The sequence below is a fragment of the Oreochromis niloticus genome, linkage group LG22, assembly GCF_001858045.2.
Source record: "Oreochromis niloticus isolate F11D_XX linkage group LG22, O_niloticus_UMD_NMBU, whole genome shotgun sequence".
In the NCBI taxonomy this organism is placed as follows: Eukaryota; Metazoa; Chordata; class Actinopteri; order Cichliformes; family Cichlidae; genus Oreochromis; species Oreochromis niloticus.
In genome coordinates this window covers 6,298,008-6,442,186 of record NC_031985.2, presented here as the reverse complement: position 1 = coordinate 6,442,186, position 144,179 = coordinate 6,298,008, and the positions used below count along the sequence as shown (strand labels likewise).

The 144,179-nt window shown below is 40.6% G+C and overlaps 3 protein-coding genes across 7 annotated transcripts; all 3 read left to right on the top strand.

Annotated features, from left to right (window-relative positions):
• Positions 1 to 918: 918 nt before the first annotated feature.
• cnot3b (CCR4-NOT transcription complex, subunit 3b) lies at positions 919 to 45,376 on the top strand. 3 transcript variants are annotated; one of them, XM_005457561.4, is made up of 19 exons: positions 920 to 1,079; positions 8,653 to 8,715; positions 14,287 to 14,354; positions 16,357 to 16,431; positions 19,096 to 19,185; positions 21,846 to 21,974; positions 23,599 to 23,694; positions 28,079 to 28,207; positions 28,532 to 28,622; positions 29,325 to 29,458; positions 31,741 to 31,797; positions 32,842 to 33,790; positions 33,935 to 34,040; positions 34,456 to 34,606; positions 37,370 to 37,466; positions 37,698 to 37,899; positions 40,383 to 40,515; positions 40,841 to 40,966; positions 41,102 to 45,376. In XM_005457561.4, the coding sequence occupies exons 2-19, from the start codon at positions 8,691 to 8,693 to the stop codon at positions 41,198 to 41,200; spliced, it is 2,757 nt and encodes a 918-aa protein (XP_005457618.1). In that variant the 5' UTR covers positions 920 to 1,079; positions 8,653 to 8,690; the 3' UTR covers positions 41,201 to 45,376. The 3 variants fall into 3 exon arrangements, with proteins under 3 accessions (XP_019206468.1, XP_005457618.1, XP_005457619.1); XM_019350923.2 differs by lacking the exon at positions 31,741 to 31,797 and having other exon boundaries at positions 919 to 1,079; XM_005457562.4 differs by lacking the exons at positions 920 to 1,079; positions 8,653 to 8,715; positions 14,287 to 14,354; positions 16,357 to 16,431 and adding an exon at positions 18,701 to 18,840.
• Positions 45,377 to 70,049: 24,673 nt separating this feature from the next.
• shisa7b (shisa family member 7) lies at positions 70,050 to 122,173 on the top strand. 2 transcript variants are annotated; one of them, XM_019351070.2, is made up of 10 exons: positions 70,050 to 70,473; positions 70,854 to 70,932; positions 90,790 to 93,870; positions 97,129 to 97,368; positions 97,870 to 97,986; positions 99,004 to 99,146; positions 102,670 to 102,738; positions 106,232 to 106,462; positions 115,395 to 115,776; positions 116,550 to 122,173. In XM_019351070.2, exons 3-10 carry the CDS (start codon positions 93,458 to 93,460, stop codon positions 116,983 to 116,985), a joined length of 2,031 nt encoding a protein of 676 aa, XP_019206615.1. In that variant the 5' UTR covers positions 70,050 to 70,473; positions 70,854 to 70,932; positions 90,790 to 93,457; the 3' UTR covers positions 116,986 to 122,173. The 2 variants fall into 2 exon arrangements, with proteins under 2 accessions (XP_019206615.1, XP_005457617.1); XM_005457560.4 differs by lacking the exon at positions 102,670 to 102,738 and having other exon boundaries at positions 70,057 to 70,473.
• Positions 122,174 to 124,484: 2,311 nt separating this feature from the next.
• Positions 124,485 to 139,569, top strand: LOC100709729 (uncharacterized). Of its 2 annotated transcripts, XM_005457559.4 has the most exons (3): positions 124,485 to 125,168; positions 125,549 to 125,654; positions 133,267 to 139,569. In XM_005457559.4, exon 3 carries the CDS (start codon positions 133,665 to 133,667, stop codon positions 137,829 to 137,831), a length of 4,167 nt encoding a protein of 1,388 aa, XP_005457616.1. In that variant the 5' UTR covers positions 124,485 to 125,168; positions 125,549 to 125,654; positions 133,267 to 133,664; the 3' UTR covers positions 137,832 to 139,569. The 2 variants fall into 2 exon arrangements, with proteins under 2 accessions (XP_005457616.1, XP_025758076.1); XM_025902291.1 differs by lacking the exon at positions 124,485 to 125,168 and having other exon boundaries at positions 125,175 to 125,654.
• Positions 139,570 to 144,179: the final 4,610 nt, after the last annotated feature.

Below are 144,179 nucleotides of genomic sequence, written 5' to 3'. Positions count from 1 at the left end.
AAAGTAGTGCTGAATCCAATTTTGAAGGTTAGGCTACAGTTTATTATCAGTATTTGCAGGAGTACATGGGAGGTCACAGGAGAGTTACAACAGTGAGTGGCTATGGGCATCTGTACAACATGGTGGAAGCTCTGTAATGGTTTGGAGCTTCATTTCAGCTGATTTGTTGGAGATCCTTTTAAAACTGATGATATTATAAAAACTGTGAAAGCAGCTGGGAACAGCTTCATTTTCAGCATGACAGTTATCCCAAACACACTGCCACTGCAGTAAAAGCATACCTGGAGCGTAAAGGGTGGCTCAAGACTTTTGGACGGTACTGTATATAATAATGCCATTCATTAAATTGTTATTTGCAAATAAATTCACAATATAAAACACAAATACTGTTTATTCCAACTTCATGATGCTTTAGAATATGTAAAGAGGTCTCAGTTTTTTGACTAATCATTGACTATGCATTGAATTATGCAAAATATTCAAACTTGTACCCAATAAAATAAACAGCTTGTATACGTTTATTTTTATGCATTTATCTATTTTTGTCACATTTATATTATAAGCTACTTTTTTAGTTTTTAGCAGAAAAACAACAGTATGATAAACGTTTACTGTCATGGCGTTCAAAATAGAAAAATATAAAAAAAATAACAACTGCACAAACTTCCTTTCCCACAAGACATTGCGACACACGGGGGGGGCGTTTAGTGACTGAGGGGGCAGGGAGAGGTCGTAAAATAAAACTCAGTTTACCCTTTAACCTTTCCAAGCGGGCCAATCAGAGCGGGAGCTACGCTGGAAGTAGTAAAACCAGCCTGTTTGGACTGACAACCGGTTTCACCGAATAGAAGCGCGGGAGCTGCCTTCGGTGCCCAATCACAGTCGAGCTAGGCGGAACTACTGTCCAACAGGGCATCGGAGGAGGAGGTGTTCCTGGTAGCCATCTTGGATGTGCGGAGTGATTGTTTAGCGAGAAGAATTGACATTTTTTTAAAGGAAATAACCCTTCGTGGTGAATCGCTGAAGATTTAGCGGAGTGTGGCGACTGAGGAAAGCACTCGCACCTCGGAAAAATCCAGGTAAAGTGACGGCCGAGCCAGAAGTGATGAATTTGTGTGCCTTCCCCCTATTTTCTCTCTCCCCCTCTCCAAATTGTGTCTCCCACATCAAATAGCGCAGCCAGTGGGAAGCTGCATCTCTCGGTACTGACAACAACTTCAAGTGTGCGCGTTTGCATTAGAGTCGGAACTTCCTCTGCCGAGCCGCGGTGTGTAACGCGAAGTTGACTTTGTTTTGAAGTGTATGTGCTGGGCTGGAGCTGCTCTCAGAGTAATGATGCCCGCATTGTTTGTAAACATCCCGGGCTAACAAATACTACTCCCTCGGTGCACAAACGCCACCTGGGTGTTTGCTTAAAGCCTCTCAAAGAGCAGCCCGGCTGTCAGACACGGTTATAAAAGGCTAGGCGTCCTCAGTTGGTCCAAACTTAGTTCAGTGTGGACAGGAAGGGGCTGTCTCCAGATGTGTGCAGATGTGTGTAAAAGTATTGCTGGAGCTTTTTTGACAGTGTTTCTTTATTGTAGTTCTGTTATTCAGACTAGGACTCAGTTACGAAACAGGTGAGGCTCTTTTAAGTCGGAGTCCAGGTTTCCCGCAAAAGTTTTGATCTCAGAAACCGAGTTGAGGACAAAGAGTTGGCAAATAAGCACACACAGCTGGGAGTTTAGTTAGCTAAGGTGGTTTAATGTGAGATTACCTTTAGCAAGCATACAAAGTTCAACAGCACCACAAAGGCTTCAATCACCTATTAATCCCAAACTCTGAAAGTTGGAATCCCTACATAACATATAACCACAGAAATACAATACAATTTTATTTATGTAGCACCTTTTAAAAAACACAGTTTACAAAATGCTTTGGCATGCATGCAAAAGTGGAATGATCAAACTGTAGATTAAACTAAAAATAGGCAGCATACATGATAAACAAAACAAGGGAAAGCTGATAACCAGATGGTAAAAAGCTGTCCAGGTAATCTTGTCTTATAAAAAGTGTTTTAGGAAGATAGCCTCCAAGTTTATCTGTTCTTTTTATCAGCATGGGCATATTTTGTTTTTTGTTTTTTTTTCTTAAACCACTGATATTGTACTCTGGGAACTGAAGCTTTTTCAGGGATTTTCAAGGCTCATCATGAAACAGATATAGCAGCATTGCTCTGGATTTTAAAGCATGGAAGCCTGTGTTACTTTGATTAACACAGATCACAAAGTCACTAGTCACACAAGTGTTTTTTCACTTGTTTTTTGGCCATTTCATAGGCAATAATGTACTTTATGCAAGGAAGGGCTCTTTTTGGGGGGTGGCAAAATTTGTTTTATGCAGGAAAACCCTGGCTTTGAATGCCAGAGTCACCTGGAGTCCTTTTTTTAAATTTTTGTTTATACACTGACAGGCGTTTGGCGGTTTCCCAAAGAGGTTTTATCCACCTCCAATGGAAATTCCCTCCTTCCAGTGCTGCAACAAAATGATTTTATTTTTTAACCGCTTTGGTTCATTTGTTTTGCAGGTAGTAAAGCATATCACACATTTTTTGTTTTTAAATCAGTGGTTCAAATAAGGTACTGTGTGTACCAGTCATTCTTAAAGCTAAAGGCCTTCTTCACAAAAAATGGCCTTTGGGTCCACACATGGATAATAAAACCTCTGGAGGAGTACATTTTTCCACTCAGGAAGTTTATCGGGATGTAAAAGGTGATGACAGTGCTGTTTTTTTCTTGGCTTTTACCTCCATATGCCTTCTGTCACTCAGCGTCTAAACTTAAAGTAAAACTAAAGGTGTGCAAATCTCTTTGACGTTCTCAGTTTAGCCACAGGACAGGAACATAAAATACAATTGTATAGGACATGTGCTCCATGCCTTGAATGAGTGAACAATGATGAAACAGTGTATGGACTTTGTGAATCCATAGATTTCTCCCTTGTAACTGGGGATTAATACATCTGTAGTAAACCTATGCTGCAGAGACCTCTATAACCTATATGTGCACCTACTTAGAAACATAATTACATATCATGTTGACACAGCCCACAGCTATTGTGATTGGCCTGTTCAGTACCTTGGATTTCTCCTTTGCATTTCAGCTACTTTTGTGCTGCAGTTTTTAAATAAATCGGTGAGATTATAATAATCATAGCTTCAGTGTAAGGACTCTCAGATGTCAGCAGTTCCTGGAGGGAGCGATGTGAGGGAATGTACAAAGAAGTTGAAAAAGTTGAGGGTCAAATATGTTTGCCTGTGGAAAAAAAAAACATCACAAAAGTCCCAGCGTTTTTTTTCTATCATGGCTGGCAACACATCTAAAATACCAGGACACAACCACAAAGTAATTAACGTGTAATGCACCACATACAAGCATGAATGCTGGCAGCCGTGTCAGCTGCTTGCCTAGGTTACGTTGCATGCTGTTACTGCAGTCTTCTGTCATCTTCTTTGGTAACAATAGTCAGCCATCTTTCTTTTTTTCTTTTTTTTTACATTTTCCAAATATCCAAATATTGACTGTGAAGTTTTTATGTTTTGTACTGCAAATGTAATAATGTACCAAATACTGGTGGTCAGTTGGTTGTTACTTATCTGTATCGTCCCTGAAAAAGTCATGTCAGTTGATAACTAATGTGTCCTTTGAGACAATAAATAGTGATATCAGCTGCGTCTCCAGTGAGTTCCTCATCCTGTGGATGGACCTCTGGGAGCTCAGAGTAGGAGCACCAGTAGTTCGCTTGCTTCGGGTTCTGATTAGAGTAATGCTTCAGCTTGCGGTGGATCTCCAGAGCAGAAGAACGATACTGTCACCAGCTGGGGGGGTTGGAGTTAGGGATGGCCGACTGGATATCGATCTGATCCTGACTATAACAGCTGGATCTGATACCAGTGATGGCATGCTATGGGCTGATGCATTCACTGCAGTTCTGTGTGGTTCTGTATTTACTTCAGTGCATGACAGTAGCTGCTAGTGACAGAGCTTACATAGCATGGAGGAGGTTAACAAAGCAGCAGCAGCAGTTTGGGGGTGTTTCATGGTTGGTACACCGCAGCTTTTCTTTGAATGTTTGCAAAACCTTTTTATTTAACTGCAGACTGTGGTTAAAATGAGCTGATGTAACTGAAAAGTTCAGATGAGTCGATGCTTTGGCTTCACTCTTTCACTCTTTTGTTTGGTCATTATATGATGTAGAAACTAGAATGATGTTGGTTTGGCTTCACACTAGTTAGAAAGCTTTTATTACACTTAGGGTAACATAAAGCATCTCAACTCGATTAGGATTCTTTCACTTCAGCTGTTGTCTTGCACATAAAGAATGACGTCCAGTCTCTTCCTCGGAGACGGAGCTTATTAATATAACTCTGCTACTGGATCAGTACCCTGCATCAGCAGATAGCCACAGGCAAGGTGTTTGAAGCCTATTGAAAATGGAAAAGGTTAGATTGCATGCATTTTTACCATGCAGTGCTACTGCCAGGGAACGTTTGCTAATCATCATTAAACAAAAAGTTAGAAGAACGCACTACTACCTACCTGACAGAACAGTAAAATGTGTCAGATGGTACTCCACAAACAGAGAAACATGCAAAGAGAAAAAAAATCTTGTGTGGTGCACCTTTAAAAAGTAAATTAAAACAAGATCCAATGCAAAGGAGCCATTTTTGTTTTTGATTTTGATGAAATCTTCATCTCCTCCTAATCTGCATTTTAAGAACAGTGGGGTCAAACCTGCTGCAACAAGAGCCTTCGCTTCTTGTCTCGGACACACTTCCTGCAACACAAATAAAAATTTAAATATTTTTTCTGTAGCTCTTCGTTTCACTCAGCTTATGTGTCAAAACAGCATCACAAACAGTAGCTCTGCGCAGTGCCGGCGTCGTCACATATGCCTTTGTTTAATGGCCCGTGTCTGAACCTGACAAGTGGTGTGCTGCTAGTTTGCGCCTTAAAGCTGACACAGCATCTTCTCAGCCTCACCTCAGACTGCTCATTAATAACACGTCTGCACCGCCTGTCCTTACTTGACTTTGTTAAGTGTACTTTTGGTCGCTTTCTGAGGCAAGAGGATCATCTTCTCAATTTGATGGGTGTCCAATCAACGAAGCAGCTCTTATGTCTTTGAAGTTAGAATTTAAATCTTTCAGGATCTTAATTCATCTGTGTGTGGCTCTTTTCGATTATGCTGCTTATCATAAGGTTTTGACTTCTTAACCTACTAGAAAATAGAAAACTAAAAATTTTCTTTTCTGTTTCACTCCAAGGCTAAACATTTATTATCATAATAATAACATTTTTGGCTCTTGGAGTTTGTCTCAGTGTGTTACCTTAGTACTTAAATCATTCCAATATCTCAGATTTATAATTATCTATCGATTGACTTCAAATACTTAATAAATAAATAAATCAAGACAATTTACAATCAGCATTGAATACATTATTGTTCTCGCTGGCCGCATAGAAAATCAAGGGATAACCTGATGAGCCCAGTGTTACATAAAGTCAGTAAAACTTCAGTGATGTCAGTCCATCCAATTAGGAAGCATAAACCACCGGGAATCCATTTCAGCTGCTTTAATACAAATCTAAGTGACAACAGGTGCACTGGAGCATCAACAACAAGACGACCCCCAAAAAGGGAATGGTTTAGCAGGTGGTGATGGCAGAATATTGCTCTCTGTTTAGCCCTCCCAACTTTTTAGGGTCTTTGTCACTGCTGGTAGCATGATGCAGCACCTGCAGCCCATTCAGGTGTGTGCAGGTTGTCCAGCTCCTCCAGCGAGACAGAGCATCACAGGAAGGTTTTCTGTGTCTGATGTCCCCGTGTTGGTGCTGTTCCTGACTATATAACCTGGACTATATTTGTCCAGGTTTAACATTGCAAATGATCAATCACATTGCTATAATGTCATAGTTTTGGGACGTGGAAAAAAAATCTGCTAATGTCCACAAAATTCAGAAAAAAGAGGCGATTAACATTGGGGTTGGGCTTTAAAATGTGTTCTTGGTTATGTTTAGGGTAATGGGGCTATAGTCACAGTTATGGAGTTAGGGTTTGGTATGTGGTGTGATGGTGTCTCCATGTTGCAAAACTATGACATCACAATAATGCAATTGGTCACTTGCAGTGTTGAACCTGGGACATTAGTTTTGACGATCTGGGAACGGCACCAGCACGGGGATATCCGACCGTGTGGGGATGCCAGGAGGACTGTTACAGGAGGAGAGTTGGACAGAACCGTTGGTTGTTTTGCAGGGACAAAAATAAATCTGCATAATGATAAATAATTGAACACTGAGCCATCTAATGAAATTGTTGTGAAACAACAGGTAAACACCGGTGCTGGTGAATCCCTAACAAAAAAAACAGCATTGTTTCGGTAGTGACCGTGAGACCGACCTGTTGTGCGATCAGTAATGATGAATAATAGCACATAAAGCTCGTCCTTCATCGACAGATTGGGTATCAAATCTGAACTTCTGCAGCTGATTAAGTGCTCCTCTGGCTTGTGCCAATTTGCAGTCAAATTAGTTCTCGCTGATTGCATTTTTCCCCTGCCGATATTAACGAACAATGATGGTGATGATTGCTTTAATTAGCTTAAAGCAACCCGCTCACTGTTCACTCACTTGTGAATGTATATAAACTGCTTTAATTACTGAAAGTTGACTTAATGACTTTGTCATATATAAACGCTTAAAGCAAACTTAATAGTTAGTGTTTGTAACCAGAGAGAGGCACTGAGATGAGGTTCTTAATCAGGCCTCTGTTCCTGCATTACACTTTGAGTTGCTTTTAGTGTTTTAGTGCAGCTGTAGTCAAAACAGGTTATCACACAATATTATGTTATCAAGGGGCAGAAGCAGAGTTAAATTATGATCCCACAGCATGAATAAAACCTCAGTACTGAGCAGATTAAGATCATATTTATCTGACAGAAATAAAAAGAAATTCATAAAAACAAATGTACAGTAATTAAATTGTATTGGCATTTGAAGTAAGTGCTATCCACCTGGAGGCATTCGGATCATTTATCTGCAGTAAGTTGTACCTCGAGGCACCTGGAACCTTAAATGACCTTCCATAGTACTATGACAGTATGAAATTGCAAAATACCGTAATGCCAGGTTTATATTTACAGTAAACTGTCTCGAAGGCCTGCAGCTGGTATTATATTTATTCTTGTGCTGACCGATGAGCTCCACTTTCCAAACATTTTTATCTACACAGGCCACCTGCAACTGTAACTGCATGCAGAAGGACTTTAGGGCTGCTCGGTTATGGCAAAAATCCACATTTTATGGATTAGTTTTTCCAGTAATTGTAATCTGTATTATTTATTTATTTTATTTTATTTATTAGAGAGGCAGAGGCGGTGGGGACTGGATGATCCTCTGTTTACAGCATTGCTGTAAAGGCAATGGGTGCCTTTGATTCATAACATAAGATAAAACAAGAGCTTTGTAGCAACCATTCATTAAAAAAGTAATTGTTTTATCAAACTGTGATTGAAATTAAGCTCTTATTATTAGAGATATTAGAGGTTTTTTTTACTCGCTGTATGTTTTAATAAAGTTGTCATCAGTTGAGTTTAAGAAGAAGAAATGTGAGGAATGACTTCGATGCCTCTCTGCTATGAAAACCTTGGAGGCCACGTGCTCAAAGCAAGCGTGCCAAGTTTTTGATGAAACCACTTATGTTCATAAACAGCTCTTCTGCTATACCTGTCGTACCTGCTCACCTCTATCTGATCTGCTCAGCACAGCAGTGTTAGGTATCACTGCTGAGTCAGATTGAATCAAAAGGTCTGCCCTGGAATGGCAGCTGTCAACTTTGTTGTTGCTTTTTTCTATTTTTAGCTGCAGAAAAGTGGCGGGAATTCAGTGTGCTGACAGCAATAACACTTTTTTTCAGCGCGGCAACATAAGAAGAAAGAGAACCACAATTTGCAGTAAAGTCACAAACTATTACAAATATACAAAGAGAAGCTGTTGGCATCACAGGTGTGAAATACCTCGAGACTGCCGACCCTTTGCTTGCAGCTTCCTCCGTGCTCCTTTTGCTCTCGTGCTAACAACTGGTGCACTGCTGCTGACACACAGTGAGGTAAATGCAGAACGACATAGAACTGAATGGAATAGATTGGCACATTTTTACTGACTCAGTCCAGCTTTTTGAGTCAGGATTGGAGTGATGCTTCCCAGCAGGAGACCTGTACAGTAGTGATAATTAGAACAGCATAGAGCCAGAGCCAGATGTCAGTCAACACCTCAGTCACTGGGTGAGACGCCCTCAAAAATCAGAAACAAAGGCACCGGGAATTTTTAATGATCCTTCCAGAGGTTCACCCACAGAAACATTTCGACTTTTGCTTCCTTTAAAGAGGCTTCCTCACCAAAGGTTCTCACTGGAGAACCAAACTGAGTTGTAGCAGCTAATGAGGACAGTTGTGTCCACATTTCTCCCTCTGTCCTCAATCCATCCATCTTTCCCCAAGTCATCATCGCTCTGCATCCTGTTTCCTTTCATTTTTATATTCTTAGTCTTTCTGTGTGACACCTATCCTGGGATTTATTAATGCAGACTGCTATTTTTTTTATTTCCCTGCAGTGAAAGAAGGCATGAAGACATCATCCTAGTCATCAGTCATGGCCGATAAAAGGAAACTTCAAGGTGAGATTTCTGCCTGAGTGTGTGCTTGCATGCATGTGCGTGTGTAAAAGGGCATTAGTGGGATGATCAGGTGCCAGGTGGATTTGGTTAACCACAAATTACAATGAAGATCTCTGAGTTTGTGTTATGTGTGTTTTATGTGTATTTATGTTGCTGTTGGAAAGTCCCCTGATGTTTTGTCTGTGATAAACTCCGCCCATGTGTCACTCTGACCGGAAAAAGATAAATAGTGCACTAGCACACCTATACCTGCTTCGTTGGCAAGCAGTTTGTTTTCGACCAAAAGTGGAAAATTTTCTTTGGTTTATTTCCTTAATTACTTCACAGTGCTTGGTTAAAAGGGAGCCCGGGCTTGTAAACAAAAGTCACATGTGCTCACAAGCAGCTTGTTTGTGGAGTTACGTAAGCGTTCATCCTGCCAGGTTAGAAATGTTTGGCTTCACATGCAAGCTAAAATAAATCTGTTTTTTGTTTTCTAGCTTTAACTAAAGCATGGGGGATTTACCTGCTTTACCACATTTTTATGTTTTCTGTGTCAAATAAAAGCACAGAAGAAAACATGTACGGCAGCATCAGATGATTGGTTTAATGTGCAGTTTGTCATTTTAGCTTCTTTCTGTGTCTTTAGTCTGGAGTTAGATTGGATTCTTTCCTGCCCTCCAGTAAAATTACCTACATAGCTCGTTCTCCTCTCAGGTGCTTTTTATGTGTTTGTCTGCTTAAATCAGATGGCCTGAAAGTTTCAGATTGCCCTCTACTCTACATCAGAACTACCCACTTTACAAAGTAGGGTCTCTTAGAAGTGTGTATGCACATGTTCTGTTGAGTTTGTGTAATCCGAACATGGATTCCAAACATAACTTGATGATAAGGACAGAAAACCTTCAAGCGCATTGATATCGATCTTTTTAAATAGGGCTTCATTCTGCTTTACTTTATTTTCTCCTGTATATGTACGATTACATTGGTAGATACTAAATAGGTAATATTTTGATTTGTGAGTTATCCAGAACTACTCAAGAGGAGTTCATGGGTAAGAAACAGAGTCACTGGGTAAAAATCTAAATGATTTTTGATGCGAGTTACCAACACTTCTTTTTAAATAAAATCAAACTAGATAGTGCTTTTTGGTGTTCAGTGTGCCAAAACCTGTTTTGAGCAGTTTCATGTTCTCGACCTGCTGTCTCCGTCTAATAGGTATAATAGAATGAGCTGGATAGGATAGAAAGATCCATAGTGGATCATTTTATAAAGCTGCCGATGTTTCTCACAGTTAATTCGGCCTGTACATTTTGTCTTGGGCAGAGGTGAAACTTAAAAGGACAGTTCAAAATTACATTTACGCACGTTATTACTTTGCAGGAGGAAGTGTGTATCCATCAGTGATGAGATTTTGCCAAGGTGTAAACACTGATAGCGTGAACTGCCATGTAAGCTTGTTGTCAGGCAGCTTTTTATTTTGGTGCGTGTAGACTGCAGGTAGAAGAAGGTTCCTACATGAAACTTGTGGAGTTTTCTGAATAACCAGGTCATGATCATTTTTTTTCACCTCGAAGGTTTTGTTTTGTTTTTTAAAAGCTAAGTGCCATCTATTTTGATTATATTCAAAGGAAGGCAGGCATTTCTACAGCTGATATCTTCAAAGCTTGGTAACTCGCATCAAAGTAATTTGAATGGATAAATTGCACTACAAGCCAGAGGGAAGATATGTAAATTTGATTTTGGGGTGAACGGGGTTGTTTTAAAAGTTTCACATCCTTCCTGACTGCATATTTTATCTATTTTTACCTCCACCAGGAAGGTTGTGTGGAAGGTTGTATGATTGGTTTGTTATTTGAATAAGTAAAAGCAAAACGTTTTGTGAATTTTTATGTATTTAAGATTAGGATCTGGAGTCAGAAATCCATTTCGCATCAAATCTTCATAAATAACCATAGAAACTGAAATAAGACATTATTGAAGACGCTGTTTTGATGTTTTAGAAAAAAAATCACAAACAAATCTGTATGTAAATATTTTTTCTGAATCCAGGAACTGACTTTGGTGTGCAAGGGAATTTTCAGGCTTGATGGAGACATGCAGGGTCAAAGTGCTGTCATTAAATTGTTGAGTGAACTGTGTATACACATAGTATAATCATTTTTATTTCCCTCATATATTTTTCTGTCTCTTTGCATTTCCTGTTTTGGTTTAGTGAAAATGTTTCTGCCTGTTTTTGTGCATCCGTGCACGCCGGCAGACATCTGTGCAAAAGTCTGCTCACTGCTCTGACACACTTTCACAGAAACCAGAGCAGGGAGCATGTTTCAAGCTCTTTGTTCTATACTTTTATTTTGAAAATTTAAACAAGTACTACCACACTCACAGCTCTTGGATGATAATGCTGGGATAAAATTCTGACACTCACCACAACAAGTCTTGTAACCTGAACCCAGACCTTTGTGTGAATGCCAAAAAACCTCGAGGCTTTTTTTCTCCTCCCCGTCGATGTCTTTAACTTTGATGGTTTTTTCCAGCCGACGCTTGTCGCCGCAAGCTAAAAAACACTTTTTTGACAGGATTCAGCATCACTCATCCTATCACATGAGATTCCTGTGAGTTCTCCAGCTGAACAGCTGTCACATTAAAAACAAAAACACACATACGTATCCCCCTAAAATGTTGTCATGAGGAAGAAAAGATCAAGCACCGGCACGGCCCTGGCTCTGTCAAATTGTAATGTATTATTACAGAGGAGGTAGACTTTCATCTAAAAATAACACAGCCACGGCAGTATCTTAACATCAAGGCTGTTTAAGGCCAGACTCAAGCTGGAGTTTGTTCACACAACTTGGTTACAGCAGCAGGGTTCTGTCGACCTCACTGGTTGCTGCTTATTTCCTCATCACTCCTGTTACCTTCATTAGCAAACACACAGTGGATCAAATAAAAGTATGATCTTTTTAAGAGATTAGAAATACGAGGGTATGAAATCAAAATGTTGCCTTCGTACTATGAAAATATGTCTAAATTATGGAATTTTTAAATATTTAAACATCACTCTGTTATACAGTCATTTTGACTCATTTCTCAGGCAGTTACAGCTACAACATGAGCCTATGAAAATGTAGGAGAAAGAAGACCTTTCACAGTTTTCTCTCATGACTTATCAGAAAACAGATCAGACATCCAGGGTACCAGTGCTTATTTCTGTTACTCTGCATCATTGACATTAAATTAGTGCAGTTGTTGTTTATTTAGTTCAGGGTGGTGGGTGTGCCTGAGCCTTTCCCAGCTGTCGTAGGGCGAGAGGCGGGGTGGACCCAGCACAGAGCTCCATTCATATCCTGGGTTAAGCATGCAGCCGTGCTATTGGAAATCTGAAATGTCCCATAATATTGATATGTCCCAAGCTGGTTATAGTAAAAGATCCTACTAAACAAAAATATGATTGTAGCATTTGGAGTTAGTGTAAACATATTTTTAGCTTGCAAAATTTCACGCTGATATCTCCTGTACTTATGAGCTTATGAAGGATCAAAAACATGCGGAAGAATAGGAGGAAGGTACTTTCGGTGGCTCCCTGGATGTTTGATTTGGCAATGCTGGGTCCCTTTTCTCACGTGACCACTCGCGTGTATCTGGGCTTGGGACTGGACAAATTTCACCCCCATTCTTATGTATTTTGCGTCTACAACTCTGAAAATACTATGAAGGTAAAAAGCTAAAGTTGCAAGCTGAATCCTAGAGACTCCAAGTCGTCACCCATTGGCTTGTGAAGTCTCATTTTCTTTCTTAAAGCTGAACATTTTCCATCTCTGCCTTGGGTTTTAGAAATCAGATGTCTCAGATGACAGGCAGAAAAAGTGAGGATGTTACACACTCATGCAGTAGTAACTTACCAAGGTTACATGCCCAATGCATAACCTGCTTTATCATCTGTCTTATGTGGGATTTACAGTCCCCCTGTTTTGCAGATCTTTGGCTATGCAAAGAATTTAACCAACACAGAGAGTACCGAGATCAAACACTGTCCATAAAACATGGTTGTAGTCACTGTCATGTCACCCGCTGGTTTCTGCACTCTGCATTTTGAAACCTCAATGACTGTGTAGAAACTACCACTTTACCAAATGAGCATCATGGTGTGTTCATGGTGCTGCTGGAAATACATGTGAAACATGACAAGCTGGGAATGGCTGTTTAGGAGTTGTGGCGTTTTTTGGCAGACCTTTTTCCCTCACTTCACATGTGCATGCATTTTAATACAGTCTGTGAAATAGTCACACACTTGATCTGCTGATTTTTGTTTCTGGAAGCAAATTTTCCCATCCTTACTTTTGTTTTCCTGAACACGTTCGTTTGTCTGGCTGGTGTCATGTGTACACTAAATGAATATTTTCCACTTTTAAAAGGGGAAAAAAGTGCATAATGGGGCTGGAGGCTGAAGGGGTTGGAGGTGATGTGAAGATTGTCACCACTCACATCAGCAACCACAGTTTGAGTCTCTCACGGGACCAGTTTCTACACTTGGCCTGTGATATTTGGTGTTGTTCATTATCATTCAAAACTTTAAAAACATAAATGGTTAGGTTCTGGAAATATTTAATAGTATTTAAAATTGTACTATGAGGGTGGACTGTACATTTATGATGATTTAGATTTTCCCTGACCAGGTAAACCATGTGATTTTTATGACATAAAGCTGTAATTGGATGAGATACGGGTGAGCATATCATGATTTTCCACTCAAGGACTTACATTGACATTCCTCCGCGGTATGTAAAAAGCAGAATGACTAGGCTGATGTGGTCCAGGTCAGAAATGTTAAAATTAGACTGCAAGCATTTTCCTGTTTACATTTGATAGCCACGAGCTAATCCGTGCGACCACAGAAGGGAGACGTAAATCTGTTGAGCCTAAATCTAGACGTGTTTGTCTCTTTCTGTCACTCCCTAATCGCTTTTGACTCTTTAAACATCCACCAGACGCCATTCATGGAGCTGCATTTCTAAGATATTGGGAATTAACTGCTGTATATGTGCCACCACTTGCTCAGGAGCATAATGTGCCTTTTACAATATGCATATTTCATGAGATGGCAGCCACAGTTTTAAGTGCCCTGTTGTTATATGGTGCATTTATCGCTTCTCTTTGTGCCCGACACAAAAACAGCGCTCCAGTGGCCTGTTTTTAAGCAGGAGCCACTTTGCTGAGCAAAACGCCTCAAACCTGGAAGCAGGAATATATTGATGGTAGAAAAAACTCTGGTTTTAATCAATTAACCAGTACAGTTAGAGCCAGGATCGGCAGCGTCAGTGCTCATATACTAAATAATTTCCCAAACATGACACATTTCTTGTGTCAAGAAATGTGTCATGTCACAAGATCAGTGATGCTCTGACGTGATGAATCCATTATTATTTATACTTGTGCTTTTGAGCTGTTCTTCCCACCTCTTATGAAATGACTTTGATGAAGAAATCATGTTTTTTGGCTTTGACCTGCTTATACAGCTTCTTTGAATTAGACCTGAGATACATGTCTGACATGCTTTATATTAACTTTTTGCTCTTTTTTTGTCTCCTCCAGGTGAAATAGATCGATGTCTGAAAAAAGTAGCGGAGGGAGTGGAGCAGTTTGAGGATATTTGGCAAAAGGTAAGAAATGATCATCTTGTTATTGGGACTGCAACTTTCTGTTTTTTAATTTAGACTCAAAGATATCCTGCAATGGAGTCATGATGAGGATGAGAGGGATAATTGCATTTTAATGCTGCAATCAATTGGTGTTGTGGCACAGTGATTGTCTGGCGGCTCCCACAGCACAGCAGAGTGTATGTGGAGGTTTGCATGAGGAGACGAGGAGTTCATGCCTTACTTTCAAATGAAGAGGAGCTAAAGTGAAAATCTAACGACTGGAAAGCACCAAATGATATTTAATTTAGTTTACTTACAGCGATGAAATGGTTAACATTAACATTATGCCAGTAAGACACATTAAAAAACTTAACTGTTATAACTTTGTCTGTAAATTGAGTTGCCACTTAAAAAAGAAGGCTGATATTATTGCAAGTCATAGACTGTATCTAATATAAATATATATTACCCACAACTGTGACATCACCTACTAGTTTGGTACTCTGCATTTGGAAGCTTTCGCTATAGCATGTTGGATGCTGCCATGCTGGTTCTTGAAGCATGTGTGACCATATTTGAATGAGAGGTGGTGTGCTAAGGTATCAGCAGGTTAGCAACGTGCATTTCTAAGTTACACAGCTTCAGATGTTACCACTAGAATCTGAGAACCTGGATTTTTGTCTCAAACACAGTTTCATAGGCAGTTAAGAGAGACGCCAACAGATCTGCCGATATTTGTATATGTGCATACATACCAAGAATGTATTGTTATATTGAAAATACAGTAAAAAGAAAATAATATGTTCATCCTTTTTTAAAGAACTATATTTTACAAACCCTTTAGCTTAACCCACATGACCAACATATGCTACAGTTAAAGCTGATATGGTTGGACAGACTGTGTGAGGACACTTTCGAAGTTACCCCAAAAGGTTCTAAATTATATTCTGTTACCTATCAGTGCCTATTTAAAAACATGCATGCATCATATTAATTTATATCTGGGGTAAGACGATTTCAAGTTCTAATACATATTTACTGAATTTGTTTATTTTGCGTAGTCTACAAAGGTATAAAAAACAAGAAATGTCTAATATTAGAAAGTCTTCAACCAGTGGTGTTTAAAATACAGGAGAAAAAATGAAAATTCTCCACTTGAAGTCCGCAATCAGTAAATCCTGACAATATTCTGTTGGCAGTTTTAAAGAAGAATTCAAGAAGCATGTTTATAAAAAGGTCTTAAAATTATATTAATCGTTAAATTATTGTTCACAGATTCTCTGCCAACCAAGTGATCAATTATTATTGACTGTTTGTTCCATCTGTTATCATTCGGGCAACTGATAGACTTTCTCCCTCTCAGGCTATTTGTTGCTAATGTTTCTGTGCTGCATTAGTTTCATCAGACTCCTGCATTTATTAACCTTAGTAGTTAATAAATGCTGCCATTACCACAACAGGATGTCCAATACTCATGATACTTATAATAAACAAAGTGAATACAGCTGTTATTAAAACGATGCTTTGCCCAGAGCGCACAGCAGCTCACAGGCCCACAGTGAACATCGGCTTTGCTAATAAAGAGGCACAAAGTCATTAGCGCATAAGTTAACAAAGATCCCAGTTGCCCTTTTTCCCTTCATTACATCCACTTTTTATTGTGCTGCTGGCAGTTGCTGCGTTTCCTTATGACCTTCCAGAAGCTTGTGTTCTTCATAAATACTCATGTTTATTTGGATGACCTTTGTTAGTTTTATGTCTCACTTTATTACCCATTTAGTTCTTAGGTTTATGTTTTTTTCCCACTTAATCATGTTGTTTTTGCTATTGAAACAAATGTAATCAGTTAGTAGCACTAATCTAATTACCAACATCATAATTCTGATTTTAAGAGTATGATCACATGCTTTATTTGCAGGCTGTAAAGCTTTCCACAGACTGGATGATTTTTAGTATCATACATTTTGAAACCCGTGTACTGCTGCGCTTCAGCTTTGACCCTCTTTCTCTTTTTCCTTTGCAGCTTCACAATGCAGCCAACACAAACCAGAAGGAGAAATATGAAGCAGACCTCAAGAAAGAGATTAAAAAGCTACAGGTAAGGAAAAAAGGAAACCAGAAAATAAAAGTTTTTCCACTGACGGGTTGGTTGAGGTGTTCTGGGCTCCCACAAAGCTGATTAAATCAGTATAACTTAAGGGTAGATGTGTGTCTGATTTTAAATGATTCCAAAGTTTAAAAAGTCAGAGAAGTCAAAAAGCAAACTCCTTTAAAAGACAGACATATTATTGTTGTGTTGAAACAAACAATAAAACCCCTCCAGCATACAAGGCGTCACCAGAAGGTTAAACAGATTTCCTGGAAACAACCATCTTTTTTTTTCTAGAGGTTTTTCACCTACAGTTTGACCAAAAGCTGTAAAATCTGTGGAGTCTTCTGGCAGTGGGTCTGAAATGTTAATTTGATGATCTGAAAGCAAGTTATCACTTTTGCTTAGAGTCATGGTGCTACAACATGCTGGAAGATCCACAGATTGTCACCAAACTGCTGCTGGATTATAGGAAGTTGGTATTTAAGGAGGTTTTTCATCTGGTCAATCCTCCCAGACCTCCTGAGATTTGTTAAATGGTGGTTCTGGAAAGATCTGGCCCATTAATCTTCACCGTAGTCTATATTATGACACAAATCAATATATCTTTTGAATCAACAGGACAGTGTCTCTTAAGTCTGCAAATTTAAATCAGGAAAACAGCCATTCGGTTATTAAAAATGCACTGAAACACTGGATTTTCTCTCAGGTTAAATGAGCAAAAGTGACATAGTGACGTAGATGTTTGCCTTCCTGGGTCAGCAAACCTTTAACTTGAGTTGAATTCACAGGTTCAGTGACATTACTGAATGAAGAAGCTGGGAATACACCCAAAACTGTAACAACTCAAAACACATCAGGCGCCGGCAGAAAACACTTGAGCCTGATTAGAGTTGTTTTTTTCATAGCTTTTATTATCATGCATCCTGTAATCAGCACCACGTTTGCAGGAGCAAGAGACTCCTCCACTGAAACTCCTCCACCTCTGCAACCAACTCTGCTTTCTGAACCGCCCACAGATCATCACAAGTTTTGACATCACGGAATCAAAATGGTGCAAAAGGGTTGGACCACTGATACGATTACCCACGCGGACCCTCCCTTTATTGATAACTGATTAACGAGGTGTATTTTAAGCAGACCGGGGTAATGTTAAAGTTCTGTAATGCTGCTAAAATGTGCAACAAAAAAATGGAATCACAGAAACTTCAAATAACTTCTGGAGGCGTGGAGAAAGCTGTGTAAGCATTTTATGCACACTGAGAAAATCAAATCTGAAAGTAACAATTCTCTCCTCTTCAAATCCTCAGTTCACACTTAGCGACACACCACAACCTGTTTTGTTCCAATGGAATTTCTCATATTTAGTGTAAACTGTTAGCAGAGTTTATTGGGCCTTGACATGAAAAAGATGTTGTTCACTTTCTATTCTCGGCGCTGAAAGTAGGAAAATGCAACTCTGTGAAATGTGCTTCATTTCCAGCATGAAGACAAGAACACAGGTTAAAGCACCAAGAGCATCTCAGTCACATTTAGCAATGACTGTTTTACCATAACAATAAGTGACCATAAACAGACATCCAATAACTAATTGGCTGGAACCTTTTTGCTCTTTTGGCCTCTTCAGTCTGGTTTCGTATGTGCAGAGTAGTTCTCTTGTTTCTTCTCCTCGCTTCGTCATGCTTTCAAGTTTGTCAGTTGCACACAGACAGCTTAAAAATCAAAAGAGCACACTGGATTATCCTCCTGTTTTCACTTGTTCTGGATTATAATTAATTAATCAATCAGTGTAGTTCATCCTCTTGTTGTCACTCTGTGGGCCATACTTCCTTTGCTCTCTCCACTTTCTTTGTATAGATTTCTTGAAAGGAGGAGATCATTATTAGATGGCACCAATGTTCAGGTGGCTATTTTCAATGCAGGACAGCTCATTTCTCTTTTTATTTTCAGTCAGACTCACGTTTTCAAGGGATTTTTGTAAAAAAATGATTCAGCTTGGACTTGTTACCCTGATATCCTTGTTTCTAACTTTGCATGACTGATAGGGCTGCAACTGCCACAATAATGGGGAAAAAAAACAGCAGATAGAAGTAAAGTAGAATTATCTTTTAAAATTAGATAACAGCATTGTGACCTTTCCACATGTTTTCTAGAGAGACAGGCCTCTGGAAATGATTGAGTTGATTTTCTTTTCTTTTTTTGTGATTTCTGTGAAGTCACACTCAGTTTAAGGCGGGGCTATCGTTACTCAGATCCTGACTCCTTTTAGCACCAGGTGTGAGTGGGCTCTAATTTGTGGCCAATCAGCAGTGAGCAGGTGAGACAGAAGCTGCTGATCTTAACCTGACGTCTCTGAAAATGGACTGTGAAGGCTGAGATGTTTGCTGACTTGAATCATTTAACCTGCCACACATAAAGGTGTGTGTGTTTGTGCGTAGTATTAAATATCATCTCGCTCAGCCTGAAATGTTCAGTGTTGTCATGAGGACCAAACTTCACGCCAAGCCTGTTTGCTGCATGCAGACATCATGTTCAACACCCATGACTGCTGGAGAGGAGGCTGCGCTCCTATCGCAGAGTTCACTGATGTGTCTGTGTCTCTCTCTCTGTCTCTTTCTCCCTCCTCTCCTGCTATGTCCCCCCCTCTTTTTCCTTCTTCTTCTGGTCCCTCAGCGTCTTCGAGACCAGATCAAGACGTGGGTGGCATCAAACGAGATCAAAGACAAAAGGCAGCTAGTAGAAAACCGCAAACTCATAGAAACGGTAAGTAGGAACTGAGGATGAAGGTCATTATGACACGTCCTCCAGGGCCTGTTTACACTCTGGAGGACTATTTGTTTTGAAATCTGGAAAAAAAAGTCAGATAAACCAGTTTTAAAAGATTTCAAATAATTAAAAGTTGTGTAAGGTTAGTGGTTTTTATGGAGCCATTTACCTGCAATTATCCACTAATATTTGGTCCCAGTAATATTTACAAGTAGGAGCTAATGAAAAAAACAGTGCATGTTTTTAATTAATGTTGATCTTGATATTTTTACCCATTTACATTTTTGGGGGTGGATTAAAGAAAACAGTTAATTGTTGTCAGTTATTTTTACTTTTTTATATTTTTCCAGCTCTGTCAGTAAATTTGTATCCTTCTATAAGATGGATGGAGAAGAAATGACCACTTCCTATAACCTAATCACAGATATCAGTCTTTAGTGAGAAACATGCTGAATAATGCTGCTTGAAGTTCTCATTGAGGACAAATCAGCGCATGCCACAATCTGCACCAGCTCTTTAGAAATGGATCCTTTGGGTCCAGTAAGTCACAAGATGGTCTCTGTAGATCAGGCTTGTGGTGTATCCCTGTCAGATTGGGATCAGCGAGTTTGTAATTGACTTTGATCAGTTTTTGCGTCTTCCTGCTGGAGGAAGCTGCTGCTGTCACGGGGTGCTTAAAACTTGTGTCTTTAAAAAAAAAAAAAGGGACAATGTCCAGAAACAGAATTCCCCGAGGCTGAGTCCTGACAGAGTATCCGTTTATTGTTTGCAGTACAGTGGCTGTAACTGAAGAAGATAAGGAAAGTTTTGCCGGATAGCAGATCGCCTGTTAGTTTGTGGAAATGGAAAGTTGCAAATGGTTTGAGTTTAGTGATTTTTGTTTTTTTCATAAGTCATTGCCTTCAAGTGTTTACAATGCCAGCTGACCTTGAGGTTTCTTTTTCCTTTCTTTTTTCTGTCTTATATTTCTGTTTAAAATAGTTTTGAAAAGGTCTTAAATGTACCTTTTTTTTTTTTTTATAGCTGTATACCTTTAAATGCACACAGACAGTGCCGCCTTTAGAAGCTCAACAACAAACAGAAACGGTGTGAATGTGTTGCCAAAATAATTCCCTAGATTACTGGCTCAGATTAAAGAGCTGCGCCCATTTTCATCTGCTCGGCTATCTAACACCTGTCCTCCAGGCCTCGGAGCCACGTGAGCCTTTGATGAGGGCTTTGAGATGGACTGAATGTGAGCCACCTGCCTGCACAATGAGGGACCTCTGCAACTCGGCAGAGATCCCTTTGAGGCGTTCTTCGAGTTTTCCTGCGGTTTTGTTGGTTGACCTGAAATTACAGTCCTGCAGGAAGCGGAGGGAGCTTGTTAGAAACATGTTGCCTCAACAGCAAAAGATCATTCACAACTTACCGGGTGTTTACACAGAAATGTGACCAAGATGAACTTGCAGTTTAGAGCCTTGAATGCAGGGTTGGTGTTGAAACCGCTGCAGGCAGAGAAGAGACTTTAACAACATTCAGTCACAGACAATATGTCCTATTTATGAGCCTCTGAGAGGCGTTCAAGAGCTCTTTGAGTTCAAGAACTACATTTATTAAAGCGACGCTTTTGATGGTGTTCAGGTTATTTAAGAAATCAGTGGAATAAATGAAATTTTCTGCAGTTCTACACACTCAGTGGTCACTTTATTAGGCACAACTGTAATGCCATTTTTTTTTGTTTTGTTTTGTTTTAGATGGTGTTCACTGTTGTGGTGGTCTGGTGAACTGGGCTGCTTTATAATGACAGGTGTTTCAAATATTATGAACCCTGCATTTTTATAGAGGATTACTCTAAACCCTGAAAAAGGGTTCAACAAATTATAAGAACAAACCTTTGGTTTATATTAGGGGTGTCGATATATGAGTAGCAACAATAATTCACATTTACAAATGAAATATTCATGTCTAGTTCAAATGATCATGTATTTAAACTGGTTTAAAGTTCCGGAGCTCCATTTATTTCCATTTGTTCAGGCACAGTGTCCATATGAAGTTGTGAAATGAAACAAAAGAGAACCACATTACTCCACGTGCATAAATCTATCCACAGGTTGTCTCATCTCTGTAGTGTGGCACAGTCAAAGTGTTTTCCTCTAATAGTCAGCACCTGTCACTGCTCTGCTTCACATGTTTTATCTGCACTCACTTTGCCCTGCATCTGGACTTGCAGGCGTTTCTTTAGCTCATGGCTGGTCTGACTGAGTCACTGCAGTTTTGTGCTCTATGTTAGCTGCATGACATTTTGTATACAGACTGAGTGCTGAATGCATCAGTGCCATTTCATATCTGTTTAGTCACCTCATTTTCGTAAATGATTTGCCTGAGTTAACCTTAACTTAAAACACAAAAGATAAACAAAATTAGGGCCGAAGGTTAACTCGACTCCACATTTATGTGATAATATGATGGCTTGGCAGATTTTTGTATTGTTCTAAATGTCTTAAATCTGAATTCTTAGGATTTTGTTTTCTGCATTTAAACCATTTTTACGATAATCAAGTAAAATCTAACTGAAGTTGGAGGAATGTTTAACTAAAGGGGAACAATTAGATCATTATGTCCCCAAAAACTGAAGTTTATCAGCTTCTTATTTCTGTTTCTTTGTTTGCTTGCAGCAAATGGAGCGATTCAAGATAGTGGAAAGAGAAACCAAGACGAAAGCATACTCTAAAGAAGGGCTCGGTCTGGCACAGAAGGTGGACCCAGCCCAGAGGGAGAAGGAGGAGGTCGGCACGTGGCTAACGGTGAGCTTCATAATCACATGTTGTCGTACGAAAGACGGGAAATGGTTCGTTTGTGACAGGAAGAGTAGTATTTCTTCCAGATTAGTGTCATCTAAATGCTGTCAAGCGTCACATTAATTTGTGTAGAGAAGTACTTTCTAATCCTGTAAGTCTAATCACCCATTTAATTTAACCACTGCTGTGAAGCAGAACAGGCGAGTCGAATCACGCTGTGGTGAAATCTGTTTTTATTCTCAAAAGCAGAAACTAATTTGAGTCAGAAGCTCAGTTCATGTGTCACAGGTCGGCTCTCTCATGAGGAAGTTTTCTGCTTGAATTGTTTTTAATTTTCTTTTGCAATGAAACCTGGAACTGAAAGTGAGATTAGGTGGAACTAAAACCAAAATTAAAACAAAACGCCGTCTCGGCTTTCGACGAAAACAGACTCCCATTTACCGACAGTCATTTCTAAACATGACCGTACTTGTTTGGCGCTCTATAAAATGTGTCGTCATTCTGATCATCAGAGTAAAAATGCTGATTTTGAGCAGAGCTGTGAAAACAGTGAATCACATAGTTGATTGATAATTTATCGTATTTGTCAGGATGAAAATGTAAAAATTTGATGGGTGTGTTTTTGTTTTTTTAAATCAACTCTTTGGCATTTATTGGCTCAACAAATGATGAACTTGTTTATTTATTTATTCATTCATCTTAAACTTAATGGTGGTTTCCCCAAGTCTCAGAATGGTGGGACTAAACATGTATGTATGTATGTATGTATATTAGCCCATCTATAATAAAGGCAGTGAATCAATGTTGCCTTTATTTTATTTTTTTTTTATTTTTATTTTTTTACCCCTCAGCTGTCAAACACAGTTGGGGGTATTGTTGTCACCCTGCCGGGTGGGCGGGCAGTGTGGACCCAAGTTTGTAAATGCGGTAACTCAAGAACGAGATGCAGGAGTTTGAAATTGAGACCGTAGGTAGATCTACTAGGAGGCTGAGGAAAAAGACGGTGTCCACCAGTGTGTGTTGGTTTTTTGTCTTTGTTTTGTGTTCACAGAAATCTTTTTAAATTGTTTCTGTGCATTTTATGAACAAAAATATCTATTTTGATTGAATAAATGAAATATAATTGAATAAACATGGTTAATTTAATTTTAGTACATGCTTGGGAAATCCTTCAGCTCTGGCTGTGGCTCATTTTCAGGTGTGGCTGCCAAAAAATTCCTCCATTATGGAAAAACTTGTGCTGCACGACACATTTTGTAGACTAAACACTGAATGACTTCCTGCTTTTGTTTTGCCTTTTGTAATCTTAACAGCAGAATGAGGCTTTTTAGTTTAATACTTGGTGTTTTTTACATGTTAAGCCTGAGTGCATTTTTTTTTTTAAACTTATCCAAACCTACTTAATAAGCGAGCGAAAGTCAGTCACATTTTTCCACTATTAAAAAGCCGATAATTCCAAACGCCAAAGAGTTGATTTTTAATGTCATGCAAGGTTTACAATGGCAGCAAATATTTAAAGATTTTAGTGATAAATTACTTAAAGAGCCTATCTAGTTAAAGGTCTAATAACCAGCTGAGTTTCGTCACATCTCTGCCATGTTGTTAACTTTTAATGTCTTTTCTTGCTCAGAATACGATAGACACTCTGAACATGCAGGTGGACCAGTTTGAGAGCGAAGTGGAGTCTCTCTCAGTCCAGACGAGAAAAAAGAAAGGAGACAAGGAGGTCAGTGTGTGCTCTCATCTCTGATTCATTCATTATTTTCTTCTCTACTCGCCTCTGTCGAGGTTCTTTTTCTCTCAGCCCTCTCCCTCGTCTGTTTACAGCTGACACAGATCGCTCGGTCAGCCGGCCTTAGCCTTGCAGCCTTTATCTCCCTCTCTGCTACAGAGGTCAGATAGTGTGTCCTCCATTCATCTTCTGTCTCTGTCCAGACAAGGGCAACTCTCCTGACTTCTTTCTTTTGGCTTTCGTTTAAAGTCCTCTTCAGGGATCTCATTTATAGAGAAACCTCTGGATGACACAGTGCAGATATTGAAAAAAGCATGAAAACTTTGAGATTCCACGTTTGAGTTTATCGCTCATGCTGAAGAAAATACTTTTGTTATGTCACAGAAAGTGTTTGCAGCCGACTTTGTTAGCCTCACATTTAGTTGTGAGCATGAATTTTTCGCTGTGGACGTTTCATAAATGAGACCCAGAGGAGTTTATTTTTATCTGTATCTTGTGCGGTTAGTTTAGCTGGCCAAAAGCGTAGGACCGTCTCTCTCTGCAGAGATCTTCAGAGTTAGTGTTGCACTGTATTGCTGCTGTAAGATTCTGGTTTTCAGATCAAAAAGTTTAAGCCTTAAAGTTTCTTTTGGTATAAAAATCTTCACACAGGGTCTCTTACTGTTGTGCTTTGTACTTTGATTTTTAAATGTTCAAGATGCAAGAAGGATGAATAACAAAAAAACAAAATTACAAAGTGTGTGCAGCGATAAAGAGGGGTTCGTTAAATCTTACGTTTATAGGCCACAAAGTTGACCCCTATTAGGACATGTTGCGCTGGCCACTTTAATAGGGCCTTGCTAATACTGAACTGGACCTTCTTTTGCCTTCAGAACTGCCCTAATTCTTCGTGGCATAGATTCAAATATTCACTGCGTCACACAGTTGCTGCAGGTTTGTTGGCTGCAGATCCTCGATATAAATCTGCCGTTCCACCACATCCCAGAAGGGAGCTCCATTGGATTGAGATCTGGTGATTGGAGGCCATCTGAGGACAGTGACATGTTCAGAAAATCAGTTTGAGATGATTTGAACTTTGTGAAATGGCGTGTTATCCTGCTGGAAGAGGCCATCAGGAGACTGGCACGCTGTAGTCGTAAAGGAATCGACACAGTCAGCAGCAATACACTGACTTTAGTGTTTAAACCATTTAACACTACAAAGTGTGCCAAGAAAACAGCCCCCCGCCATTACACCACCATCATGAACTGTTGACACAACGCAGGATGGATCTGTGCTTTCATGTCGTTTACGCCAAACTCTGACCCTTACTGTCCAAATATTCCAGCAGAAATTGAGACGCGTCAGATGGAGGAACACCTATTTTGGTGAGGCTGTGTGCACTGTAGTGTTTCCTGTTCTTAACTCACAGGAGAGGCACCTGGTGAGTTCCTCTGCTGCTGAAGCCCATCTGCTTTAAAGTTGGAGGAATTGTGGATTCAGAGATCCTCTACTGCATACCTTGGTTGTAACGAGTGGTTATTTGAGTTTCCGTTAACTTCCTGTCACCTTGAAGCAGTGTCCTCTGACCTCTGGTGTCAATGAGGCATTTTCAAACCATTATCTGTAAATAGTCATGTGGGTAAATCCCTGCAGAGCAGCGTCTTCTGAAATATTCAGACCAGCCGTTTGCCACCAACATCCATGCTATATCAAAAGTCACTTAAATCACCTCTCTTCCCCATTCTGATGCTTGCTTTGCACTTCAGCAGGTCATCTGGACCTTGTTTACATGTCTAAAGGCATTGAGTTGTTGCCATGTGATTGGCTGATTAGATATGAACCCGTGTACCGACAAATTGGCCAGTGAATGTTTATTTATCTATATATGTATATTTAATTCTCAGGTAAAGATAAATTCCCAATAAAAAGATTTAGTGGCTGAGAAGAATCAACCAGTGAGAACATCTGTGGACAAACGTGTCAACCTATACGTCTGTGGATGGCCACTTAACAGCAGCGTATAACACAGAATACAGAAAACCGTGGCCATGTCCAGCTAGTAATAAGGCACAATAGTAGGCAGCTTCTTGTGGTATAAAGAGCAGATTCAAATTTCATTTTGGACAAAGTGTTTTCTTTGTAATATTTTATTTATTATAAGTCAAAATCTGGAGAAGGACAACTTATGTTTAAACCAGATAGTCTTTAATTTTGTTCTTGACACATTTCTTAAAGGCAGTGGCCTGAATATCCCCGTTTAGTCATTACAGAAGATTTAAATTTCCACCCTAGACTCATCCTGCTAGTGTGACGACAGTATGCACATAAAGCCCAATTCAAAAACTGACTCTGCAGTTTTTCATAACCTTAATTGGTTTCCATGCCAGGTTAAAACTGCAAATTTGATTTCTAGGCCTCGAGTTTCCCACATGATCTATAATAATACCTAAATACTATTGGCAATAAAGACAGTTTTAGTTTGAACTGCCTGAGCATTTCATCTTACCAAGTTATCACATAAGATTTCTAAGTTGAGTTAAACTGGTCTGAACATCAGAGGCACAGTGCAGGAATCAGACTGCAGGATTTGGACCCCTGAAAGGGAAGAGCAATAGAAGCCAGAGATCTGCATCTGCATTTTTTTTTTCTTTTTTTTTTTTAAATCATCCTCGTTTCTTCGTCATTCTGGGTTTAAGTGTTTTGGCAGTATGTGCTCAAGCAGCAGGCTCAGAAACATTTCAGGCTACTCTGCACAAAGAGGAAGTACCGGCAGTATAAATATTTCTTATTGTTCTTTTTGGATGAAAGAAGCTCGTGACTAAAATTTTAACATGTTTTTTATTTTATAATTTACAGGATACCTCTGGTGATGTTTTTTTCCTCTCTCACTGTGAGGGTGTTGTGTTCTTCCAGCTCTTTTGTTGTCCAGAAACTATTAACAACACGAGTGCTCCGATACACACTGCTGCATTAACATCAGACACACACACACACACACACACACACACACACACACACTCTTTATTTTGTTCTGCTGCCCCAAATACTTACTAGAGCACCAAATGTGTTTCAATCTGCAATTGAAAATAGTCTGGAACAAATGCACTTTTTCCCCTGTTTGAGTAACATTTGCTGCAGACTGCTGTAGCTGGACAGAAGGATTCATACAAAACTCACAACTTATTTTTGTTTTTTTTATTTTTTAGATCACCATTACAATACGTTATATTTTGACTCTTTATTGGGATCCGCAGCAACAAAAAAAATTAGAAGAGAATTTTTTTTTTAATTAATGTTAGAGCCAAATAAACTTGTATGGGGGGGACCAGGCTTGGACCATTTCTTAATTATACTTGTGGTCTGCATGCTCATCATGGACATGAATGTCATGGAGTAGTTTTGGATTTTCCCCTTCTGAGTATTGCTCAATGCAGTAAGTGCTGTCAAACAAATCCTTCATATTTTTGAGCCTGTGTGGATTAGAGAAACATGAACTTGTGCAGCCGATTGTTTTTTAAACTCATTGCTGCACCATGATTCCACCCTGGAACAGTGCAAAGATCATTAAATTCATACTTCTAAGTACATGTAAACTTCTGACCACAACTGTAGCTGTGGCACAGGAGGCCAAAGAGTTCAGGTGTATGTTGGAGGCTTGTTCATGCTCCTGACATGTTCTGGTGCAGCATTTATATGCACTAAGGTGAAACATTAACATGCCACACTTGGCTGCCTGCACCAGCAGCCACACCAAACATTTCCATAAGAGTCCTAACCGCCTGTTTTAACAGCTGCTGTGTTGTTATAATCACATCAGCCCAGCTTGCTCGTGCACTCTTTTATTCCTCAGAGGTATCTGGGTGTGTTAGTTTTATCTGAACTTACCTCTGGACAAAAACACAATACATGGCTGAGAGCTCCAGAATATGTATGAGGCTTTAGAAATATTAAATATTGAAGTAAGAGGTGCAGTTATGCGTGAGCTAGCCTATATGATGCATTAAGCCATAAAGTGCACATGTAGCAGCACGTTACGCTCGCACAGCCTTATAGCTGTCAAATGCTCCGACTCCTGTATGCTTTTTTTGTTTTAATTTTTAAATATGCAACATGATTTTTTTTTTTTTTTTTCCCTGACATTTTTTTTTTTTTTTCAAAAATGGTACATATACATTTGGACTTTCTTTTCTTTTAGTCCAACATTAAATAAATTATGTAGAATTTGCATGCTCTAACATGTTAAGAGATTTTCATAACAAAGAGAGATGATGATTGTTTGGACTTCAGTAAATTAAAAAGCAGTTTGATTGTGGGTCTGTGTTGCCTCCCTTACATTACTTACATTGCTGTTTTGTTTTTTTTCTTCTTCTCCCCTCGCCTATTTCTGGTTGTACAGAAGCAGGACCGGATCGAGGAGCTGAAGAAATTCATTGAGAGGCATCGGTACCACATCCGGATGCTGGAGACGATATTGAGGATGCTGGACAACGACTCTGTGCAGGTGGAAGCCATCAGGAAGATCAAGGTCAGAGGCTTGAGTGATTGGTGTTTTCTGTCCTTTTCTCAGTTTTAAACATAAAATCAGCAACTTAATGTTTGTACAAAGGCACAATTTATCTCTACAAGATCTTCTTCGGGTGTTACTTGCAGAAATAACTTATTCTAAGTCAGTGTGCCGAACTTTTCCTAAAAATTAGTTTTACAGCCTTTTTCTTTTATTTTCCATCAACTAAATGAAATGATATTTATACAAAAGTGTAAACCTTCAACAGATGAATTTATTATTTACTGCCAAATGAAAGATTAGTTTAAGAATACTTTCTTTCCCTTCTATCTGCACTTTCCTCAGGATGACGTAGAGTACTATATAGACTCGTCACAGGATCCCGACTTTGAGGAGAACGAATTCCTTTACGACGATCTGGATTTGGAGGACATTCGTAAGTAGAGAACGAACCGGGGTTCGGTTTCTGAATTCACACTTGTTATTTGCTCTTTACACGTAATGCTTGTGTAATTGCACATAATATCCTAAACATAATATCCTCACTGTATCCCCAGCATCCTCCTCTGTCACACCAACCATGTTTCCATCTCTACATCCATGAATCTTCGGTGGTCTTTCTCTTTTCCTTCTGCCTATCTGCTCCATATTTGGCATTCTTTTCTTCTTCCAGTAAATCCACCGTCTCTATTCTGCACATGTCCAAACTCATCATCTTTCTTTCTTTTATATTCTCATTTCTAGTCCTGGTCACTTCCAATGGAAAATCTTAACGTTTTTGACTCTATCATATATACATCATATATTGATAAAAGGAAATTGTGACGTCTTCACTGAAATTATTGGAGGCTGAATTATTACTATTACTAATTATAATTATTATCATGATTATTATTATTGTTGTTAAAATCTAAGAACATACAGAGTATACAAAGAAATGTTTTTTTTTCTTGTTTTTTATAAATTACCATTTGGAGTGTTTTTGTCAGATTTGTAACTAAAATAGTCAAAACCACAGTTCTTTTTTTTGCTTTTTTGGGTTTTTTTTGTGTACTCAGCTTTAAACATTCAAACCTACCAAAGTATTAAAGGCCTTTTGACTTTCACTGACCTCCCTCTCTGCCTCTGCTCTCTCCAGCTCAGTCGCTGGTCGCCACTTCACCGCCGGGGCACTCGCACTTGGAGGACGAGATCTTCCAGCAGTCCAGCAGCACACCCACCTCCACCACCTCATCTTCACCCATCCCCCCGTCGCCTGCTACTTGCACTACAGTAAGACAACTTTCCCCAAAGTTACTAAAGCTTCTGTTATGTGTGCGCTTTTGTCTGTGCAAGCTGTGCACAAATAAATAAAACACTGAGGGCTTTTTAAAGTCATTTAAAAAGGATTAAGAGTAATTTGGACCCACTTGTTGCTTACAATCATTCAAGCTTTTCTGCATATTATTTGCATCCTTGATGTTCCCGTCCCCAGCGATATGACAATTAAAATTACTTTAAAAATCCAAATTAATAAATTAACCTGCTGCTTTTCCACCAAAAATAATCATCCAGTTTTGTTAACTCATCACTGACTGCTGAACCTGTCACTAATGGTTCCATTGAAGTAATACTGGTAATCGAGGGAAATTAAGTCGATTGTTACACTCAAGTTGAGTCAATATCTAAAATATAAATGAAAGATAATTGCCTTTGTAGCTATTGTAGTGCCCTGCCATCTGCTCTCATTGTTCTGTTGCATTGCCTTTATATCATCTGTTCTTCCTATCCGCCCACACACAGTATGTAGTGAGAGCAGTTATTATAGGGCTCGTTTGTCTGAATAGAAGGCGTGGTATTGTTCCGCGCTGCTGATGAGAAGTTGCACCGTGGCATTAAAGGGAATGTAAAGGACGAGGAAGGTCTTCAGTAGGCTGCTCTGACTCGGCTGTGAACTTTAAAACGTCCAGAGAAGGTTTCTGGAAGTTGTTGAGTTTTAGTTCGACACAGACACACATGATAATAATGAGACGCAGTATTAGTTTTGGTGTTTGCTTTACTTTTGAGTTTGCAGAAAAAGTAAAAATCTAACAAAACTTGTAACAAAATGGCAACATTGTTGAACAATCCTCACTGGGAGTCCCAAACTACAGGCAGCTGTTCTACGAAGCAGAATCTGGGAGTTTTAATGTTCCAGAGGTAGTTAATTTTATTAGCAGTCACTTAAGCTACAGAGCTAATCTGTTCCAGAGCAGATCATGTGCAAGATAAAAGATTAACACATGTATAACCACCCCCTACTCACAATCAGTGCTCTGGAAAATTGCATCAGCATTCATTTTAGAACTTGTTGAACTTGATGCACAGAGGGTATAAAGTTTTTACAAACTAAAAGGTTTTTGGGCTTTTTCGTTTTTGATATTTCCCTGAGTTGATACTGATCTCCAGTTAAAAAAATAAAAAAAATGTAGATTCAAAGATGAAACTTTACACCTATTTTTCCCCTCAGTGGCTGCAAATTTTAAACAATTTTATTGATCTGTAAGCCTTATTATATAATCCTAAAATAGGGCACCTGTTGTACTTGGTGACTTTTTGCACATAGTCTGAGCCTCAGTTTGATTTTTTTCTTTCTCTCAAATATTAAATCTTTACTTGCCCTGTTAAACACTATCAGGGCTGCAGCTTATAAAATACAGCTTACATTGTCTTTATCATTGCTTAGACGTGTTTACAGTAGAGCTGTGATACTGATAAGTCTATTCACTTACATAGTCTGCCTCTTTTATGTTGTGCCTTTGAATTATTTTCCAGTATTATTGATCAAAGCACATAAAATATATACATTCATACAGTGATTTTTCTTCTTCCCATACATACACTTGCTCTGCTGCTTTGGCTGTAGCTGCTGTGTTGCTTTCAGCCTGTAGTATGTGTTCAGCTTGTTTTATTCTTGCATTGCGGTTTGTCTTTATAGGGTTACTCGCTCTGCTGCCAATTTTTAGAAAAACTGTGCCGCGTTTTCCATGACACACCTTTGTGTTAACATGCACACAGGAATGGGAATGTGGCAGGATGCAGATTGCAGATAGTTGATAAAAACATGTCGGTCTGGGTTGATTCCGATGTACTAACATGTACACAGAGTGATGTTAATGTAAGTGCACGCTTCTTAAATTGAGGTTTACTTTGCATGTTTCTGCACACAGTGCAAAAAGCTGAAATGAAAGATGATCTTCGTTTTCCCAGACACACAAGCAGCATAAGAATTAAACAAGACTGAGAAGAAAACAATGTGCTAGTATAAAGTTGTTAATGGTAAATGAATATAAATGCAATTTAAATATAAAGTGCATTAATTACTTAACTGCCATGGACAACTATGGAGACTTTAACCAGAAGAATTAAAACATGAGACCCAAAAAGCTCTGCAAAGCTTAAATCTGCTACTGCCTGCTTCCCCCCCCCTTCTTCTTCATTCACTTCACACCCACATTTGCATTGGTGCGCATGAGGATGACAACCATGTGTTTGTCTCTGTGGCCTTAATGCCATGTGTGTTTTGTTTTTTTCAGGAGAACTCAGAAGATGATAAGAAGAGGGGACGTTCGACAGACAGTGAAGTTAGTCAGGTTAGTGTGAAGAAACCTCTCCCAGTAAACAAGCAGGAGTGCTGAAAACTCCAGGAACATCAGTACCTTCTGAAATTATCATAAAGTGCTGCAGTTATCAGTTAATTTTTGTTAAGTAAACGGAGAGTCAGACGAGTGTGAAACACAGAGTAGAGAGGTTTGCTACAACATAGCTGAAACTGTCAACATCTATGGTCATGTACCGGGGCAACAGCATTAATTATAGTATGTACTAATATGTTGCCTGTTTTTACTACTTGATGACTCTTTGGAGCTAGAGGTGGAACAACCACCTTCTTTGCTACTGCAAAGATTTCTATTCAGGATTCTTTGAGTCTCCTCCTTACATGAAGTGTCTGGAGAGATTGCAGGTTTAAGCAATGTCCTGTAGGGGGAGAGCCCTCTGGTTGCAAAAAGACGTCTAGTTGCACATGGTAAATGGCGATGGCAAAAACACTTGAGACTTGACAACAGGATTCGTCATAATGGCTACACCTTTTAAATACAGCCAGTGGTGACAGATATATATATATATATATATATATATATATATATATATATATATATATATATATATATATATATATATATATATATATATATATATATATATATATATAAATGTTGCACAGTCTCTGTCTTTGTTATCTCCTTCATCGATGACTAGCAGGTAAAACAAAGCACTATTCTTTTCCTGTTTAAAGTCCACAAATGAGCCTGAAATTTTCATGGAGATTTTTCCCTGAAATCCCCAAACAACATATCACAAACAACATACTTATCTCATCTGCTTTAAAATATGTTGTTGTGTGGGTCAGTCCCTCATGTTGAATTGAATCTTTGACTTTGGTTTATGCTTTGTCATCAGTGATAAATGAGCAGTGTTCATTGTACTGTAATTAAACAATGATGTGTTATGGGGCAAAAAACAATTGTTGTCCATCAGAGAATGGAGCAACAAGAGCAGTGCTTTGAAAAGTCATCGATTAAGACATCAGGTTAATTTTTAATTAATTCATGTATTTTCTTTTTTCTTTTTTTCAGTCGCCTGTGAAGAATGGAAATCCCTCCTCTTCGTTATCCTCTTCTTCTTCCTCCTCCTCTGCTTCTTCTTCCGTCTCGGGACTGACCTCATCTTCAATGGTCTCTATGGTGACCATCGCTGGGGGAGGAAGCAGTAGCTCTGGGGGCAACAGTCATCACAGCAACTCAGCAGGTCACCTCTCCAACACTTCCGCTGGCAGCTACAGCAACGCCACCCAGCAGCCGCCGCACCCGTCAGCGCAGCAGCAACAGGCCAAAAACTCCGTTAGCTCCTCTTCCTCAGCTCCCATCTCCAACTCCAACACCTCCACCAACAGCCACCCTGCCTCACTGGCCGCCTCTCCACCCAATGCCAGCACACAGGAGCTCCGTGCTTCAAATTCACAGCCGCAGGCTCCATCAGGGTCCACGCCAACCTCCAATAGCCTGGGTCTTAGCCTGGGCCTCTCTTTGGGGAAAGCCATGCCGGGCGCCGTCACCACCAGCCCCATGTCCGGAGGCCTCGGTCTGTCGGGGATGCCGGCATCCCTGACGGGCACCATGGCGGGCCTTCTGTCCAGTAACACCCCTGCACCCTACGCTCAGGCGGTCGGCTCCAGCTTACCGGGCTCTTTGGGCGGAGTCAGCACAGCAACGACCAACAGCGCTGTAGGCTCCATCGGCAGTGGGAACATGACAGTCGGCGGGCCGACATCCTCGTCAGGAGGTCTGCTGGGTGCAGCGCCGGGTGCGGTTGGCTCTGGGATTCTGGGTTTGGGCTCTAGTCAGTCAGGGGTGCAGGGCTCATCCTTGGTGTCACCGAGCTCAGTGGGAGGTTTAGCTCCAGGTAGCGGAGTAGGAGTCATCGGGAGCAACGGAGGCAGCTCGGGATCAGCAGGGAGTGGAGTAGTAGGAGGAAACTCGCTCCCTGCCCGACCACCGAGCCGACAGAAGCAGAACGGTAGCACTAGTGAGTATCCGATGTCTGCGCTTTGACAGATCGACTGTTTTTCCAGCATCTTAAGAAATATAAAGTTTCAGAGAGAAATTACACCTGAGGATGATTTCTAAGTGCATTTATGTTTTTTTTTTGTTTTTTTTTTTTTTATTACAGGTTACAGTGCTGTGGTAGCAGACAGCACAACAGACTCCGCCCTCAACAGTGCCAGCCAATCGCAAAGCAGCCAACCCTCATCTTTGACCTCCATAGCCAATCAGCCGTAAGTAGCCAAAGCAGCTGGTTAGAGGACATGATTGTTTTTATAGTAGCATTTTAATTAAATTGACTGTCACCGCTATACTCTCCTTTTATTAATTTCCCCTAGGGATCAATAAAGTATTCTGATTCTGATTTTTGGTTAGAGACTTTATTTCTTGTCTGATTGAAAATACGTGTACAAAGCATCGTTGATACGCTCAGATTCCAGCGCTAAAATGACTGCATTAAAGTCTTCCTATATGCACTTCAAATTAAAAGCCTTTTAACCTTCAGCCTGCACAGGAGTATTTGTCAAAGGGTATTTTATTGTGAAACTTTTGCTGCTTGTGGAAAACAAGACTTTCTGTAACTTTTTTAGATTTGTGCTCTTTTTGACTGTGACCCAGCCTAAACTAATCCATGTTTCCTATTTCCAGTAAGGACACTGGGCCCAGTCTACTAGGCTCTATGAGTTTGTCGTCCAGCTCTCCATCCCCGGCCCCTTACAGCGAGGCCAAAACAGCGAGCGGCAGCAACCTGTTGAATGGGCCAATGTCCTACTCACAGCAGTCCTCCGACAGCATCAAGGTGAGACACATTTGAACATACGAAGGCGAACAGCTATGTTTTTAATCGTTTTTTGGGAGGATATGGGAGTTGGGGGATTTGAATGTTGTTTGCTAAGAGAACAACTTAATCTCCTAAATCTCTACAGACTATTAATTTGCATGCAGACACAATAAGAATGGCCTCTGCTTTAAATAATTAATTCTGCCAACAGTTAAATCCAAAGGGGAGATGATTATAGTCTCATTACTGCTGTTTGTTGATTAACAAAGCTGTTTGAGACAAATTCCAGCAAACACTGAGAGAACAGTGCCAAAAATTAAGTAATAAATGTCGACAGGGAGGAACCAAATACCTGCCAAGTTAGGTTGGTAGACTAATGTTTTAAAGATGTATGAATATACACAGATCACGCATAGCATAATGACCCCTGACAGGTGAAGTGAATGACTCTGATTATATCTCTTCATCATGGCACCTGTTAGTGAGTGGGGCTATCAGGGACCAAGGGAACACAATGTGCTCAGAGTTGATGTATTAAAAGCAGGAAAATTGGGTAAAAGTAAAGATTTGAGCATCAGAACTGGACCACAGAGCAACAGAAGGAGGTGGCCTGGTATGATGAAATAGCTTTCTTTTACATCATGTTATTGCTGAGTGTTTGTGCCGTGCTTACCTGGGGACCATCTGGCATCAGGATCTACTATTTGAAAGAAGGCAAGCCAGCAGAGGCAGTATGATGCTCTGAGAAATGTTCTGCTAAGAAACTTTGGGTCCTGCCATCCATGTGGATGTTACTTTGACATTCACCACCTAACTAAGCATTTCTGCAGGCCATGCAAACCCTTTCATGGAAACTGTTTTCCCTGATGGCTGTGGCATCTTCAGCAGGGTAATGCACCCGGCCACAAAGCAAAAATGGTTCAGGAATGATTTGAAGAGCAGAACAATAAGTTTGAGGTCTTGACTTGGCCTCCAAATTCCTCAGATCTCAATCCAGTTGCGCAATTACGAGATGCGCTGGATAAACAAGTCTGATGCATGGAGCCCCCACCTCGCAACTCACAGGACTTAAAGGAACCGCTGCTAACATTTTGGTGCAGATACCACAGCACACTATCAGGGGTGGGGTTGAGTCCGTGCTTTGACGGATCAGTGCAGCAGAAGGGGGGCAAACTGAATATTAGAGGTAGTCATAATGTTGTGCCAGATCACTGTAAGTTCAAAAGTGATCTCTAATTGTACAGTGTTTCCATGGGGAGATATTAAAAAAGTAAGATCATTTGATTCTTGATGAATGAAATGTTAAAGCTTCAAAATCTGAATTATTGAAAACTTGCAAAAACAACAGTTTTCGCTGGAGATTCTGCAGCCCTGTGAATTTCATACAAACTTCCCGTTGTATAAAATTTCAAGCCGGTGCAAATCTGCTGTACTGAGCTTACTGTTGCACAGCTCAGTACTTTTGGATAGTTACCAGTAAATTTACAGTAAATTACTCCAGTCTCTAAAAACTGTTCACAAACCACAAATTATGAGCCAATGATAAACTATATTTTTGTTCGGTCTGCGGTGATAAGACCATATCAGTGGTGCGTTTAGACCATGTGCAGAGTAACATTTCGTTTCTTGTGCAAATACAGTTTTTGAAGTATTTTAATAAATCTGCAAATGTTCGCTCATAATACAGCCAACTGGAGTGCAACTGATATATGGAATCGATTTAGAGAAACACATTTTAGAAGTCCTGCGGTTTCACTTCTCTCCAATTCCCCGTCTTTCCATAAAAGTGAAGTTAAACCATGGCGACAATATTTAATATGTATTAGTATCAGGAGAAAAATCTGGGATCATTTCAGCTGGTTGGTATTCGAGACTCAGTGTGAAGTGAATGTTTTACCAAAATGGAAATGTTTAATTTGCCCAATGTGAATTTGTTCCATTTCGCATCTTTGCATACGCACAGTTGGGCTCGAGTTGGCCTGTGACTAAACTTTCTAATTTCTTTGGCTTTAAGTTCAACTTTATTTTTATGGAATACGTTAGACTAACCCAGTGGTTTTCCAACTGAGTACAGATGATCTGAGAAAATATGGAGAGAAAAGTAGGACTTTTGTGGGGACGTACAGAAACAAGAGGTTTTTTGATACTAGAGTGCTGACCTCCTTCACTAAAACTCATCTTTGATCTTTTTATATTCTTCATGATTTGGCACTCCAGAAACCGTCTGAATGGCTGAACTAATCTGTGACTGCACTACAGACCAACCTAAAGTATCTTTGAAGCCTCCGGATGTGCCTGCAGACACAAGTACACACAACATTAGGCCCACCACATAAAACCTGACCGCAGTCAACACACCAAACGAGAACAATCATTTCTTTATGGACGTGGTTTTAGTCGATTTTGTTTTCTCATGGTAACAAAAATCTCTGATCTAAGAGTTGAAGTAAATCACATTATTGCAATATGATGTTGAAGGACACTCTCCAAGCTATCCACATACTCGTGAACATATAGTGCATTATTTTTGTTGTTGTTTCGTCCCATCATCTTGAAATTACTCCTCAAGCTGCCTGACGCTACGTCACATGCATCTTAGGAAGGGAGGGCACAGGAGCAAAGAAACCAAACAGCCCGAAAACTGAAGTCAAAGTGATTTCCATGACAACATTATCAGTGGTGCGGGAACTCGAGTTCCTGTGTTCGAGCAGGTATGATAACTCTGTGCACACGTCCTGGAGAATCTGTTTTCCCAAGAGTCTCCTTGTCTGTCCTCATCAGCCCCAAGAGCCTCTGAGCAGCCTCAAGTCCATGGCCGAGCGAGCAGCAATGAGCTCAGGGATCGAGGGAGATGTGACCTCCCTGCACCTCACCTCAGGTAAGACACACACACACCTTTGATAAAAGGAGATGGAGGGTTACCATAGAGCAGAAATAGAAAAGCTGTATTTTAATGGAACAAAATGTCATCTCACCTCCCACTCTCAGCCGCCTCTGAACAAAAACTGCTGATGATATTATCATCCCTGACTCAACCACTTTTCTTTCTCTCAATCTCCAAAACCCGAATCCCTCTCATCGTCACTTCCCCTCACTCTTTGCTATTCAGAAATATTCCCCAGCAGCACTACGGCCCCTTCAGGCCCCCCATCAGCACCTCAGCCCTCGCTGTCAGAGGTCAGCATCCCCCCATCGTTGGGGGTGTGTCCGCTGGGGCCGGTTCCCCTGTCCAAAGACCAGGTCTACCAGCAGGCCATGCAGGAGCAGGCGTGGACGCATATGCCACACCCATCCGACTCCGAGAGAATCAGGTGCAGTGATGTTTTTTTGTTTTTTTTCCCCCTCCCGCCTTTTCTTCAGTCAGAAGAAGCAGAGTGCCTCGTTATTCTCTGCAGTGTTAGAAGTTTTCAGATTCTTTAAGTCGAGATAGAAGTGCATCATTCTGGGTAAAACTAAACCACATCAGAACTGAGCTCAAGTTTTAATTCAACCCATTTTGTTATATTTAGCCTTCAGTGAAGCAGAAAAGTAAAAATTAAAGTGGCATCAAGTAATGGCTCTTCAGTGTTTCTTCAGCTATTTCAAAGTTTTGTTTTTCTTGTTTTGTTTTTTTTCATAGGAATGTTTTGGGCGGTTTTCTTTTGGGTGGGGGGGGGGGGGTTGTCTATACACACAACAGACAACAAACAGTTTTTTGTTTTTTAGATGTTTCTCAAAATTGATGAAGTCATTGTATCCACTATGCAATATAACCTGGAAGGTTACTCACTGAGGATGTCCTAATTCTGCAGCATGTCAATGATCCCAAACACAGTCCCAGTGCAGTATGTTTGACCTTCCCAGAGCCTGCTTCAACATTTGTAGGGTCATGTTCACAATTACAAGAAAACCTGCCTGAGAGAGTTCTCAACCTTTACTCAACTGTGTTGAGTAAAGGTGGTCATACCAAATATTGACTTTCAAGCTCATTAGTACTGCGATTTTTTTTCTCTCATATACTGTTTTCCATTCATAGCATAGACTGGAATGGCCCTTTATTGTTGTTGTACATGCACAACGAAACTGTAGAAATTGATGTTTGTGCACTTTCCAATCAAAAATCACTGTATCTATCCCGTATTTACCCATTTATGGGGGGACTTGACTTTTGACCAGGACTATATGCTACAGTTGTTAAAAGATCTCTTCACAGTGAATCTATCAAGACATCTACAGATCAGATTGGACAAAAGAGCCTCAGCTCTTTGTGTAAACAATAGTAAAAATATTTTAAAAGAGCAAAATTCAGTCAACTGAAGTCAGTGGGAGAAACTGCAGCACAGGGAATAAAAATCCCACCGCTTTATTCAATTTGTTTTTAGTACCGTCTGATACTGGAGTGTTCAGTAACGTAGCCCACCTGTACACACAGTCATAATTACAGAAGTGATTATACTGGTACAGTATCTACAATGCAGTCAGCCCACACAGCTACAATTGACATTTAAATCAAACACTCAAACCCTCTTGTCCCACAGTACCTGTTGTGCTTTACAGATGAGAGCGCACGCACACACGTGCACACACATGCAGAGCGTGGATTTGTCTTGTCGTGATTAAAACATGACTCTGTAATAAAAGCGTGACAGACGTGTTTGTTCCACCTGTTTCTTAAAGTATAATTTACCTTCAGCTTACACGCACACACTTGTTTCTCCTACACGCACAGAGCTAATTTCCTCCACGTTTGATTTGAAGTGCTCACATTAGTCAGACACGCACACACTTTCTGTTCTGCCCCGTTTGTGGGACTCTGTTATTTTAGGCGCACCCTCGGTGCACACAGCTTCATGGAAACAGACAAACTGGGTTTGTCACCATTCTAAAAATACTCGGAAAAGTGCATTTAGGTAGAGAGAGTGACCCACCGCTGAATTTTCCTACTTTCTGTGAATCCATCAGGGGAGGAAAATCTTTATATAGATCCATTGTGTACGTACGACCCACATGTTCCTCAACATGTGACATCTCGGTCTTCAGATCACATGTTGGTAAAATGCGAGTCTGCCATGAGAATAACTGTGATTCTTACAATTAAACACATTATATATGTTAGGCTTTGATTTTTCTTACATTTCGACCAGTTTGTAGTGTCTGATGTCAGTGTCAGTGGTTCTGATTGGCCATCTTGACTTGGTGGTTACAAATGGGAATCTCAACCTGTTGGTTTACTTTATTTTTGCACTTAGTGTTTGCATTTCTTTATTTATTAAGAAAAAAGCCTTAAAGAGCTTCTTCACTTGTAACTGTGCAGAGACGATGGGTGAAGTCTCTGTTGATGAGGGTTGTTTAGGTTATGGAAGAAATCCTAATCAGTTATTTCGTTCTGCTTATTTTCAGCCCCATATTTTTATTCTCAAGCTCTACTAGAGTAGCTTAACATGATTCACAGTTCCACAAAAGTCCATCTGAGCTTTCGTACAGCCCATCAGTTCATCTGCTTTTTAAGGCCACCCTGTCTTCTGATTGGCTGCCCCTGACAAATGGAAGGTTTTAAAGGGAGGTGTTTCAGTACTTACAGCCGTATGGCCTTTTTCTGACAGCACATAAGTTTTAACTATGGATTTTCTTAAACCTCTAATATATTTAAGATGAAAAACAGGTTTTTAGTTAAAGATCTTTTTCTCCCCCTTCTATACTGAAGATAACACTTTATAGACTTAACACGCTGCAGTCCTAAAGTTCTGCTTTATTCTTGTAATTTTCCTCATTTATAAGCCATTAACTCCCCTCCCTCTGTCTCTCTGTATTACAGGCAGTACCTGATGAGGAACCCCTGCCCCACCCTGCCTTTCCACCACCAGGTGCCACCGCCCCACTCAGACACTGTAGAGTTTTACCAGAGGCTTTCCACAGAGACCCTCTTCTTCATCTTTTACTACCTGGAGGTAAGCTGTGTTTGTCTGTTTCTGCTTAAATGTTGTTTACAGCAAACTTTCTGTGAGACGGTTGTAGGTTATAATTGGATCGGAATTTGAAGGATGAAGATGATTAGTTTAAATTAAAGGAGGGCCTGTGAGGGAGCCCAGGGTCAACGCTAAAATGATTTGAGTAAAGTCTGATTTAATTTCGGCTCATGAGGCATTTACGAATCATTATATTTCAAGTAAAATTGAGGATTTCTTTCGTTGAGGTTTTCCTCGGAGCCAAAACGTGCTCCTGATTTAGTCTCATTTCTCAGCACTCATCGTCTCCTCTCCCCCCTCTCTGCAGGGCACTAAGGCCCAGTATCTGGCAGCCAAAGCCCTGAAGAAGCAGTCGTGGAGGTTCCACACCAAGTACATGATGTGGTTTCAGAGGCACGAAGAACCGAAGACCATCACTGATGAGTTTGAGCAGGTGAGCATCACATCTGTGTTCAGCCGCAGAGTTTAAAAACTTTAACGATCTGGACGCTTCTGCAAATGTTAAGTCGTCCTCTGACCGCCTTCCTCTTTGTCTTCAAACTTCAAGTGTTTTCTTTGCTTGTTTTAGGGAACATACATTTACTTTGACTATGAGAAATGGGGCCAGCGGAAGAAGGAGGGCTTCACGTTTGAGTACCGGTACCTCGAAGACCGAGACCTCCAGTGACGTGCAGAGAGACGCGACAGGACGGACGGACAACTGAGAAAGTGAGAGATGGACAGAACAAACGAACGCATGAAGAAGGTTGATCCACCTGCTGACATTCCTGGATTTGACCTCAGCTCGCTGGGGAAAGGAGACGTGCGGACCGGAGGGGGGCGGGCGGGTTTCGTCCCTCCTCCTGACCCTCCAAATCCCGCCTTACCATCCTCAACCCGGCAGTGATAACCCCTCCCACTCCCATCATCTCCTCCTTTCTTCTTTCTATCTCTTCATCAGCAGGCCTTTTTTTAAAAAAAATATTTCCTGGCTTAGACAAATCACACGAACACACACACAGAAAATAATCACGCGTATAATATTCCGACTATCCCCTGCCCTCCACTCTGAGTTATCCTGTTAATTTGGCTTTAAAACTGTTGCTTCTGTTAGCCCCACCCTTTAAAGGCCAAAGATTATTGGTCAGTTATATTCTCAGTGCAGGCTCTGTCGTCTTTAAACAGACCAATGAAAACCTGGAGATGTGAACTCCATCAGTGCTGTAACACTTCTCAGACTTGCATCAGGGCACAAATCAGCTGAGAGAAATGAATTTTAAAATCAAGTGAGAAGCAAACGAGGACGCGTCAAAGAGGATGAGCAGCCAGCTCCTTTCTGCTTCATGAACTTGACACCTGCTAATGTGATGCTTCACATAACCTGAGACATAATGATGCTGAGCTTCTGCCTTGTTTTCCACTGGTTTATAATCCAGATTAATTTGGATTTTGAGTAGTGGATAGAAATGACAGCAGGGCTTCATATCCCTGGACACGCATCATGATTTTTGTGTCGGTTAATTCGTCAGTTTTTCTGCTTCAGTAAAAATTAGGTGGAAAACTTAAAGACTGCACTTGAACAGCGGCATCGAATCTACAGTGAATACAGTTGGTGGCCAGATTATTAGGTACAGCTGTGCACTCAAATCGCTCTTCCGTTAAATCGACCTTCATGATCAGTGTGGTTGTCTCCGTTATTGAGGTGTTAACAGTGAAGTATTGGTTAGAGGTGGTGCAATCCAGGCTCACCTGCACCCTTGTATATGTAAAAGTAAAGCTCAGCTCCACAACAGCAAGAGCTGATTGGGGTCCTGTCGGGGCAACGGGAAGTCATTCACAATGAATGAATCAGTTTAAAAAATGAACTAGAAAATTTAGTTTAAAGTGAAAAAGTAGGCAGAACTAATGAAGACCTAATCATGAGATTTAAAATTATTTGCTGTTCTGCATTTTCTGACCTATTTTTCTAACTCGTTATATCATCAGATGCAGGAAGGAGCTGAAATAGAGCAGCAGATATCAGATGCTGTAGGTGAGGCTATTAATGAATGAATTCATCCGCCTCAACAAGCGAGTAGAAGCTGATATTTAGGCCTAGCATCTCTTCCCCCAGAGTGGCAGTTATCATTGGAATCACAGGTGTCAAGTTCCTGAGGTGCAAAAGTGTTGGATTTCTGTGTAAAACAGCTGATTAATGAGGTCACCTGCCCTGCTGCTGTGACGATGAGGCGTCCTTTTACAGCTCTGTGAAGGTGAAGCCGGAGCTCAGCGGAGCTTCTCTCTTCTAGTCTGTTTGGGAAAACAAGCAACCAGCAGCCGAGCAGGTAAACGCTGGTCATAGGTGGCACCGCAGGCCTCGCTCGCACTCCAGAGGTCCCGTTTGTTGTTATTGTTGTTGTCGGTGTTTGTTGACTTGTGAGGTGGTTTGAGCTTTCTGTGGATCCGCCGGTCTAAAAATATCCCGCCCTGCCTACTCCTGTCTATCCGCGGCGGAGGAGTGTGACAACGCAGCCGGCGAGGTGTTGGTAGTAACTGTCTTTTACCTGGTGGGCAGCGTTGTGTCATAGTTTCACAAAAATGGCTTCAAACTGGGAGAAGCTTGAAGAATTCGAGTTGGAATTACACCTTCTGCTTTCCCAGTTTTCTCTGGTAGCTTCTCGTCATGCACAGTTTTAATTTTTCTGCGTTCACTCAAACGCAGCGGAGGTGCACGGGGATCCTCTCACGACTGCAATAATGGCACTTATGAATACCTGCTGAAAGCTCAGTCAGTCCACAGATGTTTCTCTATAGAGTTTTTGTTTGTTTTAATACTTTGTGCACAGACCAAATTGTGTCCACCTTCGCTGCGCTGGGGTGTCGGCAGAAGTTTTTCCCATCCAGCTGCCAGATAAATAGACGATCAGCTGCTCATGGCAGAGTCTGCATGCAGCAGAAATACGCTAACCAGGTGCTTCTGATAGCTTTCAACAAGCTAAGCTACAACTTCTTTTAGGTTTGAAGCTTTATGCCTGAAAATACGCCAAAATGTTTTCATCTCAAGACGTCAGATACTGATGTTTTGTCTTCAGTAGTACAGACGGGTCGTTTTTGCATCTCTGACCAGAGCAACAGCGGACACAACGATCAGAGAGGCCATAGAGCTCCGTTTGGGAGCTTTGTGTCCTGCACTGTCTTGTTTATGACAGATTAGTAGCGAGGTCCAGCTTACTGTTGCTGCACCCAAGCGGGGGGGGGTCAAGCACACTTTTAGTAACATGTGAGAAGGCTAGAGTCCTCCGCATTTGGATCAGACCTTGGCCGGTCTTTAATCTGCCAGCCCCTTAGTGCAAAGTCTGTGTTGTGCATTGGTGGTCTATCAGCGCAGCTCCCTCACATAAACCAAGCCAAATATTTTCAGGACTGCGTGTGGGCCACTTCCTGTTTTGTGCCACATGTGAGAACAGACAAGTGTTAGAAAACAAAAAGGTCCTGACCTGCTTCGTTTGTGAAATCAGCCTCTGTGACACCAGCAGCTTTGACAAAATGTCTCTTTGACGGCGTCGGTATGAGACCGGGCTCATGCTACAGCCGGACACTCTCAGAGCGTCTCACACCCTGGACGTCTAAAACTGAGCAGCAGGTTAAAACCAGGGGACGTGATCCTCTAACACAGAGCAGCTCCAGCAGTTATCATGGTGGGTGTTGGGTGCTGCCGGCAGCTGGATGGACAGTTTGTTCGTCTCCCACCAGCCTCTTCTTTCCTTCCTTTTTTCCTTCCTCCCTCCCTCGTCCTCCTCCTCCTCTCTGTGCTCGAGCACAAACAGAGCAACACCAGCACTGCTGCCCACATCTCCTCTGTCCTCCAGCTCTCTGCTCCATGTTTACACACTGAAGGGTTCGACTGAGCCGACTGGGCCCACACCAAACACACACACACAAACACACTCGTTCTCACACTGCCCGAGCTTCTTCCACAGCTGCCAACAAAACTCAACAGCAGCTCATTTTCTCTTGTTTTTTTGTTTTTCCTGTTTTTGACACAAAACACTTCAGTTTCTGTCTCTTCCTCTCTCTCAGCCGCCTCCTCCTCCTCCTCCTCTCCTCTTCATGCCAGGTAGATATTTCCTTTATTTCTCAGGAAGTATTTGATAGACCATTTTATGAGGAAATGTATCCGCCAGCAGCTCCCATTGCCACAGCACAACTACAGTATATCTTCCCCCCCATGACAGACTTTCACCGCAGGTTTAATTTCCATCCTTTCTTCTCTTTACACCACAGCGGCCCTTTTCATTTCACTTTTCTTTTTTCTTTTTTTTCTTTTTTTAAATAAAAATATCCTCCAATGTTTGGAGCAGCACCTGGAAGAGAGACCATCTTTATATTTTGTATCAAGTTATTTGTGATAGGTTGTGTTTGTTTTGTTTTTTTGTTGTTGTTTTTGTTTGTTTTTTTCGTTCCAGAAATGGGGGAGATCATTTTAAAAGCCAGAGGAGAACGGGGACTGTTCTTTTTAAAGATCAGCGACTTCTCAAAAAGGAGTGTTTTTATAACCAGACACAACTCAACACTTATTCACTTGACTGACAGTCGTGCTTTTAACTTTTTGGGGGGGGTTTACTTTTTTTTTTTGACAAGCGGGAGGGATGAGAGGTCAATCCGAGAGCTGAAATGTGAATCTCTCTCTGCCCCTTGGCAAAAAAGTGTTGTATAGACTTCTCATCCTTCAAACTTCCTCTTATTTTTTTTTTCCTTCAGTTGTTGTCATCAGACAGCATGGAATAATGACACTTGCAAAGTGGCGCTGAAAAAGTAAATAATGACATAACCATGAATAAAGGATTGTAAAATATTAATAAAAGAATTACTTTTCAGAAATCTGCACTTGTGTTTTGGTTTTTCTGGGAACATCTTCAAACATGATTGATGACGGGGGTGATTAGACTATCAGAGCTGATGGGAATAGACAGTCAGCTCCACAAGTATTTGGACAGTAACGTGTGTGTGTGTGTATTTTAAATCTAACAAAAGTTTGATTTCAGTTCCATGTATAAAAATGGCTGTTAATGCAAAAACATTTTAAACTCTATAATTAAAGCTTAGATGCTAAAACTTAAGTGGATAATCTAACAGTTATTTTAATTATCTGGATTTTTCTAATACTTGGATGAGGTGTGACTGCGTTAACTGAGGAGCAAAGTCGCAGAGGATTTTGAAATTGATACCATCTGTGTATCTGCGAGGCTCAGGGTAGCAGCCAGTATTTTGCAGTTATTCAAAGCTTTCATTGGGTTGAGATGAGGAAACTGACCTGATAACTGTCTCGGGTTACTTTGGTAGGATGATTTTCACTGCATTGGACTGCAGTGAAAATGGACAATGAGTCTGTTCATATCTGACTCTGTATAATCCATCCTGCTGCTTCTGTCAGCCGTCATCATCAGTAAACACTAGTGGCTCTGTTCCACTGACAGCCGCTCATCCCTGTGTCATTACGTTACCTGTCAAACATGGTGGAGGTAATGTGCATGCTTTGGATCATGAACAGTTTCTCTTCTCCTCCACACTGTTCTCTTCATTCAGTTTGGTTTCATCTGTCCAAAGATTTTAGGTTTTTTTTTCCAGGCAGGCTCTTTAAGCAAATCTAATCTGGTCGTCTTCCTGACTGTAACCAGTGGTTTGCATTTGGATGAAAATCCCGTTTCAAATCATAAAGCCAACTCTTGATTGTAGACCCAGATGTCCTCAAACCTGTTCTCGTCTTGGTTTGATGCTGTGAACTTGTTTCTCTGAACCATGCAAGTAATTCTGTTCTCACGTTAGCCATCTTTTGTTTCCATTTTGGTTTTATTTTTGGATTTTGGCCTCCTCTGCTTCCATCAGCATCTGTTTGAACCTCATATTGACAGATCCAGTGAGCAGCTACCAAATCTGAACAACAGGAATCAACTCCAGATCATTTTTGGTTTCATGAGCAGACTCTTTAATAGCGCCTCATAACCCACTGCTCCTCTGTCATGGTGGAGCTCAGACCTTCGAATCGAAAAGACAGAGCTGTGATCTTGTTACTTCTGGGACCCGACAGGTGATAAACTGCAGTGCGTCACATCATCTACCAGGACCTTTCGTGGCAGGCTTATGTGAGAAGAGCATCACGCTTTCCCATCTCTGAGTGTGACTGTATAATGTGGTGCTGTATGGAATAAAAAAGCTGCACGTGCTGCTTGTTCTCTGCATTTGTTTCAAGGATAATGTTAAAATCCTTTATTCATATGTTCTTTGTTGCTCGTTGTTCTGTTTCTGCACCCACAGGTCTTCTGTCTGCACGGGGAGAAAGCTCTTTACTTTTTCATTTACGTTCACGTACAGTTAGGGGAAGGTTTTTCCATTTTGTGCAACACTTTTACTCATAAATGGCATTTTTCTACATGTATGGATGGTTTTTGTGTGGATTGTTCTGTTCTTTTACTTTGTTCCCACAGCCATAAAAAATGTATCTACTATATACTGTATAAAGTATTTATAATAATTCCACTCAGACCTGCTGCAGCATTAAAATCTCCGGATGCTGTATGTTAAAGACTGTTTTACACTCAGATTTCTTTTTAGCATTAAATCAGTTCATTTTTCTTGAAGTACTGAGTGTAGAATATCACACCGGCCCACACGAACATCACATGACTCCACTGCTTTCAGCTTCACCTGGAAGCCAGGTGAAAACTAACTCTTTATTGTCATTCTTTGTACAAAAGTACTCTCCCACATCAGTCCTAAAACAAAGGCAGTAATCACAGATAACGTAAAGAATAAAATAATGTGAATAATATGTACAGAGATTTAAAAAGAGAGCAGTCAGGTATTGGCACTGATTAGGCATTTTGCCTGTTGTAAGAGCCGTCCTTGATTTGCCCCTGACTTCAGTGCCCCGAGTCCCCTGACAGACGGCGGCAGCTTAAACAGCCGGTGTCCCGGGTGTGTGCAGCCCCTCGAGATGCTGCGTGCCCTTTTGAGACAGCGGGTGATGTAGAGGTCCTTCAGAGAGGGAAGGGGGGCGGCCAATCATTTTCGGGGCAATGTTAATGACCCTTTGTGGTGCCTTCTTGTGTGCCATGATGAGCTCGAGGCCCACACAAAGATGCACTACATGCACACACAGTCAGCAGCTGCTTCTATATTTCTATTTAAAGTCTGTTTATCTGTGCTCTTCTCTTCTATGTTATTGAGCTCCATTGTTTTGTTTTTCATCTTTTAGCGGCAATTTGTCAACTTCCCAACCGGTGACAGATTAAAGGAAAAAAAACACTGTAATATATGCTGATAATGCACTGAACCGCCACGTGCTGCCAGGTCTTTAATCTATCAAATCTGTGGACATCAACATTCATCCAAATAATGTTCTTTCTTTCAGTGTTTTGATGAAGATGACTGAGAGCTGACTGTCATTGGTTAAACTCGACCGCAGGGTTCAGATCTGGTGGATCTGAAGGTGATTACAATGATTCACATCATGTTTATGCACAAGCCTTTTAGTGAACTTAGTGAACTGATTTTTTAAAATATTGTTCAGAATATTCATCAGAAATAAATACAGTGTGTCTATCATCTCATGTGAACTCTGTGAGTTCATGGAGTTTAAAAAGTAGTTTGTAAAGTGATGAAACAAGTATTTAGACTCCTTAAGCAAATAATATAACCATACTACATAGTACTAACGCATACTTAGTTAGTAATGATACGAAGGCTTCAGCATTAAAAAATACTCAAAGTACCTGAACTACTTAGTATGTAGAACCATATATGTCACTTTAATGTTGCAGCTGTAGCTGATTTTATGTACTTCTACTTCTGCCAGACTCAATGACTGGCCTGAAATCACATGGGATGACAAAGGCCACAAGTAGCAGGCAATAAAACCATAAAGGTTTTTGCTTATACTGTGTGTTGTTGAGTTTTCAGCTCTTGAAGTTGTGTTAGGAAGGCTGACTGTGTTTCTACAACTCTGTTTACTGACATTTTCCCCACAGATCCAAATGCAGATGTCACTGAAGTCTCTGTTCCTCTCCAGACTTGAGCCAGCTGAGCAGTCTGACTGAGCACAGACCATCTGTGTTCAGACATTAAGCCCTCCTTTCAAAGTCGTTAAGATCTTTGCCTCTTTTCATCCTTGTACAAAATCAGAAACAACTCAGCGTTTTTTCCTACAAGCATGATCAGATTATTACCGTTGAATCGTATCGTGCTGCTCAGCTGTCCACAAGCAACTGTGTTTATTGTTTTCCCGCTCTTCTGTTCGGGTTGTTTTTAGTGTCTTTTCTCTGGATATTCAACAGAATAACAGGTATAAAAATCTGGTTTTGAAATATACAAAAGAAATCCAAAAGCCTACCACACACGCTCACACGGAACAGGGTTCATGCAAAGAGTGCTGAACATAAAACCTGGAGTACATCCAGCCATCATCCTTCAACAGAATCATCTGCGCTTAAAGCAGCCTCATCATTATCATCACCCACCACTTTAATAAGAAACTGACTCATCCCGAGCGTTTGTGATGAAGACTTTTTACATCGTGCACCACCTGCAGCCATGACCGCTACTTCATGCTAGCAACAGCTCATTTCTACAAAATATAAAACCGAACTTCATGAACTAGACACTCAGAGTTTAACAGAAGCTCAGCTATAAGTCCTCACATCTTTATTTTACTGATGCTTCAACAGTTTCTTATTATAATGTGTGAAACGCTGTGGATTTGTCAGATGTCATCTGCACCTCACCAGTATGCACAAAGCACCCTTTGGTGACACTCTGTGACACGGTGACGCCAGCAAATAATGGCCCTGCAGATCAGAGTCATAGAGGTTGGAGGGATGGAGGCAACATGAGTCACAGGATTATCAACCAGGAGACTATCCCTGATGTCCCATTTGGACCTTTGGGTTTTTCACTTCCTGAGTTGATTCATTCACTTTCTTCTTTAACTTGGTTAGCTTTAGGTAAAAAATTGTGTTTTGGATTTAATGGCACCGTTTCCCAACAATAACCCTGGGCATTGTAATGGGTAATGTAACCCTGACACAACTGTAATGGGCTTATATGTGATGAATAGCTCACTATTCCCATAACCCCATGCTCCAAAAGACGCCTTAGGCTTAACTGCCATATACCAGCGGCAGTGACACATCGTTTGATATCCTGGGAATAGGAATGATCTGGATTCAGATAACAGTCAAACTCTGGCTGTGGCTGAACTATTTTCAATACTGAGCTGAACTGTTGATCATATTCATATTTTTCCATGAGCATCGGACTCAAACGTACTTCTTATTCTCCAAAACCTCACAGTATGTAAGTATGAAAAAAAAATATCAGAAATCAAAAAACTCCGACAGCCCACTGCTGTGGACACTTTTCATAGTTTTTAACAGCCAGTTTCACTTTGTTCTTCTTCACAGCTGGTTAATGGACACACAGCAGTAGCCCATACACTGGTTGCTTGCGGCACTGCCCCCTTGTGACAATATGTAAACAATGCTCTCCAAAGCTGTCCATAAGCCAGGACCGCTTCAGTCATGTTACTGCCTTCAGTCACATAGAGACCATCTAGATTGGCCACACCCTGGCAAAGTCTGGACATGCAGGAAAAATGTATATTTCCTGACTGGTTCCTGAGTCTCCTTGTGATGGATTGATGATTAGCAGATTGAAACAGTCACCAACATTTGCACAGAAGAGGCAGATTTGTATCATATCCCTGCTATTTCCCCTGGCAACTGGCATCAACCTCACAACCACTTGCCAGCTGATCAAGGAATACACAATTTTCACATGCAATTGGCTGTAACTGGGAGCTCACTGAGCAGTCTCTAGGGTTGCATGAGTGGAAGTTAGCAATCAATTTCCAAGCAACTGTCCGTAGGCTTCAACAACTGCTTCTAACCAATCAGGGAATATGCATTTTTCTCTAGAATCCACTGGTTATCTGTTCATCACCAACCATTCTCTGCCTGGGTGACTGGGTGATCACTAGTCATTGGGTGGTGGAAACCAGTGGGTCCCCAAACTCTACTTTGAGAACCAACTCTGTAGCATTTAAACTGTTATTATGAATATGCCTAATTCTCTACTTAATGAGCACAAGCAGCTCTGTGTCCTCTGACTGGTGGACTCATGTTGGCATCCATGATGTTTAAAAAAAAAAAAAAGTACACATTTAAACAGTTTGAGTACCAAACATTATGAAGTGTGACTAGTTTGTATTCATTCCCATGTGCCTAAAGTAACGGTCGATTTCTGTGGTCCTGATCTATTATCAGTGGAAATACATGGAACTGGTTTTAGACTGGGCAAAGTAATGAAGCATTTGATCCCACAATGAGAATAATGTTCAAAGGGAAAACCCAAATGCAGACAAAAACCAGGTTGGACTTCAAAGGGCACTTTAATCACTAAAGTGCATTAGGCGCTGCACATTGATGACAGGAAAAATGCATCTAAAAAGGGCAAACAGGACAAATACAAGCAGGGAGCCAACAAAAGAGGAACAGGAACTGGAGGGAGAAATGATGACCAGCACAGACACTGATTAAATACACGTCAGGGAGGGAAGGATAATAAGGAACAAGCGAACTCAGTCAGGAGGAGAGGAAAGGGGAAAGAGGGGAGTAAGTACAAACATAAACAACAATTATAAACCGTCCGTCAAAATAAAACAGGAAGTGACTGACAATGATATTATAAAATACTGAAAACGTAAACTCATAAAGACAGTGAGATAAAGTCATTTAAGAGCCAGATAGAAAGCAAGAAAACAACAGAAAAGATTAAATTTAAAATCATTAAATTTTACCCCACAAAATTATCCTGTTACGTCATTAAACTGCTGGGTGATTAAAATATCTAATTTTTTTCTTCAACATTTAACTGTTAAAGGTTTAAACACATTGTAACACACCCTGATGGCTTAAGGACCTTTACTGCACATTCAAATCTGTCATCTGCTCAAACAATATGGAGACATATAACTGAAAAGGCCCAACGACGTGACATCCTGGTGTTTCAGAAGTCGAGACGATGACACCAAACATTCTCATTTCCAAATGTGACTCAGGATCTTTGTTGCGTGTTCCTCCCCATCTACAGCTTCTCTCCCTTTTTAAATATGTGTCCAAAAATGCATAAAGCTGTCATTTTTCATCAAATTCATTAATTAATTCAATTCAATTTTATTTGTACAGCGCTAAATCACAACAACAGTTGCCTCAAGGCGCTTTACATGGTAAGGCAGACCCTACACAACACAGGTAGTGCACCTCAGCAGTACGTTGGTTCCACCCACACATACACCCACCCACCCACACCCATTGCCCCCATCCTGTCCGTCACCTCTGGGCAACCGCTGCCCCACTTATTTACACTCTCTGTGCTTTCATGTGCCTTAGCGATGTTTGTTTACTCCTCACACGGTGCAAACCGCAGCACGACATATGGAGATGTGCCTCCATATGTCCGTGTTTTGCAGTTTGCCAACGTGACGGCTGCAGAGACTCGCTATCTCCTTCTTCTTCCTTGGCCGCATGTGCGCTACATTTTAACACGACTTAACCGAGGTCAAAGCCTGCAGATGTGTTCCCTGTTTTTTTGAACGTTTCTCTTTACAAGTTGTGATGTCTCAAGTCCTTTTTTTTCTGAAGCTTGTGTGTGAAAGGATTTGAGTGTGTGCAAGCAGTCGTGTGTGTGTGAGGAACATAATATGAGTGGTGAGCTGTGTGCATGCAACCATATGTCACTATAGCTGGTACATCTAATGCAGCACATTTTTTAATTTGTATTTTTATTATGTAATTGAACGTTGTAGTCTCATAAAATGTGAATTTACATTAAAAAAACAGTAAAGAAAAATCCTCTGAGATTTACTCCCTGAAACCCTGTTCAAATTTATCCAGCAGGTCTTCTTAGGCCTCAGTCATGCAGGCCTAGAGAGTGGTTGGTGACTCAGTGGTAACCACTTCCATTATTCCCCAACCAGTTGGCAAGTGGTTGCTGGCTGTTTCTAGGTCACAGGGTCCTGCATCAAAAACCTCTGTGTGATTGCTTTGGTCATCACAGACGCCCATAGTTTTCATGAAAGACGCCAACTTATCTGCAAATATTTGTGAACAACTTGCCGAGCAGAAACTTACGCAATACACAATCTGGTGTTTGCTAGCAAGTCAACACCTTCCAGGTCACCAACCTGCTAGCTGTTAGTTGCAAAAAGGTTTTTCTGTGCATGAATTATAAAATCATAATGATAACGATGAGGTCTGCAATTCTTTAGATGTTGGTTTGGGTTCTTCTATTTTTGATGAGCTCTGGAGAAATTTTAATATGCCAGCCACCCTGGGCGGTTTTCTAAATTAGTAGATAACAATTATTTTTTTCCACTGAGGGCCAGGTGGGTTGGGATAGCTTTTTTTTTTCTCTTTATAAATTAAATCATCATTTAAAAAACTGCATTTTGTATTTTCTCAGGTTATAATATGCACAAAAAGAATAAGAAGAAAGAAAGAAATCAGGAAGGAGGAAGATATTACACAGGAAAGAGAAAGAAAAAGCTGCAAATAACACAAAAGAATATAAAAAGTGAAGAAAATGAGACCAAACTCAGAGAGATGCTGATTCACACTGGACTAACATCATCAGTAAACTCTCTGTTTGGTAGATTATGGTAGGTTAGTCGAAGTGGAATTTTTATTCCTCAAATTACTGAAATGGCTGATTCACCCGAGATTAATATTACAGGCAATTTTGGAAATTATTGCAAATTAGTAGAAGTCTCCAGGTAACACCAGTAATATGAAAATTGGGCTTTAGTGAGAATTCCCACCGATGTGAGTTTATTAAACACCTCCAGCTTCACAGCATTAGCTGGATGACCTATATTTGGGCCTCCTGGGCACACATTTAGGCACTTGGCTCAAATTTGTGCAACTAATCATTATGCCCAACCTAACAGCACTTTAAAGTCTGTACTTTTTCCCCACCTCGTGATCCTGGTGAAGCCAAAAGGAAAAACAATCAAGTTTTTCAAGTGTTTGCTGCACAACAGCCTCCTCAAACTGAATCCGGAGCTCCATCACTACTCTCTCTTTTTCTTTTTATCTGCCTGCTTGTAAAAGTCTGACCTGGTTATAAACTAAAGAAAATACTTAGCCTTGTCAACTTGATGTTTTTTTGTTTTGTTTTCCTTCTTAAACTCAAAGTCATTATTTGCAGAAGTGATTTTTCTAACATTACTGTGCACAGGGACATTTTCATTACCATTACCATTCAGTTCCATTCAATTCAATTGTATCTATTTAGCCACAAATCACAGCAACAGTCACCTTAATGCACTTAACATTTGAAGGTAAAAACCCTACAATAAATACAACTATGGCCACAGGTTGCCTGGTAACAAAGAAAACATCGTTCACTGTGCGATAAGCTCCTGTAGCAGAATCGTCATGTTTATAAGAATCATAAACTAGCATCAGACATTTTCCAGCGACACAGAGAGCCGCCTCTGGATGATAATTAATAATTATTTGAGTTATTATTGTGCTGCACCACTTCAGGCTTCACAGGAGAGACATTTTTCCACTTCAGATTTAAGGTGGCATTTCTCCCTCGGGTAAATTACTAAAGCCGACTGTTTTCTCAAACACGTCTGGTATCAGGCAGCTACACAATAGCACACCACACAATTTCACTTTAACTGATACAGCTTTACCTAACAAAAGAACACAAGATTGGTATCAGTGAGCTCACTGCAGGAAAACAAACAATAGGATTTCTCTATGTTTAAAACTATTTTTGAAGTATTATAAAAATAATAAATTTATTCTATATTAACCATTGATCTGCTTTTTATCTCGATCTGGGTTGTGGGAGCAGCACTCTAGGCACAGATGCCCACCTCCACCTCCTTCAGCCGCTCCAGGGGGACACCAAGACAGATTAATCAATCTATTAATTATTATTTTAAAAAGTTGGCCATGAATTATCAATCCAGAAAAATACAGAACATTTTTCTGTCTGAATGAGTTACAAAAGCTATAAACTCAAGAGCAGGTGTTGGCAAAATTTACTTTTTAAGTTTTATGAAAACATTTCAGATCTCTGGGATTCAAACTCCAAATGGGCTCCAGTTACACTAAAAATGTTTTTCTCTTATCTCCAGCTGAAGCTTAGATAATTTAGTCAACAGAAATATTTCAGACTTTTAGGGGAGGCTGAACAGAAAAGCTCATTTTTGGTCACTAAAGCTGATATTTTGGACACAACCAGCACCTTAGCATACAAGTTATACAAGTTTGTGTGTTTCTGTGTGTTTCTGTGTGTGTGTTTGGTCATGTGTGCGGGTGACGCACTCACTGCTGGCCAGAGGACACTTTGACTCATCCCTGTCTGTTGACTGTACTGAGGTCTGGCAGGTCCACCACTGAGAGCAGCCCTGCGACGACTGTAGCGTCAAACATCACCCCCGCCCCAACCCGCCGCCTCCCACCCCCCTGCTGCCCTGGAGGAAGTGATGTAAAGGCTGAACACAATCAAAACACAAGTAGAAGGGGAATGGAAACAAAGAGAAAGAGATTAGCTCTCTGTGCACATTTAGAGGAAACCAGGTGACCCTTCACACTCCTGAAGGATTTTATTTTACATTTAAATAGTGAAAAGTGAACCAAAAACCTGAAATCTACATTTAAAAACCTCCTAAAAAAAGATTCCTCTCAGGTTCCCGAATACCTCGCAGCATGCAGGCATTCAAGCAAACGCCATCTTTGCTTTGACCTACATTTTATTGTCTTGACGCTCATCTGTTCAAACATGTTACTGCAGATACGACTGTTGGAGGTGGTGGTGCTGAAGCAGATATTGGAAAATGCCCCAAGAAAGTTTCCCAGCCTCGCTATCAGACCCTGAAGTGCCCGAGGCTCGGAAACAGCTGCTAACTGCAAAAACCACAGCTTCAAAAATCGCTCAGCCTCCTCTCTAACAGACACGCTGCTCTCAGAGCAGATCTTTCCAGCTTTAACAGACAGACAGGACAACGTGGCGATGGAGATGGGAGAGAAGAATAGGATGCGACACAGGTCGGGAGTCAGTGTGCACCTCGCATTGGGTTATTCCAGTCCACGGTCACTGATTGGAGAGTGACGTGAAAACAGCCTGCGGGGGAAACTAAACTATGACTCAATGACAGAACATCGCATCAGAGCAGGACAGCAGAAGAAAGCAACAAGCTGTCCCACAATCAACAGTCTTCTCACCAAACAAGGCTGTAACAAGTCCAAGAGCAAAAATGTCCACAGAGGACTGGATTAGAATAGCTTTTGAATAGAATAGCTTTTTATTGTCACTGTTACAAGAACAGTGAAAGGCAGTTTGGCATCTCTTACTTATCTCTTACTTATTTTATTATAAGATAAATAGGATATGGGGGCAACTTTAAGCTTATTCTTATTCTTTTAAAACAAAACACCCGCACAATTCTCAAATAATTAATCAAAGATGTAATAACTTAGCCTGAACATAGATATTTGTGCTCATGTATCCGTCTAATTGAAAAATTGTTACTACTTGGGTACAATGTTAACCACTGAAGGTGAGAAACCCTTGGGACTAAAGAAATGAAGCCAGCGCCAAAGACACAAAAACTTCCTTTCGTCTAATGGTCACTTACACTGGTTCTACACGTGGGTTAATCTTCATAGTCTCCCAGGTTAAAATGCACAAATGTACCATTACAGAGGAAATAAAGATGATTACAGCCTTGTACAAAAACAGTTCTAGAATGACAGTTTCCCCATTAATTACATGTTAGGTGACTGATTTTTGGAAAGTCAGGGCTGGAGCTGCTTTGATAGACTCACCTCTGCTAACTCAGTCAGTCGTCTGGAGCTCTCCACTTTGTCTTTGCTCTTTGTGCTTTTTAGAGCCTTTTAATGGAACCATCTGACCATCCACAAAGTTTGTGCTTCATTTTGTGTTCAGCACGCTCTCTTCCAAATATGGTCACTTCCTCCTCTTCTTCTTCATCTTCTTTCAGTTGCTCCCTTTAGTGGTCACCATAGCAGACCATCTACCTCCATCTCACCCTATCCTGAGCTTCCACCTCTGTCACACCAACCCTCTACCTATCCTCCTTCACTACATCCATGAATCTCTTTGGTCTTCCTCTTTTCCTCCTGCCTGGTAGCTCCATATTCAATATCATTTGTCCAATATATCTACTCTTCCTCAGCCATAAACCTTCAAACCATCTGAAAATTATCTCCAAATGGTCCTTTATGGCTCCAAAATATGAACATAGTGGGAGTCAAAGTGGGTGCAGAGTCTAACACCAATGGACTTGCTTTCTGCAGTATTTTTTACAATGTGAACATACTTATCCATAAAAAAATCAAATCTAGGTAAAATTGTGATTGTACTGTTTTTTGGTTTTTTTGCATTTGACCAATTGCAAGTAGGTGAAGCAACTTTTAGGCAACCACTTTTAATCACAGGGCTCAGCTCTCCTGGATGGAAGCAACCTGTCACCAAACAATCACAGCCCAACTCTGACTGAATTCTGATCTAATTTATAACCACAGCAAGAATCCAAACATGTTTCAATCGGTCATGTCAGTCTGCATCGAAGAGCGTGACAGGGGCCTCGACTGGACTGGTTGTATTCTGATTATATTTCTATATAAAAGAAAAATAGGACATTTGTTGAATTGGATAAGTGGAAAAAGGCTACTAGTTGGACGGATATCAACAGATTTGTGTTTTTTGCTGATTTATCACAGTTAACCACATTATAAGATCAACCACTGCCAGCTTGACCCTCTTCAGTTGCTAACTGATAATAGACTCATGACAGATTGACTCTGTAAAATTACTGCAACCATTCAAAGGCAACAAGATAGCGATTGAACACCGTCAGAGTAATTTTGGTTGTGCTGCCGTCTCCAAGCACTAGTGTGACTGTAGCATATTGCAGCTCTTCATAGGCGTTGTTAAATTGGTCGAAACAGTCACTACATTTACATTTGAACATTTTTGTTGTCTTGAATAAATTCAAAAAGAGCATCAATTTGTGAGATTTAGAGGTGTTGGTAGATTTATTTTAACACTACAAACACAGAGGACAGACGCAGGCCAGCTGTTCTCTTTTACTTCTTATCTTTTTGCTATTTGGATTTTTAATGAACATACATCCATAACAGTGAGATTAATCTTATCACATCCCTCTCTGTAGGATAGTTTTTATGCATATTTCCCCCAAATTTCAAATAAATAGCAGATTATCAGTGTGGGTCTGACTTTTGGTTATCTACGCTATCTACGCCTCTTACATCACCTGATACTTCACACTCATCTGTGACCTCACAAATGATGTCGCAGGCCTTATGCTTGCTTTGTGACTTCAGTGATGTCACTCTGACATCTCCCTCTGCTGATGTTAATGTGTGTGACACAGTGAGCACAGCACTCGTTATTTTAAAACGTGTGAACATATTTTGGTTGCTGCCATCCATACCCGACATGACCCTGCCTTTAACTTGTATAAGGAAATACAAGAACAGCTCTAGAAGAACTGGGACGCTGTGTAAAATGTAAATAAGAAAACACAATGTAGTGATTTGCACACAGTTACAAATCCATATTATATGTTTAAACTGAGACATTTTACTATTTCATGAAAAATGTCAGCTCATTTTGAATCTGATGGCATTAAGACGCCTCAAAAGATTTGGGAAGGAAGGGTTGAAAAGTATGTTAAGTAAGTGTTACTAAAACAACTGATGGAGGAACATTTTTCAACTAATTAGGTTAACTGGCAACAAAAGACAAGAACAAAAAGACATCTCAGAGAGGCAGAGCTTCTCAGACATAAAGATGGACTGAGAGGTTCAGTTCAGGTTCACCAGCCTGCAAAAAAATACATCTACAAGTTGTGGAACAATTACAAATGTTCCTAAATGTAAGATTCTGAACACTTTAAAATCTCACCATCTATAGTACATAATATCCAAATATTCAAGAATCTGGAGAAATCTCTGCGCGTGAGGGACAAGGCTTAAAATCAATATTGGATGTGAAGTCATTGCATGTGCGATTCAGGAGAGGAAAAGGACAAATGCAGCCTAAGTGAAAACTCTTAGGGATCTCTGATGTTTTAGGAGTATCAGAACAGCTGAGATGCATTTTCTCTAATCACCGCTGGGCCAAAAATTGGTCCACCCCAAAGATCTGCTTCCTTTAACGAGACCTAATTCGTCATGCCAGGACTCTGCAGTCTATTTACACCTACAGGCCATGCACACTCTTTCAATGATGAGGATGTGCACATCCTGGACAGGGAGGAACGCTGGTTTGAGCGCGGAGTCAAGGAGGCCATTTACGTGAATCTCTGAATCGAGGAAGGGGCTTTCACCATCTTACAATGCTGTGATTGCAGCCATTCCCCAACTCTCTGTGAATGGTACTCATGGCCATCGATCAGCTTTCACTGATCAATGGTCTTTGATCAGTGATTATTGATCAATAGTCATGACAATTTGCATAGTAATGATCAAGAAACTGACCTGTTTAAAAGGTTGGGGAAACCTGCATTCAGCTGAGACAGCTGAAGAAATCGATTGGATGAGTGGATGAGCATCCATCAAACCATGTGCAAAGGTTACATTGTATTATTATTTTTTTTAATTTAGAAATAAAATGCCACAAAAATCAAAACATCTCATCGTACCAGTTTATCATTGTTTCCATCAACGGCAGTAGTTTTACCTGTTTTATTATTTTCCTTATATCTGACTTTCATGTTATGTAGTATGCACCATCTACTCCTCACCCATGAGATGGTAATATGGTAATAATATGCAAATTTATATATTTTTAATGAGAGTTGATATTCTTGTGTTTTCATCCCCTACATGAGTCTTTCTCCTGTTCTCACTGTGCTGCAGCCATACTGAGTGTCAAACCCTCAGGGTGGTGTTACTGATTTCCTGTCCGGGGGGTGGAAGGAGTGGGGGAAGTTGTAGAAAATGATGCTGTGCCATCAGCTGCATGAGAGCTGAGATTTTGACCTTCTTTGTGTAATCTGAACAGCGGCGTCCCTCCTCGTCTTCTGCTGTCAGTCTGACTGAATCCCCAAGGGGATCATTAAAGGTTCACTTCTTCAAGAAATACCTCACATCACGCTGCCCCCTCTGAATCATATCTGCTCGGCCAAATCATCCTCCTCCACATGCTCTAATTTTGCTCTTGAAAAAACATCTCTCTCTCTTTTTTTCCAGCTTTCTGTTGTTACATTTTCCTCCAGAGCTCACAAAAAGAAAATCTTCTGTCTCTGAACCTCAGCTCTTTGCTGATGATCTACAAGGTCCACTCAGAATAGTTTTCTTCGATATTTTCTGAGGTGTTAACCTAAAAAGGGGTGCGATTGCACACACACACAGCTTAGAGGGCACAGTAGCCATTCTACATTTATTTCAAGTTAATTAGATACATTTTGGTTCTTTCAGGCTCCCTTATCTGTGTGGTCTCACCTGTTGGCACTTGGCTAATTATTTAAAAAGGGCTTGGTGCAGTCATTCTTGCGCTCTTCTCTCCCACAGGTAGGGGTGCTGTTTGTTTGGCTTTGGTTAAAGAACATGTGTTCCAAGGTTGGCTGTAGCTCAGATGAAAGAACAGGTCATCCACTAATTAGGAGGTTGATGGTTTGATCCCCGTCTGCTTCAGTCTGTATGCCAAACTATCCTTGGACAAGATACTGAACCCCTAGTTGCTCTCTGATGCATTCATTGGGGTATGAATGTGTGTGAATATTGGATAGAAAGCACTTAGGCATAGGAAAAAAGTGCTTGTGTGAATGGGTGAATAAGGCATGCTGTATAAAGTGCTTGGAGTGCTCCAGCAGAATAGAAAAGTCCTTTATAAGAAACAGTCCATTCACCAGTTCTGCTGAGTGAAATTCTAGTATTTTATTAGTTTGCTACTTAGTGTTGATTAACCATTATCTGTATTTGTATGTTGCACACCTACAGTTATGAATGCAGCTTGCCAAACAAACTAATGCTTGCTGATAATTGAACACTCCACCCTCTAATCCATATGAGGTCATTTCAGGCTCCAACAAACAATAGTTTCAAAATGACGAGTCCAAAACCAGCAGGTGTTGTAACTGCAGTGACTTCCAGTTCTGTAGAAGTCTCTTAGAAACACCTCAGTGAAAACTTTCCCGATTAGTTCATGATCTCATGTAATATTATACACAACATGAATACAGTTTTGTGAATTATGGTCCTCGGAGTCAGGCAAGTGGATAATCCAGGGTGTATTCAGGGTGTGCTTGTTACTGACAGTAGTACAGTAGAATCATTTTCTTCAGTAATACACTGACGTGTTACTATAATAAATTCAATAATTACATTACAGTTATAATTATTAGAAAAAACCATGCCGTTTTTCCTTTCTGTGCACTTGCACTACAGTCAGCTTATTTCAGTAAAATATTGGAGCAGTCTACAGTAGAGAAATGAACATTACTTTTATTTTTAAAAGGACAAGAGCTCAACAGTAAAATCCAAACTGCAGCCATGACAGAAAAAAGCGCATATACTGCTAACAGAACGTCAGCTCTTTGCTAGCACATGCACCGACAGCATGCTAACACAAAGCTAGACCAAGAACCCAGAGTTATGATACACCTGAGTGCCTGCTGAGCCGAGTCTAGCAGCCAGAGTGTGAGGGTAGAGTTCATGTCCCTTGTCTATTCATTCTGCATATTCCAGTGATGCTTGTCTAGTGAAATCTAAAACTAGAAATTAATTAAAATGCACCAAAGTAATGTAATCACTTTCCTTTCATGTCAGCATTCTATCATAAAGCTTTCATAAGTGTTTGCATCCATCTTTCATATTAATGCCATCTTGTGGCTGCAGCTGGCTGTTGTCTCTAGAAGCAGGAATAACTCCGCTTGATTACATGCTACTGAAATCTTTATGGGTGTTTGCATGGGCGTGTCCATGTCCCATTAATAATGCAATGAGCTTGACAAGCGGCAAGGCCAGCAGCTTTTTTATGGCTATTTGCACATGCGCATTGTGGATAAACTGGTGTTTGACAGGAAACAGATAAGAGACTGGACAAGATGCCTCAGGCTCTGCTTTCACTTCTCTGGAATCAGCTACCATTTGTAGTTTGTGTGGAAATCTTTCTCTAAACTCAGATGCAGATAACTGCTTCTAGAGATTGCTTTTCACCTAACAAGTTATTCAGATGATTTCTTATTAAATTCAGAGCAAATCTAGTGTAGAATTTGTATTTTTCTAACTGTCCTATAAGTATAAGCTTTTTAAAGAGTATCAGCATATAATGGATAATCCTCTGTTCTGACTCTAATAATGGCTGTAATTTGCAAGATGAACTTCATGATTTGCTCAATAGGACATAAAACTAGTGATTGAGCCCATAAACTCACTAAAAAAGTGCTTCCCATTGGTTTTTGCAACAGAAGAGTCGTCCCCTGCTGGGCCTTAGAAAAAATGCTGGTTTAAGGTGATTTATACACAGAGAAAACCACTGGGCTCTTAGGCTGACTTCGGGTTTGTTGAGCTCCTGTGACTCGGTGGATTGTGTGTTTATTGACATGTTATGTGTTTAGAGTCGTTCGGTCCCCTTGGAGATCTCAGAGTTGTTTTAACACGTTTCTTTTACGATTTTTGTTTGTGTTGATGCTTCACTCTGCCATTTTCAGGTCACGCTCATAAAACAGTTTTTAATCTTCATGAGACCCCATGATGAAATAAAGATTTGGCTGATGCATTTATGTTTTTCTCCAGTACCTGATTCATATTATTCCCCTCGGGTGGTAAACTGACACATAATCAACATTTTTAGGGTTATCTGAGATTTTTAAAATCATATTTTCTTTTAGTCACATTGAGGTTTGGGGACAACTTTGTTTAAACACAATCAAATTGAGCAATTAAATTCTGTGTAAATAACGTTGATCTAATTTCCCTATTTGTAACTATGGTGTAGCACAGTCTTAGCTGATGCAGAACACACACACAAACAAACGCATGCACAAAGAAATCCATCACATTAGCATGCTGCACAGAATTGATCTCCAGCTGCGCATCGATTGCAACTTTAGTGAAGGTATTGATCTATTGATAGTTTAAGCTCTTGTTATGAAAACTCTCTGCAGGCAAGCCAATCCTAAATCACTGCCATCCTGATATAACTACAGGGAGCCATGACAGTAATAGTAATATTTTGCCTACTACTCTCATAATCTGTGTAATGTCTTTTTTCTCTCTGCGAGCTGTGATATGTGTCTAATGCTTTGAATATACATATGAGAGGGTTGCAAGAGTCATCTTTGGTGAGGGAACAGCTGGCAAACGCTCGGGTTGATTTGTGCCAACTCCTCTGGCTATTTCTGCAGAGACCAACATGTAGCTTCTCCATCTGCGGTTCCTCCACAGGATTTCTGTTGAACTCAGGTCAGCGACGCTCGTTCCACTGAAGCCTACAGACTTGGAAATAAAATATTCATCTGCATGAAAATGGATGATAACTTCAAGGCAGCTGGCAGGAATCTAAGTGAGGAGATTCATTACAAAACAGCAGATTGGAAGAGCAGGATTTCGGAGAAGATGCGGTGATTTAAACTGTGTGAGGTCACCTACTTTTCAGGGTGATAGCAGTGACATTTTCTAAAAGGAAATTGCATAATGTAAACATGTAATAGCAACTATAGTGATAATAATATTTCTATATTGAAGTCTGATTATTTGTGCCAAAAAATGTTTAGGGTGGAAAAAAGGCGCCTAAAGGTAACCAGGATAATTTTGTGCATACTCAGACCTGCGAGGTGATGCATTCACTTTTAATTACTTTAGGCGAGGGGAACAGTCTGCCAGCATCTTTGATGAATATTTACGTAAACTTGTATTTTGTATACATTTAAAATTATATATAATATTATTTTTAAAAATTGGTGTAATAAAAGCAACTTGCATTGAAACGGTTCTATTTTTGATTAAATATGTCTAAAAATATGAAATAAAATACTAAGTGTGAGACTGCTGTCTGGTCATTCCTATCCAAAATCCTGAAATGTGTTCCACTTCAAGTATTTTTTCCTTTTTTTTTTTTTTTTTAAACATTACATTACAGTGGTTTTGTATTTGTAAAATCCCAGCTATCCTCCAGTTGCACGTATTCATCTGAGAGCGACTCTGGGACATGTTATGTCTTTAAATAAAGTATTCATTTGCATGAACATGAATAAATTAAAGGCTCAATGGGAATTCGATTCCATGTAACCTTATTTATGTCAAATGAGAACAGAATCATAGATATCTCAGTTAAAATGGGGCAGATTTTATTGTTTATTTTCTATATAAATAAATGAACAAACACCAGCCACATGGCAGCAACTTAATGCATTTAGGTGTGTAGATATGGTCAAGATGGCCTACTGAAGTTGAAGTTATCTTGAGCATCACGATGGGGATAAAAAGGATATTTATGTGACTTTGATTGTGGCACGGTTGTTAGTGCCAGACAGGGTTGGTGTGACTATTTCAGAAACTGCTGATCTACTGGGATTTTTCCCACACAACCATCTCGAGGGTTTGCAGAGAAATGGTCCAAAAATGATAAAATATCTGGAGAAAGGCAGTTCTCTGAGAGAATGCCTAGCTAATGCCAGAGGTCAGAGGAGACTGTTTCAAGCAACTCAAATAATCACTCGATACAAGCAAAACATCTGTGAGAGCCCAACACCTTGAAGTGAAAGAGCGGAAGCAGGAGAAGCCTACACCAGATCCACTTCTGTCAGCTGAGAACTGGAAACCGAGGCCACAATTTGCAAGGACTCATCAGATGTGAACAGAGAGTTTGAGGAGTTTTTCAGCTGTAATACTTGAATGTTCAGGTCAGAATTTGGCATAAACAACATGAACTCGTGGATCTTTGTATCAGTGGCTCAGGCTGCTGCTGGTGGTGTAATGGTGTGGGGGAAATTTTCTTGATGCATACTGAACCCCTAAGTATCAGCTGAGCATTGTCTAAACGCCATATCCTACCTGAGTATAGTTGCTGACCATGTCCATTCATTTAAGATCACAGTGCACCCGTGTTTTAATGGCTGCTTCCGGCAGGATAACGCGACATGACACGAAGCTCAAATCATCTCCAAATGGTTGCTTGAACATGACACTGTACTCAAATGGCCCCCAGATCTCAATCCAGAAAAAGAGCTTTTGGGATGTGCTTGAAAAGGAGATTTGCATCACAGATGTGCAGCCATGTGTGTTAATATGGAAAAAAATCTCTGAAGGCAAAAAGGGTCCAACCTGGTGCTAGAAAGGTGTAATTAAACAAAGTGTCTGGTAAATGTGATTGGATACAAATGATGAAAGCAAGTGAGCAAAACTATGGAAGAATAATGTTCTGCACAAAGCTGCAAACACTTTGTAGACTGTGTAAATTAAATTAATAGACAGACATATGCATAGAGTAGTATATAAACACAAAAGTAAATTTCATGAGAGAAATAGAAATTCAGTAAAATAATACTAAAAAGCAACAACCAGCAAAAAAGATAAAATTAAGACCAATAAAATAAGTAGAAACCTCATTAAAAAATGAGGAAAACTTAAAACAATCAGAAATAAAATCAAATGTAAATTAAGTGTGAGCCTGATATACATAAGTTTGCTATTCCAGCAAGTTGGAGCCTGAAAGCTTGACTGATACACTCATGTAGCAGTGAGAGGGTCAAGTCTCCTTTTTGTATAAAAAGCAGTTGTAATGATTTATAAGAGCCTTTAACAAAGTCTCTTATTGATAACCTGATGTTTATCATCCACTAATCAATGTGATCAAATCTGATATGTGACATCCTAAGAAACAGAAAATAATCACATGTTTATCTCTATTTTAGCTTTTAAACCTTATTAGAATTTTGCAATTGCATTAGTTATTTTTACGTCTAATCCCATAACATTAACAAACAGTAACAGTTTGTAGTATAAATATCTAAATGTGAGCCTTATGAATGAGCTTCCACATAGCCATGAAATCGCAGCGTTGAACCGGCTGCAGCACTGACAGGACTCTGCTTATTTGCTGCCCGCTGACCTGCTGGGTCACTTATTTAATCAGTTATTTTCCGCTAACGTGCCCGTGTGCACGTTACAAAACTGACCCGCCTGCTGCATGCTACTGAAATTTCAACTCTCCATGGATGCTGCAGGGTTAAGAGCATGCTGCCTGCAGCGTTTGCACAAGCACTACCTATTTATTGCAGAGCAATATAAGCCTGGGCTTGAGGCAGAGTTGCTGTGGAGATTTGCATATTATATTTTCACCCTTGTTGTTGGAGTCAGCAGTGAGTGATGGAGGCAAAAAACCCCGAGCTGCACAGGCCGGGCCAAGAACAGGGAACAAGCCTCTGCTAATTTTCTGGCAAAAAATTCATAATTAACACGTTTGATGTAGAGGCTGCAGTTGTCAAGGTAACTGATGACACCGCATTATCACTTGGCGCTTCTGCACCCTCCATCCTCCCTCTTTCCTCCCATTCATCAAGCAGCCATTGAACAGCTCTTAGCAGGGAGGAGTGGGGAGGGTAACCCCAGCTAAACTCATATTTATTCACAGAAGCAAGTTCAGGCACCTTTATTAGTCTGGTATTAATCTCGTAAAGTCAATTACCATAATAGATGATTATGAATTACAATGGGGAGTGCAGGGCCAGGTAAACTATGAATAATAATTGCACATCACAGGGCTGCACAATTTATTTTCTTTAAAAGGCTCACTTCACTCACATTATAAAATCCTGTACTCTCACTTACCTCTAACCTCCACATTCAAAGCGTGCAGACAGCCATGGGTATTCTGAGAGTAGAATTACTTTAAATACTTGGTGCCGGTGCTTTTCATACAGACTATTTCTTATAGTTGCAGTGAAAACTCGTTTAATGTGAAGGGCAGTCCTTTAAAAATATGATGATGTTTTATAATTGTATTATTCCACTGTATTTTACAGATGTAAGTGCTTGATAGTATTTACATTTTATTCACATTTGTATTCAGGTAGATCTAATTAACTTAATTTTAGGCTATTTGCACACTCATTCACATTGCTTTGAAACTGACGGTTGGTCTCTAGTCGACATTGCCACCAATTGTGATGAGAAGTGGGCGGGTCCTGAAATAAACTTTGCTTACCTTCAACATGAATGATGATGCAACTACCAATGACAATGCAAAATACAACTGCCTGAATAATGACTTGGTAGTAAATATGTTAGAGACATGCCTAAGCATCTAGCGCATGGAAAGTCGTAGTGATGTGCTATGAGTGAATCACTTCCTGGAAACAATAACCACAGTGGCATAAGGTGGGAGGGAGTTCTTAAAGCGACTACAGTTGGAATGAAGAATACCTGTAATTAAGGATGGGAATTTATAGGAATTTAGTGATTATTAATATCACTTATCGTTTTGATTCCTTATCAATTCTCTTACTGATTCGGCATGAGCCCCCGCATCCTCAGGACCTTCTATCGCTGTGCCATTGAGAGCATCCTCACTGGATGCATCACCACCTGGTATGGCAACACCACCGCTTACAACCGCAAAGCTCTCCAGAGAGTAGTGCGGTGTGCTGAACGGATAATTGGAGGTGAGCTTCCCTCCCTCCAAGACATCTACAGGAAGCGGTGCCTGAGGAAAGCGGGGAGGATCATCAAGGACTCCAGTCACCCCAGCCATAAACTCTTCAGACTACTTCCATCAGGAAGGAGGTTCTGCAGCATCCGGTCCCGTACCAGCAGACTGAGAGACAGCTTTTTCCACCAGGCCATCAGACTGCTGAACACGTCATAGACACCTCACCCTCACTACTGGAACTTCAACATTATGCACTCCATACTGTACATTAATGCCACTGTTTTGCACATACCTACCTCTGTATATTTTATATTTTATATATCTTATTTTATTGTTTACTCTATTTCATTTGTAAAACATGTATATACACACTCACACACACACACACACACACACACACACACGTAGAAAAACATATTTAGTACACACATTCAGTAATGTATATACCTTTATATATGGTACATATATTTATTACTTTTAGATTAACCATTTTTATATTTTGCTTGTTGCACGTTATTGTATTTTGCACAACTCTGTTGCTTGTGAAGCTTGCACACAAGAATTTCACTCGCATGTACTGTACCAGTGTACCTGCACATGTGATGTGACAATAAAGGTGATTTGATTTGATTTGATTTGATTCTCGTTGTATGTGCTTTGCGTCGCCATCATCAGTAAGCAGCATATCAGAGACATTACATTCCTGCAAATTAATGTTTGTGCATGTTAGAGGTATTTCCTCTCTTTGTTGCGATCAGTGTTGGGGTCGTTACTCAAGAAACTGATATATTATAATTACACAAACAGACGTTCCTATAAGTAATACAGTACATTATATTATTCATTACATCATTATTCATTACATTACTTTCACGTTTCTTTGTAAAATGACCTGAAACAAATTGTCTTGTAATGACTATTTAACAATATAAACCTATAGACTACACTCCTACACGACACACAAATCCCTATTCTAGAGGAGACACATATGATCTTTCTCTTAGCATTTAGGTATGAACACAAAGTCGACAGCACAAAGCACAGATAGAAAACCAGCACAGAGACTTCGAGGCGATCGTCACGGTGATTCTACAATAGAAACATGAACAGGTAGAAACAGAAGCTGCAGCCTGACTGCTCATCGCTGCTTTTGTTACCTGTTGAAGTTCAGGGTCTGACTGCTGGGTTGTGGTTAACATTCACTCAGCTTTCATATCACTTGCCTTGTGGCTAGCTTAGCATTAGCATGCCGTCTGTGCAGATGCTTGCAAAGAGCTGAAGTTGTGTTAGCATCATAAAGCAGCTGTTTTTGTTCTGGATCCAGTTTGCACTTTACCATTGTGCTTTTATCCTTTTGTGCAATAAAAATAAAAGTAATGTCCATATCCACGCTGTAGACTACGCCACTATTTTCCTCCTCTGACACATGAACTAAACTCAGCCAATTGCAACCACAAGTGGAATCAATCGGCAGGCAGACTAACAATTCAAAGGAATTCGATTACTGGCAACTGATTCTTCACAAGAACCAGCTCCCCATTCCTATCCCTACCTGTGATTGACATATGACCTGCAACCAAATATGCTAAAGGAAACCAGAGACCTCAGTTTTAAAGTGTGCTCCAGTTACCAGGTAACCTTCCAACTTGCAGTACTTTAGATATAACATAATGTCATATGGCAGTGTGAGGCATTCTTCACTCTCATTGGTAGTCGCTTCAGTCACTCAGCTGGAAGTTGAGAAAAGCTTATCTCGAGTTCTGCCAGCTTCCCAATGCCAGCAGTTAATTATGTCCTGGAATGTCATTCACTTTCTGTGGTCTCTGGTCACTGCCTTGCTTGTTTGAATACATAAAACATTAAATTAATTTTCATGCTCTGTTTTCATACAGGTGAGTTGTGATATGCCTGCAGTGCTACGATCTACAAACATATATACAAACGTACATATGTTATGATCGTTGTAGTACAATGTTAACTGTTAGAAGGGCTGAAAGTTCATCAGTGCTTTGGAACCTCATTTCAACCAGTCACACCATTAGAAATCAGCGCATTAATATGCTGCTACAATGGTCCATGCTTTAGTTAATGTGCTTGTAGTGGGAACTCATAACATTGGCTGATCATTTCCCCTAACTTTGAAATTTAATTGTGTGCAAGCCCCTCATTCTCCAATCGATCACTTGACCGTTGGCACAGCAGATCAAGCAAATAAAAAACAGTAAATTCTATTAGCCCTGTTAATAATTAAGGCTTGTGCAAGCAATGATTAGACCTGTGTACATAAATATGTTTAGTCAGATTAAAAACACAAGACATTCATGCTTCGGGTAAGGAAGTTAATGGTTTACAGTGTTTGTATTAATAAGAACTCTATATTTTAATGTGTTGCTACACTGTTGGTTGTTGCATTATTACCTACAGTTGCTGTAAGTCTTAATAGATTTACATATTCTGCGAAGTGTTCCATTCTAACTTAGAATTAATTAAATCTGTGCTACCATGTGAGTCAGATATTAACAAGCCTATGACACAATGTCATGTTTCCAGTAAAGCCTTTTAGTTAAGCTACATCAATGGTTACATTAACTGTAAACAGCAGCGGGTGGTGGAATCCACCTTTTGGAACCCAGTCAGCCAATGAAAACAGAGTATAAGAACTCTAAACTACATTAACGACTAGCGCATTAATATCTACATTAACTGTAAGTAGTCACAGGTGCGCGTGTACCAGGAACTTACCGACGATTTCGAACAGGACACAGCTAATCAGATGTAGGCATCCACTCCAGGATTGGTCGATCATTTGCAGTACTTTAGAAAGGCGAACGTGGGCTAGTGTCATATTGTCCAATCAATGAGTTGGGCGCAGAGAGCAGCGGACCTCCGTGAGAGCAGTTTTTGTCAGAGAGGCAGAGACGCCGAAGCAGCATCAGCGCCGGGCGTACGTGGAGCCTTGGAGCATCACTGGGGAGAGCGCACACATCCACCACAAAGAGCAGGCTGAAATAACGCGACGACACTTGAACGATTATTTTATAAACGCGTCGTCTTACTCATTTTTATTTTTATTCTCTTTGTGTTGGTTTTATTGTCATTGTTATACTGGAGGAGGCGAAAAAAAGACCGAGCGAAGCTTTACTGCGGCTAATCAATTTCCTTTTTCCAGACCTGGGAATTACAATGAAACATGTAGGTGACACATTTCCATTCACAATTCACGAATCACAATAGGGATCCCAGCGGAAGCGACAAAGAAGAAAGCAGGTAAAAAAAAAAAAATCTATTTCATTCTGAGCACTGCTGCTTTGAGAGGCATGAAAATTGTGAACTGGAGTGGCATGCGATGCTTTTAATCCTGCGTAACTTCAAAGCTGTAGTCACATTTTGGGTTTGCGAGTGTCGGAGTTTACATTATGGCATCTTCAACCCACAATTTGTTTTTGTTTTTTTTTATTGTTGTAAAATACGATTAAAATTCACTTAAAAGGCATCAGCAGTGCCACATTTTCCCTACTAGGGCGCATGTGTGGCATTGCAATCTTTGCGCTTTATTGGAGAGCCTGTGTTTATTTACTGATGGGGACAAAACTGCATTTTACTTCAATTCACACGTTGCACTGTTATTTTTTCCTCTCTCTTCAAAGGGGAAAATGGTGACGGGTGCCGCATCTATAGGATCAGCATCCTCCTCTCCGTGGAGCCCCTGCGTAAAAGAAAAATCAGGTATTTTGCCCTCTTTATTGTGTCGGTACTGCAGTGTGGTAGACAGGCGAACAGGTTTTTATCGTGAGGCTCGTCTGCAGCCATACATGCATACAATGCAGGAACGCCTCAGCATAATGCAACAAAACCCTCCCATTTTGTGTCTTACTGTGATGCCCTGAATGCAGCTGCAGCATCAGCCATACATGGAGACACTAGCTGCATAAAAAGAGAGATGATTGTGTGCTTTTTGTCTGCATCTGTGACTACATTATAAGGGGGGAAAGAGGGCTCGAACGCACATGCACACGCATGACTGGATAAAATATTGCAGAAATCCTGCAAACTAACTACCCTTCTCTGCGCTGCACAGGTGCTGAGTAGCATTCACCTAACTTAGTGTGTGCCTGTGTGAATCTGCGATGGGCATGCATGCGTGTAGGTGTCTGTGTAGGTGCATGCTTGTGGATGATATCACCTTGCATATATATGGTTGCAGGGCCATGTGTGTGGTTGAGGATGTGTTTTAACCAGGATTTTTTAGAGCTGCACACCTACACCTGCCTCACCGGGTTACTGAAACCGAGGGTACATTAGAGAAGAGCTTCCCCTACCTCCATTATTTACGCACTTAGATTTGGCCTGTTGGGCCACATTAAAATAGTGGTGTGATACTTCACCAGCAGCAGAGTGACTAATTGAAACTTCAAATTAAATCCAGCCTGAAAACACTTTAAATATATAAAACAGAAAGAAAAAGGCTTTTGGCAGTGCACCCTGCATTTCTAACCTCTTTGTTCAGTCATTACAGTACAATTGTAAACAACGTCCCATCTGCATATCAAATGTCACTATTTTTGGAATAATTAATTATCTTTTACTCAATAAAATGTCAGAAAATTTGGAAAAAATAAGCAAGTACAATGTTTGTTAGTACTACCAGCAATCCAAGATTTTACCATATTAAATGTACATCCACATAAAACCCATTGTTACATTTCATAAGAAATAAGAAACACAAATGCACTTCCTGGGACTGAACCCAGGACCATCTTGTTATGAGGCCACCATGCTATAATGCTACCATCCCCTTTTGACTTACCATCCAAGTCAAAGGTGTGGCCTGAGGGCCTGAACTGGCCTAGAAAATGAGTCCAATGTGGCCAGCTTAATGGATTAACAATGTGTGAAACTTGCTGTGAAGTCAGTAATTGCTTCAGGTTTTCATTAAAATGCACAGCTGTCCATCAAGCGATGATGATGCTAGCTTTATTACAAAGGAGTGAACACGTATGAGAAGTTAGAAGTATGTGGATCTCGAAGAAAAGATGTGCTTTAGTTACACAAATTCTACCAAACAGCTACAAGATTACAGTAAAAAAGATTCAATTTGGATGAAAAAATAAAGGAAAAACAGTGCAGAGGCACAAGACTGACATAATGGCTTAAAACAGTGAAGGAACTATCCCATAATGCAAATCCCAGATTCCACTGCAGACAATTTCCAACCTGATCAAAGTGAATACTTCTATATATATTTAGCTTGTATTGTATGAATGTGTAATAAAGCATTGCCTTAGTTATGGTACAGTTACTGCTCACAGTTTCTGAAGTTCTTTCACTAAGCAACCTGACATTTGGAGGTTTATGCATTTCCATGGTAACTGCAACCTCCACCAACCGGAGACGTCGCTGTTTCAGTTTAGGATTGCAGGCAGAGTAGTTTGGGTTTTTTTCTTGCACTGGATTGCTAATAAAATGTGTTTTTGCTAAAACAAGGTTGAGTCTGAAGGTTGTTTCTGCAGAAGCAAATCATGTTGCTCATAGTAAGTCTACTTTGGATTGTTGCCACGTTGTGGCTCATAATCAAAATCCCCATAATCAAAAATGGGATTTTTTTGCTCAATGTTAAATTCTATACAGTAGAAAAAACACAAAACAACCAATCATATGCATCCATAATCTGCCAATGAGGCACCAACTAGCATTTATTCATGGGATTTAAAGTCAGTCATTGTCTCTGCAACAGAGGGTCCACTTATCTTGGGTGGCACCTTAAATATTATAGTACCGAATATAAACTGGAAAAGTGCAGCTGAGGGTCGGTATATAAGTTTTCACCCAGTGTCACTGAAATCCACTTAATAAGATACTTCTAAAAACGAATAAAGAAATAAAAATGTAGTTTTACTGGAGCAGTTATCGTAGCTGCAACCAATCACTAATGCTAACAAGGTGATATTCATGAGATAGTAGCAGCGATATAATGAAATTCAGACACTTTCAGCAATGAGGGGTGAAATACCTGCTTCATTTTTTCTTAGACTTATTGTCATATTGAGGGTGATAGCGTGTGGTGTAAAAGATTTCCTGTATCTGTCCATGTGGCAGCAGGACTGAATCAGTCTGTTGGATAAACTGCCCCGTTGCTTGTCCAGTAAGTGGTACAGAGGGATGAAAGTAGGAGAACATACCTCAGTGTCTCGCTGGGGAAAAGAGAAGCGGTAGATCAACAGATTAATGGGTACAGGTCTGTCGTAGTAAACGGAGAGCTGAGTGTACTGGTTGATTTACTGGTTCATGCTAACCTCACCTACGACCATAAACGGTGGGTAGTGACTGAAAGAATGAATTCATGGATACGAGCAGCAGAAATCAGCTTTCTCTGAACGATGTCTGGGCTCTGTGTTAGAGATAGCAAGAGGAGCTCGGTCATTCAGCAGGGGCTCAGAGTACAGTCGCTACTCCTCTGCATCGAAGGAAGCCAGCTGAGGTGGTTCAGCATCTGATTAAGATGCCTCTTGGACAGCTCCTGAGGTGTTTCTGTCCAGCTGGAAGGAGATCCTGGGAAGGCCACACTGAAAGGATTATTCTTCTTGGAATAATAATATTTTTTATTATAGTCCAGGTGATTGTTCTCTTGTGGGTGCCAAAATTTCTCATTAACAGGAAAACCCTAATCTTTAAATCCAGATGTTTCTAGCAACCTGTCTCAACATCTGAATTAGTGTTTCTGAGATGTTTGAATATATTTTTCAGAAAACTATTGAACAGAAGTTGAATTATTAAACCAGGATAAGTGAGGCTTATATAGACTGAAAAATCATTTCTGTTTCTGCTTCCTTGCAATCGGCTCTTTTACACCAACATGTTGTATTAACAGGGGGTAAAAACCCCACGAGAGATCACTGTGTACACCCACAGTGGCCTCGATGGAGCTGACTGCAGTGTAGCTACAGGACATGATGCGTCTGAGGAAGGGGCAAAGCTGCAGATATAGATGTGAATAACCCCACAGCTTTCAAGCTGCATGTATACCTATACACGCCTACCTGCCTCTGAGTGAAACCAACATGCTCCCGCCCACTCTCTGCGAGCTGTTGAAGGGCATTCTGGGAAAAGCAGGGAATCACAGATTGAAGTGGAAGCTGGGGAGAACGTGGGGATAGCAGCCTGATGACAAAATAGTTACACATCACAGAGGGATGATATAACAGTTTGAGACTATCAGAGGGAGGGTGTTCATCAAAATGTGGTTTATTTTGGGCAAAGTGGCAGAGTTTAATGTCATAAAAGGCTTTAAGTTACTGTCCTTTGTCGCATGGCTGTTGACTTCAGCGTGCTCGTGCACGTTGGGTCCGGCAGCACGTTCCAAGTGTGGTGGAGGAGGTGGATCGTCTGCAGCTTCGCCATTAATCACGGTTGTTTCATGAGTCAGCGGTGATTAATCTGGTTGATGGTGGTCATGCCTTCAGTGGCCCCCTCCTCAGAGGGGGATGGTTGACCTTGAGCTCAACCCCGGATGTTGGGGGATTTCACCAGCAGCTTGTGTGCAGTCTCAGGTGTTCACGTCATCACTGGAGACGTGGGTACAAATGACTGATGGTATTCTGAGCTTGCAGCAACCTTCGGGAAGGAACAAGTTCTTTTGTGCTCTGCAGTGACTCGACCGGATCCAACACCTGTAGGTGTATTTTTAAAAGGATGATCTCAAGTTGAGCACACTCATACCAAAATATGTGCTATTTAAACCCAAAGATTTATTATGCATTTTTAAATTTTGACTTTTTTTTTTATTAGATTTGTTTTATTTTCCCTTTAGTTTAGTTTCAGTTCATTTTAAGAGGTATGCTCATTTAATTTAGGTTTTATTGTTTTATTTATAAGACAAAAGACTAAAACTTGAATGTTACACAATAACATTTTAGTTAGTCTACTGATTATTTCAGTTACCTAAAATTAGTTTAAACCAGTGCTGTGGGGCTGCATGGCGTCAACACGTTAGCGCGGTTAACTTGTTAGCGTGTTAGCAGCCCCTCGCACAGGAGTGATCTGCGCTGACACGCTAACGGAGACTTGCTGCTTTAATGCGGTTATGGCATTAACGTCATTTTAACGAGATTAAAGCTGACAGCACTAGTTTAAACACATATTTTTAGTTTTAAGTTGAGTGATATTTAACTGTGTCATGCTTGGCTATTGCATATTTCATATAATACTCTTCATTAGTTTTATCTGAAAAAAATGGTGCAAAGCAGACGTCTTAATTAACAGTGTGAACGCTGACATGTGTCTGACCTGGTTGGGCTCAGTGCTGGCTGATCCCGTATCAGCTGGGACCGACACTGGAGCAGACTCAGTGTCTGCGGAGGTTATTTGGAGTCAGTCACATCCCTTATGCAATGGCAAAGTAGAACAAAGCCTGTTATTCACACTTTGATGGATTTAAGTGACTTTCTGTTTTTTTCCCCAATATTTTTAGATGAGATGACTAATGGATGAAAGCTGCAGAGCTTCAGAGTGTGTGCACCTTATTTTCATCTGGCATATTGTCCTTGCATGAGTGGCTCAAGGTTTCTGTGAATTAGAGTAACTGCCTCCAACATAATAGATCGCGGTGAGATACTAGTAGCTGGACTGTAAATCAGATTCAGTGAATCACTGACATTATCAATCTTCCACTAAATGAAATACCGCATTTCCTCAAATAAAAACCCGTAGTCAGTTAAAAGTTGGGTCACTGATAATGGCCAAAGGTGTGAATGACTTTAACAGATTTCCTGAGTCCATTACAGGCTGGAAAATAAAACTACACCACCCAGCTGTTGTTGTTGGAGAGGGTATGCTTGAAAAGTAGAGCTGTCCTGAATACTCTGGTGGTTTGACGGTAATTGACGGGAATATGCAAAGCTTCAGTGGGCAGAGTGGAGTCCTCTGACAAAATCACCTTACGCATTAAAGATAATGTCTGTGCTGCGATATCAGCTATACTAATGAGTAAAATGAGCACTCAGAGTGAACGTTAGAAGACATCCAAGGTTATGCCCACAATCCTTTCCCAACATTTTGAGGCTGCCACAGTTATAATTGGCTAGTGTAGACGTATCAGACACACATGGTCAGGATGGAGTTATGAAAAAGTGTGAATTCATTATTATAAAGTGGAGATTTTAGGTCATATTATCCATTTCTATTTGACAGTGTGTGGTTCATTTAATATTCCCCTACATCAAAAGAACTGAGAAGGTCTCCATGATATTTACCGTCTAATACAGTTTGTGTTTTCGTGTGGGAGAATATGACTTGTTCTAAATTAAGCAGTTGTTGTCAACAAAGAGACTTTGTTGCTAGATTTAATGAGGTTTCTGATGTCCTCTGTAATCGACGTGTAAATGCATTTCCTGGAAAAATGTCTCATTTTGCAGACAGCAACAGGAAACTGAAAAAAACGTGGACAAAATACTATAAGTTGAAATTATTTTCTTAACTTATTAAGCTTCAACAGCCTCTCTTTGTTTTTTACAGGAGCTATGCCCACGATAATGAAGAGTTATTTAAAATATATTTGTTTATAGGCTTTGATGTTATTGTAATTGCACTTCAGATCACTAGATTATAATGTTTTGCTGTGATCTATGGATTACAGCTGAAAGTACCCAGCAGAAAAAGCTTTTATGTGTTTATGCACAATATTTAAAACATCAAATATCCATAAAAATGTTTTTTTTATTGATTTAAACAGCATTGTATATTCATTTTAATTCGTTGTTGATAAAAGTATTACAGAGTGACCAGGGCATCTATATTTTGGTGTTAACATGATATGAGCATACTGTAATTCAAACATACCTTATTTGTAAAAAGTAACACGTGACAGTTGTCTTGTTTGTATAACTTGTGGTTGGCAAAAAAATGATTGAAAACCAAAATTAATAAATCATAGGTAAAGGAATCAGTTTGTGTATAATACAAGCAAAAGGAGCCATTAAAAGATTTGGTGAGACTGAAGAGTTAGTCCCTGCATTTATTACTCCTACAGTGGACTGTTGTAATTCATTATGTAAAAAACAAACAAACTCCTAAAAACTCCTTGAAAACGTTCAGTTAATCCAGAATATAAGGTCTTGAATCCCCCATCTCATCTTACCTCTACCTTATTTCTTTTTGATACAATATGGCCATAATTGGCTCCAATAGCTAATTTTGCCCGGTTGCTTGGGGGTTAACCACACTGCCTTCCACACACAGAGAAACTCTCAAATTATATCCATGTATTGACTTTCTCTGGTATCTTCCCACAACATCGGGTCTGAGACTCTTGGCAGAAGTGATTGTTGTTGCAGAGTGTCTGTTGACTTGTTTTGTCAGAGCTGCTTGCCAGTGTCACTGTTTGAGCTGCTCAAACTGAAATTATTTACCAAGAGGTTAGTCATCGCACTCAGGCCTCGAGTTGTGTATGACTGGCTAAATGAGAACTGAAAAAGCCCGTCGCTGCGCCGACACCTTTCAGTTGGCTGTGAGGGAGGTGCAGCTCTGTGTGGCCATTTAAAAAAAAAAAAGTATTTCTTTTTTCTCCAAGTCCTATCCATCACCTTCAGCAGATGGGCGTGCGTGGCAAACATCCCACTGCTGCATGTACGTGACAGCAAAACATTATGTTTAATTTACGCCTTCTGAAACCGTCGCAGCAAAAACTGCACCTCTGTTCCCATGGCGCGGGAATGGAGATCGTCGAGATCCAACTGACTAATTATGCTCGATAATCTTTTGAGGAAAATATTCAGAGTGGTTTCGCAGGTCTGCAGCTTTGGGAGTAACAAGCGGATAAATCTGAGAGATATCTGTGAGATGTCTCACTATTCTCCTCATTCACAGTGGCTGTCACTGTCTGCTTCACAGTTATGAGGAAAGCATATGGTGCAATAAACTGAGTGCATCATGTAAAAAAGAACTTTTCCATGCAGCATCCCATAATAATAACTATTATACTTTTATTCATAATAATAATAACAACAACAGCTTAATATCCCTTATAGTCATATTTAAATATGATTGTTAATTATAAATTCTTAAAATTAATATTAACAAACAACATTCTTCTATTTTTTTCTATAAGGTGGCTTTAAAATCAAAAGGTACTTATGGATAAGCAACAACAGGTACATCTTACGCCCCTGAAAGTTCTTATCGCTATCGGATATCATGATGTTATCATGTTGCCTAGCAACCACCTACCAATGGACTAAAATGACCCATTTGCAGCCTTCAAGCACCTATAACACCTTATAAAACCATCGTAGGCAATTTCAGTTTCACAAAATGACATCTTTAAAACTTGAATTGTGCATGATATAGTATGCAAGTGAAGCCTGTCACTGCTAGTGGCAACAATAAACCAGACCATGAGCGTGTCTTTGGCCAAGTAGCTAGGTACCATAATAAAGCTATACCAAAATCTGAGGGAATCAGGATACATACCAGGCGTGGATAGGCTTCCTGCTGATATACAGGAGAGAGCTCAGGTGAAAGGATGGAAAAGGCCCTGGGAACTTGGCTCCTGGTTGAGGTTGATAGAATAGAATAGCTCTTAAAAATGGAGAAACTACCAAAAATCCAAAGCACCCAGTAATAACAACTTGTACTACAGTGTTGCTAGCCTGGATGCTTGAGGAGACCTTGGGCCAAAGCAAAGACAAAGAGGGATGAATAGATCATTTCAGCCTTGTACAGAAATGGTGTTATGCAAGCCCGTGGTAGATTGATACTAGGGTAGCCATGCCCATCACGCCAAACCAAATGGTGACTGTATGTGTGATGGTACAAATAGTCTTGGTATTGTATGAGGGTGTGTACTCATTGGGAGTTAAGATCCTACAGGAAAGAGTAACTCTTAAGGACAGGAGGAGTCCAAAGAGGATCTGAAAGACAAGTCAAGTCGTGCTTGAGGAGGCTGATCCCTGAAAGCTAGAAGCTAAAGGGAAGGAAGTATTCTAGTATTCTAGGAAGCAAATATTGTAGGAAACTAATAAGGATGTGTACGAACTGAAAAGCTGACATCAAGGTACTGGAAGAAATAACTTATTACAAATACCTTACGTCTAGTAACCACCTAACAAAGATACAGATCAAACAATATTGGGCATACGCTAATCTAAATGAAATATATTGGAATGTAAAAATCAGAACACATGTAATAATAAAAATAAGATGATTTCTAAAATAGGATAAATTCCAATCAAAAATCTGAATGTAGTAAAAATGGCTCTCATTTTTCATAAAAACAAAAATAAGGTAAAAAAAAAATCTGGTAATTCTTTGTTTTTACATTCATCGGGCCCAATCAGCCCAAATATCAAAGAGAAATTAAAAATGCATGCCGTGGAAGAGTTCGGGTCTTAGGAGGTTAAAGTAAAATAGCTCAATAAATTCAGTAAAGCAAAATAGAATAAATAAAAGTAAAAATTCCTCAAATGTTCTTCGTCATAGACTAAACAATTAATCAGTTAATCAAGAAAACAACAGGAATATTATTTCCATCTACATCTCATTTGGTTTATTCAGCATTAACTACTCAAAAAGGCAGAATTTTATCTCTGCTGCATTGATTTTGTCTCTTGCAGGACCTTCGCTTGATAAGCATGCAATGCATTTTTCAAGGTTCTGTTGGAATGAACCCAAATACTGTGCAAAAAAGAGAAAAGGGAAATGCTATATGGCTCTAAAGGCTTATCCGACAGGCGCTACGAGTTTAAAACATGTAAAAAAGAAATGTATACCTGAAGCAATTCAGCAAGCAAGATGGACCAACACGTATCAACTCTAAGTCTTTGTCAGCGTCTCAGGCTCTGATGAAAATAGTTTATCCTAGATGGAGTGCCTCAGAAACTCCCAAACACTGTGAGCTAGTCCCTTCATGTTAGGAAGTGGCATTTTCATGGTGTGTGTCCCGAGGAACTGGGGCACGAAGATACACAGCGACCCTGTGAAAGTAGGCCAGATGGACCACAGTGAATGAACAGGATTTGTGTTCCTGTGCAGAACTTTAGAAATGAATGAATTTCACCAAATGTCACTTAAAATGGGACAAAGGAAATCATTTAGACTTTAAGATTCATAGATCAGGTTTTCCTAATGCTAAAACTTATCTTTGTGGAGTGACTGACACACATGTAGGCTTGATTGATTGTTCCACATATAGTTATCACAATAAGTCCATGTCCCCTTACCTAAATGGATTCAATGCATTTCCTGTTATTTATGTTTTTTACTCCTCTTACATGGTGCGGCACAGAAAGAGAGAAACACTTCTCTGTGTAACAACGGTGAGGAGAATGAAATATTTAAAAGTGTGGAAACACGTCTCTAGAGTCAGTGTTGACAGTGTTTTGCATGTAAATATGAAAACGCAAATGTCCATAAAACAGAGATAAACACAGTTTTTCACCAGTTCATCTCTCTGCGCCAGGTGTGCTAGTCATTACAGCAGCATAAGCCCACACACAGAGGCGACTTAATTATATATAAATGGCTTAATGATTGTAAGTATCTATTAGGCAGCTGATTGTTTAGCTGTAGGAACTGTCAGTCACAAGTTCCTGTTCAGAGCAGGGGTGGATTTAGTGATTAGCTTTTAATTTAATGCAGTTCTGTTGAAGTTTGTTGCTCAAGAACGTTAATTTATATACAGCACGTATGAGAAATGCAATCAATATAGATTGCATTTTTCCTCTTAAAAAAATATAGAATAATGAAAAATAAAGTTCCGATAAGCCCGATCAGACTTTTCCATTGCTAGTTTGTAAAGTGACGTTTAAATGTTTGGCTGCTCTTGTCTGAGGGGGAGTTGATCCGGTCATAGAGAAGTTTTAGGATACTTGAATGTATAACACGCCCACAACGAAGATGCATTTGGAAACTGAGTCATGATCATCACAGCCTTTGGTCGGGTGTTTCCGAACTCAAGGACTCTCTAAATGCAGCGCTTTAGTCACGGTAGTTTTGAAAAAGAATTGGATAACAGTGCAGCTGGGCTAACAGTCGCACTACAAAGGCTGAAGTTTCAGACAAAAAACAAAAGTGACAGTGGTTTACAGCAGTTCTCGGCAATTTTCACATCATCTGTACAGGCATGTTTTCTTCTTGGAAATGAAGCTGCGAGCTGTATTTTGTAATAAGCAATACATTTCCTTATTGTAATAGCGTGTGCTAATAGTGCTAATAGCGTGTTCTTTTACTGCTCAAAATGGTTCCTTCCTTCAGTTCATCCTCTAAAACTTAGCTCCTCCCCTTTAAGCCAGCTGTCTTCTGATAGGATGCCCCTCATAAACAGCAGGTAGAGCTGTCTGTGGAGTGTTTGAAGCTGATTCCTGGAGTCAAATGCGAGAAGTTAAATAAAGTTTAATGAAAGCTATGTGCTGCCTGTAAAATGAAACTAAATCTCACCAAGTTATCGACCCGAGTGTGCTCTGTTTGTATTTTCCAGGTCTAAATATGCTTTGTTAAACTGTTTTGTAGTGGATCAGCCCACCGAACACCAGATTACTCAGCTCTGAAATCATTATAACATTATGTTGTGTCATTGCAATGAGAGTTAATGGAAGCATGAGTCTCTCATAATACTCCCGACTCCGTGTTATCATCTGAAAACTAGGCTACATTAATGGATTTTATTTTTAAACCAGTTTTATTCCACTGCTGCATCACAAGGGCAGCCCACTGACCTTTATGGCCCGAGTTCACTGCAGCGACGGCTCTGCCAGCTTCGCCCGGCCCACATTGCGATACTGAGCCATATTGCTCCTGTTTCTGCTACTGCATGCCCTCATGCACTGGAACTTTTCCCATCAGGCTTCAGAGAGACGGAAGTGTAGTGAATGGTGGGAGGAAAGGGAGAAGAATGGGGTGGGGGGCAGAGGAGTTAAAGGGAGATGGTTTAAAAAAGGGAACAAGAATGATGTGAAACTAGTGAAGATGGATGGGAGAAGAGGAGGGAGGAGGAGGTGGAGGAAGAAGACAGTGAATGAGAAAGAGGAGTCATATGTATATATATTTATAAAAAACTCCTGAGAGATGACAGCCGACCGACATGGTTGTTACGGATGCAAGTCAGCGGAATTGACTGAAACCTTTGCAGAAAACACACGCATAAAAAAAGATCCGGATAATAACAGGAACAAAAGTCATTATTTTTCTTCTTCTTCTCCTTCTCCTCTTGTTTTTTTCTTTTTCTTGCTTTCTCTCTTTTCAATGCTGCAGTGCTATTCTGAGAGAGATGCTTCAGCCCACGCACTGCCGGAGAGGGAGGGAGTGAATGGATGGAGGGATGAAGAGGAGAGATGGAGTGTGTGCACATGTGTGTGTTATGGGGAGGTGGGGCGGGGGTCTGCTGCACTAACTCGTTGCCTGTCAGGGAGCGTCTGCGTCTTTAAAGCTTGTGTGTTTCTGCAAAGGAGGAAGTCAGGCAGGCATGAAGCAGCGGGACAAACATACAGGGACATATACACACATACTGTAAGCTGGAGGCAGATGCCGCCGTCAGTGCTTAAGTATTTGTGTGTGTTGATACATAACACAAAATGATATGCTTATAACTATCGCTGTCTCACAGCAGTTCATGACATTCCCACAACTTTGAATCTATTGATTTCTGTTTCTGGATGCAAGTTTTCCATGTTTTCAGTGTTCTTGGATCTGATTTTTTATCTGATCGGTCTCAGCGTGGTGGCTCAGTGGTTATCACTGTTGCCTCACAGCAGGCGGGCCCTGCTTTCAAACCTAACTGTGGCTCGGTTTTGTAGAGTTTGTATGGCTTCTCTTCATGAGTCTATTTTCTTTCCTGGGTTTTTGCTAATTTTTTGCCACTGCAGGAAATCAGGGCAGGAATGTTTGAAGGAACAGCCCCTGTAATTGGTTCTTGGAGCGTGTGTGCAGTGTGTGAGCCACCAGATGGATGTTCCAGTCCCCACTGACATGCTCGTTTAGCTCATCCTATAACATAAGTACCAAAATAAGCTAATTCAGTTGTTTCAAGATGGCTCTTGGGTTGTTTGACTTTGGATTAACTGATATTTTATGACAGCTTTGATTGAGACGTCTGTTCCAAGTGTGTTACAACAACAACTGAGGGAACATTGGTTATCATAACCTCGAGTTCTATCAATAGCTGATGGTTTCAGGCTGTAGGGATGCTGTCTATCTAAATCTATTATTCTGTCCTATTAATTTGTTCTCTTATTACTTGCTTAAAACTTGAGATTAGTTTAACTCAGCTCCCTCCTTCACATTATGCTGCTTTAGGCTGACAAACTAAATACCAAAGCATTTTTTTCAGGGCTGCTCAGAAGGTAAATCTTCTCCTCCAGTGCTGGTTCCTGTAGTCAGAACACACAGAAAGCTGCAGGTATCTAAAACAGCTCACAGTATCCTTTGGCAAAACGCTGCTCATGACTGAGTTTGGGCCAAGTGGCTGATATCAGTGTTTAAAATGACAGCCAGTAGCAAATACTGTCAGGTTTGTTTTGTTTGGGTTGTTTTTGTGTTGCAGGAGCAGATGAACCATCAATATAAAGTGTGGTGCTTGCATGTCTTTGCTCTATTTTGCACATTTAGCCAGCACAAATCAATGTGGCAACAAAGATTAACATCAGCAGGTTAAATGTCATCTCATTTCCTGATTTTAGTCCAGAAAACATCCAACTGATATCTTACTGCAGCTCTGATATAATCACTTTCAACAATTGTCCATGTACAGCTGCATCATAAGGACTCTGAAAGAGGCCTGAATACATCCTGTAAAGAGTCAAAAGGAAAATACAAATGCCTGGATTCATTTTTTAAAATAAATTTTGGCTGTATGAGAATGACTTTGTTCTCCTATGAGGGCTGGAGACCTCACATCTCCCTGTGACCGGGGGTTAAGTGCTCCATATGTGCCTACTGAACTATAGGTTATCCGGTTCATGGTAAATGAAGCACAATATGGCCGAGAGTCGACAGACTTGCACCACGTCTCTGAATGTTTGCATCACTCAGGGAGGCATTACTCATACATTTAGGTTTTGTAACACAGGCTGCTTAAAATAACTGCGTTTTGAAGTACATTTTCCTCAGGATTACTGCAGTTGGCATAAATTACTGTAGATAATGTTTATTGGAAAAGATTAGAGTAGAATATTAAAGATTATGATAGATTATTATAGTACTTTACTAAAACATCTCTTGAGTCAGTAGTTATCTGATTCTAAATCCAAGGTAAAATTCAGTACTTCATATTAATGCCGAACCAGTTACACTTGACGGTACTTTTCTCTTCGTAGTTATGAGTCTAATATCGATGTACAATAGTTTCCCATAATTCACTGCATGAAGGAAATAAAGGAGCTACTGAAAGGCGCTTAAAACAGCAAGATTCATTAAAAACATTGCCTTTGAAAGTCAGAAATCATTCCCTGCTAGCACAATGCAACAGGGATAGATTCCCTTGTTAGAGAATCACATTCTATCTAGTAACGTTTATATTGCAGCTTTGGTTTATTTCAAATCTTAAAAGATACAAATTTGGGGGATAATTTACCAAACTGGCATCCTGATAGGAATTTAAAGCTTAAGCTGCAGGTGATGTTCCTCCCTGCTTCCTGTCATATCACCCACTGCTGCTAAACAGTGCTCTGCATCCACATAGAAACAGTTATATAAATTATACATACTGAATATTTTAGTGTGCAGGATGTAAATGGGACACAGCTGTACTACACCATCCACTATGTTAGTATTCTGGCGCGCACTCTTGGCAGGGAGGCAGCGCTGCAGGTATACAGGCAGCAGGACAAATCCATATATGTGTGCACCACACACAGCAAGACAAATGGCCGAGATCAGCAGGAGGACAGGAAAAGCAGGGACCAGCAGGGGCCTATGCAGATGGACAGATTCGCACACGGAGGCACATAAAACAAGAGCAGCTCAGGCACATACAGGAAGATAGGAAGACACGGGGGGCAGAGAGGTCGCCGCGTGGCTGGAAGACGGAACAAAGGTCCTAAGTTTTTAATAGCGTGTGTGTTTGGCTGCTTTAATGGCACTCTGATTTCCTGTTTGGAATCGTTTATCTGCTGTGTAATGTAGGAAATGTTTCATTAGGAGGTTTAAACAGGGCACACAGGAGATTTTGGAGCGTTTCCTATGTTGCTTTATATTCCTGACCGCTCTTTCACTGCAAATTTAACCCGTAATCACAGATTAATGCACAATAACAAGCAGCGTATCCTTTGATAAACACACTCCCAATGAATTTAAAATCCCTTCACTGTGACTTCCCAGAGAAGAGCGCAGTGTTAACCCCGCCATGTTAATCCATGAAGTCTGGACATCTTTATTTGTGCGCACATTTTCACAGATTTTTATTTTTTATTATTGAATTAATACTCGTACTGCCTAGAAAGCCAGTGGAAGTCAAGCTATTTGTCAGCGGGGGCTTCTTAATTACAACATCTGAGGAAGCGGGTCGGAAAAGCCCCCGGAGGGTCGAGGCACGCTGATGTGAAGCCAGGCTGTCAGGGCAGCAGAGCGCCCAGAACTTTCCAGCAGAGAGGACCGCGTTATTGAGGTTACTGTGACTCAAGAAATAGTTCCTGTCAGCTCTAACCCTAACCCTGGAACATCCTGTTCTCTTATACTTTTCTCTTCAACCTACATTTTATATTTAATAATTAATTCTATTTTTCCTCTTCTTCTTTTTTCACTGTTGCTTGTTTTGCCTTCAGAGCTTTTGTCAGCTGTAGGTATTGTTGTTTCTCTGGGGACTGATTCTTGTCCTGCTGCTGATCTCGTTTTTCTTTGCTCCAGAAAGAAGCAGCAGTCAGATGTAGAAATGAAACAATGGAGGTATTTTCACAGAGTTTGAATTAAGAGAGTAACCTAAAAATGAGTTGGGTCAGGACTTTTGTGTTTAGTTATTTCTAAACCCTACGACAGCCTACTCTGGGACCCGACGTGCTCCACAATTGTAACTACATGTCAGGTCGACGACACGTCTGATCATGACGTTTATGTCACTCAGATTTTAGCAGGCTTGCAGTAGTACAATCCCGGCTTGACTCCTTTTTTCCAACCACTTTATCTCAGACGTTGTGTTTTCAGTAGAAGAAACATTTTGTCACTCATCTGAGTCAGAATCAACTTTCTGGGATTTTCCTGCCTGGACGATTGAGCATCACAACTTGATGGAAAATGTCATGAGGTGATGGAAGGGTGTGAAGGAGGAAAGTAAAATAAATTGTATTTTCTTATTTTTTCCTTCCAGAGATGTGATCCAGTGTAATTCTTTTTCTCTTCCTTGTTTAGGATTTCTATGACTGAACTAAAATTCCCTCCATCCATCGTTTCTCTGAGCCGACCCAAAGTAAAAATTAAATCATGGTCCTAATGGCTGTAATCCAAGAATGACCATTAGTAATGGAAACTGAATTAAACACCTTAAAACTTAAACACACTTTATTAAACTCACATGTGGAACTTAAATCTATCCTCTTCACACAACGTGACATCTCAATAAAAGGCAGGTTTGATCTCAGCAGAGTTCAGCTGAGGGTTTAACAGCCTGTCAGTGAAGTCTAAAACATATCTGCAGGTTATGGCATGAAGTGGAAAATGCATCTATAATTAGCATGTACATGATTTGTCCCACTTTTTTATTTGTTCTTTCTGCTCAGAGGCTGTGCTGCTATTATGGAATTTAATTCTCTCCTTTCCATCTCATGAACGATGCTCCAGTGTATCGTCTGCTAAAGGAGGTAATAGAAGAGTGGAAGAGCGTTTCTTTAATGTTTGGAGAACTGATTATTCAGTTTTGCTTCATGTTTTATTCTGAAATCTCGTTTTTTCTTACACTTCAGTGGGTTGGATTAGTGTCCTCAGTATTCATACTTGCAGATGTTCTCCTTTCTTTTCTCTTTTTTGTTACTCAAGCTTTGCAGCCAGTTTTCATGTTTCCTTGTGAGCAACCTTCTGGAGTGTTTACTGCACTTTTGCCTGTTTCTCTATTGGATTGTTCAGCCTGCAAATTAACGTGGAGTCGGTCTTCCTCAAAAACTGTTCATTTGGATTTTTAACTGGCAGTCAGAACATCTGACTTGTTCCTCAATTGAGACTTATTACAGGGCAAATCACAAAGTATTACAAACATAGTCTCAGAGCTGGTAATCTAACTGTAAAAGGCAAATCATTAATGAAACTGAGCCAGAAAGGAGGGAATCGATTCTACTACTTGACTCTACAAATTAAAAGTTGGCGTCCTGGTTGGTCAGCAGTAGCAATTAACTATTGAGACAAAGATGTTTTAGTAGTTAGCTGCTAGTCTCCCACCACTCGACCAAACAGCAAGACCTGTTTTTCTATTATACGCCGATTTTTTAACCCAATTTTAAGTGTTCACACTTTTGGACTAAGCTAGATATTTTCCTCTCTCATTTAATCGTGCTGTACAGCAGTGTACATTTTAATTGTGAGGCATGTAGCAGCATGTGTCAGGCGAGGTGCCAGGATTTTGATTTTGGAGGTGCCAGAGTAATTTGGGGCTTGTAATTACAGAAGTTGAGGTTTTTATTCCAAGCTACTTTCAGGTGCTGTGTTATAAACAAGAGTTCGCCACAGCAAATAGTTGTTAATATGCTGGAATTCTTCCTGGTGTGACCCCAAAGTGATTTTTCTTTATTACAGACGGATATAAACTCATGTATAAATTAAGAAAACAATACCTGATCTGTCATTGTTTTTTCTGTGGATTGTGGAGATTAATATTTGCTGTCCATTCACTTAAACACTGAGATCCAAAATGCATTTAAATCCTTTCCTAGTGGAATAACTGTAGATAAGAGAGAGCAGCACACAGGGTTATAAATGAATAAACTTATCAGAATAAAAGCTGCCTTTGCTTTCAAGGAGAAAATAAAACAGGATGAAATTTTCTATTTTAACTCCTGTTTTGTCTGTTCTATCAGTCTTTTCAATATTTTGCTTTCTTTCTGTAGTAGAAAATGTTGTTGCATCATTAAGTGACTTCATCCTAATTCTAACCTCAGTTACATCCAGTGCAGCCAGAAACTGACCCAGTGAAGAAAAACACTTAATACTGTGTTTCTTCTTTTTTTTGAAAGTAAAACACATTTAGGCTTTAGTTGATTTAAATACTTTAAACACTTTGGTAACTTAAAATAAAACCTAAGATAATAGTTCTCAGGGACAGTTTGAATGGGCCATTAAGCTCCTCATCCACAGCCCCGTAGAGACATTTAGTTCTTCATCTTCATTTCTGCTCTCTTCTTCTGCTCTGACAATTATATGAAGTAGGACAATATAATGATCCTCGATTCCCAGATCAGAGATTTGTTGCATGTATATATGAAGAATAGCGTATGCATTGAATAACCTAAATAATATCTGTTCGTTTGTTGCTTTACATTAGTTTGTCACTGCATTATGATGCCATTTTCTTATGAAACTTGCATGTTTTATTTTGTTTTTTTTAAACAAGATGACTGTAGACTTTATGTGATGTCACAGGAAATAAATGTCAGTCAGAGCAGATTTATGTGTAAACTAAAAGCATTAATTAAGAGCAAGAAATTGAGGGTGCGTTAGATTTTTTTTTTCCTGTGAGCGCTGTTACGCATGCCTCCCACTCCCAGCACTGCAGGCCTCATTCTGCAAACAGAACACACACACACAGACACACACAGACACACACACACACACACACACACACACACACACACACACAGACACACACACATAGACACACACACAGACACAGACACACACATCTGTGGTCTCTCTTTCCTCTGTCCTTCTGTCAAATGAGTCCATATGGCATCTGTCATGTCGTCTGCTTTCTTTTTTATCAACGTCACATCACGGCTGCTCCCTTCTCCTCTGTCAGCTGATGTTTTTTGTGTGTGTTTGTGTGCTGTAGCTCCTTCAGTTGAGCACAGTTTCAGTGTCAAGAAGCTGAACTCAATGCAAGAGTAGTATAGGAAATTACCACCAGCCTCTTGGCTTGTTTCGCAGTCGCCCCAATAACAGATTTCCTGCCTAAATTCAATCTCAACTTAAATTCTAGGGTTTTGTTTCTTGACACAGGAAGTAACAAAGCCAGTCTCAAAATCTCCTTGTGAATAGAAGAAAAAGGTGTGCAGCATTAAACCCTCCATCGTGTAAACATTTCAGACCAGGAGTGGTTATTTTAAATGAACTGTGCTCTTGTTTTGACAATATAGAATAGAACAGAATAGAATGCCTTTATTGTCACTGTACAGTTGTTCAGTGAGATACAGAGCATCTCCAACTCAGTGCAAACATGTAAGGGGGGGTAAACAGTTTGCAGCACTATATACATATGAACAGTATTAACAGAAAAAAATATGAAATCTAAAAATATACAATCCGATGTAAAAAAATTTAATATGTAAATGAATAGTGTTACGTATATACAATTCGGGTTATTGCACATAGAATGTGGTATTGCACAGTGGTGGTTTATAGGAGGAAATGGGAAAATGGGGGGGTGGGACTGTTATCGGTGCGTGTATGAGTAAGGGTGGTTATGGCTGTTCTTGAGTCTGTGGGTCTTTGTGCTGATGCACCTGTAGCGCTTCCCTGAGGGAAGCAGGCTGAACAGGTTAAAACCAGGGTGGGAAACTGTCTTTGATGATGTTTGCTGCTCTGCTGAGGCAGCGGGAGGAATAAATGTCCATCGGGGAGGGGAGAGGGCAGCCGATGATCTTCTGTGCTGCCTTGACTTCACTCTGAAGTCTTGCTCTGTCCGCCTTAGTGCAGCTGCCGTACCATACTGTGATGCAGTATGTTGGCAGGCTTTTTTGGGGGGGCTAAAAGGTTTTTTTTCTCCTGTTCCCAGTGTTGGTCTTTTGCTCTGTGTGTAGGGGGAGGAGCTTATGCACATGGTGAAACAGAGAGCAAAGCAGAGGAGACAAACTAGCACAACCAAAAGAACAAACAAACTGTTGTTTACTCCAAATTAAAACCAAAATAAAAAAGGTGATGTGGCTTCTGCTTTGCTCAGTGCACACAACTCACAAGTAGAACAGCAAATTCTGGTTGGAAACAGACAAATTTTAAACATGCCACCAAACCCTAATATTACTAATATAGTTAATAATATAGTAATATTATTTCAGTCACTAATAAATACATAGATGAAGTGCCTCGGTCTTGCTGTGTTAAGTTAACCTGCTGCCAGGTTGCTGCTGTGCTGTCTTCCCGTGGTTGGACTGCAGTAGTAGTTGTTGTTTTGCAGTGAAGGTCATCCTAACCAGAACCTGCAGCGGGTGGAGCGCTGGTTCATGTGGCAAGGCTGCAGAGCAGAGCAAGGACTACCAGCTGCAGTCCATGAACGTGGAATGCAACTTGATTAGCTTGGCCAGTTATTAAGCACAACAACTTGGTTTAATTCTGAGAGCATCCTTTCACAGCATGCCCATCCCCCACAATAAGTAGAGTACAAATCTGTGAAAATGCTGCACCGATAACAGCCAGCTCAGCAAAACTTCTTACAAACACCCTGTGTGTCCTGTTCTTATGTTGCAGTGTGAAAGCCGGTGAAGAAGTGGACGCGAACCTGTGAGAGACAGGAAGACTTGAAGAAACAGAGTAAAGGATCTGATCCGGACCGTCCCTGTGCCAAGTGGAGGTTTTCCTGGAGGACTTTCTCAGCTGTTTTCAGAGCCGAGGCTCTGAACACTTCCTGCTCCTTTTCCACTTTTTTTATTTTTATGTGGTTGGAATCACGATTTCTGACTGCTCTTTTGTTCCAATCAAGACCAAAACCAGGTGCCAAACTGACTGTGTCAAGAGAAGAAGCAAAAAAATCTAAACTCTTCATATAAAGACTTTATTTAGTCACCCAGCTTTGGATACATCACCCACAAACACATTAAAACATCCAACGTCCCATTAAAACCACACTGAATTTCAAGATAACATCTGTAAAAGTTTATATATCCATTCCGTTTGGTCAGTGTTTGCTGCTTTTAATGTTAGAACTTTGTGATTTTTCTCACTGGGGCGGCGATCAGTGCATTATTGGTTCAAAGTGCTTTATAGACAAATCCTCCAGCTGTCGGTCTGCTCATGGTTATGCATAGCAGAGGAGGCGTGTGGTAAGCTGTGATAACTCTGACGGCGTTTGACTGACGGGCAACACAAGCCACGTCAAACAGATAAACAGAGGCAACACCACCGCCACCGCTGCTGCTATCTCAAAGGCTCGGAGGTACGCCGTCGTTTCAGTCTGCGCTGTGAAACACTGTTGACACTTTGCCTATCTCCTTCTTCCAGTCGCTTCTACGAGAGAGGCCTCTCGCCCTTTTGTCGTCTTCTGTTTCTTCCACTTGTGGCTCTTGATTACGCCGCGCCGAACAACCTAAAAAGCCCCCTTTATCTACTCCCAGTGACCTCTTAAACCTTTTTTGCATTCTTCCTTTTATTCTACTAAAAACATGCAATTTAAAACCTTTCACTGTACTTTCATTTTTTGTGGAAGGAAATCAAATTTGTAAAGATATTTCAAAAAACAAAAAAGAACATAACCTAAAGCCATACCGAACACCAGCCATACGAATACATTTACAGAGCTCACGATGTTGGAGATTTCTACAACAAAGTGATCCTCAGTCACGTCGGTGCACGCACACACACATTCAGGGAGTCGATGAAGAAACTGCTAGTGACCTGAAATTTCATTCCTTTGGATGAAAGAGCGGTTTGTAAGTTTTTTTCTACCTGCGAGTTTTTAGATCACACAGCCTGCGGTGTCAAGCGTGGCAGTGGCCGTGTCGAGTTCCCGTCGTCGCCCTGCGTTCCTCTGTGTTGACGGATGAATCCGGACAGTTTCATGTCTGTTCTGTGGGCAGAACCTCGCTGCCCTGCTAGAACCGGGCCCAAGCCCTCCTTCGTCCTCTTCTGCTGGGCCAAGCTAAATTCAGAGCAAAGACACTCGCGTGAGGGTATCAAACGCACATAGATCCTCGCTTTTTTTCTGTCGTCTCTTCCTGTAATTCAGCCACCAGATCCTCGCCATCGATCACTCTTTTGTGAATGCCTTGACGCGCTCGCTTAATGAACTGATGTCTGTCCTCCAGTAGCTGCTGGAAGGACTTTTTTCTTATAGATTTGATGCTGCTTAATGCCGTCAGTGATAGTACCTTTATTAGTCGCTCTCACAGCCCACGACTCATAAATTCACCGTTCCATTGTTCGAAACCAAAATTTCAAGCATATTGACCTTTACTGCTCCTCTTCCTCTAAATTCTTTGAAAGGGAGATTTGGTTTATTGGGCAAACTGTGAGCGTGGTGTAAGAGAACTTTAAGTAACAGCTTGTGCCAAATTTACACGGACTTCCTCTCAGCTTGTTCACCAAACAGAGCTGAGATCTCTAAAGCTGCCAGCACTGTTGTTTACAGACACGAGACACACGGAGCTCGATGTTTAATTTGATTTCATTTCCATGTATAATTTTCACACATTAGTTCTCCACCCAGGACAACAGAAGTGCCAAACTCCGAGAAGAATACACCCAGCGTCTGTCAGAGCTCATCGAATACAAAGTTTACATCCAGCGCTAAATGTTTACAGACCACGGTTTCCATTGCAGTTTCTTACATGACTTTTGTGCCATAAACAGCTCCCAGAACACCCTGCATTCAGAGACATAAGACTCTTCTTCTGGAAGGGTCATTATACGACGAGTTTACAGTTTTTCATACTCATTTTGTTTACAGAAAACGTCTCAATACTGCCTGTTTTGAAGATTTTTTGGCCAACGGACTGTAAAACGGCACTTTGTCGACCGACAGACCAAAATTAAACATTTAATACCTGCTGCCATAAAACAAACCCACATTATTCTGTATTTCTAATCAATGTTAAGTTAGATTACTTTAGGTCTACAGCCATTGTACAGACACATCGCATAGGGCCTAAAAAACTCTGAAAGACCTCAATGTTTACAAACGCTGCTTATGGGAAGGATTTGTATTCAGAGGGAAATGTTTACATTCAGATGACGGAGTGACATGCCAAACGCATTCATGAAACACTGCTCGAACAACGTGAATCTGCTGAAATCCAACCCAAGGGATTAGTTCATCAGACTGCAGATAAAACTTTTCGTAATGGAGGTTTTTTTTGGAGGATCTTGCTGACATTTGAAGCTGTTTGGGACTTTTTTGGCTCGAGAACTTTGTGATAAAACAATGACGTCTAAAATATTAAAGGGGATGCTTTGCTTATCCCTTATCCTCTTGCTTCTCTCCTGCCTCGCTGTTTCCACTGTAACCATCACCACTCGGCGACGCGCTGTCGATGGCGATATCAGGACTCTGACCGGCAGGGGCGGCTCTGCCGCTGCTGGTAAAACGAGTACCACATTGTTCCTCCTGACGGGCTACAAGCAGCCACTCCCACGGCTGCCTGCCGGACCCCAAGTGCCGCCAAAAGCGGCAGAGGTGGAGGATGGGGATGATCCACCGGTCATGGCTGAGCTGCCACCAAAGCCCCTCCCTCAGACCATGTTGCCAAGGAACGTAACGGCAGCACTGAAGCCTCCGCTCGGTGCGGCCCAGGTGGCTCCAGCCCCGAGACAGCTGGTGGATGTGGACCTGTGCAAGTAATGTTGTCAGAAATGTTGTGTAGTGTATCACTGTTTTTGTTAAGTCTTAAAAGCTAATGGAACATGTTTCTGTATGTGGGCTCTTTTAGTTGTGAGAACTTTTAACTAATGTCCATAAACTGAATATTAAAGATGAACAAAGGCGAGGCGTTTTATGAAGCCGATGCAATTCTCTCTTAGCTCCAGCAGGGGGAGACTCTTGCAACTGCAGAGAGAAGTTAGCTGTTGTAGAGATCTATGGAAAAAATATCCTGACTCTCACTTGATTTTTAACTTCAGTAAAAATTTTCCAAATGAGTTTATAATCTCGTTTTCTAGCTTGAAGTTTTTTAATGGATGCCAATTTGGTAAATTATTGTCCCATGTAGAGTCACGTGAACAATAAAAAAGGCTGTGCTTTATGACGGAGTCAGGTAACTGTTTTCTCAGGGGTTCTTAATTATTTGGAAAAAGTGTACAGCCACATTTTGAACTACTCAGCTGAAACATAATGCATGTTGTGCTGAAATGTGCTAAACTCCATAGGTTTTGGTAGAATGGGTCCAAATTTGAAAAATCTTAGTGACTTTTACACATCTGCTAAAATGTTGGCTTTATTTTTCAGACTAGGAAGCTGCATCCACATGTTACACTGTCTCTAATCAAATAGAAACCTGAACAACTATTAACATCCATTGATTTTTATTTATTCATTCTTTTGGCATGGGATGGGGTTTAGCCCATGTGTGCTGTATGAGCATGCAGTGTCCTTAGTCAAAATTATCCCTTGACTGTAATGTCTGCTTTCAAAAAACAGACACTGACGGTCAAAAAGCTGAACTCAAAGCTTCAGTGCGGGACTTCACCAACGACTGAGTCATATCACAATGCCTACATCCATCCTTTATATACAGTCTATAATTATGTCAAAGAAATGTTACTGGATGAGACATCAGTATGAGCTAACTACAATTACAGGACACATAAATACATCGTTCATTGTTTGACAGGGAAAGGAGGATAAGTGCTAAATTATTAAGGTAACCTAAAACGAAATCTTTGGACGTGGAAACACATTTTTGTCATCTAAATCATTCCAAATCTCTATGAATTAGATACATTTTTGTAACTGTTTAAAATTGGGGATGTAGCAGTGTGATAGTTGGATCCGATATCGGTCAAAACAAGGCCAATCTGTGGGGCTGAAGCCAAGGTCTCGATAATGTATCAGAGCAGAAAAGCTTGGATCGGTGTATCTCTAATCCAAACTATTTTAATCTGTTTTAAAAAACTATACTCCGTTAGGACTAGCAGGTCAGCAGAGTGAGCTGTTAAAGCATCAACATGGATTTTGTCATGGTACCGAGAGAAGCATCCAACTCTTCTACAGCTGACATAACTCATATTCCACAATCGGATCAGAAACTAAACTCTTAGCAGCTGTTTGGGCATTTTTAGTTCTGGGGTTAAGTTGAGATACAAAATGTGAATTTAAAAAAGTAAATTCTAGACCAAAACATCAGATTACATGAACATAAATGGCTGTTAATAAAATGTAGTTGAAATATCACTATATTTCTTGTTTTATACCTTCAGCTGTGCTGAAGTTTTGCTCGCCGTCGAAGGGCTGCGGATCTTTTTATCGCCCTAATTTACATCCATGGATGTGATGGCTTGATCACTCTGGATGCCATAAAAGCGAGGCACATCATGATTCCCCTCCTTCAGCTCTGATCTTCATCTCACAGAAGCTCATATTTTTCACTGAGAGGCGTCTTGCTGTTGCTAGGCGACGTATAATCAGCTCTAAATCAGATGTGTGTTGGCGAGCCACACGCTACGACTATCAACAGCAGCTACATTCAGGCACAAGAAAGCAGCACGAAGCGCTGCAGTGAAGACAGAGCTCAGTTCTTCGTTTTCCTTTGCGCTGCTCTGCGAGCCCAAAAAGCTCTCCACAGAACAAATGCAGGATTTATCTAAAACATTTATCGCCTTTGAGACGACGTGTTTTAGCTCGAAGTGCTCAGAGAGGTCCTGCAACAACAAAACTAATGTCTCAGGCAGGGGAAGTCCATGAAAGGCTTCAAATCCAGTTCAAAAGCAGTAACCAAAACCTCCCATTATAAACTGCATCCACACCTAATTTAGAGCCACATAACGCTAATGTGACTGTTATGTTGCCACTGCGAATGACACCACAAGACAACAGTGATGTCACATCCTCCACTTTGGTGTCGTTGTGGTCAGTTGTACACCTCTCAGTTTTTGTAACCTCACACGTTTTGTGCTGATACCATCACAGTTTGAAAAAAGCAGACTTTGGACTAAAATGTGATTTCTTTGCTTCTGATTTTGACTTTTTCTCCTCCTACATCAGCACTGATGTGGAGGTTTTGTCTGAGTGTCGACGCAGCACCCTACGTGCTGCATAAATGCTACAGAGCTTTGGCGATGGCACTAATGGGGCCCCAAAGCCTGAGCCTAGAGCCTAGCCTGGCATAAACCTACCTAAATCTTTAACTACACATTACAGCAATTGCAGGATTGCACTGCAACTGCAAATATACCAGAGTAGAATTAAAATAAGTTTAATCACAGTTTTGAAAAAAATGTCCAGTATTTGACTAGTTGATCCATTAAATGGACCCAGCATGACCCTTTTTTTGTTTTCTGACAGTTGTTCTAAATGTAGAGTTTAAAACAGTGACATAAATCTCTGGTCAGACGCACAGCAGGCAGCTAAACATAAGATCATATAGTGGATAAAGTCTGCAGAAATTGTCAAATCAGCATGATTTTCACACTGAGTAGCAGTAATGTCATATAAACAGTATACGCATATGCAACACAAAGGCAGCTCACTGTTGAGTTTTGCATTCCTGAGATATGGAGCATCACAAACACTTAAGAGGCTCAGGGGATTTACAAATGGCTTTGAGATTTCACTAATAGTTCAAGCTCCAGATCACGGCACTAGGCTTCACAGCTCTGCCAGTTTGTGGACATTCACTCTATTCTGTTATTATCTTTTCACCAGTGTTTTAGTAAAAATAACCATTCTGGCTTTTTTTAAGAGTCCTGTCTTTAATGTACTTTAACGTAGCGTCAGGAGGTAAAGATGTGGGAGAAGATTGTATTGGCAGAAATCGAAATTATGATGCATGCCAAACGCTCACGTCCTGTGAACCTTCAGGGTCAAAGAAGAATCTTAAGCAGCAGAGGCGTGGTACACGACGGCATTAATGGTACGTTTTTACCAACTTTACTCCGCAGGGGTTACTACGATGTGATGGGGCACTTTGACAACTCGTTCAACTGCTCCCAGGGCAGTTACATCTACTGCTGCGGCACCTGCCACTACCGGTTCTGCTGCGAGCACCAGAGGAACCGGCTAGATCAGGATTCCTGCACCAACTACAAGTCCCCCGACTGGGCTGACCCGCAGGTCCCCGTCACTGTGGCCGCGTTGAAACCCGACCCCGACTTTGAGACGTTTCCGCAGCAGAGCAGCAGGTCAGAGTCTGGATGTGTCAGTCAGAGTCATCAGAGGAAAAGCGCAAAATATTAGAATCATCTTGAAAGCAAAGAGAAATGAGTAATATTTGGGTTAAATGTTTTTAAAAAATAATGTATTTGCAGATTTACTATTTACAGATGAATTTTAGGGATATAGAGTTGGTATTGACTCTTTTGGACGTTTAATTTTGAGCACATTTTTAAGAAATCAAGGGTAAAAATAAGTTGAAATAATTGTTTAAGCTCTAAAATCTTTCTAAAAATTTGCAACGCTTTCTGTAAATGCTATTTGTAAAAAAGTGTTCAAAAATTGCTTGAAAAGGAACTAAAAACCTTCAACACTGGTAAATTATTTTTCGTGAAACAGAGTTCTTGTTTGTTCCTGGAACAATGAGGAAAAGTAGTATTACCCATGAATATCTATTCATGCGCCCCTACTTGTACTTGAAGTACAATATTATTCCCAATTAAATGATATAATTTCCTTTCTATAAACAGTACAGCCTATGTGATCGGAGGTGTGATCTCCTTCACTGTCGTGGTGGCCGTGGGCGTCAGGATTGCCTTCAGCAAGGTGGCTCGTCGACCCCGAAACCGAGACATTAACATGCCCAGGTGAGACTGCTGGACAGCCGCTTTGCTTCTTAGTTTAGACGTACAGCAAAGACACGAAACCCGATGCTATCCACGAGGAGCACGGACGCTGAAGCCAGGTTCTGCCAGGCATTAAAAGCTGCTAAGAAAAGACCATTTATAGGAGAAAAAAAGTTAAATTGAATTGTCTTTCTAAAAATTCAAAAGCAAAACACATGCTTATGATCAATAAATGTCTGTGAAATGTCTGCATATAAATATGGGTGAAGTCCTAGTTTGAAGTAAGTAAAGTAAGTAAAATTTTATTTGAAGAGCATCATGTTAGCCACCCATCGAGGTGCATATGGCTAACTTGTTAATCACCAGTAATGTCTGCCCTAAAAGGTACTTTAAGTAAGCTGTACCATAATTTCTAAAATAAGTTTGTTTTATTAAAGAAGAAACTATTGACTGAGCCCGTAAACTAATCAGGAAGGTGTTTGCTGAGGTTATAAATCAGGTGACCGGTGGGGTCTTTTTTTCATAGACTTCAATAGAACTGGAACAGCAGAGGGAGTCTCCCCCTGCTGGCCATTGGAAACAATGCAAGTTTAAGACTCATTTTAGCTTTCAGTTGCAGAAATTGTGTCAATTATTCACATCACCTTTTAATGTAGTAGTTGGTATCTTGGTTAAATGATTATATGTTACACATGAGATTATATTAACAATAATAATAATAATAATAATAATGATCTTCAGCCAGAGGTGAGTTGTTAAAATGTCTCAGTTTTCTGCTGAACATTAAAACTTTTAAGACAAGTGAGACTGAGGTTTTAGAAGATTTACAAACAGATCAAAGTGAAACATAACTGCATTATTTTCAATGGTAGGATTGCTTTGGACAGATTTGGAAAGTGCTCTGAAGTAAAGTAATAACTGACTGAGAAAATGTTTCCTCCACATGATCTTTCTCACTATTCTCCTCACATCTGTTGTGTTCCTCTTGTCTTTCTGCCCCCGTGCTTCTCTCCCTCTGTCCTCCCTCTGCTGCGTCAGATCACTGGTGGATATCTTACGTCACCAGTCGAGCCCCGTGCAGCAGGGCGAGAGGAACAACAGCACAGTGCTGACCACCACCTCAGACGGACGCACATCCAAAAACCTGTACACCCCCATCCTACAGATCAAAGACAACCGCAGTGAGTGACGATTACCTCGAAACCTTAAAAGCAGTGGTGATATATGCAGGTTAAACGAGCAATCGAATGAGGCCAGCTTGTCTCGTCCCCAGTGGAAAAGGTGGTAATTGCCGCTGCTCTTGTTTCAAATATCAGCAACACACTTCTCACTTCAGGTGGAATACATTTGTTGTGAGTGAATTGTTGCCAGATGTTGTTTCATTTAAAAAAGCCCCGTGAGATTATTGTTTAACATCAGTAATCTCAGAGGGTCTTTTGAAACGAAACAAAATGCGTTCAGACATTTAAAGGGTTTGTTTCCTGTCTAGATTCACCTTCTGCTCATTATTACTCAAGTGATCTTGCAAAAATGTATTCATCTGAATTAAAACATGAAAATATGCATTAAATTTAACAGTTTTTAAATCTGAAAAATAAAATGTTTAGAACTGTTTTATTTTTTAAAGTTTAATTCTCATTCAGCTTTCTATATTTCTGCATAAACATGACCTGCACACAGATGAGCTGAAACATTCTGACCACTCACAGATGAAGGAAATAACTTTGCTTAAATTGGCCCATTGGGAGGATGAGGATACTTCCTGGTGGTCTAACGACACGGTCAACACTAGAGTAAAAATAGGACACCAAACTCCTTGCAACCAGGAAAAGCTTATGGTTGTCCAGTGATTACACTTGTTTTTTTCCAGTCTGCAAATGATTGCAACTAGTTGTTGTTGCAATCAAGCTGGTTACTTTCCACTTTCAATTGTTTTGCAATTGCAGAAGCCACCTGGTGAGCGTCAGTTTGTCTCCAAACAATCGAGGTCCAACTCGGACTGAATGCAGTCGCTGACAGACGGACCGGAGCTAACTGCAAATAATTGGTGTAATTTTCAAACTCAGACAGGCTGCAGAAATGTTGCAAACTTGTCTCCGACACATCTGCTTGCAATCAAGGATTCACTGGCTGCCATTTAGTTGTTCTCTGCTTATGTTTCTATATAAAAGAAAGGTTATGTCATTTTGCAGTCAACTACATAACTGTTTGTGGAGGACCATCTGAGTTTCTATTTAATATGTTTGATGTTCTGACTGGACTGTGAATGTAAGTAGTTGATACAAAGTTGTCTTAAATTAAGTTTTCTGTGTATGTAGCTCAGCAACAGACTTCTGATTTTTAACATTTTACCAAAGTTAACTGTGGTTATCATAAACAGATCAATTGACATTAAACTGCAAACACACTGACTCCATTTTATTGATAATTTAAGTCTGTGTGAAGATGACAAGATCATTGGAGACAGTTACAATCATTTTGGTTGTGCCGCGGTCTCCAGCCAGTGTTTTCTGTAGGGTGAGTGTAGCATTTGGGGATTTTGGCCTGCTATTAATTTGAGCAGTGACTCAGTCACGGTCACCTTTATACTGTGCGCTCTTACAACAGCATCCACAGCATGCCAGCCCTCTTTTCTCTGCAAAGCACGGGATGGAAACCTGCTTCTGTACATGTCCTTGTCTTTCTTTGTGCTTCAGTAGATACTCGGATTGTTGCAACTTCATAATGTTAGCTTATCCTGAAACACAGACTGTGCAGCTCATCTGTATAACAAGACAAACAGATTTTAGCCTTAAGGGAGTTTCCATATACCTACTAATATCACAGATAGCTTTAATAATTATATCCTAAAAAATGCTGTAAGTTATGGATGCACACCCTCTCCACCCTCCCTTCACTCTTCTTTTGATTGTAATTTACTGCCAAAATGAGACACAAACATATCATGAAAGTGAATTCTTTTTATCACTCAGGAGAAACAAGATATGGTGCCTAAATAACACATATGGTTAGACTAAGTAGCCTGGGATAGTCAAATTCTCACCCTGAATAATTGTTTCAGTCTGCACGAGCAGCCAGCTCTGCAGGGTGTTATGTCGGGTATGGGAGAAATGAGCAGGTTAAGCTGGTTTAGGCACACAGGAAGTACTAACAGGTTAATAGACCGGTGGTCCCAATGTTTCGGCTCATCGGTGTCTTAAAAAGTGTCTTTTAAAGGTTCCTTTATGTTGACTATCACTTTTTTTTATAAATAGTGCTATTACAGGGGGATGTTTGGGACATTTATTTTATATGTCTCTATGAAATGATTAGGCTGAATCTCATGATTTAGGCTTTAATATAAGAAAAACCTCCACTTTTATTTAAATGCATGTGTTGCCCACACACAGAGGAGCTTTGTGTTGAATCTGGTGAGGAAAAAATGCTGCAAACACTAGAAAACTAAAGTCAACACAATCACGGAATTAAATGCAGCGTTTGTGTGATTTCACAAAGTTTTTCCTCTCTGGTGATTATCAGCGTGGACGTGAATGTTTCTGTTTTCTCACACAGGAAAATCACAGAAATAAAACACACATTTCTCTCTTTACCTCTGCTTTGTCTCTCTGTCGCTCTGTCTCGTCTTTCACTAAACCAGCTCTCTCTTCTTTCAGCCTCTCCAGGAATTCGATTGTTCTCTGACTCTGCAAAAAAGGTTGGAAAATTGCAAATTCCAGCCAAGAAAAAATGAAAAATGTGCCAAATATAGTGGATTTTTTTAATTATTTATTTAGCTACTCTTGATTCTCATGAGGTAATAAGAGCACTTTATAGTAACAAAGCTTCACATTTTAGCAATTGCAGAAATTATGAAACTTGACTTTTTGTGTAGTTTACAGACAGGAGCTGACAAATCGTTTTTCTTGTTGAATAATCATTCAGCTTTTGAATTGCTAGAAAAAGTCAGTGTCTTTTCAGTCTCTTGTGTCCAACAGGTACTCTAAAGCTCAGCTTGTAATCATAAAAAGAGAAAGACGGTGAAAATCTGCACTTTAAAGAGTTGGAACTTTGCTTTAAAAGGACCCTCTGTGCATGTTTCCAACTCTAGACTCTACTTGAGGTGCTTTGTATGAGTCATAGTTCAAAATACTTGTTATTTATAATATACTCTGCTGAAAGAAGCCAATTTAGCTCCTCTATGTTTAAAAAACCTTTATTCTCACTGGCTGCCACTTGCAAATAGACTTTAGTAGCAGGTGGGTGTGGCTTCAGTACCTGAGATGACCATTTAAGGAGATTCGCTCTCACTGACATCACAAAAAGACCAATCAACCACTGAAACAGTATAGAAAATAAGTCAAAAATAAGTCTTCTCTAAAAGAACAAACTTCGCACTGCTTCACAATGCAAAGTAAAACCAAACGACCTCACTTTGTGCCCCCTCTCAGGAATTTTGTCAGTCTTTCATAAAAGATTTAATCTGGTGGTTGCCAGTTTGATTCAGTTAATTACGACAACGTTTGTCATTTAAATAAAAAATGCAAAAGTCAGCTCATTCCTGGAGGGACTGAGTCTGTCTCTTTTCTGTCCTCCCCTCTCGCTGTCCTGTCTCACCCACTGTCTCTCTCTCTCTCTCTCTTTACTGACACAAATGCTTACTCGACATGCCTCCCGTGTCTCTCGAGTGGCTGTCCCATCAGTTTGTCGGCTCTGCTCTCTTTGCAGCTGGGAACTTGCACCACCATTTTAACCAGCAGGGGTCTGCTTCCAGCCCCAAACACTCTGCTACCATCGGTAAGCCTCGTGGTTAGCAGCCCAGTGAGCTGGACTCGCGGCCTCACCTCCACCACTGTCTGTCTGTCTCGATGTCAGTATGACGGCCTGTTGTGCTGCGCTCTTAAAACAGCTGTGCCATTGTCAACCCCACCCTGTGGCTATGCGCAGATTTGTGCTCGAAATCACAGCGTGCTGTACGTTTCCAGTGATTTCCCCCCGTCACACGGTTGTGTTGAATCTGACAGACCTTTCATAAGAGTGTGAGCTTAAACTTGTCTGGCCTGCCCTTTGCTTAATGCAAGCCTGTCTTCCCTATTCACTCACTTCCCCCCCACAAGCCTGCTTCCAGATGTGCTTGTTCGTCCTTCCTCCTCTCTCTGTGCAGCAGCGATGTGCGAGTGTGATACCAAACGTGGAAGGAGGTCACCGTTTTAACCCGAGTCTGTTTTCGCAGGCTTTACACGAAGAAAACAGAAAAGCAATGCTAGCACGAGTGATTCATCTCCACCAAAGGTCATTGTGCTGCACCCAGGAAACACATGAACTCCTACTGCAAGTCAGATAATTATCTGTGAAGGCTGATTTTATTCCTCTAACATGACTCCGACAGGATACAGGATAAGGTTGCCATGGAAATATGATGATGTTGATGGAGATGAGCATGATTTCCATTTAACTTTTTAAGTTGTTTCAGTGCCAGTTTTTCCAAGCTATTACACCTACATGTGCCCCTCATGCAGCGGATTACACAAGAAGGCAACAGCAAAGAGTAGAACCGGCTGAGAGGACAGCAAATATTAACCAGCAAGTACAATTACATCATCATTTTCAACTTAATTCATCTAAGGAGAGACACTACAGGGGAAAAGCGTAAACATTTTTTATTATTACATAAAACCAGTCGATAACTTACATTAAAGATAAAGTTTTCTGGTCCTGGGAATGAACTGTTACAAAGATAGAGGGAACACAGGAGGCACAGAAAAAGGGAAAAGCGGCATATGCAAAAGACACTAATGTCTTAGTGTTTATTGCATAGATTTCAACAATAGAAATCTGAATATCAGATAAAGGCAGATTTTATTGGGACAGGAGAGTTAAAGGTGCAGTTAGAAATGTGTTTGTCTTCATCACTTTCTAAATCAAAAACACTGTCAATACACAAAAAAGTCATATTTTTTGGAGTAAAATGGTCTATAAATGAGCCGGTTTACCCATCTTGGGGTTTTGATGATGGCTGTGATTAGCCATTAAGCTAAACTTGCCAATAATAAGGTAGGCAAACCCAAAAACATTTGCTACCTTATGCAAAGACCTGACACAATCAAAAAACCCCTAAAGAGCACGTTTTTTGCCTTTTATGCCTTTTCGTACAATCTAACTATTAAATATATAATTTAGTGTTTGCTGTATTTAATCTAAATTCAGCTATTTTGTGCAGCGCTGTGTGATTTAAGAGGTCTCATACAGCACAAGGTTGTTATAAAACTATGTGACATTTTAGGTATGTGATTGAGGGCCGCACAAGAAAATGCACGCACCTTTAGGTTTGGAATAATAGCTTATGTGGGTAATTATTGTTTTCTGTGCCGGTTTATAGTTTTAAACCATTAGTGAGGTGACATTTGTTGACACCAGCTGTGCTTTTCAGTGTTAAGAAGGTTTAGTCAGCTGTGATGACTAAAGAGAAATGTTCCCTTGGTTTGCCTCTGCACTGTTATATCACAGTGTTACAGCAAGTGGATGAATGAAATGTACAGATTTAGTGTCCTTGTTACGTTCACATGCCCCACTGTTGGCCCGTGAGCCGCATTTTGACAACCCTCAGTCTAAGGGGGCATTACTTGTTAATGCAAATTATGGGGAATCGTCTTGGACCAGGAAACAACCAGACACGTAGGCTCAAATTAGGAAGTACAAACCTAAAATTAACAAAATAAAAATAAACTGTAGGCTGTTGGATAAAGGAGATGCCCTTCATTTCAAATCTTCGATATATTTGAACTTTCAGTCCCAAGAGTTTTGAGTCTTTTTACTTCAGCCGTGCCGGTTTATTCTCAGTATTTTTTATCCTAAAGGTGAGATTTTAGACTTTTTATTCTTTGCATCACTTGTCTGGTCCCCTCCTGTGTTAAAGTTACCAGCCTCCTGGTACGACACAATCACAAACCCCTCGACTCTCTGAGTCACATACTCGGCTCACACTGAGCAAAGTTCATTTTTCCCAGACACCATTACCAAACCTCTCTGTCAGCCATCGTAGGTGTTCAAAAAAAAATAATCAATTACCTCTCACTCATGGAAATTACCAGGCTAATTTAGCATGCTGGCACAAAAACACAGAGCAATTGGTAGGAAATTTGATGCTTTCTACCTTTTATTTCCTCCACAGCCTGCATCCTGCTGCTCAGCTCCTGCTTTAAAGCCATATGATCTCAGAGCTCAGAGCTAGCATTGCTTTTTCCCCACCGTGTGAGTGTATGTGTGAGTGTATGTAGAATTCACGGTACAGAAGTCGATGTTGCGTGTGTTCCCTGGGTGGCACTTAACAGAGACAACATTGGCCATTATTGCCCATTACTGTCAATGGTCAATGACCAGTATATGTCCTGCAGTTATCTTAACAAGACTGCAGCCCATAGCTGTTACCGCCCCGAATGGACTCACCATTGATTATATCTGCGTCTAAGACAGGAAGCAGCAGCAAATGGCCACAGTTACGCAAGCTTTAATCGCTGCTTCATAGTTTTTCCTCACATTTCTAACCTTTCAAACATCCTCTGCTGACATTTAGCAGTCAATCGAGCTTCTCAGATTCCTCTGTAACGCTGTTCCAGCGATGGCTGGCATGTGTTTGTCCACTGCAGATGTGTCCCTCTGTCCTCTGTTTGAATGTACAGATCCGACACATGTCAGGTGACCTGTGCGCACCTACATGTTGGGTCATTTCCACTGCTGTTTGTTTGCTGTTTGGAAACTATGAATGTACTTGTATACCTTATGATGTAATGGATATGCGTATACGTGTTGCAAAACAGACACCCCTGCCCCTCCCCCATACCGCAAACCTTACATAAGACAAATCATTTTTTATGTCTATTGATCGCTGTGCTGCTTTTGCACTTTGCATAAATGTGAATATGTGCGTGTGCTTGAGTGTGTAGATTCCTGAAGCTATCAGTGTATTTCTGTGTATTTACATGTGGCTGATACGTTCGTCTTATTGAGCCTCAGATGAACAGCACAGAGTTGTATTAATAGATGGTCTCCATGGAGCTCAGAGACACTTCCTGTTTACTGATAGTTAACCAGCTTGTGTAATCTTCTCGTGTTCTCTCTTTCACTTCTTCTTTTCCTTCTCTTTGTTCTTTTACACGTACACATCATTCCTTTTATCCTCCAAACCCTCTCTCTCCTTCATTCTCCTTTCCTGCCCCCTCATCTCCTCCTCACTTCTCCATCTATCTCTTCTTTCCTTTATCCACCTCTTTCTGTCTTTTTCTCTCTCAAGAGCGTGGATCCCGCATGAACAACACCTCCCAGCTCACTTCCGGGCCCACCCTGATTTCTGGTAGCAGCAAAGGTGCGGGAGGCGGTGGCAGCGTCTTCGGAGGCAGCATGAGACACAACAGCAGCCACCCGTCTTTCTCGCACTCCTTCCACAACCTGGCCCAGCTGCCACCGTCCTACGACGCGACCATGAAACCTGAGATCAACCGCTACAGCTCGCTGAAGAGGCTGGGTGAGTCGCCGGAGGGAGATGAAGGGATGGAAAAGCAGGAAAAAGGGAAACCGGAGTAAGGGATGAAGTGGGACTGAGCGTTCAGGACCACTGGGAGCTTTCAAGTGAAACAACGCACACAAGGCCTCAGCCGTGTCTGATTGGTTCTTAAGCGTTGATGGCTGATTACACTACCAATTTTCAAAGAAATCCTTATTTTTATTATGAAAAAAAGCAAAGTTAGTCATAAAAAGATGAATTAAAAGTTTGTACTTTGAGACTTTATAGATAATAGTTGTGAATCACAACCTATTAACAAACCTACTAACAAATTAAAAAGAGCAACTATAACAGATTGATTTGGAAGTTTCAAAAAAGACCAAGTTCAGCCAGAAGGCAAAGAAAAGGCTGGACAAGAAAATCTGCAGACTTAGAAAATGGTGACACAGGTGACCTACAGCGTGCTGCAACACCAGCCCCCAAAACACAGAAAATGACACTTTTCTGTGTTCAGAAAACTGCTGATTAATCTTCACAGCACCTACGGTGAGGAGAGAGCATACACAAATACATTATCTGCATCTGTTTGTCATAAAGTGAGCACTCCTAAACCGATGATGGACTCTCAGAACTTTGATCGCTACACTTTTAATCACTTTATGGCATCTTTCATTTGACCCTGCCTGCAGGAGAACGCCTCCATCTTTTAGTGTAAAATCCATCCATCCATTTTCTTAGCAGCTTGTCCAAATAAGATTACAGAACGGCTGGAGCCTATCCCAGCTAACATTGAGCAACAAGTGTTGTACACACTGGGCAGGTTGCCAGTAAACTAGAAGTGTGCAATTCCTGGAGAAACTGCAGTGTGATTGCACTGGGACTGAACCTATACCCTGGTGATTAGTGCCATCGCTGATATAGAGTCATTATTATTGTTTTTCTTTTCAGAAAACCAAACCAAAGCAATAAAGCATATATTCTATTAATGCACATGTCTATAAACTGACATTTAAATCTTAAATATCTCATAAAAACCAAAACTCAACCCTGCAGGTATCACGGGCGGAGAGAGTGAGGACGGCTGCTGTCAGCCTGCAGCAAAGTTTAAAAGAAATGCACCAAATTTAAAGTAGAAAGCTAAACAAGCAGTTTGTCAGTGTGACAGTGGAGCTGTCACGCCTTCCCCCTTTTCACTGTGCCCAGTTCCCAGATATTGTCAGTGGAGTGTGTCATCACTGATCACGTGTGTTTCTGTTTTTGGTGTATTTTGGTAGCTGAATTCAACCAGAGTTAATTCGTTTTTTAATTGTTTTTCCTGTTGGCCTCTGATGAGTCCTCAGTGTTCCTGGGACTCAGCTGGTAACCAGTGGGAGTGAAGACAGGTTTGATTAGGTCCAGAGCAGAGAGTAACTGGGGCAGACGCAGGGGAACGTGAGAGAATGATTTCTGTAGTCCTTTCATAGTTTTAGCACATATGGATGTGCAGTGTTTATATTATAGATGCTCTCATGTGTAAAGGTTTGTTAGCTGAAACCAGGATTATAGATTTCCAGTCTACCATCCTTACCTGGATAGGTGCATGCAGGGAGAGTGGCAGAGGAAGGAGGCGGTGGCAGCTTGCTGTGAAGCTGCATTTTGTTTAGTTTTATTTCAGTATCCTTGATTGATTTTTTCTTTTGCTATTAATTCCCTTTTTGCATGTACTCCTGCCTAAAGATTGACTTCTTCTGCATCCCTTTAAACCTTTATGGTGCCAAACACAAACTGCCCGTCATCTGGGGTCTCTGCACAACAGTGACACACACGTTTGTGTTTGTGTCCTCTTGATTAAACTGTGCTGCTGCTATGCTGATGAAGTAGGTGAAAATTGGCTTTTCTTGATGTCTAAAGTTACTGAACAGCTGAACAGGGGTTTGATTTTGATTAAAGTAATTGCACGGGTGTTTACTTGAGTAAAATGTTTCACTCCACCTGGATTGACTGTTTCAGTCATGTCGCCTCCTCCTGTTTGCCGCTCGCTGTCAGAGAGTCCTCATCACTGATGTCGTATTATTAACCTGTTGAGGAAAAACTGAGGCTGATTGCGCTGATTCCCATTAAAGTGGCTGTAAATACATTTTACAGTCCTCCCAGATCTGTTTTTAGTTACAGATGCGAGTGAAACGGTGTTACTGCACCGTCAGCTTTACTCTTTCCCATATTCACGACTTCACTTTCTTTATAAGCTCTCTTTAATGTGAAAATACCGACTGCATGAAGAAACTATTTGCTAGGGAGGGTTCAGTTCAGCTGGTTTGCTGTACGGATGAACTCATAACTGAGGTTGATAGAAATAATTGGTTATGTTGTGAACCCTGTCACTGTGATGACATCTGTCCTATATTACAGCTTCATTTGGTTAATGTAGATGTTGTTAATCCCAAATCATGTCTCTGCCAACTAAACTGTGAGCAGGTTTTATTCATATAAACTGGCCATGACTGTGTTTTCAAGGGATTTGCCTTTTTGTGGCCTGGTTAGTAAAATTTCACGCTGCTGATTCTGCAGGGAACCTAAATGATGGTACCAGGCATGGCCACCTGAGTTTGTGACAAATAATCATCTCAGTGTGTCGTCTGAATGTGTAAACTGCTTCTGCTAATCAGCCAAAGGCATGGAGAAGAAGCTGGAGTTAGATGGATGATGAGATGAGGGAGAATTTAGGAAACAGTGGGGGAAAAGAGGATAAGAAAGAAGAAAGAAGGAAGGGAGGAGGAGAGGAAAGAAGGATAAATGAAGTTGAAGAAGATGGGAAGGCAGCATGGTAACATGAGACAGGGTGAGAGTAGAGAAGCAGGTTTGTTAACCAGAAGAGGAAAATCAGGGGAAGGCTGGCTGGGTGATACTAAGGAAGATGGAGATGCTGTGAGCTCGAGTGAGCAGACTCAGAAGAAAGGAGAGAGAGGCAGTGAAAGAAAGGAAGAAGGGATTTGAAGGAAAAAGAGATGTGGAGGCAGGGGGAGGGGCGTTGGCTGGCTGGTCCGCAGGGGCCTGGCTGCCTTCGACGGAGAAGAAAAGACGTTGGAGAGGCAGTGGCTGGTCGCCTCTCTCCCTCTCTCTGTTTTTACCTCTCTCGCCCTGTGATTGCCGAAGACTGCAGGGGGAGGGGAGTCGCCTCTGCAGGCTGAGTGATGGATCGTTACTACGTGGGGGGTCATATGTGTGCACGTGTAAGCGGCGTGGCGCTTCGTGAACATGGAAGCATTAATGAGGTGGAAGAAGGGTCCAGATGAGGTTCTTTATTATTTCAATTCAATCAAAATAAGGAAATACTTCAACAGATAAAAAGGCTTCCTCTCATTATACGGCACATCAGAGAACAGAAACCTTCATATTCATGAATGAGCATCTCGGTCGATGTCCTGCAGCCTTTTTAAGGAAATTCAGAAAAATCCCAGAGAGAAACAGATGCCATTCCCATAATTCACCTCTTTGTTTTCTGCTTTTTCTTCTTCTGTTTGGTCACCATGTTTTTCTCTCTCTCTTTTGTTGTCCCTCCTTCATATAATTGCACTTCCTCAAATGACTGAGCAAATTAATTTATATTGCAGGCGGTTGTGTTCCTGCAGCATGAATGAGCACTGCATTTTGTTTGATAATTAGAAATCACCTCTTGATAATGAAGAAAAAACCAAGGAAATACATTTTGCAGTAGAGCTGTAGCATGCACTTCACTTTGACAAACTGCTGTTTTCTGAGGTTTGTGCAGGTGGCTCTGTTTTCTCTCTCTGCTCCATGACTGAGAGATGATACAAGAGAATACATGCAGGAGTTCAGAAGAACTGCATAGTTTTAATTTTAAGTGAAACTTGCTGATTTTGTTTTGTGCTTTTTCACACTCTAACCAATCGTGGTAGATGGCTGCCCCTCCCTGAGTCTGAATCTACTCACAGAGATTTGTCTGATTGTCTGAGTTCTTCCTCTGATAACGTAGGATCTTTTATTTAAAATATAAAGTACTTATGGGTGGCTGTTGTTAATTGGTGCTGTATAAACAAGTTGAATTTACCAGAATACCTGGAACCAGGAAATCTACAGGGTTGGTGTGTTTTATGGAGGAAATTTCAAACTCACAATGACAATCAAAGAAGTGAAATTCAGACTTCCAACGACCAAATTAGTTACTCATAATCTACACAGATCAGCTGCCTGTGGGTGAAAATGTCTCAGCCCATACCCACTCAAGAAAATACAAGAGAAAACAAAAAGGAAAAACACTACGATACACTAATGTAATGCTGAAAAGCTTGACTACACGGAGTTACATGAACTGACTACATGAACAGAAAAAGCTCTACAGGTTATATACACATACACACAGCTTAGCTTAGCTAATCGTAAACAGGTGTGGCAGATTCAACAGCGGTGGAAGTGTTGAGGGAGAAGGAGACAATTACAGAAGAGGGATCGCTAACAGAGACAGGAAGTAACACTAACAGCAGGAAATGACTTAAACCTAAACATGACCAAAATCCCAAAAAAGTGATGCAGTCAAAGTCGATTTTCCATTGCAGTGTTTCCTAACTGAGAGAAGCGACCTGGAAGCATCCGTGTAGAGCTGGTCAGATTCTCCAAATACTGAGGAAAGCTGCGCAAGTGCTTCCTGTGTTACCTCGTTTAGCAGAGGATGCACTGGAGCATCCTTTATGAAAGAACTCAACCTATTTCCATCCCATTGTTCATACCAACACACCATCTGACAGACAAACTGATGCAGATCGTAGAAATGTTACTTATAGTTTTCCAGTTCATGCCATGGCCTTCTGATGTGTTTAGAATTTGTTAAACCCAGAGCTGAACTCTAAACTTCTGTAGTAACCTCTTTATTTACGCTCATTTTTAGTGGATTTATATAAACTCTCTAAATCCAGTATGTGAGTGATGTTAATTATCCACAGTGTGTTTATGGTCCAGGCTGCATTAGTAATGTCCGTTGTCCATTCAGGATTATCATGAATGAACTTTTACTTTGAATCAGCTGGAAAAAGTGGGGTAATATGCTGATTTAGTACACTAAGGTACAGTTTTCCTAAATCCTTCTAAAATCTTCTTCACCTGATGTTTTCCACTGAGGACAAGAAAGAGGAAAAGGAGGTCGGAGCTCATTTTTTAGACTAACTTCACCCCAAATGCTCAAGTGCCCGAAATCTGCTTTTATTTCTAATAGCCAGCAGGGGGCGACTCCTCTGGTTTTGAGAAGAAGTGCAATGAGAAATGTACAGGAAAAAACCGAAACACTCTACCTTTCAAATTTCAAGTCATATGAGCGTGCAGTGTTTCTTTTGGTCCGTTGTCTTTTACCAGGTTTGATTTCCAAATGCTCAGCTTGAGGCTTTACATCACGATGTCGCAACCAGTCATTGTGGCTACGTTTATCTTCAGTCAATGTTGCTCTTAAGTTTCATTCTTAGTGGCATTAAACACATCCCAAAGATAACTTGCCTTAAGCTGTAGCTCACGTTTCACATTATACTACTGAATCTACTAAGAAGGACCGTAGGATCCCATGATCTTACAGCTGCGACACCGGCTAAGCTCTTACCTTCCTATCGTGGCACATTTTCTCCCCTCATTACCAACACCAGACTTGCAGTGATGGCAGCGAGCACTTTAAACATGAAGCAGTCACTTCGTCTGTGCTGGATGATTTTATTTCCCAGACACTGATTGCTTTCACAGAGGAATGTAAAACCCTTTGTTAAGCAGATTCAGGCTGAATCATTCATTCACTTCTACTTGTCTGATTATTAGATTCCTGCTTTTTCAAAGAAAACCACCCTGAATGTCAGTTTTGGTGAAACGCTCCTTCAAATGGAGAATAAAAAGTTGTCATTGTGACACATAAAGAGGGAATATGGCCTCCCGTCAGCCTTTCTCTGAAACCTGATCCTTTTGATGCCGTTCCCCAGACGGCGCTGCAGAAAGGACACTGATAAAGGCTTCTTTGTCTAAGGAGGGCAGCCAGGGAGAAACCTTGAGATAATTTAGCCTTATTGGAGGGGAGTAAACAGAGAGCGTGAGGGAGAGTGAGGAGAAAGACCGAGAGGAGGGAGAGATTGAGGACAGAGAGAGGAAAGAGAAGCAGAGAGAAAAGCCTGAACAGCGGGGAGAAGGTGAAAAAGCAACAACAACTAGACTGAAAAAAGAAAAGTGTGGAGAATAGTGAAGACAAAGAGGCAAACAGAAGGAGGGGAAGAGACCTGAGAGAGAGAGCAAAGAAAAGGAAAGAGGGAATGAAGAGGTAGAGAGAGGTGGCTGGTTAAAGGTCAGCTTTAAATTGGCTCTTGGGGAGCTGCTTCCATGGAAATGCTTTGAAGATTAAAGTGGGCTCGGGCTACGCACAGAAGCACTGCTTCTCACTATTAGTGAAACTGACTTACTGCTTCCCTCTCCTTCATTCCTTTCTTCTGTCTTTACGTTGTTCCTCGACTTCTTTGTTTTCACATCATTTATGCTGTGAAACATCTTCTTTCGCTGCCTTTAAAGCCTATTTTCACCTCACGTCCTCTCTGTCTTTGGCCTTGAGCTTGTCTTCTACCTTTATTCTTTTATGCCTCATGCAATATACAGCGTATCTCTCCTTTTGCATTATCCATTTGTGCCTTCTGTCTTTGTCCTCCTGTGACAAAATGTCTTTCTCACTTTTTCATTTCCTCCTTTCTCTCTTGGATTCTTCTTTCTTCTCTTTCAAGACATTTAAGGTCAGTTTCTTACTACACAAGACATTTCTTGCTCTAATTTGTTCGCCCTTTCTGATATTATATTTTCTTTAATTTCTTTTGTCTTTTCTTTTGACCTGCTTCTCCCTTTTTATTGCTCCACTATTTATCTGATTCTCACAGTCTCACAAGACCATTTAGTAGCTTTATAGCTTTATTATGTCAGTGAATTTGAGCTCTTTGCATGATCTTCATGAGCAGGTCTTTGATACTTTTTTCCTGCACGGACAAGAAGCATTAAAATTTTTAGTTAACGATTTTAATTTCAACATCTTTTGATGATGATGAAGATCATAATATTTTATTACTGCTGCTCTCCAGCTACTAAATGGACCTCTCAGGATGTGTTTTCTCAAAATCTCTTTCTTCCTTATTTTAACTGAAGCCATATTCACACATGAGTAACTAACAGTACCATCGAGCCACATTTTTGGGATCTGCAGTTGTCCTTTCTCACATGTAGCAGACAGCAGGGGATCGTTTGCTGCCTCTCGTGACTAGAAATACTGTTTTCATGAGGATGGAGCATGTAGGAGTCATGACACATGACGCCCACTTGCACACTTGTTGTGAATTCACAGGACAGTTACTTGCACCATTGTCACATGTGCACAGTCGGACATTAAAACTGAGACATTATTTAAGGAGGCATTTAAAGATCTATGGGAAAATAGATGGTAAAGAGGCCATTAGGTAGCTGTTGTACTGACGGATGCCCTCATTAACAATTTAAATGTCATTGTTGTCGTAAAGATGAATGTAAATGCAGTTTTTTTTAACCTTTTTAAACAAAGGGTTAAAAATATTGTATTAGAATTAGCATGGTGTTTGAATTGAGTCATTGGGGACACCATAACGGTGTGAATCTGTACTTGAATCTTGAATCTGCCCCTCACTCAGCCTGCTTCTGCCATAGGTTTCTTCCTGTTAAGAGTTTTTCCTTCCCACTGTCGCCCAGTGCTTTTTCATAGCGTGCCATCTGATTGTTGAGGGTTTCTCTCTATTTTTGTAGGCTATTTACCTGACAATATAAAGCATCAGGAGTAGACTGTTTTGATTTGGTGCTATATACATTTTTCCAGACATCACTAAACTTTTGAAGCGGATTCAATACAAATGGGGTTTTGAACTGTCCAGATTTGACGGCTAAGTTGTGAGACTTGCCTCATAAGGACTTACACAGCAGGTTAGAGAGGGTTATATCCTCCCATTTATGGACTGGCCCAGATAATGTAGAGCATCCCTTTGGGTTGAGACAGAGAGTGAAAAATAGAGTTCAGGCAACTTGAGCTGCAGTGCGTCATGCACACATACATACGGCTCAATCTCATGTCATATACCAAACACAGCCTCTCAGTTTAAGCTGCCACATTTCCCATCTCTCTTTCAGACCTGATGGAGTCGGTGCTGCCCTGCATGCTCTTTCAACACCTCCACCACACCAGCATCCACCTCCAGTGACATATTTAATTATCACTTCCTACTAGCATATTTGTGCTTTGTCCTTTGTGTCTCAGTCATCCAGGTCATAGTAATCTTAAGTGTTCAATCGAAGGCTTTTTGAAGAGGTTTCACCTCTCATCTGAAAGGCTTCGTCATTTCTAAAAGCTGGGTGGATTCCTTTAGTTTTCCCTTATATCGTCTGTTTTTTCAGCTGGTTGAGTTTTTACAGTGAGTGATGAGAATGGACCCTGGATGCAAAACTAATGGGATACCTCATGTGTATAGTAGTAAAAGATGCATGATACTGCCAATGTAGCCAGCAAGCTTAGATTATACATGAAGGCATTTCAAACCTTAACCTGTATTTTTTCTTAAGACTTGCAGGGGGTGTTGTATAAAAGAGAGACGCTTTTCTGATGAGTTCATGGCCTCTACCTAAATTTTGGTCCCTTTTTTTTCACAGCAAGCTTGTGGAGTAATGAGTTGTCCATTTTATCTCCAGTCCCATAAAGGCAACGATTTCTGATTCTATGAAAGTTTTGTTCAGTAATCAAACTTTAAATTTGTAACAATGTATCTTTATGTTAATTCCAGAGACTTACCTGAGAATGACTACAGTGATTAAACCTTTTCTATCAAACCAAACAATCAGCTGTATATAATCGTCAATAATTATCATTCTGTGTTAATCATCAACATATAAAATAGCTTTTTACATATTACATATTTCTCTTTGTGTTTTTGTGAATCAGAGAAAGAACTCGATGAGTACTCCAGCTACTACAACTCCAAGCGCCGCTCTAACAACGCTCCGCCCTCCTTCCACTCCTCTCAGCACCACCTGCCCTGGGGAGGGGACTACACGCTGGGATCCAGAGGCACGCTACCCCTCCACGGCTCTCGACCCCACCTCCACATGCCGCCCTCCACCCCGAACCCGTACCCACTCCCCTCCCAGACACAGTACACCAGCTCCAGCTTCGATAGGCCACCACGCCGTGTCCGCTCCCAGGACCAGCTGCTGGCATTAGGGGAAGGCAACACTCTGTCCCGTCTGTCCAAGAACCAGCAACACCAGTACTACAAAGCCATGATGAGCACCAGCAGGAGCTCTACATCACAGACGCTCCGCAGGTGAGATCAGGGATAAGAGGTGAGGTGTGATCAGATAGGACAAAGAGAAGGAGCAGATGAAATACTAAAGACAAAGGAGACAGATCAGAGAAGAGGAAGACGAGAGAAAAGAAGGGATCATAGAGATATGAGATGACATGAGAAGATGGAGGTGAGATGAGTCACATCCCATTAAGAAAACATAAGAACAAAGGGAATCAGGGTGTAATATTTAATCAGTATCAAGAGTGGGACAGTTTCATTAAAGTTTAAAGAGTCTGGCAAGGTGAGGGTTCACGCTATTAAATTTAAGTAACAAAAATTCTGTTTGGGATCCCATATTATACCTTATTTAACTAGTTAAAATCGTATATGTCCTAAAAGTAATCTTTAAAGTTTGAGCTCGACACAGTTTAGCTCATTCATCCTTCAAAACACATCACAACTAACAGGCTGTCTCATTGTCTGTACCCTTAAATAAAATGGAAATGGCCTTTCTGCCATTTCCATGAATACCCATAGACTAACCATTATCATCACGCAAAGCTACTCTAGTAAATAAAAACATGGAGCTGAAAAAGTGCATAATACTTCAAATTTCCACAATTTAAGATGGTCCCCTCAGAGGTGTCATGATTCTAGAAGTTTAAATTCAATTCCATTACCCAGGAAAGTACTCTATACCATTTTCAAATCATAAAGCTTCCAGTAAAATTAATATTCATGTTGATTTGGAATTCCAGTGCAAATATTGTGATACTTTTATGACACTGACAATAAGTCTGTGTTTCCAGGTCCCATGAGCGGCTCCTGGTCTCCCCTGACCGTCTGGAGGACCGGCTGATGACGATGGGTCTGCTGCCGGGAACGAGTGAGCGAGGGGGAGGAACCGGGATGGTTCCCACCATGGGCCGGCTCAGCCACCACCAGAAGGCTCAGTCACAGCAGAACATTTGTGTCACGCCATCCATGGACCGCCACCACATGATCAAGATGAACTCCCACCCCACACCAGGCCACGAGCACGACCGCAGCACCGCGACCATGTCCGGCATGGGCATGCACGGTGGCTGGGACTCCCACGGCGGGACAGGTGGAGGCCACCCCAACGCCCGACGTATGGCTTTCGCCAGCAAGAGGCAGAACACGATTGAACAGCTGCACTTCATCCCCGGAGGAGGTGGAGGCCAGGGACTCCGGACTGGGAGTAAGAATGAGGTGACAGTGTGAGAGGAAGAGCGGTGGAGAAGAGGTGCAGATGAAAAGAAGCTGAAGACCAGATGAAGAGAGGGAAGCAGCGAGGTGTTTAGTGTGAAGATATGAGCAGGAAATGGCAAAGAAACAAGCAAGTGGTTTGATATCAGCTGGCTCCCTGACAGGGCTGCTCTCAGCTGCACACAGCCCCCTTCATAAAATAAAAAGTGGTGGATGGCAACATTAGTGAGTAAAGCCAATTGATTCTCTCTTTGTCACTTGTGTATTGGAAAAGAGAAATTTCACCTATTCTTTGTGAAGAGAAGACAAATGCCCAAGTAAAGAGCAAAAAAAAAGAAAAGAAAAAAGCAGTTAAAGGCTGCTGGGTATTCGCTGTGACTTTTATTGAAGGATATCCACTGAGTCAAATTTGTTGAATTGTCCTTGAGTTTTGTTGCGCTGTCCTCTGAGTCCTCGAGTGCTCTGACAGAAATTCATCCATCTTTGAATCCACTGTGGATGTCAGAGCGCCGAGGCCGAGGCAGACGGGTTTGCTTGTCAGTGTATTTATACAAGTATTTAAAACCAAACAAGTTGCTTTTGTATGAAATTAACCTGATACTATTACTGCTACTACTACTAATAATAATAATATTAGCATAACTGAGCCCTGTAGGATTTTGTGTATACTTAGTTGAAAACATATTTATCCTTTAGCCAGCCACTTTGTAATGTAAAGACTGGTCACGTGATCAGTCTGTCATTTCTTTCTCTAGTCGTGATTGGACTATCAAAGTAAAACTGCTGAAATAATGCAGCAGTTAACTGTCATTTGATTTCTTTATAACTCGATTCACTCAAGCTAAAGATAAATAATAAAATGAGCCATTTAGAGATGAAAAGCAAGTCAAAGCGCTGCCATAAAGGCCCAGTCACACCAGCATTTCACGAAAACTCCCAAGAACTAAGTGCCAGTTAATGATAAAGGGAAGGATAAAAATAAAGAAGGTTGAGGAGCTATTGTGAATGTGTTAGCAGTTATCTAACCGTGTCTCGAGTTGCTACTTCTGAAACATTTTGAATCCAGATGTTCGCCTGTGTTTCTGGTGTGACCGGGCTTTAAAAGTAAAGTCCACTTTGCAGTATGATTTTAGCTAACTATGCTCTTGTACAGTGAAATCTAGTGGGTGTATATCATCTATGAAACATTGTGTAATTCGTAGGCTAAGAAAGTTTTGAACTGAGCCAATCTCATACATTGACTGACTGACCAAACATTCTTCAGCAACTGTAGGGTTTCCGCCAGTCTACCACAGACTTAGCAGCTTTTTAATTGACCACCTCCCACACTTTTTAAAATAAAAGCTACATTTGTAACGTTAACTAATGTATCTTATTATCCTGGTGTTACTGTTACCCATTTTTCAGATCAGCTTATAGTACAATAATTTTAAAAAGAAAATAAAGAACAATGTTAAACTTAAAGCATTAGCTTTGGTGGACATTTACTATTTACAAATAACAGTAAGCTACATGATTCCTAGCCATAAGTGAAGAACTTTAACCATATTGTGGGCTCTGTAGGTGGTATAGCACAGTAAAGTGGGAAAAAAACTTTTTTTGTCACTCAATTTGTATCCAGAGATATAAAGTGAGAGCTAACTGCATATTAAGTGTGACATCATTGGCCATTTCTGGTCCCAAAAGCAAAGAGCCACTGAGGAACCTTTGAGAGTTAAAAAATTCCAAATTCCAAGCTTGAATAAAATGATCTGTGCACTTGTTCTCCCAGTAAAGTTTAACATTACAGCAATCATGAAAAAGGTTTACTAAGCTGGAGTTAGCATTAAGTTATCTGATTGATTGGTAATTTATTTCAAACATGTAAACAATATACAGGTACATTTAGAAAAGAAAATAAGAGAGAGAAAAAAAAATACTATACAAAAAAATCAATACATTTCAATATAGCTGCCGTTCTGATTAATTTACATGTTGAAATGGAGTGGGAAGAAGTAAACAAATTATCAGTTAATATTTAGTCAGCTTCCTTACTGATATAATTTGTAATAAAATATAGTGAACAGATTTCTGATATACTATATACTATAATATAAAGTTAGTTGATCTTGTCAAGTGAAGCTAAGCTAGTTGACATATACCTGGTGCCATTTGCTATACAGAGCAACGTTTAGTCTAAAACAAACTAATATAAAGTCCAAGTTGAGGTTTCTTGCTGAGACAAATGTCTTCATTGAATCAGACCAGGAAGCCAAGTCCATCTTTTATGTTTCCTATGATTTCATTGACAGGAAGAAGATAATAAAAATGGAACGCACTTCATGTAAGATAACATCTGAGCCTCATCCATGACACAAGGTTATGAAAAATGTAAAAAGTCCTGAGCCCAAGTTGAATGCTTACACTTTGTGTCTGAGACACCGTTAGCTCATGGCTAGGATAGCTAGCTTTGGAGAATAAAAAGGCACTTTGTTGGAAAACATTAAAATAGTTTCTGATTTCTAGTTAAAGTGATTTTGGATGGCAGTTATTAAGACTTGGGAGAATAATTTTCAAAAGCCAAAAATCCCATTTTAAAAACACCATTAATTCTACATTTGGACCCATAAACAGGGTTGTTTTTATTATTGCTCAACAAAATGGCCAAAATGTTTCTGCTATAGTGGATTGATGGTGCAACATCAGCAATGTTAAATGGTGGCTGGGGTCGACAACTTTTCTGGCGGAAACCCTGAACTGTTCAAAACTTTTCATTGCAAGCTTGTAGAGGGGTCGAGGGTTTTGTTTCTGCCGCCGATTGGTATTAAACCAACCCTCCTGTACGTCTACAGCACCACACGTTTTCCTGCAAGTTTAGCTGCTCACCTCGTATGAAGGGAAAGGGTGGCAAATGGTTTGAGGCGGTGGGGGGGGGACAATGGACACTTCACACCAAGGGCTAAAATGAATTATCTTTGTGTGTCTATGCTCTGTACAGTCTCTGCTTCTCATTTTCATTTTTCCTGTGAGTCGGGAGGCATGCTCGTGCATATTTTTCACAGATTTTTTTATTTTTATTCTTCTTGTGTAGAGAGAAAAAAAATTAAAATGCAAGGAAATTGTGCAAAGCAAAAGAACTTTTGTGTACCATGTAAAGACACATAACCATTTTAAAAAGTGGCGGGAGAAGCGTTGACCATAATGATGTCATATTTTGTACATTTTTTTTGGTTTTCTGGCTGTGAGATGGACCTTCTGGCCACGCTGGCTGGATTTACCCTTTCTGGGGTTTCAAGAGAGGCCTTGTTTGAGGTTCCACTCTCGAGTTGTATTTCGATAAAGACAGACATGATTGATTACTGTGTGAAGCTTCCTGCCAGCCATTTTTAGTGTTTTAATACATGTGCTCACGTGTTAATGGTTTATGTAGAAGTTCCCCCTCAATGACACTATGAACGCTATTATCATGAGCTCTCTTTCTTTCTCTTCTACTTAAACATGTATTTATTTTTTTAATCTCTGTGAGTTTAATGTATAATCCTGGATTTTCAGTATTAAAAACTTTCTAGTGGAATTTAAAAAAAAAGAATAGAAGAAGAAAAACCCTTTGTATTCACGAGAACAAAAAAGAGCTGATGCAATCATAGAGAAAAGAAGAAACGCATGACGGTGTCAGAAGCCAGTGTTGGTGATGTCATAGTGCTGACTTATGATGTCACGGCGTGTATGTGCGTAAATGTACATGCGTCTGTTTTAGTTTGTGTGCCCGTGCGTGTAACTTTCTGTGTCTTCTTATTCTTCTTAGGAATGCTGAACCTCATTATTATTTATTTTTCTTCTTTTTTTCGGACCAAGCTCGGGGTACGTCTTCAGCACTCGAGTCACTGCGTGTTCATATCAAGCTCTAATGACATTTTCAAAGCCTGTTGTTCTTTTAAAAATTCATTTTTTTAAAGGGACATTATTCAGTCAGCTTTTCTTGTTGAGCTACGTTCACCAAAGTGAGGACTTTTCAGACGTTTGAAAATGTAACTTACTGAAGGCTTATATTGTGTCAGGTTTTGGTGTTTTAAGAGAAGCTGAGTGCGTTAATTTATTGGTTTTTAAGTTTGTGTCACTGAAATTTGAATTTAAAGGTACTTTTTTGTAAACTTTGATGTTTAAAAATTCTTTAAAACGTTCCAAAATGAACAAAACTATGAAAAAGAAATGTGAAGAAACAACCACTGTGACTTTATATATAAAACATACACTGTTTGTGTGGGAGAGACATCAAGTGAAGTTGGAATGGGGTACAAATAGTCTTACCTTTATTTAACCAGGTAAGTCAAAAACAGCACATTTTTACTTATGACCAACCAACATTTCGACTGCCTTGTCTTGATCAAAAAATAGGTCAAAAACTATCAGACGTAACCACCGTGACATCGCCCACTAGTTTTTGGAGTCCTGTTTTGAAGCCTTGAGATGAGCATTTTCAGTATCTGACCTGACTGAAAACCTCAATCAAATTCTCCCAAGGGTAATTACAAAAAGTACCTTTAATATATGTCCACAAAAGCTTTTTTTAAAGAAATGTTTTCATCTGAGCTTGTTTAAAAAGAAATTTAAAGGCACAGAAGTTATGAAAAGACGCTTTATTTAAGCTGCAATACGGCCAAAAGAGGAGAACGCAAATTGCATTTAAAGGTTGTTTTCTGTGGAGAGCAGTTGTTGCTGATGTGGAGCAGAATGTAAAGTGACCTGACTTTGGCTGATGTTAGAACCATAAAAGAGCACGAGGCGTAAAATAAGAAGGGAGGGTGGATGTAAATGACGTGGGAATTCAGTTGTATTTTTAATGTCTCGCTCATTTCTCCTCATACCTTCAAAAGTCTGATGCAGATGTTATAATCCATGTTCAGTTAATTGGTCCCCTGATAAAACTGTGTGCCTGTAGGTGTGCGTTTGTGTGCTTGGGTGTGTGTGTGTGCGTGTGTGTTTTAACCACTGGGGGGTTGTTGGGAGGCATGGGCATATTTGTATTCTCGAAGCTACTCTGCATACCTCAAATTGTATAATACATTTATTTATTACATCCCCTTATATGTCTATTTCCAAGAATATCCAGACAAAGGTCTCACAGATGTGCAACCCTTTTGTTATTGGTGATCAATTCTTGCGTTTGTAGAAATCATACTGTTTAATTGATAATAACAATAAAATTAAATACCACTAAACTTTGTTTTTCTGTGTGGTGTGATTAAATATTACTGTTTTTTAATATTTAGGTCACATTTTTATGTTTAGAACATTTTATTAATATATTTAATGTTGATCCTGACTCCCTCTGCTTTTTACAGAAGTTTTTTAGTAGATTTATTTTTTTTCCCTTGCACTGTAAATAATTTCAGATTTACAGGCCCTCTGAGTAAATAGAGTTGAAATGAAAATTTCACCTTATTTTTTTTCCAGCATTTTTGACCTTTCATAACTTCCTAAGTATGGAGACATCGACATGAGATGTTCAGGGTTAAGAAAAAAACCCACAAAAAAAATGCATTTGAGCTCTGCTAAAAGTTACAAATCAATTTTACATCAACTTTCTACATACATGGATGTTTAAATTGTTCAGGAAAACGTCAAAAAGTACATTTTGGGTACATTTTTCAAGGGCCATGTATAGCTGATATATAGCTGACAAAGGCTATGGCATATCTTCTACCTAAATCAAACCTACACCCTTGCAGCTATGGCATGTCTTCTTTCTACCTACATTGAGGGGCTCTCTATTAAAGCCACATTTTAACATTCTGAATGTAACTTACAGTGTCAAATTAAGAAAAAAAAAGAGCCAAACAAGTTCTATATAATAATTTGGACACAGTACATTTTCCATTTTATATGGAATATTAAAACCTTAAATAATCTCATCCAGTCTTCATTAAAGGTCTACGGCGTAGAATTCAGGAGGCTCTACAAGTAGAAATAAAATATTCACAATTATGTGTTTATTTTATTAAGTTTTATTAAAGTTACAATGAACCCTAATATATCAGCACACTTACAAAACCTTTTCCATACAGTGTCCTTTGTGTCTAAAGTAAAGCAAACACTGAATCTATGGACTGCCTTTAGCAGTTTCACCCACTAACACTGGTTCTCCTAATCACATGCAAAGAGGGAGTTTATGATGGGTATTTATTTGACTGTGGTTTCCAACCGTGCATCTAGAGGCCACTATGTACTGCACTTTTAAACATGTATGCAGTGCTTACACTGACAGAATTTAAACAAAGTTTGGATGCACAGTCTAAGTTTGAAATGACTGACCCATGAGTAACCGTATATGTATTCATATACAGTTGGACAAAGCATTAACCCCTTCCTATTGTACAAAAGTGATGAAAAACATGGTGTAAATGGGCACTACCATATAAAACTGCTGACTTATGAATCTATTCAATAGTGACTGGCGTTTAGAGATCCTTTCTGTAGAGGACCACAAGGGTCACAGAAAGGGTAATAAAGCATTTCTTTAAGTATTAATATGAATATTAAAACTATGCAATAATGCCTTTATTTATAAATAAGGAATTAATCTGGAAACAGACTAAAATATAAAAATGAATAAATATAGTCATGTCAATTAGAAAGTTTTCACAGGACTCTCTGCAGCCCTGTGAAAAACTCTGTTCACCCCATAATTCAAGAGCTTGTAGAACCACCTTCAGCAGCAATGACTGGAAGTGATGATTTTTTGCATGGCTTTATGAGTCTGTCACATCGTTTTGGAGGAATATTAACCCATTCTTCTTTACAGTGTTGCTACATTGTGTAAGTTGGTTGTAATCATTATCTGTGAAGGTCATAGTCCGTGAAGACTGCTGTCTGACCTCATCTGACCAGACCTGTCCATCACCAGTGTCTCAGAGCCGATTCCTGATGTAATCACACACCGAGAACTGAATTAAATGGGGAAAACACGGATTACTGACTGAAAAGATGCAGGCTAAAGCTTTAACTTGCTACACCTTCTTTTTTTTATGCAGAAACACTTGTACAACATAGTTTCACCATAAACAAACAAATACAATAGCAACCAGGTGACAAAAACAAAATGTTGATAATCACGCCCCTTTTACAGATGCAGATTCGCAAGAAGCCTCAGGAAAGTTTTCTGAATGTTTAAGGCGAGTACCGTTTCACCTTCTTCAGCTGCTTTCTAAATCAAACCTACACCCTTGCCCACAATGTGAGTGTGCAAACAAATCCATGTGCCCACAACATGAGCAGCGCAGCAGAGTAAACACACAGTCAAACACACCCACACAGGCAAGAATAATACACTGTAATAATAACTTTAATTGAATGCAAATGAGGCACCAGGCACACAGCAGCACTTCCATGACGCGCACACACACACACGTTGTAATGTTATGCGGCATGCACCCTAATGATATCTTTAATTGACTAATTAACATTTCACACACTTGGTGTGAAAACACACACATTCACACACACAGTGACACGCAAGGGACTTGATGGCTTACGGTGTTTTGAAGGCAGTTTTTTTTAATGGAGTGTAAAGTGTATGCATGCACGCGCACGTACATGAACGCTGTCGCTCTCACATACACACGCGCGCGCTTTATTTATTCTTGAGCATCATGCTGGATAGGATACGGATTTTGGACAAGAGGTGGATGTGAGCGTGGTGGCGGCGGTGTGCTGGATGTGGTCGCGGCCGGACAGACTAAAACCTGCGCCTGGCTCTACCCGGAACCATTATGCAGACAGGAAACAACCATTTTAAGGCCAGCAGCATCCGAGGAGCCGTCGTCTACAGAGGGGGGGGACACCTAAAGCTGACACGGGGCGGAGAGCAACCAGCCGGGGAGAAAAGAGGGAATAACACGACGAGAACAAAACAAAGGCTCCGTGAGAGGGAAGAGGACCAGTGAGCCACTCCAGCTGCATGACTCTGCTGTCACACAGACAATGGACTTATCGTGGCAGGCCAGCGGAAACAGTTTTTGTTAGCGAGAGAAAAGCAGCCCTCCCGGGCCGATGGAGAGCCAGGCCTCTCACTCCGCTTTTCCCTGGATGAAGAAAAAGGCCCCGCTGACAGGCTTTAGGGACCCCGTTCTCGCGGTGCACAGCCACCTTCATGTGTTCACATTCTTACTTCCTTGATTCTGAGCCTGTTTTTTTCGCACCCAGACGTCGCATGCTACGAGGTAAAAACAAAAACAAAAGCCGTTCCCAGCAGGACTGTGTCGGCTAACGAGCTAGCTGCCGAGCTAACGGTCCGAGCTAAGCTTTAGCATTGCTAGCTGTTGGCTAGACAACCAGGGGACCTCATTTAGCATCACCTTAACCTGCTTTTAGTAGTGTTTTTTAATAATTATAACTATTGTAATTAAAAAATGATTTAAATATGTATATGTTAAAATGCGGGTAAAACAGCGAGACAATGTTGTTGTTTTTTTAACGATTAGAGCAGGATCACTAGTTAGCTAGCTGAGGGATTGACGGATGCTAGCAGAGTCTGGCGAGTGGCTGGAAACGATTATTCCCATCAGTCTGACCCACTCGGTCATCGGTTCATCTATTCCAGATTGTGGACCTGAAGTCACAGGTTGTCCCCGGACTGTCCTCCCCCCTCATTCAGCGCCGTGGTCCAGCCAGCAGGGTGCTCTAGATACAGACCTGTGGATCAGCCGGTAAGATGCAAGCAGCATGCAGTCACCCTGCTCCCAATTAAGGCTCTATAGTCTTATTCTTCTTGTATCAGCTACATTAAAAATTGATGCGTTAAAGGAGATCTAAGTAATGTTAAACTCTGCAAAAATCTGAATAATCTTTGCATGCTTTTTTGGTGCAAATTCTGGTGCTCAGTTTGCAGCTTAGAATAATTACGCGTGTCTGTAGAGATTTATTTCCTATAACAGGATGTAAATCTTAAAAACACAGTGTTTGCTGCCATGACATTTAATAAAATAGGTTTCATAAAAATATTAGGATGCTAGCCTCCCTGGTACTTAACGTTGCAAATTTCTCCATAATGAAAAGTAAAAAAAAATAATATATATATATATATATATATATATATATATATATATATATATATATATATATATGTATGTATATGTGTGTGTGTGTATATATATTTAAAGGCAGTAGGAGCTCCCAGTGTCCTTCAAACAACTGATGCTCGTGGAAAGAAACAATATTGCACACGGGAACTCTGTCCCACTGTAATAAGGCTTTTTATTACTTGTTTATATCCATTATGAATAACTGGACCTGGATTTTTTTAATGCCTCTTTTTTCTATCCACCATCTTTCCTTTTACCTCCTAACACAAGTGTACTTTGGCTGCATATTTTTGTTCAACATCTAATGTTAATCTATTTGCCTGAATTTTTGTTTAATTGGGTATAAAGGGAGACAAGACTTAAGAAGTGTAAAAAAACCAAAAAACAAAGCAAAACAAAAACGTTAAATTTTAAACATTAAAAACTGGTTTAAATTGCTGCTGTTTCTTACCTTATTACAAGTGTTGTGGTTTTGGGGCTGCTGGATGACAAAATTAACCTTTTAATGACAGCTCCTGCTGTGAGATGTTGTGATGATATTTTCCAGAAGACATTCTCTAAATGCTTTCCTTCAGCAGACATTATTGGTAATAAATGCACTCAGTTGAACTCTTCCTTAGTAATGCCACTTAATGACAGACAAAGCAGTGCAGTCTACTTTGCATTGTCACGGGAATTTGCATGTATTGACCCAGTGAAGCAGAAAACATGTAAATATGATTTTTTTTTTTTTTTTTTTTTTTATCCTAATCTTCCTCCAAGTCTGTTTTACTTTTCTGGAGATAAATATTTAACTTTACCAGTTCACAAATCTTAAGATTTTTTGGTGTTGTGGTTGCTGTTGCATTTTTTTTGCAGCACCATTATGCCATTTTATGCTTTACATTGTTTATAGATCTCTGTTGTATGTTCCTCTGAGTTTTGTGCAGAACAAGAGTGAAATGAGTGTCCACCACAAATGCACAGAGCCTGGAAAGCCTGTGTTGACAGACAAATCTGATACCAGTGGGATACCTGTTATCTCTGACCTGGGTTTTAGCTGTTGTTGAACCAAATAACAGAGAAATCCTGACTACGTTGAACTTGCTTCATGGATTCACCTCAGATAAAGGCAGTTTTTAAAACATTTTAGTGTAACATAACTAGGGATGGGTATTGATAAGATTTTCACGATTCCGATTCCATTTTCGATTCTGTTTAACGATTCGATTCTTTATCAATTCTCTTATCGATTCTTATTTTTAAAAAGGAGAACACTAAGGTCGATTAGCTTAGAACTTTGTTTTATATCTTCTCTTTGAACTAGATAGAAATTTAGGAGTAACATGGCCTTACAAACCCAACAGTGAGATCTTAAGAGATCCACAGCCTACGGCTCTTCAATGGGGTGTCACAGGGTACCCAGGAAAAAAAATTGTAAATGTAAAATAATAAAATAAATATTCTTCTGTAGCAATAACAAAGTATAACATAAATTATTCTGTAGCAATTACACAAGAATATCCAGTAATGTCACTGCCTACAATTAAACACATTCACTTACCGAAAATCGGAGACATCTGCTGTGGCAAATGGGTGCAAGCCTTTTACCACAAACTTAGTCACTGCTCAGTGACATTCGTCTATCCTGGCCTGAAAGGAGACGCTAACGGTAGACTGCAGCGAGAACTGCCAGCCAGACTCTCTCTCTCATCATGGTCACCTAAATGCAGCGCACAGTAATGGCAGGTTTTGTAATAAGGCAGATCGCGCTAACATAATATGCACTGTTAGCTGATTATTTACCTGCCGCATTAACGGGAGAGGACGTGCAAACGTTACCGCTCACGAGTCCGGAGCGGAATTAAAAACACGACATTCATTTAAGGTTATCGCGTGTTTTGTGAGCAAATGCTTTTGCATATTCGTAGTGTTTCCTCCCTTAAATGAAATATCTACTTTGCAAGTATTGCAAGTTGCCCTGTTGTCATCCGTTCTCGTAAAGTATAACCAAACTTTTGAGCGTTTGAGCCGCTTAGGCGCCCTGCCAGGTAAATGACACTCCGCAACGTGGTGACGTCTTTCGGGGCGACTGGAATCGATAAGGGAATCGTTTGCAAAAATGGCAAACAATTCCAAGGAATTGAAACAGTGGGAACCGGTTCTGAACAAGAACCGGGTTTCGATACCCATCCCTAAACATAACTGATTGAGTGGAGCCACTAAAGTATGTTGCTCAAGTTCTTACATTCAGTAAGCATGTGAAAGAAAATGGTATATTCTCTGCTCCTATTAACCAGAGGTTTGTTTTTATTATGAACAAAATATAAATTGACTAATGAATACTATAAGTTAATGTGGATTTAGAAATCTTTATTTAAAGTAAGTAAACTAGCTTTTCCTATTTATTTCGTTTGGGTGCAAGTGAACTGTCTGATGGAAGGGTAAAGAAAAAATGTTAAGTTGGATGCTGCAGAACAATGCAAGTGATACATTTATGAAAGGAAAATCATATAAAAAACGGCTTCAGGTCTGATTTTTGTCTCAGATTCTAATGACTGATTCCCTTTATTTTTTTTTATTTTTTATTTTTTTTGCTAGAGTGACTAGCACTTTTAATGCAGTTGTTGAGCTTGTACTTTGGGAGACTTGGGATTTGTTTTTATGTGTTGGTGGTTCAAATAGTAAAAGTATTTTCCTCGTTGGCACAAGTCACCTGCATATATTGTCTTGTGTCAAGCAGTTCATTTTTACATTTGTGATGTGCGTGTTTACGTTCCTTATTTTGTCTCAAACATGTCAGCTAATAGCCTGCTAATTTTAGTGCCTGTTATTTTCCATAAATGGATAAAATAGGACTTGTGTTTTGTTAATGGTCAGTGTGCACAACTTGATGTTTAATGTCTAGTCAACTAGACATTCAAACACTGCTGCCATTGCATTTTGGTACCCAAAATACTAGTTGGTTAAATGTATTATTTTATTTATGACACCATTGTGGTTGCAGTTCACTTGGACATCTGTCCCTTGTTTCTGTCATTTATATGACTAGTAAATTAGTTACTAGGAACATTCTCGACTCTGACCCTTGCTTCTGGCTGGATGCTGAGTGGGGTGACAGTAAAAATCAAATTGAGTGTACAAGTGGCTGAAATGCATGCCGACACTTTTAGCCACCCAATTACAGTCTTCAAAAAGAAATGGCACACACTTATACCTGCTTTATGGACACTGCATTGGTTGTGCTGCACACCAACTCTTGTTACAACAGTTTCATCACAATTCATACTGACAAGCAACGCTTGCTGGATTTGCTACTTTATTTATGTATTTAGTTTTATCCAGATAGTGTCATCTTTTCAAACTGTTGCAGCATCTCCCCTTGTATAAACTGTGAATCTGAGCTCCTGCAATGATATATCACTGAAATGATGGTAAAGACCAAAACAACTGTATACTCTTGCCTGCAACCCAGGGTTGAATTGCTGTAGTTTTTTTTACATTGCTATCATTTGCATAGCTTGCAGCTGGGTAATCTTCATATGTTGTGCTGAACACAGAAACCCAAAGACCATCAGCCCAGTTTCTGTTTGGGTGGGGAGGCAAGATTAGGATTTAACAAAGAGCCTCCCTTTGGGAAAGTGATCACTACCGAAAACATTTTAAGGACCAAAATTAGATTTATTTTACTAATAAGACTCATTATTGTTTGTAGCCTGGCTGGAGACACAGAGCTTTTGGAAATGATGCTTTGTGTGATATTTTCCACTGTTGTAAATACATTGAGCATGTTCTTGAATTTCATCGTATTTGTTGTGCATTCTAGGCTTTATGTGAACTGGCATGGGATTGGACTCAGAGCTGTGTCATGTGTTCCTTAGCCGTGAGAACAAAAAACCCCAGTATTTGAGTTTTGCTTTAATATAGCAGACCTGTGTTGGTGCTTTTTTTTTTTTTTTTTTGGCTCAGATGCTTTTTAACTCTCACTACCCTATTACTTAATGACTGTTCTTAATTTCACAATTTGCATGCAGCTAAACTGAATGCATGATCATTATGCTTTGTCTGTACAGACAACATACAAAATCCTTCCTGGTTTTATATCTGACTGTACACAGATGTGACAGCGCATAAAAAGACGTTCGGTTTCTGTCTCAGGGGAGTCTCGTTCACGTCGAGCGCTCACTGCAGAGCTAGAAGAAGGTCAGAAATAAAAGCAGATTTGACCCCAGTTTAAAAAAAAAACAAAACAAAACAAAAAACCCCCAAAACAAAACGAAGTATCGGACAGAAAATGCGAAGCTGACACATGAGAAGTAGCAACTTGAATTATTTAGGCTGATGTTTTGGAGAGGTTGAAATGATGGCGGGTTGTTGCACACAGTGAAAGCGAGAAGCATCATTAGTTAAATTAAAGAGGGTGTCATTATCATTAGATTATGACAGGAGTGTCATTTTGCTGATGTTTTTGGCAGTATTAAGTTGAAGAATGAAGAAAACTGGTGTTTTAAACGATATAGCCTCAAATGGTTTCATTTGTTTTTTTGAGATAAATCAATATGAGCGAGTAAACTTTGTCCTCTTCCTTTGTTTTTATGGAGCTAAAATGTGTTTTCTCCTTTTTAAAGGAAAGCATATCAGTAGGTTATTGATTTATTTGCTGTAATTTACTTCAAGTCACGTGCTTCTTTTAGGCTGTCATGTCGCACATGCAAAATTCAAAGATCAGACAAATGCTTGCTTGGTTTGTTTTTCAGTCTTTGTGTTTGTGTTCATTTTTCAGTACATATCTCTCCTTCTGCCTTGTTATAAATCAAGTCCCCCCTCCTTTTTTTTTTGCATCAGTGCTCACCCTCAAACCTCAAACTCACTCACAGTTTAGATCAGAGTGAACTAAGATATGATGGAATCCAAATCCATCTAGAAGAAGTGAAAGTTGTAAAAGCTTTCTGAAGGTGAGGCTGTGGAAGGATCTTTGACTCTTCTTTGCAGATGCCTTTGTGTCCAAGGGTCTCTAATCCAGTCTTCTTACGGAAATGTTGTTAGATTATTGACTTCGGCTCTCTGTTTCTATCCCTGTGGCTTCCATGCAAATTGCTAGAGTTCAGTGGCGCCAGGGCCTCTCTTCACTCCCTGTTTGAACCCACAAACATCCCACAGCTCTGGGTCTACAAGGACTGGCAGTCGTCCTTGCAAGACAGATTTCACAATCAAAAATCCTCACTAGCCTGGGTATAACACTCGGACAACACTGTCTTCCACTACCTTCATATCTTTTTGTATATGTTTTCGTTTTGAGTTGTATTTAATGTGAGAGGAAATCCGCTTTAACAAGACACAAATCACGCTAAATAATCTGTCACAAAATAATTAGGATTGCAATTTTTGCTTTAATGGAGCAGTTTTAGTCTGAATTGTACAGTATTATGTTGTGTATGTTGTGACGTATTGCATTCCTTAGAGTTTACAGTATCACATCACTCCATACATGTATGTGTGTGGGGTGCACATAAGTGGTCTGCAGGTGCGCATTCGCTGTCAAAATAAAAGACGCCCACCAGATAAGAAGTTGCAATGTGCGTTTGCGTACATATAAAAGGCACTGTTTTTGTCCGCTAGAGTGGGATTTTCACGGCATATTCTGCACCACATTTCTGTGTGTTCATCATTTGTTTGAAGCCAGCTCACCTCCTTTATTACATGGGCATTTTGTGTGTGCGTGTGCATTTGTATGTGTTGGAAGTCATTTTATCCAGCAAGAGGTGGACAGGAGCCATGGCATTTTGAGCCACCAGTCGCCAATTCCCTGAATTTGTCACCCTCACTGGTGTCTCTAAATTCCGAAATGGTACGGTTCCTCTTATAGTATTAAATTAAATTTTATTTAAAAAAAATTACAGGTTGACACACATAACTGGAATATGTCCTAATATTTGATTGAAGTAAATATTACTGTGTCTAGGGAGAATTATTAATTCATATTACGGTTTTAAGGATTTTTGTATTATGTTTTCTCTTAACACACATACTTACACTGTCACAAACAGAAGAGAGAGGAAGCAGAAGTTAACAACGCTGAGGCTCCAAGATGAAAAGTACAGGAAAGAGATGCAAGACTGAGAAACTTTTAAAAGTACATCAACAGGAATTGAGGCAGTCAAGTCACATAAGAATTGATTTCTGAAACAAAACGCTCATAATCAGCTCCTGTTGGACCACAAGTGATGTTTTGGAACATGTAAACACATTTACTTCTGGTACCAACTGCAACGAATTTGCTCTTGTTCTGTGAAAATGTTTAGGTCTTAAAGTTTGAATAGGGAATTATGTCTACGTGATCTCTCCAAATGTGCCATATTTTTATATTTAGCTCAAATAGAGAAGACTCTGCTTCAACCAGACAAAGGCTTTGAGTTCTTGGTTGATAAATAATTGGAATGGTCAGTAATCAAAATGGCTTCTTGTTCATTTCCTCTCTGATTTAAGTTGTAATGCTGATTATTTGACTGTAATGTTTATCTGCAACACAGACGGGAACCATTGAGGATTGATGATTTCTATCCTGCTTACATTTATTTCTCTGGATTTCCATGTTTGGCTTATCGCTTATCCGCCTGCCAGTAATGATTTTTTTTTTTTTTTTTCAACTAAACACTGTGATTGGAACTGCTTTCTCACACTACAACAGAAACAAATTACAATCTGGTTTCACAACTTGGCCACAACGAGGATTTAAAGGAAATCATCTCCCGAGAAACTCGAATTTACAGCAGCTGTGGAGCATTAGGTTCACTGGGTTTGAGCTGGATGATATTAGAAAACCAGCTGAAGAAAAGTTTACCTGGTTGAATAAACACTGAATGCAGTACGCTTTCCAAGATTTCCAGAGTTGTGCAAAAATAATTGTAGAACAGCTGCTTTGATCCTCTTGAGTGGATAAAAGAAGGAAGGCATTGACCCGGTTTTTACACAGTAAAATCAGTATGCTTTTCTAGATGTACACTAAAAACTAGAGCTACAGAAACGAACAGGTCATCTCTTCACTGCCAAAAAACTATCATCAGGGTAACATGAGTGCAGATAATCAGTACTGAAGCAAAAGACTGATACCTGCAAAAAATTTGTTTGTCCTAGCTGTATCAAGTTCCACACTGTAATTGCTAAGGGAGAGGGACTGAGGGCAGGAAAAACAATATACTGTTGTTGTTTAATTTATACAGAATTACTGACATTATTCTTTTTGTTTGTTTTTGTTCAGGCTCCTCGAAGATCTCCTTGACTGGAAGGCCAGTGAAACAATGGTTCAGCCTGCACAGAAATAACGGACACACTCCACTTTATGGGACTGCTATGGAACATTCTAAAGAAACACTACAGACTCTGTTTTCTTTTTTATTATAGTTTAGTATATTTATGACATTTTGTTTTTGTTTTTGTTTTTTTGTTTTTTAAGAAGCATTTGACGCTTCGCTCTTTAGCGACACATTCATGTGAGGAAAATCAGGCTTTCGGTGGATTATCGTTGCCTGTCGGACGCTAGCAGGACTACCTGTGAAAATCAGACCGCCGCAGGTTTGATAAGGGCTCACTGCTGTTTCCAGCAGCTGCAAACGGGTTGTGCCGCCCCTGAGCGCATTGTCACAGCTGCATTGGGAGATGTTCCAGTTCAGCAAGTACCCCATGGACATTTTAGAAATGCTAAGTGGACACCAAGCCCACCAGTTCAAAGGCCTTGGATTAGAACGACAACTGAGCCACCAACAGCAAGTGCAGCTGCAGCACCAGCAGCAGCTGCAACAACAACACCAACCCTGTGGTGACACATCTGGAAGCCTCTTGTCAGGCCTCGGCCTTGGGTCCCTCCAAACCTCACGGAGCAATGCTTTCGCAGACTCCTCATCGTTGTTTGCCAAAATGAGTGCTCCTCCTCCATCCATCTCCCACCAGAGCCAGTCGTCCACGTCGTCTCACAGCTCCAGGAAGTCGAGTAAGATGAGCAGCAGTAGCAGTAGCAGCAGCAGTGGCAGCGGGAGCTCCTCGTCGGGGTATCCCCAGTTTCTGCGGCCTTTTCACCCTGCTGAGGCGGCGCTGGCTCAGGAGCAGCTCCACTCTGGGATGGGACGTTTCGACTTTGGTGGGAGCAGCAGTGGAGGAAGCGCAGGAGTCATTGGGGGCGTTGTCACACCTGCACCCCCGCCTCCCCCGCTCCATCCAGGTCTCTCAGTGCCCCAGCCCGCCTCTGGCCCTTCTTCCTCCTCACCCTCACCCTCCACCTCTGCTTCCGGCTCCAACAACCCCTCTGGTAGCACTGCGGTCCCCTTAGTTGGCCAGTCCGATCCTCGCAGTCTCCACCAGCAGTTCAGCTGCATGCTTGCTGCTAACCAGTACTTCCTGTCTGGCGTTCCCACTAGCAGCAGCCTAGAGCAGTTCCTCGTCCAGCAGGGCACTCACAACCACCTAGGTTTGGGCCTTGGGCAAGGCGCCTCAGAGTCAAACTCAGCACTGGCTGCTCCTCCTGCACTCCACTCCTCCCACAGCCACACAGCTCCACAGCCTCAGCAGCAACAGCAGCAACTCACCCCACACGCCTTATCTCATCCACACAGCCACACTCACCACCCGCACCCTCTCCACCCAGCCCCGCAGCCGGCCCCACTGGGCGGTTTTGATTTCCAAGGCATTCCTGTCCTCTCCTCTAACCAGATAGCATCGCTAATGCAGCAAGAGGCTGGCCTCCCCCTCCCGCTGCCCCTGCACCTGTCCCTCTCTAAAGATGATGGAGCAAAGTCCGTAGACAGCTCGTCTACGTCAGTATCGAGTGGGGGTAGCAGGAGAAAGAAGGCAATGGCGGGTTATCTGCCCCAGAGGAAAACGGACAGTAGCAGCCACAGTCACAGCAGCAGTAGTGTTAGCAACTGCCACAACAGCAGCTCGAGTGGGCACAGTCAGAGCTCCTCATCGGGCCTCGTAGGAGGAGGAGGGTCTGGGGGCGTCAGGCTAAGTGGCATCGGAAGTGAACCGCAGCATTCCTCTCTCCTCTCACCGTCCCCGCAGCAGCAACAGTCATCCTCCACTGTGTCCTCCTCCTCATCTGTTCCCACCTCCTCAAATTCCACCTCTGTGCTCGTTGCCAACGGAAACCAACAGCTGTCCAAATCCCAAGAAAATCATAACAGCATCTCATCAGGCCAGACAGAACCAGAACCCCTTTACCACTGCGGTGAGTGTGGTAAAACCTTCACCCACCTTTCGAGCCTACGAAGGCATCTCCGCAGCCATGGGTTGACGCCAGAAAGCCAAAGCAGGAAGTCGGACTGTAACTCACCAAGCCCAGAGAGGATATTCTGCTGCGGCGAGTGTGGGAAGAGATTTAAAAAGAGAGGTCACCTCATCCAGCACAGTGTCACCCACTCAGAAAACCGGCCTTTTGTCTGCAGCATCTGCCAAAAGTCCTTCAACCGTCGAGAGTCACTTACGAGACACGAGAAGATCCACGACGAGAAACCTTTCCGCTGCCCGGCGTGTGGGCGTTGTTTCCGTGAGAGCACCTCTCTCCTGAACCATGCCGCTTCAGGTGCTTGTGGCAAACCTCCACGCAGTTCAAAAAACAGGGCCAGCAGTGCAGGGAGTGCATCATCCAACCCTAGCAGTAAAATGGAAAGTAGAAGTGACGGCGTAGGGATTTCAAGTGATGGGGCAGCGATGGCCAGTGACAAATATGCAACAGATTATTCCAGAAATCGCTACCAGAGCCAGTCGTCCTACAACAGCAGCGGTGTCGACGACTACAGACGATCCCAGCCTTCATCTCTGTATCCCTCAGAAAGCACATTAGCCAATGAAATGACCAGCCAGACCCTCCGCAAGGCCCCTTTAGCCCCAACTCTTCACCCCCACCCACAAAGTCAGCAACATCACCACCACCATCAACAGCAACAACAGCCGCACCTTCCACTCTCTTCCCTATTGGATGATTCAGAAGATGAGGTCACCAGCAGTGCAATGTCAGCCATCGCTGCTGCAGCCGCCGCCTCGTGCGATATAAACACAGAAAGCCGGGAAGGAGAGAGGAGGGATATCATTGGAGGCCTATTGGGGGGGTTGGGGTTTGGTAACCTAGGTGGACCGTCATCCACCTCCACCCTGAATGGTTCCACCATGCCGCTGACCCACCCCAGCCAGCCACACACAAAGCCCAGGAGGCCACGGAAGCCCAGAGAGAAAAGGGATCCCAACACCATCGTCAGGAGGAGGAGGAGCCCAGCACCGCCAGGTGACGGATCAGAAAGGCCGTACGGATGTCAGATATGTGGCAAACGCTTTAGGAGGGCGGAGACTCTGAGGCGCCACAACCGTGTCCACACAGGGGAAAAGCCTCACGCGTGTGACGTCTGTGGCAAGATGTTCCGCGAGCCTTTCCACCTCACCAAGCATCTGACTGTACACTCGGGTCAAAAGAACTACAAGTGCAATCTGTGCGGGAAGATGTTCGCCTACGCTCAGAGCCTCGTGAGACACGGGAAGCTGCACAGAAGAGGAGAAATCGACAACCAGGGGAGGAGGATAAAAGGTGCTGCTGCCGCCATCAGCCAAGTCGCCAACACGGGGAACTCTGACTTCTTCTCCTCCTGCTCTCAAGGAGAAAAGTCTCCAACGTCTGGCACACCATCACAGAGGCTTTACACCTGCACCGTTTGCTGGAAATCCTTCCGTCACTATTTCCACCTGACGGCACATCAGCAGACTGTCCATGGCGGCAGGGTGGGGCTGGAGAAGTCCTTTCGCTGTGAAGTGTGTGGCAAAGCCTTTGCTTATTCTAACAGCTTAGTGCGGCACAAGCTGTCTCAGCATGGCATTGACCGCAACGGTCAGCGCGTGAATCAGAACCAGCCCTCTGGATACTCCCCGCTCTTCTACGATTCTAATTCAGCTCCCAACTACGCTGCTTCCTCCCACTTGCCACAGGGGACATCCGGACAGCAACCACCACAACAACAACAACAACAACAACAACCGCCGCCGCCGCCACCACCACCACCTCCTCCTCCGCCGCCCCCGCCACAACAGCAACAGCAGCAGCAGCAACAACAACAGCAACACCCGCACCCTTTTTACTACCGCCCAAAAAACTACCAAAAGCGTCATGGGCAGACAAGAAAGCACCGGAAGAAAAAACGGCGAGTAGTGATCCATAGCATCATGAGGGACGGAAAGCTGGTGGGTGTGCCCCTGAGTAAAGACACGCGCAGGAAGCTGATGATTCTGAGAAAGAAGAGGGGCAGACTACAGGCTCAGCTCAACAAAAAAAAGCTCCTGGCACAGTTGAGGATAAAGGGCAGTGTAATGAAGGTGAAGTCATGGTGCGGTGGCGCCGTCAGGGTCACGGGGCTCACATCGATGGACGTCCCCATCAAACGCTTCCCCTGCCCCATCTGCCCAAGCACCATGTATGCCAAGCAGGGTTCTCTGCTGGTCCATCACGCCATTAGGCACCCACCTAGGAACTCAGGCCGCCACGCCCGTCTGCGGTGCCAGGTGTGTGGGAGGCGCACCAGTTCGTTACACAAAGCCTTGAAACACAGGGGCCAGCATCTTAAACAAGCTGCATTCCAATGCCACAAATGCCGACACCGTTTCTGGAACCCGCGGCTACTCGCCCGCCACAAGTTCTCTTGCCGGGCGGCGACCGCCAGCAGTGGGGGTGGGAGCTGGGGACTGATGAGATCTCCATCGTCAGATGATGAACATTCACCAGTCCAACTGCCAGTCCCAGGTCTGGTCCAGCCTGAGAGATCAACGGTTCTGACTGACTACAGTCAGTAAACAGATTTTTTTTTAGATTAGATTGTTTTTGATGTTTATTTTTTTTAAATAATCCAAGAAGCAAGCAAGAGCTAGCAAGTTTTTAACAAAAAAGAAAAAAAAAGGTGGAAGTATGGGGTTTAGTGTAACTACAGTAATAACCTCGAGCCTTCCTCCTGTGTACAATCCTAACTTACCACAGCAACGGTGGTCGATAAATTAAAGTGGACTTCAAAAGGCCCAAAATCAGAACCACCATCACAGGCTGTTTCCTCTTCCCCAAAGGTGAAGGAACTCAAGACCACATGACTTTAGTAGCATCTGTTATTAAAAACAGATTCGGCTTCCTGTCCATCATGTTTCTGTTTTTTGTTTTAAATCCCCGGTCAGCAGTGTTTGGGCATAAATGTGGATTGGATGCCTTTTGTAGAGGGGGATGTATCTCGAGTAGTAGGGATGCACCGATATTAAACAATTTGACCAAAAGAAATGCAGATTTATACCTACATATTTTAGTGTTTATTTTTATTTATTACACAGCTCAACTATGAAACAAAAGTTGATTTTTTTTTTTTTTTTTTTTTTTTTTCCCCTCTGTAATTATGTTCTGCCAGGTTTGACCACCAGTGGAGGTATGGGTGGATGTTTGTAATGAGTTGCCAGGTTACACGGACTCACTGCACCATCTTGCGGCGATAGAGGAAAGTACAGCCGTGGCGTAGTTCATCTTCAGTTTGTCTTTTTTTTTTAAAAAAGCGGCTTTTAGATATAAAATCACTTTTTTATTTATTACATTTTGAAAAGTTTCAAATTGTTTTTCCAACAGAGATTTGGATAAAGTTCTGTTAAAGTCTTCTGTTTTTCATCACACTATTTTTTGAACACTCAGCCAGCACAAAAGTAACGCAACACGACACACAAATATCAGTAAATGCCTTCTTGTGTACTGATATCCCTCCAAATATCGGTGCATCTCTATTTTTTTATTTGTAGTTTGCGTTCACATTATTCACCAGTAAACAGTAGCATCTCTGTCTCTTGGTCTGTTTATTTGTTACCCCCGTGGAAGAACTCTCTTTTTATACTGAGATGAAATTTGCCCTCAAGATAAATTTATCTTTAATGGAAAAAAGAAATCCTGACGTAAAACTATTTAGTCATTTTCAATGAGCTTCTTAGGACAATAAAGGTTTTGTTTGTCTAAAGAAACTGAAGGGAGACAGTTGGGACAAACAAAGTGTTGATCTTGTTTTTAATGTACACTACTTTGTTTTTGAAGAAGCGTGAACAGAGAGCGAGAACAGGAGCTGTTAATGTGTTCGGGATTTGAAAAGGAAGAAGAGAAATAACCGGAGTGTACTGTACAATTCGTATTATATTTTATTATATATTGATTATTTGCTGTTTTTTACACCGAGTATCATTTCTTTTATCATTGTTGCTAATGTTTGGGTGGGAGGGAACGAGTCAGGGACTGTCTTTGTAAAACAGCGGGATGAGTATATGTATCGATGTGATATCCTCCCCCCTCCTCCTTGAGCCCCCTTTTACCTACTCCCTCATTGCCACACTTGATGCCCCATTTTTGTAACAGAAGCGTGTACACATAGTTCATTACTTAGGTCCTGTCCAGATGTGCGTTTTCTTTTACCTGTAAAACTAAAACATGTAATATTATTACTAAATTACTATCCTTTTCATTGCCTAAAAGTGAGTTGTTGAAAACCCTCAAATCGAATAAAAAAATCTGAAACATTGATTGTTGTCTTAAATCTTCTGTTTCATACACTCATCTCTTTTAGTTAAGTGACATGTTATAGGATGTATATTTTAAATGTTCCTGAAATGTTGGTTAATTTGATAGTAAATGGAGCATAAAGGAAAGTGCATCATTTTACATGCTTAACTGATCTCCCTTACATCAGCGGTCCCCAACCTTTTTTGCGCCATGGACCAGTTTGTGCCCGACAATATTTTCACGGACCGGCCTTTAAGATGTCGCGGATAAATACAACAAAATAAAACTAGTACCGGTACCGGAAAAAAGAAGATTTATTCATAACGCGTGAAAAGACCCAGGAAAACCGAGTTAACGAAAAAAAAACGATAACAAAATAACGCTAAAAACCAATAAAAACCCTGAAAACCATACATTTCACACCCGAGTCTCAACTCTCGCGGCCCGGTACCAAATGACTCACGGACCAGTGCCGGTCCGTGGCCCGGGGGTTGGGGACCACTGCCTTACATGACAACATTGTACTGAGAAAACCGCTTTCAACATCTGTCAACAATTTTACCTGCAGTTGAATTCAAATGAATCCAGGAAAGCAATTTGGAATGTTTGAGAAATGTAGATAGCGTTGAGGAAACGGGAAATTACTAGAGATGGCACGATACCACTTTTTTATGTCCGATACCGATACCGATATCATAAATTTGGATATCTGCCGATACCGATATGAATCCGATATAGTGTTTTTTAATCAATAAAACTGTTTTTTAAATATCTTGCTGCATTTTGTATAAGGTTATACTCAAGTTTAAATAAACAACAACACTAAAGCTATTCTGTTATACCTGTATGTAAAAAAATACACTGCACCCAAAATATTTCATAGTTCAGCAACACTGATCAATCTAATAAACTTAAACCTACACATTCCTCCCTATTCTGGTATTTTAAAGAGTACTTAGCAGAAATATTAAGCAACCTAACTAATAGGGTTGCAAACTCCCAGCAAAAAAAAAAAAAAAAGGGAACCACCCTCCACCTCATGATGCTTAATCGACGTAATCAACTTTAATTTGATGCAGTATGAAAAAAAAATGCACAGAAATAAATTATTTTTCAAGAATAATTAAATAGATTCAACATCTTTCTTCTACAGAATTGCAGACTGCACAGATGGTATGTTCCCAAAGGAAAAAGTACTATAGCTTACTAGGGTATATTAGACTTAACAGTTACTATATACAGTAATGGACTTCTATACATTTTACATCAGATTAAAACTTTAGGTGTAAGATTCAGATAATTATTTATTAAAAGCTAGACATTTTAAATGAGAATAAGAAAGAAAAGTATGTCTTTGTGCCCCCTTTTCCCTGTTCATGCCCTATCGGCCCCCCCTGGCTAAACTTTGCTAGATCCGCCCCTGCACAGTTACCAGCCGTCAGCTACGTAGAAAAGGATCCTGGTGTAGAAAGTAATATTAAATAAATTCTAACAACAGCTTATCAAGCTTAAACGTGCTGCTGTTGTTCAGCCGCTGGTTTCCTCTTTCTGGTGCAAAGTGGGCCAAAAACAAAGAAGAGAGACGGACTCGCGACAGAAAAGCCGATCAGCTGATCGTTAAGCAGTTTCATGAAGTAGCGGCAGGAGAGGGAGAGAGAGAGGCAGTCGCTCCATGTATCAGTTGTTAAGCTTAACGTGGGAACGCTTTACAAATATTCAGAGATGAACTTACACACTTGCTTTACTTCTCTCTGGGATAACTTCCTCGGAGATGAAATGCTGGTTTGCTAGCGAGGCTACAAATACACACAGCCGCTCTATCACGTGAGCACACTGCTCCGACGTGCTACGGTTATGAGCCGAGTTACGCCGTGTCGCAAGTTTTGTGAGGTCCTTTTTTGATATTTAATGGATCGGATTACATTTTTTATTTCTCTCCGATATCCGATCCAGTAATTTACGTCAGTATCGGACCGATACCGATACCTGGTATCGGATCGGTCCATCTCTAGAAATTACATGAGAAATTAAATTAAAAGGACATTCATTGTCATCGTTTCTCCCAAACCATGACAATGGTGTTTTAATTAGTCACCTCTTTGAACCACGAAGTCCACAACTGAAAACATACTCTGCAGCCACTTTATTAGTTGCACTGTTACTGTAGTGGGCTGGACCCTTGTTTTGCCTTCAGAACTGCCTTAATTCTTCATGGCATAGATTTATCAAGGAAACATTCAAGAGATTTTTGTCCATTGTAACATGATAGCATCACACAGCTGCTGCAGATTTGTCAGCTGCACATCTACAATGAGAATTTGCTGTTCCACTACATCCCAAAGGTACTGCTGGATTGAGATCTAGTAACTATGGTTGTTCAAGAAACAGATTATTTAAGCTTTGTGGTATGGCATTTTATCTTAAATTACACTTCATATGTGCAATAGTGAAATTACACAACTGAAAGTGAATATATCTAAAATAACTTTCCTCTTCTTTCTTCTTTTAGAGTAATATTCCACAACTTAAAACATGCTGTTAAAGTTTGTTTTTCCAGCAGTAAATATGTCACAGCTGCCATTAAACTTCTCAGATATAACCCTAACCCCACGGTCAAGGTCCAGCATAGGACTTAAATGGGCGTCCATCATGTTTCTCGCACAAAGAAAAAAAAAACAAAACTTCCCGCTCTCAAATTCTCTTCACGTCACAAAATCTTAGAATTATTTATTAGGTGCAAACCCTTAAAAAAACACGAGTGGGAAGTGGGGTGTTTTTTATAAGTTGTTGCAATACCAACAACCGGTCACTAGATGGCAGCATTTAAATATCCTTTAAAACATGGCTGAGTCCCAAGTGTTGGAGGAAGGGATGAGGGGAAAATAATTTCGATTCGAAACGCCTCGTGAAACTCAGATCACACATTAGTGGAGTCAAGCTGTTGTTTCACACTTTTTGCTGATCCGTGCCAGCGTGCATGCACTCAGCTCCTCTGTGCATGTGCGTGTGTGTGTGTGTGTGTGTGTGTGTGAGGCAGATTATTTTGGCTTCTTACTATTCACACATTCCTGTCATGTATGTGTAACATCACTATGTCATCATAACATAAGATGTGTAGGAGCTTCCAGGAACCATGAATGACAGCAGCAGAAGTCACGTTTTAAACCAGTTGCTTCTTTCGTTCATTTACAGGATGTTGTAATAATGACTTCTGCTAGTTTGGTTTGCAATGAAAGCGCATGGCTAACATTTAAACAGAAATGACTTTGTTTTAGAAGACAAAATAAATTACACCAGTATTTTGAGATATGTTTCACATCAAAAAGAGCTCTTTACTAGCAATAATAGTATTATTATAGCCTGCTTTTTATGTAGTTTATTATAGTGGTTTAATGCTTGCCAAAACACTTGGGTTCTTTTTTAAAGGCCAAAATCACACGTGAATTTTTCAATTGTTATGTGTCTGCTGAATTGACTTTCGCCTGGATAAATAAAGAAGATGATAATAAATTGTTTTTGTTTTTTTCACACCAAAGACAGGAAGCCAAGCTGGAGGTGGTATCTTAAGTGGAGTTAAGAACAAGTTAGATTTAGAGGTTTGGAGACAAAGTTAGTGAAGTGAGCCTGAGATGGTTCGGACATGTGCAGAGGAGAGATAGTGGAAATACTGGACAACAAGATAGAGGTGAAGATAGGTGTTGAAGATAGAGCAGCAAGGCAGGAGAAAAAGAGAAAGACTGCAGAGGAGGTTCATGGATCTAGTGAAGGAGGACATGCAGATGGGCTGGTGTGACAGAGGAGAACTATAGGGGTGGGGTGAGATGGAGACAGATGATCAAAGAAGAGGAAAAATAAAGAATTTCATACAGACTATGGTATAAAATCCACTGATGTAGATTTAGAACTCAACTTTCTCTGTCTGGTAACATAGGAAAAGAGTTCAAACATGTAACTAAAGAGCATACAAAACAAAACACTCAAAATATGACAGAAATATTAATAATTAATAATCAGCAAAAATACTTAATTGTAGTAAAAAATTCACTGAAATTCTAAAAAATGTTTTTAAAATGTAAACAATAAAGAGCTTTTGGGTCATTTATTGTTTATTTGCTGTTTATCAATTTTATTAACGTTGTCTTTGTTTTATGAAGTCGTTGCTGTATTTTTTGTTTACTTTGCCTTAGTTTGACTGTGCCTTCGGAACATTTACGATGAAAAGGTAAATATGATCTTTAATGGATCCTTCAGAAGTGAAACATAAACACCCCCCTCCTTCCCTCCAACCGTGCTCTCACGCGGCCATGGCATGGGGAAATCTGTGGGCGGAGACTGTGACCTATTTTTAGCCAATAAAGCGCTGAGAGCCGCAGCGAGTGACCTAGATTCAGCCAATCGCAGCGCTGCACAGTCGCCGGTAGGCAACAGTCGGCGCGTGCCGGGTCCATGTGCTTGTTGTTGAGAGCGCGAGAGTCAGATAGGGACATCCAACAGGGAGAAAACAGACGAGGCGCCGCTCCTCGGGTGGTTTTTATCAGATTTGAGACAATTTAATGACTTTTATGCTATTATTTTGAAGCCTCGCAGCAAACAGTTTATGTATGAGTTAAAACATACTCACAATATTCAAG

What these genes read in the sequence shown, in the direction of transcription:
- LOC100709729 (XM_005457559.4), top strand. Translation starts at nt 133,665, where the DNA reads ATGTTCCAGTTCAGCAAGTACCCCATGGACATTTTAGAAATGCTAAGT.
- cnot3b (XM_005457561.4), top strand. Translation starts at nt 8,691, where the DNA reads ATGGCCGATAAAAGGAAACTTCAAG. An exon ending in AAGAGATTAAAAAGCTACAG is followed by an intron (nt 16,432 to 19,095) that starts GTAAGGAAAAAA and finishes CTGGTCCCTCAG; the next exon opens with CGTCTTCGAGACCAGATCAA. An exon ending in ACCTCCATAGCCAATCAGCC is followed by an intron (nt 34,041 to 34,455) that starts GTAAGTAGCCAA and finishes TCCTATTTCCAG; the next exon opens with TAAGGACACTGGGCCCAGTC.
- shisa7b (XM_019351070.2), top strand. Translation starts at nt 93,458, where the DNA reads ATGACGTCTAAAATATTAAAGGGGATGCTTTGCTTATCCCTTATCCTC. An exon ending in TTTCCGCAGCAGAGCAGCAG is followed by an intron (nt 97,369 to 97,869) that starts GTCAGAGTCTGG and finishes TTCTATAAACAG; the next exon opens with TACAGCCTATGTGATCGGAG. An exon ending in CAAACACTCTGCTACCATCG is followed by an intron (nt 102,739 to 106,231) that starts GTAAGCCTCGTG and finishes TTCTCTCTCAAG; the next exon opens with AGCGTGGATCCCGCATGAAC.